General features: G+C 34.1%; 2 protein-coding genes across 2 annotated transcripts; both read left to right on the forward strand.

The window, feature by feature from the left end:
* Positions 1-14,433: 14,433 nt before the first annotated feature.
* Positions 14,434-96,406, forward strand: STN7 (Serine/Threonine kinase domain protein). Its single transcript, XM_089831438.1, has 10 exons — positions 14,434-14,876; positions 48,847-48,933; positions 49,443-49,562; positions 49,703-49,801; positions 74,815-74,983; positions 75,178-75,271; positions 93,771-93,864; positions 93,983-94,039; positions 95,281-95,694; positions 95,924-96,406. Exons 1-10 carry the CDS (start codon positions 14,502-14,504, stop codon positions 96,083-96,085), a joined length of 1,671 nt encoding a protein of 556 aa, XP_089687564.1. The 5' UTR covers positions 14,434-14,501; the 3' UTR covers positions 96,086-96,406.
* LOC149556850 (uncharacterized) lies at positions 33,496-36,210 on the forward strand. The gene is made up of 2 exons (XM_089785933.1): positions 33,496-35,748; positions 35,812-36,210. Exons 1-2 carry the CDS (start codon positions 35,605-35,607, stop codon positions 36,208-36,210), a joined length of 543 nt encoding a protein of 180 aa, XP_089642059.1. The 5' UTR covers positions 33,496-35,604.
* Positions 96,407-144,179: the final 47,773 nt, after the last annotated feature.

A 144,179-nucleotide genomic window follows, 5' to 3' on the forward strand; every position in this document is an offset into this window, starting at 1 on the left:
ATATATATATATATATATATATATATATCATGTATCAATCTTTAATGACATTTCCAATATCATTTTAATGTTTATTCCTTTACTCATATGAATCGCTTTATGTAATTCATTAATCGTTTCATATCTATTTTCTTTGAATGAAATAGAATTGAACAAATTTAGGGATTAACATAACTCATGATGTATAATCATCATTAATGGAATTCCAAATATAATTCAATGTCGATACCTTTGTGTAGAACTTAATAGCAATCGCTTTCTATCACTTTAATTTAACTATATCCATATCTTGACGTATAGAATTGAACACATCTATATTTATATGTACCCTAATTGTGTTTGACAACATGCTGTGGTATTAATGTTAGTCCTTTGGCATAGGGCAACATAGGTACTCGACTGCACCCTTTGACGTAGGAACTATGCTAAGTTTATCATATGTTGTTGTCAGATTCATGGCACATATACTGTCAATCTTTGGCGTCGAGGAAGATGTGTACTCATCCACAGGTCTTCATGTGGCCATGGAGGAGGCTTCTACTTTGTTTTTCCATACTTAATGCGCTTTTCACCTATGATCCCTTTTCAAATTTGACCTAACCCTAATTAATATGGCCTAGGCAGATGTGAATGAAAAGTCGTGTCTCAATATAGTTTTTGTCATAGTTTTTGAATGTTATATAGTTAACTAAGTTTAGGTTTATTTTATTTTATTGAATTGAAAGTATTTATAGTTTATAGTAATGGTGAAGGTTAATTTATTTAAGGTTAATGTATATTTTATAATAGTATTTATTTGATTAGTGTATTTTGAATTAGTAATATATTTGTAACATAATTATGAGAGACGAATGATCGATATCTTTGCTCGGTGATCATTAATTCATTATTAATTATAATTTGTATGCTATTGATTGATATAATACAACAACGGTGTTATTATAATGATGTATTGAAGATATTAACTTAAATAATTAAACAAATATAGCATATGTTTGATAAAGAAAAAAATACATTAATCTTGGCTCATGACAGTCCCCCCTTCTTGAATTTGCTTGTTCCCAAGCAATGTTGAGTGAGAAATGACTTCTTCTCCCACCCATGTAGCATCCTCCCTAGGTAGATTTTTTCATTTCACTAAGTATTATGAAATAGTCATGTTCCTCAATCTCTTGTCACGCCTTTCAAGAATAACCTCAGGCTCCAAGATGATTTCCTTCATTGTCTAGTGGTGGCAGATCAATACAAGGGCTTATATGTTTCCCAAGGACTTTCTTAAGTTTGGATACATGAAATATATTATGAATCTTGTTGTTCTTAGGTAATTCTATCTCGTAGGCTACTTCTCCTACCCTTCTTAATATCCAATATGGTCCATAGAAACGTGGTTTTAATTTCTTTGCTCTGTTGACCTTGAGTGAAGATTGTTTGTAGGGCTATAGTCTTAAGAATACTAGGTCTCCAACTTCGAACGTCCTTTCCACTTACTTTCGATCAGCATATATCTTCTATTGGTTTTGAGCATGGTGGAGATTATCCTTTAGAGTTTTCATAATATCAATGCTTTGTTGGATGAAATCCTTGGCTCCTAGTACCTTGCTCTCTTGAATAATCAGATCTCCAAATGTAGTGGCCTCATATCCATATAATGCTTTAAATGGACTCAGTCCAATCGACATGTGATGGGTGTTATTATAGCAGTATTCTCCTAAGTATAACCATTTGATCCATGCATTTTGTTGTCCAGTCACATAGTTTTTGAGATAACCTTCTATCCATTTATTAACAATTTTGGTTTGTTCATCTGTTTGGGGATGATAACTGGTGCTGGGAGTTAACTCAGCTCTTGCTAACCGAATTTTTTTTTTCCAAAATAGGCTGAGAAACTTGCTATCCCTGTCACTAATAATATTCTTTGGTAACTTGTGTAGCCTAAAAGCCTCTTTAAAGAATAACTCTACTATATGTGGTGCCTTATAATGTATGGATATGGGAAAAAAATGTGCATATTTGGTCAACTGATCTACCACTACAAGGATGGAATCTCTTTCTTGTACCTTTGGTAACCCTGTAATGAAATCCATGAAAATGCTTTCCTATTTTTGGTTTGGGATGGGTAATGGTTGTAATAAACTAGCTGGGTGGTTCTGTTTAGACTTATTCCTTTGGCATGTCATACATTCTCGGAGATATTTCATAATGTCCTTCTTTTGGCCTTTCCAAGAGTACCACTCTCTTATCTTCTGTTAAGTCTTGTAGAATCCAGTGTGTCTAGATAGAGGGTTGTCGTGGTATTCCTTCATAATTTTTACTTTAACCTTGGAATTTGTTGCAACTAGTATTCTTCCCCTATATAGTATGAGTTCTTCAATGATTTTGAATTCATCATTGGGTATATTTCCCTCCATGATCTCATTAGTTTATTGGATCCTTATCATATTCTGCAACAATTTCATTTTTCTAGTCACTTGTGATACTAGTAAGGGTGTTCAATTGGCCTTGTTGAGATAAAACATCTGCTATCACATTATGGGTTCCTTTGACGTACTCAATATCAAAATTATAGGCTTGGATTTTACTTACCCATTTCTGTTGGCAATCATTAAGGTCTTTCTGATTCATGAAGAACTTTAAGCTATTATGGTCTGTCTTAATATTGAACCTTCCACATACTAGGTATTGTTTGAATTTTGCTAATGCATGCATGATAGCCAACATTTCCTTATCATAGATTGAGTAGTGCATTTTTGTCTTTGAAAGTTTTCGGCTCTCGAAAGCAATAGGGTGTTTGTTTTGCATTAGTACTACCCCAATTCCTTCACTAGAAGCATCACACTATAATTCAAAAGGTAATGTAAAATCTGGAACAGCTAAGACTGGGCAAGAGCTCATTTTTTCCTTTAACTCTTCAAAAGCTTCTTGTACTACCTCATTCCATCCAAAATTTCCCTTTTTTGTTAGGTTTGTCAAAGGGGATGCTAACTTGGAAAAATTCTTCACAAATCGTCTGTAGTAGCTATATAAGCCTAAGAATTCCCTAAGTTGAGTTAGGGTTTTAGGTTTTGGCAATTCCCTTATTGCTTTAACTTTGATACTTTTGCAAATAGGGATTTAGATTCTAATATGCTTAGGACTTCTTCAATGTGTTGGAGGTGCTCCAACCATGACCTACTATAGATAAGAAGGTCGTCAAAGAAAATAAGGAGAAATTTCCTAAGTTGTTTCTGGAAGATATTATTCATGCATGATTGGAAGTTGGTTGAGGCATTAGTGAGGCCAAAGGGTAGAACTAGAAACTCAAAATGTCCATAATGACATCTAAATGTTGTCTTGGGAACATCCTCCTTCCTCATTCTAATTTGGTGGTATCCCGATCGTAAATCAATCTTAGAAAAATACATTGCTCCATGAAGTTTGTCTATGAGTTCATCCACCCTAGGAATGGGATGGTGATTTTTAATACTTTTCTTATTTAGTGCTCGATAATCTATACACATCCTCATTGTCCCATCCTTCTTTTTCACAAATACCACCGGTGATGCAAAAGGACTGGAACTAGGTTGAATATGTCCCATTGTTAGGAGTTCCTGAATGGCCTTTTCAATTTCATCTTTATATTTTTGAGGATGTCAGTAAGGGGTGGTAATCACTAGTTTAGCATCCTTTTCCAATTCTATAATGTGTTCAAATCCTCTTTTGGGTGGTAATCCTAATGGAATTTCTTCAAACACCCTTCGATGTTTCTTAATAATGGGTTCAATATCTATATGGACGGTTGATTCTTGTGGAGTAGATTTGTTTAGTACTAAGCAATGTGCATCCCACTCTCCTTGACCATGTCGTAATATTCTTTCTATTCTTTTGCATAAAACTAGTTTCGCAGAACTATTAGGCATTCCTTCCAATGTTATTTCTTCCCCTTTGTGCTCAAAATGAATCTTCAAGTTCGAAAGGTCAAATAAAAAATCCTAAAGAAAATATCCATGGAACCCCCAAAATTATATCTAAGTCTAGTGGAACCACATGCAAGTCCTCTTTGATGGTGTGTTTTCTTCCTAATGTGATTTATTGTCATGGAATCACCTTTGTACATTGTACCAATGATCCTATGGCTTGAACAACAATAAATCCCTTGAACTTTTCAATTTTTAATTTCATTTTGTTAACAAGTTTTTCATCAATGTAATTATGGGATGCTCCACTATCAACTAGTGCAATGACTTTCTATCCATTAAGAGTGCTCTTAATTCTTAAGACTTGATGCTTAGAGGGTTGAGTAATAGTGGCTATCACTCCATATTCTTCTCCTTCTTCCTCTTCTTCATTGCTTTTTTCACATTTTGCCTTTTTGTTGGTATTTTCTTCCTTAGGATCCTCTTCTATTCTTTGGAGGCAACCTCTCTTTTTACATTTATGTCTTGGTACCCAGTCTTCACTGCAATTGCGACAAGGATTTTTCTTTTGATTACAACTATGGCCTAGCCCCATGGTTCTTGGCATTTGAAGCATAAATTCTTTTTCTTTAACTCCTCTCGTTCTTTTGTAGGCACAAACTTTTTGTACAATCTATCTTTTTTTGTGAGATTTTGTATTGGGTTTATTCCATGATTTGTTATTTATGGTTGAGACCTCTAGTCTTAGTGCTATTTCAAAAGCATTGTCTAAGGATAAAGGCTTTAGGGCACTTACTAGACCCTTTAATGAATCTTTTAATCCTTCTATGAACAAGTAGATAGAGCGTTCGTCATCTACTCCTGTGACTTGGATTGAAATCTTTTGGAATTCTTTAATATAATCCTCCACTGTTCCTTGCTGCCTTATTTGAGTCAACTTCTTAAAATTCTCTTGGGGATGCCTTCTATCAAATCTCTTAATAAGTTTTTGAGAGAATTCTTCGTAAGAAGTGATATTTTGATGCCCTTGGGTAACAACGCCATGGTGCCACCAATCATGGGCCGTGCCTTCTAAGTGAAGAATCGTGAATTGAAGTGCATCTTCTTCTGTCATCAGGCTAAGGGTAAGATAAGTGTTCAATTTTTGCAGCCAAGTGTGTGCAGTAGACTTTTTTGATCCATCAAAATTTGGAAGTGTTACTTTATTTACCTTGCTTTTAAAATTTTGATTTTGATGTCTTCTTTCTCTCCTAGGAGTTTCTTTCCTATTGGCTTCACAAAATTCTCTAAATGTTACTAACTCCCTGATTTCTAGTTCAAGGCTGGCATAAGCTCTTGCATTCTCAATAGCATTATTGGTTGTTTGTCCCTCGTCTTCCATCAAGGGGTCCTACCTAAGTAAGAAAGGGGTTTGGGTACTTGAGATGATGAAGCTCCATTATTTTCTGAGTGGTTTGAACTTATGTCTCTTCCACTAGAATTATTGCTTTTAAGATTGTTTATGGAATTTTCCATGTTTTGCAATGCTTGGAGAAGTGCTTGGTTTGATCTCTCTATTTACTCTGCTAAAGTTTGGTTTGTTTGTTCCATAATATTTCTAAGTTCATTAGCTAATTGCTCACTCATTTTTGCTCATTTTCTCATTTATTATATTTTTAGGATGGCATGATCATGCTCTAATACCACTTGTGATGACCCCTTTTTAACCCCTTGACCTAAAATTCAAAATTTGGGCATAAGTTAGGGAATCATCCAAAATTTAGCAAACCTATGACTATCATTGTTATTAAAGTGTTTGAGGAGATGAGTATTTAATATAATGAACATGATTATTTGGAAGATTTCTTCATATAGACACATGAACCTTCTTCCCTCCTTATTATGATCATCATAAGATGGAAGACTTACAGTGTCAAAGGGCGCATGAAACAGAGTACAAGGGGTTCCCTGGAGGAATCCGTCATGTGCCTAAAATTACTCCACCTCTCCCTCCATAAACTCCCTACCTTAAGATATCAAAAATGTGGATGAGAATAGACTCCTATGTACTATAACTGAAATACATTCCTAATTCTATCTTAATTTTGTAAAATGTATCTTAATTTATTACACCAATATTCCTTAATTCAATATTTATTTATGTGTTAGATATTTATATCTATACTGATGTATAAATCACACACACACACATTAAATAACTTATATCATGTATCGATCTTTAATGACATTTCCAATATCATTTTAATGTTTATTCCTTTAATCATATGAATCGCTTTATGTAATTCATTAATCGTTTCATATCTATTTTCTTTGAATGAAATAGAATTGAACAAACTTAGGGATTAACACAACTCATAACATATAATCATCATTAATGGAATTCCAAATATAATTCAATGCCAATACCTTTGTGCAAGAACTTAATAGCAATCACTTTCTATCACTTTAATTTAACTATATCCATATCCCGACGTATAGAATTGAACACAAATTTATACGTTCCCTAACTGTGTTTGACAATGTGTTGTGGTATGAATGTTAGTCCTTTGGCATAGGGCAACGTAGGTACCCGACTGCACCCTTTGATGTAGGGACTACGCAAAGTTTATCATACATTGGTGTTAGATTCATGGTGTAGATATTGTCAGTCTTTGGCATCAGGGAACATGTGTACTTGTGCGCAGGTCTTCACGTGGCCATAGAAGAGGCTTCTATTTTTTTTTTTTCGTACTCACTGCGCTTTTCACCTATGATCCCTTTTCAAATTTGATCTAACCCTAATTAATATGGCCTGGGCAGATGTGAATGAAAAGTTGTGTATCAATATAGTTTTTGTCATAGTTTTTGAATGTTATATAGTTAACTAGGTTTAGGTTTATTTTATTTTATTGAATTGAAAGTATTTATAGGTTATAGTAATGGTGAAGGTTAATTTATTTAAGGTTAATGTATAGTTTATGATAGTATTTATTTGATTGGTGTACTTTGAATTAGTAATATATTTGTAACATAATTATGAGAGATGAACGATCAACATCTTTGCTCGGTGATCATTAATTCATTATTAATTATAATTTGTATGCTATTGATTGATATAATTCAATAGTAGTGCTATTACAATGAAGTATTGAAGATATTAACTTAAATAATTAAACAAATACAAAATATGTTTGATAAAGAAAAAAATACATTAATCTTGACTCATGATAGGTTCAAATCTACCTTCGCTTAACATATAATAATAATTAATCTAGGTTTTGACCATTTACCGAAAAAAATACTTTTAAATTAAAGAACATATTAATTAGTTTTTTAATCAATTAAATATTCTCATACTTTAATATTTTATTTTTAATCAAATAATATTTAATAATTCTCAATATTATATGATTAACCAAAATATTATAATTAAATAATTTACCAAATAAATTACATAGTGAAATCCACATAAAAACAAAATTACCAAAACAGACTAAAACTCAAAATCAAACAACACAGACAAAGATAAACTCATGGGTTTTAAAAGGATAGAAAGTTATTTACGAGTCCTCCTTGTAAGACAAGTCTCTAGGCTATGGCTGAGATTGGACCTAAATATTATCTCCCCATTCTTACCATTGAGTTATTGTGATAGGGCACACTTATCTTGACAATTTAGGGAAGTTGATGCCTGGTACTTGCAATCCTATATAAAATTCGAACATGTACATATGTATATGTATATGTATATGTATATGTATATGTATATGTATATGTATATATATACATATACGCATATATATGTATATATGTATATATATACATATACATATACATATACATATACATATATACTAAATAGGCAATGGTGAGGAGTGGTACATTGTGTAGATTCTGATTAACAGGTGACTATGATTCCTTCCCTTAACCACATTAGACACATCAGATAGAAAGGTAAAACAAACACACACACCATACACATGCAAGTATGGAATAAGTACCATAATTAATCATAAGTACAAAAAAAATCATATTTCGATATAAATATTTATATTCATGAATGCACAATCATCATTTTTTAAAGACACATTGTAAGACATCGTCATCAAGGAAATTACAATTAATAACCAAAAATCCTTAAAGCGTCATCATTATGAAGTATTCAATCTAGACATTAAATCAAGTCATGAAATAATGTCATATAACTATAAATCATATATATATGAAACTAACACATGCATGAAAGTATGCCTAAAAGAGTTAAGAACATAGAACATAAAAGGCAACCCATGGGTGGGCACTACACCCATGCAGCTACAACACAGGAGAAAGTAGAGGGGAAAGCGGGGTAGGGGGTGGTGGCCTCCACCCACCAAAACATTTAATTTAATTAAAAGAAAAAACACAACCCCCCATATGAGATGCGATTTAAAAAAAATAAAAAAATAAAAAAAATAAAAATTATATATATATATATATATATATATATATATATATATATATATATATATATATATATATATATATATATATATATATATATATATATATATATATATATATATATATATTTCTAAAGCAATATACTAGAACCCCCCCACCAAACAAATGAAATCACTCCATATTTAAAATTGTAATTACAACAGTAATTAGAAAATTACTATGATAAATATAAATTTTTTAATGTATTTTCAAATGTAGATTTGATAGGGCAACAATAATAAAACAACTAAACAAACAATAAAATAAATTCAGTTATCTTTTCCAAACCCTATCCAAAACACTATTTTCTAAAATGATTCAATCTATGAATTACCAAATTAATCAAACAAGGTTTCAAAGAATAAATTCATTCACAGATGTTCAAGAACAAAACATTTCAACACAAAGGTTTCATTGAAATTGATGATATTAATTCACAACCATCATCGAAAATAAAGAACAATAGATTTACAAACAAGGGTTTCAATTCAAATTAAAAATTTGAAAATAATTTCATTTAGGCACAGAGGAGATATATATTTTCAAAGCAAGAACTATTGTGCAAAACTCACGAGATCCTACTTGGATTTAATGCTAAACAATGAACACACAAAACACACAAGAATTTTTCTTCTATTTTGAAAACCCTTTTTTCAAAATTCAACTCCTCCAAACATGTTGTCTAGAGAAATGAGCTCTGATTTCCTAATAAAGAGCTTTTCCCCAATTTAGGGCTTCAATTGTGCAATCACGCGAAACCCCTTTTCCTTTATTACTTTATTATTTTAATTTCATGTACAGACTTGATGTAATTTAATTAAAATAAATTTTATTAAATTAATACTTTCTCTCTCTTATTTTTTTAATACAATACTTATTAATTTAACTAATCATATTATTTAGAGTTTATTTATTAAAATGAAACTCCTAAAAAATTTATTATTAAATTAAATAAATATAAATACACCAAAATTATAATTTTAATCAAATCTTTTAAATTTAATTTTTTTATTTAATTACTTTCTTAATTAATTAAATATAATTAAATATTGAATTTTCTTTATAAAATTTTATTAAATTAAATCATTAAATTATCTTTTAATCTGATTTAATTATAACTCAAAATCACAACTGACCCACAAAATCAAATAGGAAAATCCAACTACAAGACAAAGAACATAATCACACTTTAGGGTCAAAACCATGAATTCACATCACTTGACGAATTCAGATGGATAAACAACTTGGATACTTGTCCTACTTTCTAGGACAATTGGCTTATGTTAGAGTTTGCACTCAAGAATTATCTCCCACTTTTACCATTGAGATACTGCGATAGGGTACATTCATCTTGGCAATTCATGGAAGTTGATACCTAGTACTTGCAATTTGCATAAAATCCACACATGTACATACTCATATATTTTAAACTAAACATGTAATGGCGGGGAGTGGTGCATCGTGTAGATTTTGACTAGCAGGTGACTATGACTCCCTTCGCTCAACCACATAAGGAACATCAATCATAAAGTAAAACATACAAGTACACCATACACATGCAAGTATGGAGTAAATAACCATAGAACTGCAAATAAATCATTCTTCTAACTAATCATCATGAAATAACTGAAATCATTATATGAACATACATGCACCATCATAAAACTAATCATGAACCCATGAAATAACTAAGTAACTCAACACATTTATCAACTGAATATAAAATACATCTAATCAAACTCGATAACCAAGTACCAATAATCATAAAATTGGCCTAAAAAAAATGTGACAATACAATCTGAAAAGTCAACTAGGGGTAGGCATTACAAAATCTTCCTACAAACTAATCACAGTCTCTTTATCAAGTAAGAATTCTCTTTCCCAGAAGGTCATTAAAAAAGAGAGAAGCAAATGCCTGAAAAGAATACAACTCCAAGCCCAAAATATGTATTTGCATCCATAACCAGTGCATGTGAGTACATGAATGCTAATAGCATAATGTGCTTAATTATTATCTTTTTAGACTACCATTTTGTCAATGATCAAAACAACAGTTGATTTTATTTCATCCAACTTGAGAAATTCTGATCACGTTACCTTCCTGAAACATGTCTAAACAACATCTCACTTTTACTTGATTTTTGTCCAGAGACTCTACTCACTTAATCCATTTGCTCCAACCGCGATCTCCAATTGCCTAGTGACCTCCTGCCTTTGCCTAAATGACACTTAGCAATCTATGCAAAAAGCATGTAGTTGCGTTGAAGATCTCCATATGTTCATGTAGACTCCATGTAGGGGTTGTGTGACTTCTTGTAGAATCTAAAAAAGTCAACAACTCATTTAGGGTATATAATTAAAAAATATAATTAATCTTGTTTATCATATCAAGGGATTACTTTTGGATAGTTGGGTTTTTTTGGTGTTTTCTTGAAGGCTCGACTAAATTCAAATGTAATTTTGTTGAATTTCATCAGTACAAGTTTTGTTTAAAAGAACTTTAGAAAACCAAGCAAGCATGTTTGATAAACTAGGCATTATCAATTTCATTTGTTGAAAAAATAAAATATAACATCACTATTTTCAACTAAAATCTTAGCATTTACTTAGTTTTAATCATAAATAAATTAATATACATTCTCAAAATAAATAAATAAATTAATACACATCCTCGAATTAATATAAGGCTGTTTAATTTTATATTTTAAGTTGATTAGATGATTTTATTTCAATGATATATATTGATATTACATACTTCAATTATGTCATATTTATTTTTATAAAGTTGATTACTAATTAGAAAACAAATATACATTACTTACACCAACAACATTATTATTATTTTTTGAATATTAAATTTTATTTTCAATTGATTTTAATACTTTTTAATATTAACTACATTTTAAACTTTTCTATAAATAGCAATTTTAATAATATCAATAATTATTTTTATTTTCATCTAATTATTTATTAATTTAATAAACTTATATTTTTATTACTAATCTTATGAATTGATATTAGAATATTTAATTAGTTTTTTATATTGAATTTTTTGTTTTAATTTTTCATATAATTTAATTTTAATTTAAAATATTTTGGTTGAAGAAAATTAATTTATAATTATTATAATTTATTTTTTAGTCGACAGACTATTTGTGGGAACTTTGTTTCCAAAAATTGAATTTTTTACTGAAAAGTTGTAAGTTGGTTGGAAAAGTTGTAAGTTGGCCAGAAAATTGTAATTCATTTTAGTTAATTATTTACCAGCTAGTTTGTTTTATCTTACTCCACTTTTAACTCTTGTTAAATTGATATTTATTAGTTGTTATCTCCACTTTTAACTATTGTTTTTCATTTTCCTATTTATTTAAAAAACAATTAGTTGTGATATCCACATTAGCTCATGTTGTGATGTTATTTATTTAACTTTTGACTTTTAAAATTGATTTAGATTTTAGTTTTTAAATTATTTTGATTTTTTTTTATATTAGTTTAATTTATTTTTTAAATATAGGTTTTAGTTTCTATAATTTTTTGGTCAATAGAATATTTGTCATAGACGTTGCTATTTTTTTATTTTAAAAAAAATATTTCTCTTATTAATTTTTCATAATAGATTTTTTGATGGGGTTTAAAATTTTTTTTTTTCATATTTGAAAAAATTGAATTTAAATAAATAATATTTATTAATCTATTTAGATTTTTTAATAAATAGTATGTTATTTAAATTGAAAACTATTAATAATCTAATTTGTTTACATAAGATTATATTTTAAATCTCCACTTTTAACTATTACTTTTCTTTTTCTATTTATTTAAAAAATAATTACTTATGATCTTCACATTAGCTCATGTTGCAATTTCTATTTATTTAACTTTTGACTTTTAAAATTGAATTAGATTCTAATTTTTAAATTATTTAAATTATTTTTATTAGTTTAGTTTTTTCTTTAAATATTATTTTTTTAGTTTTTATATAATTTATTTAGTCAATATAATATTTGTTAGAAACGTTAATTTTTCATATTATTTTTTTGTATTTTTCTTATTAATTTTTCATAATAGATTTTTTAAATAATTTTTTTCATATATGATAAATTATATTTAAATAAATAATATTTTAGCAGATACGCTATTTGTGAGAACTTTGTTTTCAAAAATTTAATTTTTGATGAAAAGTTTGCAAGTTGGTCGGAAAAGTTGTCAATTTGGTCGAAAAATTGAAATCCTTCTTGTTAATTATTTACCAGCCATTTTTTTCCATCTCTCTCCACTTTTAACTCTTGTTTTGATATTTATTAGTTATTATATCCACATTTAACTATTGTTTTTCTTTTTCTATTTATTAGTTGTGATCTACACATTAGCTTATGTTGTGATCTATTCATTTAACTTTTGATTTTTAAAATTGATTTACATTTTAGTTTTTAAATTATTTAAATTATTTTAATATTAGTTTAACTTTTTCTTTAAATATTACTTTTTAGTTTTTTATAATTTATTTAGTCAATAGAATATTTGTTAGATGTATTATATTTTTGTATTTCTCTTACTAATTTTTCATAATAGATTTTTTGATGAGTTTTTTTAAATGATTATTTTTTAAATATTTGATAAATTTAATTTAAATAAATAATATTTATTAATCTTTTTAAAATATTTTAGTAAATATTATGTTATTTAAATTAAAAATTATTAGTAATCTAATTTGTTCACATAAGCTTATATTTTAAGTATCCACTTTTAACCATTATTTTTCTTTTCTTATTTATTTATAAAATAGTTACTTGTGATCTCCACATTAGATTATGTTATGATCTCTATCTATTAAACTTTTAATTTTTTAAATTGATTTAGATTTTAGTTTTTAAATTACTTTAAATTATTATTTTTATATTAGTTTAGTTTTTTCTTTAAATATCATTTTTTCAATTTCTATAATTTATTTAGTCAATAGAATATTTGTTAGAGATGCTGCTATTTTTCATAATTTTTTTTTGTATTTTTTCGTAATAAATTTTTTGATATATATATTTTTTAAAATGATTATTTTTTTCATATTTGATAAATTGAAATTAATTGTAAAATCTTGAAATTATTGAACACGTTTCTTAAGCAATATTCAAATTCCCTAAATATTGTAAATTTTATATCTATGTTTTAATTCTCAACTTTATATTTTTGTATTTTCATTTAAAAAAAATATATATTTACATTATTTAATGTTCATTCTACATTTTTCTCTCTCATCTCTTATTGGCGCACTCGTTGCATGTACAAAAACATACGACTCAAGTTATTAATCTATTTTAATTTTTTTCGTAAATATTATGTGATTTAAATTAAAAATTATTAATAATCTAATTTACTTACATAAGATTATATTTTTAAAACTAATTTTATTATTGAACACCTATTAGCATATAAGCACAAAAGTGTGCAACTATTAGTTTAATATATTTCAATTATTGATATTATAGATTAGTCACTTGATCTTCGCAAATTGAAAACTTCATGTTAGCATTTTGTTTCAAAGTTCACCATGAAATCTACAACTTGACTTTATCCAAACCTCACCACACTAACCTAACTTTGGCGCTTGCACTCCAACACTGGTCTTGCCCCACCCCAAAAATGTAAATACTAATACAAAATTCCCCCACACATATATGGGGCCGCTATAAATTTGGAAACCCTGTACAATCTGCAGAAGGCAAAAATTATGGATCCCTCGTATTGGCGCTTGTGTCAACAACACTCGTGTGTGCAGCTCACTTGCTCCATAGATGGCTTAGGCATATCTTTTTCATTCGATCACCCCCTCATCTGGTCGAGCGAGTCATATTTCACCATCAAACTCGGAACATCGCGCTCCTGCGAAAGCAAAGCAGCGCACAAATGGTGACCACAAGTGCAAAGGGGATCGCATTGCTTTTACGGCTGAAACTTTTTACGAGCTACAATCATAGGCATTGTTTTCTTCCATTCTCTGATTAACTATGCTGACGTGGAGGGAGGTCTACCAAAGTCGGATAACTGAGGCCCACAGCCAAATACACCACAGGTGTATACGTTTCCTGGCTAAATATTCTACTTTCTTGCTCTCTTCCCAAATTCTAATGACAATTTGAGCTGGAGATCAAAATAATGGCTGCCAACAGCTTGTTGAGGGTACCGTTGGCACCCGTGTGTGAGAGCAGAGGTAGATGTAGCCCTGCCCTGAGCCTGAGCCCGAGCTTCACTTCAGCGGTGAATTGGAAATGGAAGAGGAGAGAATCAAAGCGGAAGGAAGTGATAGTTGGGGTGGGAGTGGGGTTGCCCTGCACCGTGATGGAGTGCGGGGACATGATTTACAGGAGCACTTTGCCGCAGGACGAGGGGATCAACATAACGCCGCCGGGGGTTTTTCTCACAATTTTGGCTGCCTCCTATTTGTGGGCAACCCCTGGAGTGGCGCCTGGTTTTTGGGATATGTTCGTCTTGGCACCTCTGCAACGCTTTTTCCGCCCCTCCCTGAGAAAGGTCCTTCCTTTGCGTGCTCCCACACGATTCATTTACATTTTCTTTTACGAAATTGTAACTTCCCTTCACTAATCCCTCCTGCATTTTGGGGATTTGAACATCTCAAACAAGTGTTATCAAATAATTAAATTGACAAAGAAGGGCCCTGCTCTAGCCAACCTCTGCTTATTAGTCCTGCGTTAATATAAGGCAGGGAACTAATTTTTTCTTTTGAAGCCCCTTCATTTATTTTTTCTTGATAATCACAGTCCAAATTACGAAGTTTGTGAGGATAAAAAGTTTGTAAAGTTAAATTAAAAAATAATAATTATTATATGCAAATTGTAAATTTTCGATTGGCTAAGACCATTTTTGCTGGGTTTTTTTTGTTGTTCTGAAAAATAATATTAGATAAAACTCAGAATCCGTAAGCACATTAATGTTGCGTCAGAATGGCAGAGTAATGTCGGTGGCAAAAAGGTCCACTTAATGTGGTTGCAGCCAACTACCAACATTAGAGATGGATAATTAATGTGGTTGCAGCGGATCACCAACATTAGAGTTGGATAATAATGGTGGATCGCCTTTCAATTTTTACATTGCAGAGTAGCAGTTGTTTAGGGTTTTGAGTTGAAGCGTATGCAGATGTTTTTTTCCTTTTCTGTGAAGGGGATCTATGCCTTCTGTTGCCCCCCTGATCACAAATACAACCCTCTGCTTCATGGCCGAAAATATTCACTTTTTTCACGCAATCACCATATGCTTATCTAGGCCTGAAAGAAAATCAGTGTAGAGATACTGTGCGAACCCCTCTAAACCAGTTAACAGAGGAAATCTGTACAAAAATACTATCAATTATGCTTAAGAATGCTGTAAGCTTTGAACGTCACTGGTCTGGAAATTGTCTTTGCCCATTGTGCCAGCTTTCCTTCCTGAGAATTTCTTCCCATCTGCTGTTGGAGTTTCCTTCGGTGTTTTGATCTTCAGCTTCAGTCTTGCACATTTCATCTTCACAGCAAAACCTTCACCACCAACAGAGAAGAGAAGACAACAAATATATACCTTTATATATATAAAATCTACAAATCAACTACAACAGCCGCTCTTCTCTGCACACCTAGAAATCTGAGAGATACGATACCATTCAAGTGTCACCTAAATCAAAAGAAGATAAGTGCACCAAAGCAAACTGTTTGTTTTAGCTATGGTTTCATTAGTGAAATGTGTCACGCACAACATGAAATGAAAGACAAAACCTCCTCTATATGCCTGGATAGAGAGCATCCTCCTTTGAAATGATAAACGGTTGTATGTTAGGAAACTCGTGCAGAGTTTCTTTTGAAAAGATAATGCCAATCACAGCATCTAGTTGTTCCATCACACTCACAAAACACAACCAATTAGAAACAGCCAGCTACTTCTACATTTCCCTTTCTTTAATTGTCTATCGTATTTGATTACATAATTCAGATTACATTAGTTCATATCTCTAACTACCGGCTTCCTACTATGCAGGGATACCACGTATTTGAAAAGCCATCAATGCTGTAATTTTAGACAACTGTTTTTGCCATTTTCACAACACTTGTACAGCATGGCATATAAACTGAAAGCATACCATTCAGCATATCAACTGAAAGCATACCACTCAGAGAACACTCACATATCGATGGCACATTTTGATTCAATTTTAAAATTTGGACTTGTATATGAATTTTTCTTTTTACAAATGAACCTATTGAATAAATAAATGAGCTTTGCAAAGATTCACTACTAGTTTATATAACATAATATGATACATATTTAACCTTCTTACATAGTTCATAGACTTCTCATTCTCCAGACTCGTCTTGCTGATTACTCAAAATGCTTCGTTTAAAGTGATTTCTTTAAGTAGTTTACTTCTTAGTTCTTACTAATGGCTGCATTAAAAATTTAGACATTTATAGTAACAGTCAAAGTTTCAGACATTTATAGTAACAATCAAAGTTTCAGCAGCTATTTTCACTTTTTCATAAAACAGATCATATGCTTCTCCCAAACAGATTTCAATTTGTAGCCCTCTGCAGTCTCGAAAAAGAGACATTCCAATCTCATAACTAAAAGGCAGGGACTACAGCTCGCAAAGAGCTCTTGTTTTACATATAATTTTATAATATTTTATTCTTCCGAGTTCTATCGTGATAATTTAAATTAATAGCATCCATCTTATTCTAAAGAAATAAATGCACCCTTACTTATCACAGTATAAATTAATTAAATTTACAGTGACAAGCAAATTCAGCCGGGGATACAGATTTAGGACTGATAAATATAATAAATAGGGGGATCTTAAATAAACAAAGGAAAGGTATTTACCTCTAGTTTTAATGCCAATATGACAGTAAGAGATATGCAGAATGATTCATCCTTGCATCAAAACCCTGAAAGTCTCTCTCTACTCAATTCTGTTGGGCGAAGGTTCAAATCTACTATAGACACTCTCAAAGCTATCCAAGCAAATAATAAATCATCTCATGATTACTTCATATAAATCTTCTTTCCTCACTGTTCTCATTCTGCATTAATAGCCACATGTCCGTAGAATCCACATACTGTATAGAAAACATCAAATTGTCTCGTCTTAGCCATTGTGATCACCTGTTTGACAGGGTACCGAGGAATACGTGTTCTTGACATGCAGTCTTCAGCTTTATGACCATACTTGTTACATGCATAATAGTAACCATCAATTCTACTTCCACTTGACTTGCTGCTCATACTAGATCCACATTCATAAGCCATATGACCGTGCTTTCCACAATTCTAGCAATGTCCATTAAATACTTGTGGTTTACTAATCACCAGTCTACTTCTACAAACATTAGCAGTATGACCAATTGATCAGTAGGAGATAATTTTCACAGCAAGTCAAATTGTGATATTGCTATTAGGATTTAACTGTGTGATTTTGAGTCAAACTCATCGACCCATGTTTCATGACATCTCTCATGAGAATAAATGGAACACTTAGCACTCATTGGATCTAGGTGATGCTCACAAGGGTGAAGCGTCGGGACTTCTCGGGAGGTCACCCATCTCAATACTACTCCAGCCTGAGCGAGCTTAACTACCGAGTTTCCTCCATGGTTAAACCCAAAGCTTGCAACCCCATTTGCAAAACCTTCACCAAGTGTTGTGCCTCATGAAACATTCATTAGAAAGCCCCTTGAGTTCTGTAGTTAACCACAGAGGAAACTCCATAGTTAAGCGTGCTTAGGCTGGAGCAGTACTGGGATGGGTGACCTCTCGGGAAGTCCCGATGCTTCACCCCTGTGAGCATCACCTAGATCCAATGAGTGCTAAGTGTTCCATTTATTCTCATGAGAGATGGATTCATGTTGAATCACTACTCATTAAACATGGGTCAATGAGTTTGACTCAAAATCACACAGTTAAATCCTGATAGCAATATCACAGTATGACAAATTTTTCCACAATTGAAACAAGTGGGCTTAGTGGGTTTCTAACTAATTATGCCAGTGTGTAACTTGAGATCCCTTGACTTTGACAGTTCTCCAACTTCAAATGTTCCTTGAGCAGTGTGTCCCAAACTGGTTGTATCTTTGTGTCTCCTTTCACTATTCAGTAGTTCATCGAGCTTTCTTGAACTTTCATTGTACCTCTTTAGTCTTTCATTGCTTTGAACTTTCCTTCTCAGTTTTCAATTCATTCTTCAGAATTTCAACTTCATTCCTTAGTGTTTCATTTTCGTTCACAACTTGTTGATTCTCATTGGTGGTGCCCTGCTTCTACCTTTCAAGCAGTGCTAGTTCTTGTTTCAGTTGATTAAGTTCTGTTTCTTTTGCCTTCAATGCATCTTCAACTGACTTCCTTACATCTTCAACAACTCTCTTTGCTTCAAGATTTTCACATACACTTACAACTTGTCTTTCAAGTTCCTTTTTCAGAGTCTTACTTTTCTCCTTGAGCTTTTCATTGTTCTCCATCAGTTCTATGACTCTTTCAGATTCTTCGGCCATGGCACTTTCAGAAAGTTACTCAATTTGTTCAATGTAGTCCTGACTTTGACTTGACCTTTCTGTTAGTTCTCTTCTTATTGCCAGTGATTTTCTCAACTTTTGTTGCGGTTGATGAATCAAGACAGCTTGCTCCTCAAGCTCTTTTTCATACCCGTACCTATCCATCTTTAGGAATCTTCGCCTCTACATGTTAGGCTAATTTTCTTACAAATTGTTGGTATGGATTGGTATTGAGAGGGGGAGGGGGGTGAATCAGTACAATAGGTAATCTACCAATGCAAACCACCGGTTAAACTATTTCATCAACTACTAATCAAATAACTTATGGAAATGAAATAATTAATAGATCACCAGTCATTCACAGTAGGTAACATATAACACTGGAATTTTGGCTATGCATAAAACCCCTTGTTAGAAGGTTAAAACTGTGGTGGAGATGATACCCACAAGCCTTTTACTATAGTTAAAAGGTTGCCCTATTAAGAGCTTACAAAAGCTCTTTCTGAGAGTTCACCTTGTTAAGAGTGTTTTGTACACTGTTAAGAGTATACTGAGATCTATTAGGATCTATTTCAGAGTCTACCCTGTTAAAAGATTTACAATAAACAGACTGGTTAAGGTCCACCCAGTTAAGGGATTGCCCTTATTGAAACTGTTAGGAAACAATAAGTTGATTGACCTGTCTGTGGCACTCCTTGTCTTTCAGATCCATTCTGTTCTTGCTGTCTCTTCAGCTCACCTTTCTCAAACTCTCTGTCAATGTATTCACCTTTCTGCCTTCTTGTATTCACCAGTTGCTTTGTGTTCACCTATTGCTCTGTCTCTTGCCTCTCGCTTTCGATCACTGTTCTATCTGTCTTCACCTGTACTCTGCCTTTTTGCTGCTTGACTTCTTTTTGCCACTTAATATAATAAATACAATATGACTGATAAATATAATAATTGTTTTTAACAGAATTGGGACTGATAAATATAATAAATAGGATGATCTTAAATAAACAAAGGAAAGGTATTTACCTCTAGTTTTAATGCCAATATGACTGTAAGAGATCTGCAGAATGATTCATCCTTGCATTAAAACTCTGCAAATCTCTCTCTACCCAATTCTGTTGGTCGAAGGTTCAAATCTTACTATAGACCCTCTCAAAGCTATCCTGGCAAATAATAAATCATCTCATGACTATTTCATATAAATCTTCTTTCCTTACAGTTTTAAGCTTAACTGTTATTGTGTTGATTATTAGCGATTGGTGGAGAACATAGATTGGCACCCATGAAAGGGCAGCCAATTGATGCAGCTGAGTACACATCCCCCACAATTTCTCAAGAAAAGAAAATGCACATTAAAAACAAATTTGAATCCGTTCAGTAGAGAAAACAAAATTTGGAAACAAATCTTATATTAATATCATGAATTTGCATGATTATGTAGAATGAAGAATTTCTCAACTAATGTTTCAGACATTCTCTTCATGACTTCTCTTCCTTCATACCATCTCTTTCTTTCTTCTTACCTACATCTTTCAAACATCTTGTAGCTTCCTCGTTCTCTCTTCCATGCAACATTTCAAAGCTCTGGATTTCTGTTCAATATTTCTTCTACTCGTTTATAAGCAGCCCTGAGAATGGACTATTCTTTTATTTATTTCACCATTTATCCATTCTTTCCATACGCACTACCTCCCTTAGTTATATTTTAGTTTTCTGTTTTGAATTTCCTATCATCATTTTTAGTAGATTGTAGGAATCAGGTAGCCCTCCTATAAATTGTAGTGTGCTGGGTAAGCTTTTTGACATCTTTGGTGATACTGGCATAACACGTCCTTTGGTACCACATTTACTAGAGGGAGACTATACCTTGTGACCTCGTGCCTACCACTGAAAGCTTTGGCCAATCAAACTAGGCCTCAGCCTAACTTTCTAGTGTTATTGTTTGAACCATGCCTCATTCTGCAAACTACTCTCTACTCAACTCCTATGCCTCTCCCCTTTTTGTTGTTTTAAAAAGTTTATAAATTGCTGTTTATGAGCCTTCCAAAGATGGGACGTAGTCCTCATAATGCTGCATCAACAGCAAAGAATCAAAACTCAGAATTGGCAAGGCCTACTCGACTTGTGAATCAGCTATGGATCGCCCATGAATCGGCTATGAATCGCAAAGTGAAAAAACCCTTGAAATTTAGAGATATTAAAATTGCCCATGAATCGGCTATGAATCGGCAAAGTGAAAAAACCCTTGAAATTTAGAGATTTTAACTATTTGAAAATTATTTCATGCACCTTTTATTAAATATAATTTAAACACACTATAACATCAAATAGAAGCTAACATACATAAACAAGGAACATAAATGATAAATCCATCACATACGTAAAATGTAAATTGTGGTTGAAGGAAATAGAAAAGATAATCTTTTGACATAGATATATAGAATTATAAATCTTGTCAAATCATAAATGTATGTAAAATCCATGAAACTAATGACATCAAATGTTCCATGAAACCTGTATCTGTAATAGGAAAGTGTAGAATTGTAAATAGTAACCATGTAACTTTGAATTAGAGTAGGTTGATAACTTTACTTCTAATCATTGGAAAATTTTAGTTCTTTGGATTTTGTTAGTGCATTGAATTATCTTTCCATTGGTTTTGATCTCATGTTAAGTGGCTTTGTATTTGAGGAGAAATGACAAGTCATAGAGGAAGAGTTCATTGAAAATTAATGATTGTAATTTTTATTGCTTTGATAATATGATATATCATATATTGAATCTAATGAAACGTTTTAAATGCTGCATATGATTGAAAGAGGTTAAGGAGGATCTAGTTAATCTTCTAAGAATGTTGAAGTTCATGGTATGTTTGGTCAAGGAAAGTATTCTCGAAGTTATTTTGTAACTATATATCTTATGTGGTTCCAAAACACCAATATCTGCTGATCGAACAATAAACTTTTTAAATAATCATAAATCACATTTGAGATGCAACCAACAAATTTTTTTTCAAAGAAACAATTTTTTTTTTGCCAAGTCATGAGACACATATCTCGGCAATTTAGGCAAAAATTGCCCAAAATCGACTAACTTGATGATTCATGGCAATTTTTGGCAAAAAATTGCTGAGTCGAATTAGAAAAAATGGGCCAGTGCAAGCTGAATCACAGAATTGCCTGAATCAAATGAATTGTGACAATTTTTGTTTCTTTGATCAAAAGTCCAAAGGAAGTGGGTAGCTCCTCCACTATCTCAACGTCTCCCTTACCACTCCTTTTCCATCCCAAGTTTAAATTTTATATGTTGGTGGCTTTAAAATATTAATTCCTTCTAGCTTTAGGTGCTCCAAGTAATTTTACTGCGTCTTTAGAAGGAAACAGCAATTTTCGAATCAAAGTGCATGGTTCACTGCTAAAAATGGATGGCTTAAATGTGAGAGTTGCTTTGGAAAGTCTCACAAATTAATGGACTTCTTTTAATAATACTTTCATCTAGCAACTTTGCAATTAATCCTCATAATTTTCTTTGGTGAAAAAGACTAGCATTTTAGAGCCTTAAATTATGCCAGTTGCCTGAAAAACCAAAACTTTTTTTATAACTTATTACCAGAACCTCCTTTTATAGAAAACAAACCAAGATACGGGGAAAGACCACCTTAAGATGTTCATACAAGGATTTTCTTCAGCTTTTAAAATATTGAAAGTTGATTGCTTCCATAAACTAGCTAGCTAGAACAGAGAAAATTATATTCTTCCAAACTGTGAAGAATTTGGCTGCAATTTCTTTTGTACATTTGGCCAAAATGTAATTAAGAAACTATCTTTGAAAGGAATTTTGACCAGATATTACGAATTCTCCTTTGCCGAAAACTTTGTTTTTTTTTGCAATTCTGATAATATGTGATGAAACCACACAAACGAACCAAAACACACATCAAAATTGAAAATAGAACTAGAATTCTTTTTGAGTGATGCAAGATCGCTTGTGAACCTTGCTATAAACTTGAATGTAAATCTTCCTTTGTAAAGTGCAATTTATATGCTATAATGATATATTTCATTCTTCCCATCCTGGGCCTGAGAGTGGTATTAGAGCCGTGGGTTGTTGCATATCCATTCTCCATTTGCTGAGATAATTTTGAAACGTGAACAGATTGTTGATAGCTTGAGACTGGAGGATGTAGACCCTTGAAATACTATCATCTTAACAGAGGCCTGTTTTGCACTAAAATTTGTATGTAGGTTTCACACCCAACAAACTCGAAGGAGAGGCCTTTGCCATAATTTTATATTACCACGGTAATGCAATATCTGTATATGCTGACCTGGAAGAGAATCTTGTCCTTACCTTGGTTGTTTCCACACATTGCTGCAACAAATATTTAAACAGTGGTCAGGTTTCACTCTACCATACAGTTAACTGTATTTGGTTCTATTTCAGTCTCATGGTGGCTTGAAACTGGATTTCAATGAGATGATGCAGAAAGGATTCTCACATTTCAAATATATTAGTTTCAAAACAAGTTTGCACAAGGACGGGGGTACTTGGGGTACTCATGGTACGGGTATAGGTACGACCTAAGTCACAAGGTTCGAGTTTGAGTTTGAGTTCGACAACTATGAAGTTCGGATGAAGTTCGATAAAATAAAAAATTTGGAAAAAAATTCGACATCAAATTCGCCTTATATAATTTAAAAGAAATCTAAATATATGATCTTGATTCTTAGTTAGGGGAGAGTTTGTGACTTCTTGTTCATGGTATTGGTGAATATATATGCATTGTAGTAAACATTTTATAAGTTAATGAATTTCATGCAAAGAACTTTTCAATTCAAATCTAAAAATATAAATATATTCATATTTATGAATTAATTTAATATTTCAAATATATGGCATATGTATGCATACATATACACTAATAAACAAATTTACTATAAAAATTAAATTTATTTTATACACAAAATTTATAATAATATAAAATAACAAACATATAATACACACATACCTATAAACAAAATTACTAAGTAATTTAAATTCATTATCTATACATATATATACATGACGAAACTTATATATAACACGAAACCTAAATAATAAATACATATATTAAAATTTATGGGTCATTGTTAATAAATTTTTCATTCGCGCGCAGGCTAGAAATGATTAACTTCTGTTTGCCGTCACGAACGATAGGAGGAAACACGAGATTTAGACCTGCAGTATGCTTGATAATGCTCGTGCTACTCTCTCCCGAAGAGCAAAAGATTTTCGTTTTTCAAAGATTATTTGAATTTTTTATTATGGTTTGGATTAGTAAAGAAGGGCTTCCGATTTGGAATGAGGGCATTTTTTCGTTTGAAATGAAGAATGAAACATGTGAAAAACCCTCGAAAATTCATTTTGTTTGAAATTTTAATTATAGAAAAAATTAGGTCCTTTATACAGGCAAACAACAAACGAATATGAACGAACTATTTTACGGTATTTTGAAGTTCGCCGAATTCCGAACCTCATGGCTGGAATTTGTCAAACCCTATGACACAGGGTACGACTATTTTTCATAATAGGGGACAGGGGTACTTGGGTATGCTAGACCTTATTTTAAATTATACTTTTATATTTGTAAAAACCTGAAATTATGAGTCATGGCAATGGTTTTTCAAAATAAGAACAGTAATGAAGTTTGCAAATATAATGTATTGTTTTCAGTTTTATATTTGCTATATGTTTGTAATAATAATATATGATAAATGTTTAGATGCATAAAAAAGAAGGTAGACTTAAAATATGAACAAGAAGATCATAAATCATATGATGATGACATATTGCAATGATAAACTTCTAACTTGAACAATGATAAAGTTTATTGTTAATCAATACTTTATCAAAGTTTCAAACTGATTAGGTATTGAATTAAGCTTGATAAACAACAGGTTGATACGCAAAGAAAAAACCAAAAAGAATTCAAAAATCTTAATCAAGGTCCTTAGCTATGATGCTCTCCACCGAGTACCCGGTACTTGGGTACGGGGGTACAAGTACCAGGGGTATGGGTACGAGTACCCATGCAACCTTGTTTCAAATGTATGGGGGCATATTGACTATAGACCATAGTTACATCGCCTTGGGGGATGGGGGGACGATAGAATGGGGGGACAAGTTTGCGAGATGGGGGATAGGGGAGGGGGGGGGGTTGGTGTTGTATATACTATACATATGGTACTTATAATGCTAGTTATGAAAAAATGTATTGCAGTATAAAGATATAAAGATATAAAAGAGTAAATAGTTGAACATTGCATTGAATTGGAATGTCAAACATTGAACATAAATAGTTGCATCAGCAAATAGTCAACATTGAGATGTCCCTCCATCCTTGGTAGAGGTGGTGGAATCTGGTGGCACCGTTGGGGACGGGGGCATAGACTCCCCAAGTCCTTGATGCATCCCTGTCTCTGAGATGTGGGGCAAAAAGAGGGGGGATGTGTCTCCGTGTTACTATGCTATAGACTAAACCAGCGGAGTAGAAATTTCGATTTCGATTATGTGAAGACAATGCATAATCATGAAAATGAGGGGCACATTAAGGTAAGTTTACAGTTTCATGGCTTGTGATTTCTAGTGCCCAAGATAGAAGGTTGCATGGCCCTTATGTTGTAAATATTTGTGGAATGATTCTTTTTTGTTATTACTTTCAAGGCTAATCATATTTGTGTAGCATGTTTTAGAAGCCCTTTATATTCTCACTCTTTAACTCTTTGACTAAATATGGAGTGATAAGAAGACATAAGATGTCAATAGGTAGCTATAAGTGTTGAATTCTATAACTGCGAGACAAATCCTTACCCCTTATGATTGGATGATGCCTGTCATGTTCAGTGTTGGCCTTCTTTCACGTCCCGATTATGTTCACTTCATTTCCTTTTTCATGTTGTTGCGACTTAGCGTTGCTTTAGTTTTTGTTGTGCGGATGTATCTCATTGACTTTGGAGTCTTATGTGTTCTCCCTGACCATGATTGTGCTTTTCATATTTGGCCTCGTATGCTTTGCGGCATCAAATGCTCACTGGCAGTTCTTGATGACTTGGCATCTGTGGAGAACCTTGCCCATGTGGAGAGTGTTGTCCTGTATTTTGTCACCACAAAACATAGGTAATAGTACAAAACTTTTCCACCTTAGTTTCACATTTCTTCGAGTTTAGTTCATTTTTTAATTGGTTAGTACTAATCAATTAGTCGATTCCAAATTCACGTAATGAACTCTTTTATTGAAGGCTTTTGTTAAGTCTTTTTAGTTTTTTTGTTTGTTGAGCCTATGCTTGATTTTTGAAGCCTTCGATGCCTATTTTCACGTTTTAGAGTGTGTGCTTGTTAGCTTTTGATCTTTTCATTTTTCTCAAGTCATTGCTTTCGGTTTTCCCTTCGATTTAGTCTTAGGGCTTAATTGAAGTGAGCAATCAAAAGATATGATCATTTTAGTGCCCAAAAGGTGGACTCTCCAGGTGCAACTGCATAATTTAAAATATCATGTTATATTTTAATGTTGACATTCACTTTTTGAAAAATATAACATAAATCACTTTATGTTAATGTTTTTAAGTTACTTGATCATTTGAATTTATCACTTAAAGTAACCATAGAGCACTGTATGTTATATTTTTAAGTTGAGTTGCTTTTTAATTTTTTACCAGGTGACTATATTAACTATATAAGTTGATTTAATTTTTGAGTTTTAATTCAAAACATCTTAGGAAATATTACTTTTTGACTGATATTTGCACATTATATATTAAAATATAGTGTAAATATTATTTATAACCCAATTAAGTGATATAAATCAATTAAACATGTGCTTAATTGATCACTTAAGTTGTGCAAACATGTCTTTTAACCCATTTGCATGTAAATATAGAAATGCCTCTAGAGACCACGATTTTGAACTAAAAGGTCATTTTTAAACACATAAAACATGTAAATACATGTATTTTAAAATGTGCAAAGACTCTCCAAGAGTGAGACTTGCATATTTAAGGGCCCGTTTGGTTGCTGGCGTAGGAACTGAAAATTAGAATAGAAAAATGGAATGGGAATGGAAATGGGGAATGAGAATAGAAAAGGGCAATTCCAATTCTGTATGATTCACTTGGAATTTGATTGAGAATATGTTAATCTGTTGTTTGGTTGTACAAAAATGGAATAGGAATAAGGTTAAGTTTTGTATTTTTAAAAATATTTCCCTTAACTTTCTTTGTTTTAATTTATTGTTTTTTGGTTAATTTTTTCAATAATAGTAAAAAGGTTAATTTATTTTTATTTTTTTAAACAAATAGATATAATAAAAAAATACTTTTAAAAAAAGTATAAAAAAATTTAAAAAATTAAAAAATTTAAAAAAATTAAAATTAAAAAAATTACCCAAAAAAATAAAAAGAAAAAAAATTAGATTGGGAATAGGAATTTCCCTTAACTTTCTTTGTTTTAATTTATTGTTTTTTGGTTAATTTTTTCAATAATAGTAAAAAGGTTAATTAATTTTTATTTTTTTAAACAAATAGATATAATAAAAAAATACTTTTAAAAAAAGTATAAAAAAATTTAAAAAATTTAAAAATTTAAAAAAATTAAAATTAAAAAAATTACCAAAAAAAAGAAAAAGAAAAAAAATTAGATTGGGAATAGGAATGGCCTATTCCAATAACAACTATTTTTTGGCATAGACATATGTTCATTTTAGGGGCAACATTGGAATATGTCTTCCTATTCCCAATTCTGATTGAGTGTGCCAAACAACGAATATAGAACATATTCTAATTTTCTCTTCCTATTCTAGTGCTATTCTAGCAACCAAACGGGCCTTAATTGTTTCTAAAACATTTAATAACCCCTAGAGAGTGATTTTGCACCAAAGGTGACCAAGTTTTTAAAACATGTAATGCACTCCCAAGAGTGTGATTTGTACATGGAAGCCAAAATACAAGTTTTAAAATATGCAAATGCACTCCTAGAGTGCGATTTGCACAAGGAGTCAAGTTTGATGTGTTTTAAAGCATGCAATGCCTCCTTTAGAGTGCAATTTGCCTTTGGATCTCAGTTACTAGGTTCTGCTGTTTCGGCTTGGGTCTTGGTACTGGTACAGTTTTGGTACTGGTTCTTCCGGGGTACTTCATGGGTTCTTTGTGGGTCCTCCTGTGAAGGACCTAGAGTGAACCTGGGCACCCAGGATGTACCCCAAGGCGGTAGGTCAGTTTATGTATGTATTTCTGATTTGTTCATTAGCATGTTCTTTCTAATAGCTTTAAATACTCTCTTGCAACAGCTTGGTAATATTATTCAATCTAAAATTGTTTTTATGTAATGCCCTTAGTTTGTGACAGTAGTGAACATCAATCTACTTCGATTCATTTAATGTTCAGGGTTTGACTTTATTTTATTTGTAGATCTAAGGACATGACTGTTGATAGATTTCTAAAAACTAGCCAATAGTTATGTTTGTTGATCATGTTCAGATTGATGTCAATTGCCAATGCATTTAATTTGAAACTATATCAGTGATACAATTATTTTATTTATAACTTTGTTGGCCATTATTGATTTATGAGTACTACTTTTCTTTTACATTTGTAACTTCGATGTTCTCGCATACATGTATGCATACATATACAGACGAACCTGAACCCAGAATGGAGAAAAAATTGCCGTACCCACGTACCCAAACCTCGTACCTGAACCAGAACCCATATCGGCAACTTAGCTTTGGATACATGCAAATGCCATTATAGAACCCGATTTTGAAGATTGAAGGGAAAAATTCATGCATTTGCTCCTCAAGAACATGTTTTTGGTTGAAATCTCCAAATCTGTCCATTCCAAGGCTTGAAATTCCTCTGCCTAGGGTCGTTTTTGCATTTGAATGCATTCCCATGCATTTGGCATCCACCATGTAAAAAATGATGCATTTTGTGAGTTTTTGGAGTCACATTTTAGAGAAAATGCCTAGATTTAAGCTTTTTTGATCATGTTTTTCTCCCAAGAAGAATCGATTGAAGGTTTTTATCCATGCATTTGTCATTTATGATCACATTTTTGCCCTCCATTAACCAAAAATGCTTCATTTTGAGGCAGATTGGAAACATGTTTTTGATAAAAAATCATACCAAGAACATGTTTCTTGCAAAAACATTGGTATTTTGAGGGATTGTAGGGCACGTTTTTGGCATTCCCATCCAAAAATGCCTCATTGAATGCTCATTAATCATTCATCATTGCAAGATTGAAAATGTCAAAATAATTTATTTCTAGATTCGAATTTGGAGAATTGGTCTTCAAATCCATATATTCTCTACGTTTGGCTCCTTAATCTCCAAGTAAGTGGACATTTTCGATCTCACTCATTAATTCATCCTCATTTTGCTATTTTGTTGCATATTTTAGCTTGATGTTGCATACTTGTTCAAAGATGTACCATGAAAAGTGCATTTTGCCTTTAAATATGATGAAAACTCTCATTTTCACACTTGGATTTTCCCCAAACTCCAAATTTGAATTTGCACTTGAAAGCAACTTGCTTGTTGACATGTTTGAGTCTAAGACCAAAGATATGTGTTTGTTTTGTGCTTTTTTTCATTGTTTGTTTGTTTGCTTTCTTTTGGAAGAAGCTGCAAGTTCTTTCCCAAAAACTTGAGCATGTTTCACTTCACTCCACTTTCCACCATTTCATGCAAGTGCATCATTTAATTCCACATCCATCATTACATTTCATAACACATTGTATCTCATTCTCCACGTGCGATTACACGTAATCAGACCCTCCATCCACACTTACATATAATTTCATTCTCCATTCCCACTTACACACATTTCCATCCTCCAAATCCAATCTCATGTCACAATTACATGTAAATCACTTTTCATTTAATGACATCCAGAGAAGAAAGTTAATATTTGCATGCATTCCCATGCATCTCACTTTCACTCCTCAAAGCATATACACAAGAACTCATTTATTTCCACATGTTTCCATCTCTTTGAATCGCATTTTGCCCTTCATAAATCCTTTGTTGCTAATCCAGAATCAATGTTTTTATGGAACCAATATCCTTTGATGATGTGTTCACGTTTTGGAATTTTCATGTTGCAGCACAAGATATGCCCTCATCCTCAAAATCCAAAGGAAAGATGAAATATAAATATGACAAAGAGTTGGCTCATGCGACTCCATCTCATATCTCATCTATTCTAGACAATGTCTCAGAGACAAAAATTGGGCAAGTGGTCATGGCTGATTTCTTGCAAAGGGTTGAATCTCCTTCGACTCATGAAATGAAACGCATCATGAAGAGTAATATTCACTTGGTGTCTACTTTTCCTATGATTGCCTTGGAGTCAGAATTTGTTTTGGGTTGTGCAGAAAATTTCAGACCAAAGACCAAGACAATAAAAAATGAAGATGGGAAGGTTATTATTAGCCTTGATCCCAAGGTTATTGAACAAATCTTCAAGGTACCTCAGAGTGCAGAATGTGTGGATCTAACAAAAGAAATGTCACATGAGATATGAGATGATAATAAGGCAACTTATCAAAAATATATAATCTCCTACTAGTTGGATTCTAAAAAAAATTTAATTTTCAAGATGGCCTAAAACCTTTCATAAATCTAGTTTTAAATTAGAATGCAAATGCTTGATTACTCTCCTTAGCAGAATATGTGGTCTCAAGGATTCCAGTGACTTTGAGCCATGGATGTATAAATTCATCTTTTAGGTCTATGAAAATGAAGAAACTATCTTCTGGGGTGAGCTTATCAGTACCACTATTTGTGAGCAGTTGCTTAATGTGGGAATCTCGACACTATTTTACATGAATTCCTACTTGGTCTACATAGTTGCATCTATGGGATCTTTCTCAAGTCTTTCCACTAAAGGGGATCGGTTACAAGTACCTATCTGGGATTACTATAATCAAATCACCTTGACAAACAACAAATATCTTTACAAGAGAGTCCAAGATGCATTTTCTGGATATTTTTGATGTTTGTTTGCTAAACAAATAGTAATCAAGTGAGTGTTCGATGAAGCTTGGGATAAGATAATTCAACATGGTTGCATCTTTCTTCAATTTCCAACTTTCACTTATTTAAGAGTTGGGTACTTCAAAGGAGAGCCATATACCTTACCTAGGTTTGCTAACGAAAAAATCATTCTGATGGAGTTGGCCAAATAGCTCATGGAAGTACAATCTTATCAAAACTCTTAGCATAGGCCAAGTTTTGGTATCGCCTTTGCCAGACCTTTGGTAATTGGTCAGTATATGATCAACTCAATCTACAAGGTGAAGAATATGGAGACAAAACTTCAACTTATCACATGAAAAAGGTTCAAAGCTAGGTATGATTTTGATTATTGAGGAATGCACTCAATAATCAAATGAGCGTTCACCCATATCCATCGTATAGAAGATATTTGGATTGACATGCGAACGGAGCTGGACATCATGAGAATGGACTATTGTAGACTCACTTTGCAGTAGATAATTGATCTTAACATGCTTGATATTCCTTTTAATCTTTAGATTGAGGATGATGGTAATATTCTTCATTCAGAGTACCATCGTGTTGGTTTTGACAAGTAGTGTCCTTTTCCTATACAGTGGCAACAAAAAGGTGTATCCATTTTTGATAAATTTTAATCCATTTTGGTAAATACCAACAAATGGTTGAAGATCAAAAGTCTCAAGTGGGTGAATCCCCAACTTGGGGTAGATTGTAGAAGTTTTGGACCACCTGGAAGGAAATCCCAATTAAAAATTTCAAGTAAAGATGGTATATCTTCTTCTGTTGCAACGAAATCTCTTTAGTTCAAGTTGAAAGGTGGAAAGGGATCTAAGTCATCTCAAGAACCCTCACAAGCACCTCACGAGGAAGAATTTGGAGAAGAATCTAAGAAGGATGAAGAGGAAGGAGAGGTTATGATCATATCTCCTCTACGACCAATAAATTAGCAAGGTCCATCCATTCACCTTTTCTAGGTATCATAGATGATGACGTAGATTCATTCTCCACTGTTTTCACATCTACCATCCTTGCCTCAGAGATGAATGAATTGCCGCTTCCTATCTCTTCAACGACTCCTATTCCCATAACTGAGCAGTGTAAGAATTTGGGGAATATGTTCGAAGATTTCCCAACATTCATGGAAGGTCAAGTTTCCCAACTTGATACTTCAATAACTAGTTTTGAGGCATTCATGACATAATCTTCTCATCAGGTACCTCTCGGTACAATAGTACAAACTGAAGCATGTTCAGTCACCACAAAAATACAATCAAGATCAATGTCGATGGTCGCTACTACCCATGATTGATTAGGTGAGGGTTTTAATTTGCATGCTCAATAGGGCAAGATTACTATGTAGAGAAGGAAGGTTGTGTTGCTCCCAGATAATCTTCCTATTAAGAAAACCAAGTCTAAATCTTTGAAAGATAAGATTGTTTCAAGGATTGTAGTTAATTCTGATAAGACTAAGTTTGTGGAGGCTGTTGAACCACCGGTGGACAGACCGACTGAAGAACTTAACCATTCGGATTACAAGTTCACCAAAATCGAACTTGGTAAGAAATCACGATTGAGTTGTCTACAAAATGCTCATAATGCACTTGCTAATGTATCAAAGAGCAATCATGAGTTGTGGGAGAAAAAAAATCAGCTCAAGCAGGAGGTTGCTTGCCTAAACGAGGTTATTCAACAATAGTCTTTGCAACATGCAGTTACTACATCTCTGACGCCTCAAGAGAACCGGATTGTGGAAGTGGCAAAAACATGGTTTGGAGAAGTTGTCTCTAAAGGAGTTCAAGCCATCACAGATGTGATCAGAATTCTTGAACGTATTAGAGGAATTGAAGGGATGGTGCATGAACTGATTGCATCTTTGAATCAGGAAGCTAACACCTTGAAGAAAATTCTGTGTCATTGGGATGAAATCACCAATTTTGACTTGGACGGTGATGGAACTCTAATTTCTGCAAAGGATTAGAGTCTCCATTTGAGAAATAATGTTGGAGATTCATAATGGAAATGCAAGCAATCGATGTGTCATAGACTCCAGCAACAATCAAGCAAATTGGGACTGTGGACATATATGATAATTCTGCCAGTAACAAAATATTCAGTGATATATAATACAACAAAAACTACATATTGATTCTTCATATATTCAAGGAGTTTTAAATAGGATCATTGGAGACTAAGAATTCAATAAAGTCCAATAATGAGTTGACACTATTGATAAGGAGGAGGTATTGGAGTCACTAGTCGAATGAAAAAACCAATCTTGCATGCTAAAAAATTAATATTTAGAATATGGGGCAAAAGATTCATTGCAAAACAGTGATAAATAGAGAGACCTTTCAGTTGCATAGTAAACCCAGAATTTCATAGCAGTTTTGTGGTGAAGTTTTCTACTACATACATTTGAATAAATTGAAACGACTATAAATTGAAAGATATTAAAGTCTCCATGACACTATTAGTAACACAGACGTAAAGCATGATACCATCAAGAGCTGATACAAAAGTTGTCTCACATCTAAGAAGTAAATCATGTTAAAAGAGAGTTAAAGCTTGGACACGTGAAGTAAATATACGAGGAATGAGGGATGAATACTATCGGAAAGAGAATGTGCAGCAGTCAGACAAATTGAAGCTGTATGCACCAGAACAGAGATATGCAAGATGAGAATCACTAAACCTGTACGTGTAGGAGTAACTGTTTATGGTCACAAAATGGTGTCTTCGTAATTTCTCAAGGAAGTACACATGTGATTTGTTGACATAGTCGAGCAGTCACATTGAAGGAGGTGGCAGTGAAGTCATTGATTTTGAGATGTTGTCAATAGGGCAAGTGCAAATGTATCACGTAGGAATAAAGTGGCAAAGGAAAATACGATGCACTATGAAAAGAATGAATAAATCAATAATAAACACCAAACATCGGGAGCAACTTTGCTGGGATCTTTGCCTAGTTACTAATAAAGAAATATTAAAATTTGAAATCAATTACGATTAAAGCAATTGTGTTATGAGAAGCCGCGATTTATTTGTGAAGACACAACCTTTAAAGTCTGAAAAGTTACCTTCTCTTATTATTAAGATATAAATAGGGAGATACATGTTACTAAAATTTTACTTCAAGTAACATCATAAAAGAATTGCAGAAGAAAACATTCATTTTCTATTCACATTTTATCATTTTGCAATCATATAAAAAATCATGAGCAAAAGGAGATACGATGTTTATTGTATAAATCATCAACTGATATGTACAATTTTCATGTTTACAAAGTATGAAATGAATGGAAAAATGCTAGAAATGAAAATCTTACACAAGCCGTGAGTCTGACTACCGCTTTTATACATATTTAAAATAAGAAAAATATAGCACAAGGAGGTAGAGTCAGAGGTAACCAGTCATTGCCTTTTAGCCTTTGATTGGTTATGTGATCTTTGTTGCTGCTCTTGGTCCAGCGCTCGATCTGACAATTTTGGGTCTTCGTCCTCTTGCACAAGGAAAAAGTGGGGTTAGATATTTTAAGATCTAAGCAATGGCTGATTATTTGCAACTATTTTACCCACACATGCAACATCTTTCCTATTCTGAATACATATAAAAACATTAATGCTCAAATGACAAAACATCAGACAATATAATGTTAAAGGGACATTATTTCTGATATGAAACCTTTCGTTATAATCAAAGACAAGCATATTAAATGCAGATCACAGACAGATAATTTTTGAGTGTCACGAGCCCGTGCTCGAGCCTCATGAAATACCATTAAAAGAGTGAACTGTTGAAAAAAACAGAGCATTAAGGCAATGAGCAGTCGGGATTTTTGAAATAAATATCAGCGAAAGTATGACAACAGTATTATTAATGTGTAGAAGTTTTATGGATTAGTAAGTGGTACAAAGGCCGGGCAATGTTTCTCATGCAAGATAAAGTCAGAGAAAATGTGCAAGGCTGTAAAGAGGAAAATGCAAGCAAACTGCTGTTACAGCAGGTTCATTATTTGTTTTTACGTGAAAAAATTGTTATTTTATTAACAAGGAAATCAAAAAAATGCCCACAGATTATGCATGGTTGTATACTCTCAGAGATACAAGCCTCTAATTCAGATTTTTCTGAGTCATTAGGAGATTGGGCCAATAAAGAACAAAGTGTAATAGTTAACAAGGATTGCTTTAGGATACTTGCTTATTAAAAGGACACCTTCATCTTCAGAATACATCCCAAAAGGAAATGCATGGACTCATAAGTACCAACTACAGCATGACAGCAATAGTGGAAAGACACCACGTGTTTTTCAATAGTTATTCACAAAGATTCATAAGGAATAAATATATAATGAGTAGGTGATCTCCTAAAAGCCATTATCAACAAATTTGCAGATGAAAGAAGATACTACCCAGAGGATCTTCCGCGTTTCAGCGCAATAATCATGGGTTAGCCGAGAAGTAAAAAGTAATAGAGAGGGAAAATCCCATTAGGAACAAATAAACAATTCACATAGGATGTGGTGCTGGTTTTAGAGGTGATAGGCCAACTGTTGCATTACAGTTGCTTCAAAGAGTTCCGAATTTAGACTATCTTGTACTTGAGTGTTTGGCGGAATGGACCTTGGCTCTTCACTATGATATCATGATGTCTGGTAGAAATGGCTATAATTCACAGATCACAGAATGGATGGCCTCTTTAGCACAAAGGATCATGCAGTGCATTTCACACAAGAATGTGAAGCACTTTATACAAATGGATCAGCGGGTGGTGGTGGCATCAGCACGGGTGTTAAGAAGGAGACGCTTCTTCAAAAAAAAAAAACACTGGTACCATGAGAGAACACATATTGGGAATTTGACATAAAAACCATAAATTCATTGGATAGTCAGTGTGAGTCTAATAGGCATGTTGAGAATTCAAAAGAAGTGGAGAAGGCACCAGTTAAGTACAATAGAGGTCTTGCGCAAACTGAGTCTATTGAAATATTGATGGACTTTTCCAATCCAAACTGGGCCATTGATGCTCGTCGAGCTCCAGCCGGCAAAAGAATCCCACTTTACCAAGTAGCCCATAGTCAAGCAGGGGATAAAGGAAATGACATGAATTTCTCCATAATACTACATTTTCTTGAAGATATTGAGAGGTTGAAAAGGATTATAACAGTGGAATGGGTCAAGAATGTGATAAGGATTCTCATGACACCAAATGCCATCAGAATGGCACACAACATGTTGAAAACCCATTTTGAGGATAATGCTCCTTTCAGGACTATGGGCAAGAATATTTAAGAATCACAATGACAGCATAGAAGTTCCAGCAAAAAGAATTTAATGGTGGCCATCAAAAATACTGATTGCAAATTATCCTAAGAAACCCCATTCTAGTTCTTTAAAATACAACTTTCAAATTCATTCAAAAGATGAAACTTGTATGTAACAGTAGTGAATTCATGAGCAACAACATACCTTCCAGCATTCTTCACAATGGCGACTTGAAGACTGTCATTTTTCATACTCAGAGACCAGCAAGATTCATTCATGGTGGCAAGAGAACCCAGTTTCATCAATGGTGGCACCAAAAACTCTAAAAACCCTAGCCACAACTCTATTTTCTCTAGAGACTTCTAAATGCAAAATGATAAAATGAAAGAACTTTGGGTATTTGAGCCTTTGTATGCCCCTTTTCCATTTTGTATATTTTGTTGAAGTCCGCAGGTAGAGATATGGGATTTTAATCCCTTTTAAAAGTTTTATTGTTTTTATTGTGGAAGGGGGGGGTTTTGATTGTGTTTTTGCCTTAGGGTAAATGGGTTATTTCTTTTATTTCTTTTTGCATGAGTATAATATTGTAAAGGAAAAATATTACAATGATAAATTATAAATCATTTAATGTTTTTTTCTATTTGTAATGCAAAAGGAGAAATGAGTCATTATATCCCTATGTCATGGTCTTTAAGTAAAAAATCAGTATGGAAACATGTGGAGGGAATATAGGGTTTAGGGGTCGAATTTGGCTTTGCTGTAATGCCTCGCTAAGGGATCCAAAAGAATTAACCTAAGGTTCCACTAAGTTTGGTAGCATTTTTTTTTTTTTTTTGAAACATGAAAGTTAAACTATTCACAACATACACATAGTAGTAGAAACAATAACAACATTCAACTGAAAGTATACATAAACATACATAACATGTTACATTCCTTAAAGATCCCTTAATGTTGAATCACCATTAAATTAACTAATATTAATTCCATCTAATACCACATCCACATGAAATAATAATGAAAAGTCCAACATTCTTAAACAATATACTTTTGTCCCAAATGTCCCTTAGTAAATTACATTTCAGAATGCTCAATCATCCACTGTACATGCCATAGGGTATGAAAAACATAAAAGAATATACATATGTAAAATAAAGTACATCATCCTATTCTAATCCATGATGCAAGTGCAATAAAGTAAATGAAACCACATTTCTTACATGATCCATCATCATAGAAGATATAGACATACATCATAACAGATAACCAAAAATCACAACATATAATTATCTAAGTGCACGGTTCCTCCCAACCGTAAATAACATCATTAGACCATCGTGGGTCCTTACCATCCTTCCGTGCGTAACATCCCAAGTCACCGAAGAGATCATCGGTATTATCATAGTAGGAATGTCACTCTTAAAACATTCTACATCATTTGTAGAAAGAAATCTAACATGGTACAACATATACATAACAGATCTAATCATGCAAATAAAACATAAGATAAGTAAATAACATTATCTATCATATGCTAATCATCAATATAAGGATACATGTCCATCATCATAATGCAAGAACAAAATGCCATCAAAGAATGCTTCAGCCACGGTGTTTCAGATGGATCTCAAATGGTAAGAGTGAAAAAGCACTACCACCCGACCGCGTGGAACCTAAATGGCCCACTCCCACCGCGCTGAAGAGATAATCTCAAGTCCCAAATAGGCTATCAAATCACATAGCACAAATACTCTCTAAGTCCAGGAATCCTAAAAGTATGCTAACTCAAAGGTTCCAACACAAATTGACATCTAATCCCAGAGGCACACAAGACACGTAAGAACCTACTATGTAAGCGGGAAAGTGTCATCGCACGGATCACGCTAGAGTTACCCTGGTAGTCTCTCTATAGACCCCGGCCCCCTAGTGATCCTTATGTGGCCACTAGTATCCTCTCATATTGACAAGGCATACTAAGGAATGCAAGGTCGCAACCAAGTGTTCTCTCTACTCCCATCCTAGTCTGTACTAGCACTCGAGGCATGGGCGAGAACAAACAATTATCTTATTAGGTTCATTTAAGTCAGTATTAGGTGTAATGTTTTCACTTATTAAACAACTTACAATGAGTTACCCTGGCAACCACTTAGGGCCCCGGCCCCCATTGCAAGCCACTTCCCAACACTACAAGTAGATAATCTACCCTAGGCTCATGGAATCATAAATCACAGAATCACCACAGTCCTATACAAGCTACTGGAAAAAAAAATACCAAAAGATAATCCACAATAAGGGCATCAAATCTCCATGAGCAACTGAAAAGCATCCATTGATAATCATGACCACATCAGTTCTCTATTGGCAACTGAAGGTATCAATGATAATCACAATATCCATTGGTTCTCAACAAGCAACCAAAAAGGCATATCAAGCAAATAATACTGATCGAAGACTCCAAAATGGTCAAGTCAAAACATGTCACAACATGACATCAACAAGATCAGATAAACACTTCAGTCCCATCAAGGTGACTGGAAAGTAATCCAAATACAACTGATCAATAATTCATAAATGGTTACATATATCACAACTTACACAAGAAGACTGGAAACATTATCAATTAGTAAACTCAATCAGTGGACACACACCATAGAACATGTCATCTCATAACCATGGTTGGGTTTAAAAAGATCGAGATCAAAAGACATCATCATGACATCACAAATCATAATCCCTTGAGCCTCTGGTAGACGTCCTATAACTGGTCAACAACCTAGTCAACCCAAAAACCCAAAACATATAGCATAGAGAAAACACAAAATGCAAGCACATGTCTTGGTTTGCTAAAATCACATAGTTGAATTAAGTGTGGGGTTTCAGTTTTAGCTATCAAGTGAAGGAACATTGTTCGTCTTCCTTATAACTAACCCGTGTATTAGTTTTGATAAGTTAAAGATTTTCCCCACCCCTAAGTCATTTAAATCAATTTTTCCTAAAGTGCCCATAGGATAAATACGTATTTGGACAATACAATTTATTGTCATAATAATCTATCCTTCACAATTGTATTCAATTAAACAATTAGATTAAATTTATATTAATAATCCTACAATGAGAAAAAACTACATTATTAATTGATATCTATCATTAACAAATTAATTCAAAATTATTAATATATAATTATTAAAAATTATTAATATATAGTAATTAATATTTAAAAATTGTTAATATATAATAATTGAGAATTATTAATATATATAACAATTAACAATTAATAATTAAAAATTGTTAATGTTTAATAACAAAAATACACCATAATATAATCTTACCTGCGCCCCCGTGGCCGACCATTTGCTTGGACATGGGACGGAAGTGCTGTAACAGTCTGCTGTCCCAGGCCTGCGACAGCACTGTTGTCGCATAGCCTATGGCAGCAGAGCTATCGACGCTCCGTGACATGAGAGGGGTTGGGGTATGGGTTCGTCCCTCCCTGCCTCTCTTTTATTATAATTTATTTTTAAATTTAAAAAAAAAAAAACGTTCGGCCCAAATGCAATTCGAATTTAAAAAAAAAAAAATTTCATTAAACTTTTTTTCCACCGTGACTTTTATAAGCAACGTTTTTATATATATATATATTTAATATAAACGTTTATAATAATGTTTTCAGACTAGTAAAATATATATATATTTAAAAAAAAAAAAACAAAAGGGCTTTTCCAATTTTTTGTAAAATAAGAATTCCCCTATGATGATCGTTCTCTTAGATTCACCTATTTAATCCTTCTAATAGGTTTGTCTATAAGCATTTGAACCCTAATTCCATATATTCTTTAGATCTATGCATGTGGGGTTTTCCATACAAAAATTTAAATATTCATGACAAGATTGCATATAACTAGACCATTCACGCAGGGAATCCTCAGAAAGCATTCAGAAGACACGAAGAAGGCAAGAAATGCAAGAAGCGAAATATCATATACAAAAATCACAAGTGTCTACCTGGACATTGATGCTAAATCATTTCTCCTTAGAATCTACAGAGCAAGCTCCTTCCTTCTCCAACGTTTGCGGATCCACCCAAACACGCTCTCCGAGCTTCTAGGAGTGCCTGAATATAAGTAACTCTTAGGAAGCACCTAGAATGTCTCTAGAAGCAACCAGAATACAAGATAAGCATCGACAACTAAGCACGAGCCTATTCCAATCTTCTAGATGAGTTACAAGGTTGTAGACACCATGTGCTTAATTTGTGCGCTAACTCCTACGTTGTAGTCATACGTGCATTTAAGAGGCGCACTTACTCCTAGGTGGTCTTATAACTTTTATTTTAATTCTTTTATTTTTTAAAATTATTATTATTAATTTATTAATTTATTATTATTTTTATTATTATTAATTTAATTTAATATAATTTTATTTAGCTCTTTTACTTAATTAATTTCCATTTATATCAAAATATCATAACATTATATTAATTTTTCCCAAAATAATTAAATTATTAATTAAATCTTTTAATTTAAGACTTTAATTAATAGAAAATTCACCATAGACTTCCAAAATAAAATATGAAAACCCATCATAGAACAATCCAATCAAAATCAGTCTAAGGGGTTAAAATCACGAATTACGTCATCCGACGCATTCGGTAGGTAAAACATCTCAGATACTTGTCCTACCTTTCTAGGACAAATGGTTTAAGTGTTTAGGATTTGGACTTGAGAATTTATCTCCCCTCTCTTACCATTGAGATAGTGCGATAGGGTACACTCATCTTGGCAATTCAGAGAAGTCAATACCCGGTACCTGCAACCTGCATAAAATCCATGCATGTACATACAATATATATATATGCTAAGCTAAACAGGTAATGGCAGGAAGTGGTGCATCGTGGAGATCCCGACTAGCAGGTGACTACGACTCCCTTCCTTAACCACATCAGAAATGCCATACATAAAGAGAACAAACACGCACACCATACACATGCAGTATGGGGTAAGTATCCATAAGACAACACATATAATAATCCATTTAGCTAAACATATCAATCACTGATAATAATGTAATAATCATCATGCATACATGAAATGTAGAGTCTAAGTAATCTCATCACATATCAACTGAATCTGTAACACAATATCTGATAGTCCCAAAACAATGCTACTAACCATCAACAAACTAGCCTAACAGAGTTCGACAATGATAGCAACAATTTATCTAGAAAAATGTAAACTAGGGCAGGCACTACATTTGCCCTAACAATTAAAAGATATTTGTTGGCTGTTAGAACGTTTTTAGAGGAGTTTTGAGTGAGTCATGAGGTTCTTTATGGGGTAGTGGAGTTTTCTCAGGGGTAGGACTTAATTTTGTGAGTTATTGATTCCTTGTTTTTATGCTATCTTTCTGCATTCGACCCAAGGGGTCTGAGATTGTATTTAGTGAGTATGTTGTACTCATTTTATCAGTTCTGATTATGCGGAGAAGTGGATGTGACTACTGTTTTGAGTCCTTAACCTTTTTTGCAGAATTTGTAATTCATCTTGGGAAATTCAATATAGGTGACAGCATTAGTGTTCATGTTATTTTGGTGTTAATTGTTAAGCCTTCTTTCTTCTTGTAGTTCTGTGTGTGTATCATAATGATTTGATGAAGTAATTTGTGAGCTGTTATTGTTCCTTATTAATTTGTCTCATTTCAGCACCTGAGTGTAGGAAAGTAAGTCTACTTGCAAGTTGTAGTTTGTGTTTTTAAGGGTAAAATTAGTTAAAGAGAGGCATCTGTATGTATTCCTCCTTTTGTTGATTTACTCTCAAAACCTTATTGCAAATTGTTTATGTAGGTCTTTACAGAAAGATGTGTTTTTTGCATGTACTCCAAGTAGCCATCTGATCCTTCTCTGTTAAGTGTGATTGAGTTTTCATCATCATTTTGGTGTATCACCATCTCCTAGTTTAGGCTATAGATTTAGGTTCATTTTCAGCAATTTCTTCCCTTTTCCCTGAGTTTAAGTTAGGATCTTGGAAATATCACTGAATATCCAATAGGAGCCGGCCTAGAATTCAGAGGTCTCATTTCATTTGCATGTCCCACGAAGTGAAGTGATTCCCATGTTAAGTCGGAATTACTGAACTTCCAAAATTCAGTATTGGGTGCAAATTCTGATACTAAGAACAAAGAAAAAAAAACATATGGACATTCGGAAAAAACATTTAGATTCATATTCAAGAGAAAGTAAACTATTTTATATTACTTGTACAGAGGGATAAGGAGTTTAATATGATTTTGTAATATAAATTTCATTATTTTATTTTAATAATAAAATAAAATGTTCTTTGCTTATTATTAAAGGCGTGGAGATTTGAACTGCAGATGAATCGTCCTTTGTAATTATTATCTGGAATTCTGTATACAATTTAAATGTCAGATAAGTGGACAAGTTCATTTAGCATTTAAATTCGATCATCACAGATAGTGTGAAATATTAAGTTGTTTCCGTATTTGTGTCCAGTTTGTCTCCCTACCAGAGGAGTTAAAGTTTCAATCTGAACTAATTTAAGTGTGTGTATATATTTGATCTGTCGCATCTTGATTATTTAATTGTTGGCAGTAAAGTGCATATGAACTTTATAAAGTTGTACGTGAAAATTCACTGAAGTTGACTCTATTGCTCGGATGAGCAGAGGCACTGGTCTTTTTATTATTAAAGTCGGAAGTCTATATATTCCTTCTACAACCATCAAATCCATTATTAACAAACCTTATACAAAACATTCAAATGCTCAACATCCAGTTTTCATTTTAATTGAGTTCGAGGACCTTGCTAGTCGGAGAACTCCAAAGCTTAGATTTGCTTTAGAAAAACTCTGAACCAAGTGATCAGGTTCAAGGTGAAGGTCTAGCCACCTAGGTGTAGTGGAGCTTGAAGTGCAGGGGAATCGAGAAGTATTCCTATTCGTTAGCCAGAACTGATTGCGGAATCCTATCGGAGAAGTGGCAGACTCTTGGATTTCCAATTTGTGGTTTTGGGAACCAATAGACAGCTTGGTTGCATGTAATGTTGTCCCATCTTGCGAAATGTTCTACAGATGTCACAAACTGAAGAGACATTGAGGAAACTTGTAACAAAGTTGTAGGAAGCCTTAGAGGATTGTCAGGCAATAGAAACTGGGATCATTAGTGACTTGGAACAAATGGGATGTCAAGTTCTTGATGAGCATAATAACTTGGTCACAATAGAAGAAATGACTTCAGAGTATACAATTAGAGTTTAATGCTGATCTAGATTTTGAAGATTTTGGTTCTCATACAATCAATGGGTTTGCTTTGTACAAAACCTTAGTAAAGCACCTTAAGGATTCTCTTGTGGCAAATTGTAAAGTTGTAAAATCAAGATATCCCGACATAATCAGAACATAAGCTATATCAAAGACAACGGAAATCTCCGATCTTCCCACAATGTGTGATGTTATCATCAGGTTCAAGGCACTTAAAAATTATCCTTAGGATTGTTTTACTTCTTTTCCGTACCTATAATTTAATTCACTTGGAACCTAAGCAAAGAGTAACTATTTAGTTTTATCACTTGGGAACTCCGTTTCTAATAATTCGTGCCATATTACATGTAATATGATTTGCATGTCCTTATGACATGTAATCCAATAATTTCTCTTGTTAGTTAGACCAGGTCAATGTTGGTTGAGTTGCTCCCACTTTTTCCTCCATCTTTTTCTCAAGTCCTTTGCATATATAAAGGAGTGCCCCCTCATTGTAAAAATCATCTTTTATTGTATGCAAGAGACCTTTGTCAAACTTGTGCAAGCATAACTTTGAATGTGTAGTATGAATTTGGGGAAAAAGTGAATTCAAAAAAACAATCGAAGTTGAACTTTGATTGAGTGCAATTGTGACTTGTGCAAGATAGAAGCTTTGACTGTGTTTTGCATTTGTTATCTTTGATTCATGTGTTTTTGCATTCTTGATAATTGAATATAAATAGTTAGGAAGTAATCAGAGCCAAAGCTTTGACTGAGAGTGATTGTGGAGATATATAGAATAGGAGCTTTGAGTGTAGCTTTTATCTCTTTCTTGATTCACAAAAATAGTTAGAATTCTTTACTTTTGGAAGTCTTTGCACCCCAATAGTAAAGGTCATTCACATAGATTAAGACCAGATTTAGAGCCAAACTGGTGCACTTTCATATTGCCTTTGAGTTAGTGTTGGTTTATCGGTATCACCGTTTCCAACTTTAGATAGAAGTGTAGTTTGAGGTTTCAACTTGCCAATTACTCGCTTCGCGGGTAAGTGGATTCTTTTCTGAAAGCTAAGACGAAAGAATATTGGTAATACCCTTTCAAATCTCTCAACTTTTTGCTTACCTTGAGCTGATCCAAGGAACGGTGAGAAGGGGGAGCCTTCCCTTTAAGGTAGGAGAGCCTCTATCTCACACGTTGTGGCTGGTCTACCTATTTTGTTACTAGATTTTACCCAAAATTGTCGGTTACAAAATATTCACCCAAAACAGAGTGTTTATTATTCTGTCTCACACATTGTGGCTGGTCTACCTATTTTATGACTGGATTTTACCCAAAACTGTCGGTTGCAAAATATCCACCCAAAAGAGAGTGTTTATTAGTTGTACCCATTTATTATGTTGCATCTTTGGTAACATGAATAAAGATAACACCTATTGCTTCCTGTTGTTTGACACTCTTAATGATGTGGTATTTCATATTACAAGCTAGTGTGTATGTTCATAACAGAAAATGAACTCTTCATATGCAGCTTTTGTTCAAGATGTATTTGCATTCATTCATTCTCTCGTTAGTATGTCTTTTGGTTATGCCCTTGTTTTGTAGTTATCATTTTTGCAGATATTTTGAGAGAGATTATTCTCAGAGAAGTGACGTTTGGATATTCAAGTTCTACAATCATTCTTTTATATGCTTTGTGTGAATAGAACTACTATATGCAATTCTATACTTCATTGGTGATTATTGGATATAAGTGTATTGTGATTATTCAAAATAATTGTTATAGTAATTTTGAAACTATGCGGTTATTTTATGTATATTTGATATTTCCTTAACAAATGGGATAAACATTTATAAATTATATTTTTGTTTCAATTTTTGTTGTTAATAGGATAATGACAACTAATGTTAGCTCTCCAAGCTTCAAAATCGATCCAAATTCACCTTTATGGAAATATGTACAGAAGATAGAATAAGTAAAAGAGGGTGGAGCATTTGTTTGGATATGCAATTTTTGTAATGTGAGGTACAAAAATTCACACAGTCGTGTGAAAGTCCATTTTTGTGCGATTCCCCAACAATGTATCAAAGCATGTCTAGGAGAGGATGGTAATGGATTACCATCTCAATAAATAACATGTTATATTAGAGAGCAAGAAGAAGCAAATGCAAGAGTTGCCTGTGGTACAAACCATCCTTTAAAGAAAGGGGAGAGATCAGGTAAGCCTTCTTGATCTCGCAATGACTTTCCTGATGATGTAGTAGAGAGCCACCCATTTTTGGGTAGAACTAAAGAAGAACTTGTTAACGAGAACAGAAACAAGGCCATTAGAGAGAGCATTTAAGAGTGATGCTAGAGAGATTGTAGATCATAGTGTTGCAAGATTTGTATAGGCAAATAGTTTGTCATTTAATGTTATACGATTACCATATTAGCAAGATATGTTGAGAAAAGTAAATGAGGCTCCAAAAGGCTACATGGGGCCAAGATATGAGAAGGTGCGTAGCACCTTACTAACAAAGGAGGTAAAAGGCATAGACATTGCTTTAGCTCTTTACCTCCTTATTAGAAGCTCAAAGTTGTCAATTATTTTTGACGAGTGGAAGGGTATAAAAAATTGACCATTGATCAATGTGATTGTAGTGTGCCCTAAAGGGGTAATGTTTCTTAGAGCTGTGGATTGTGAAGGGTAGGTGAAGGATGCTCAATTTATTGCTAACATCTATGCAATGCATTTAAGATGTGAGCCCTCAAAATGTTGTCCAAGTAATAATAGACAATGCAAAGAATTGTAAAGCTGCAGGCATTTTGATTGAGACGTGGTTTGGACACATTTTTTGGACACCTTGTGCAACGCACTCTCTCAATCTTATGCTACAAAAGTTGGGAAGGAAAATAAATTGGATCAAAGAAACCTTTATAGAAGCTAAAGAGATCCAAATGTTCATCACAAACCATCACTTGTTACAACTTACAAGCCATTTTTAGATCATTTTCATAGTTGGAGTTGCCAAAGGTAATTGAAATACTTTAGTTCTTAACATTAGAATTTTGTATTTCACTTCAATAATTATGAACTTAATTTTTAAACTTGAGCATATCTTTGCATTTCAAATTTTATTTTTTAATATGTTGAATAAGTTGCTAAGACCTGATTTTCATCCAACACAATTGTGTTGAGGGACTTGCGAAGGTGTGAGAGTCACTTGCTAGTATGGTTATTAGTCAAACCTGGTCACTATGGAGGCAATCTAGTACTGAAAGGGCTACAAATGTAAACCAAATGATCCTAGATGATATTTGGTGGGAACGAGTGGAATATCTTCTTAGCTTAACTGAGCCCATCATGAGTATGAATTTGTTATACCAAGATGGATCATCCATATTTCGGAGAGGTATACAAGGGACTTGGGGAAATGAAACAATTTGTGTCGAGCGTGGAATAAACTGACTACCCCACTTCATCTTCTTGCATTTGCATTGACTCCCAAATTTAATAGTGATGAAATTCTTGCTATCCCATCAAGGGTACCACCATACAAAGATGCAGAAGTTAGTGAAGTGTGCAGGAAAACACTTACAAAACTCTTCCGCAATCGTGAAATGGAGAATATAGTTACAAGTGAGTTTGCTGATTTTGTAGCTTCCAATGGTCAAAGTGCTTCCACTCTCCATGATAAGTATAGAAAGGATGATCATGCTCAGCAGTACCTTAATGGTCATACGTCACCACACCTCCAAACACTTGCAGTCAAACTTTTATCACAAATAAGTTTTTCCTTTTTATTGCACTCTCTAAATTTATATTGTTTAGTATTTCATAAAAATAAAAATAAATATTAGCTTTTAAATTCAAAATTTGATTGACATTTTATGCCTCACTTTGTTTCAATAGGTTGCTAGTTCCTCCTCATTTGAGTGAAATTGGAGTACATATACCTTTATTCACTCAGGGAAACACAATCGATTGGCTGCAAGTAAGGCAGAAGAACTAGTTTATGTGCATTCCAACTTGCACCTTCTTACTTATAGTCAGAATGAGTACAAGGAAGGGGGCGTAAATTTTTGGGATGTAGATCCAAAGCGAACTGATTTGGATTTTTCAGCTGCCACACACTCTTTATTGGATGTGCAGTCAGGCAGGCACTTTCCTTCTAGTGCAATAGTGGGATCGCATGTGATTATAATCTGCTTCATCCAATGTCAATGATGATGTTGATGTCGATGATCTTATATGATGTGTAATTAGTAATTACTAAGTAGTGATGTTAGTGTTGATCCAATGAACATTGAACTGAATATATCTATCATAAAATTCAAGTTTTGACAAACCGATAGAAAATTGGTATTATTGTATTTTGAATTTTTAATATAAATGGCAGTTCAAATTTTGTTTAGCATGTATGATGTGTGGTATTCTAAATTTTATTCTAGTTTTCACTTTTAAGGCTGCAAATATGTATATAGTTATGTTTTTTAATGTTTTCCTTTACGGGCGTAACTAAGGACCCAACTTCCCCACAAAAATTGTCATACCAGTGTATCATACCCATGTTCCCATACCTGTACCCATACCCATATCGGCAACTTAGTAATTAATATTAACACGCTCAATGAGATTGCACAACTGGTAAATAACAAAATATGGAACAGTGAGCCAAACCTTACAAATCTTCTTATTCAAAGGGTACAAACAGCCTTAAGAAAAGACATTAAATTGACTAACATAGTATTTGTCTTTAACATCATATATTTATGTAAAATATTCTGAAGTCTCTTTGAACATATAAAATTCAAAAGCTCATAGAATAATTGTAGAATACCAAATTGGAAATTCAAAAATCTTTTGATCTTTGGCACAACTCCTTAAATCCCCAATATGCTTCAGAAACAAACATGTCAAACAAATACAATCGCTAGATGGAATCGTTTTTGTGGGAAAGAGGGTTATTCGGAAAGAGGATAATTGTCCTCAAATCCAATCTGGAAACCAAGAGGATTTTAATCCTTTAGTCAAAATATGAGCACCATGTCCTCAATCTTTTTACAAAGGGATTTTTGGCAACAAACAATGGTTTTTTGCCTCAATTCAATCTGCTTTTATAATCACTGATTTGTCATTCTTACACTCAAAAAGTGTTAAGAATTTTTTTTCTTTTTAATTTAATTTTTTTTAGAAATTTGATCTTTGCAAGGAGATTGTTGACTTTATAAGGCTTCTGTAACTTCATCTCATCTTATTTTGTAATAGTTTGAACACTTGCATGTTATGTTGATAATGCTTGTTCCATTTCTTGTAAACTGTTTTATTCAAAGATTTCAGAGCTATAAATAAGGCTATCTGTAAATTATGCCGACTTTCTACAATCGTACTTGCTTGATACTAAGATATTTTTGACTGTTTTTGTCAGGATGATTTTGTTTTTGAAAAGAAACTTGGAGAGGGAGCATTTGGCGTAGTTTATAAATCTTACGTAACAAATAAATTACAAGCAAAGGTATTCTCAATTTTCAAGTTTTTTAGACAAAGCAGCATTACCTGTTTTTGACAAATACAAGGAGTTTTAGCTCCATGTAATTTGTGGTTTGTATCACAACCTTCGTTGGAGTGACTTTCATGTTTCAACAAAATTCTCGATCTATAGTTATTTCAAATTTTAAACTGAAGAAATATTCTATTGCTTAGAGCAAAAGGTTTGAATGTGACAATGTGGTTTCGTTTGTCTCAATCTATTTTCTCTAATCTATTGTAAAGTCAAAATTTGGATACAAAAACATTTGATTCAGACTTGAACTCTGGATTCCTTTGCATAGAATTTGAATAGATCTCTCTAGAATGCTATTAGAGTTTTATGGCAAGGGCTTCACTCATTAATCTCTAGAATGAGAATGTGACTTAGAAATTAAGGCTAAATATTGCAGACCTTATCTGTCTTTCACACTTTGATATATTTGCAGCTCACATGGATCATACAAGATGTTATGATCTTTCATCTGAACTGTGCAGGATGATGCTTTGGTAGTGAAAAAAGCAACTGAATATGGCGCTGTGGAAATATGGATGAATGAACGAGTTCGTAGGGCCTGTGCCAGTAGTTGTGCTGATTATGTTCATGGTTTTCGTGAGGTAAAGCAATGATCGAGAGTTGATACACTTGTGTCCTGTAAAAAAAGTTGTGAACATGAATTTCTTTTTGGTCTTTTTGATTTATCTGCTAAAACTAGCGTAAAAGTATGCATGATGATGTATTAATTGTTTGATTTCAGAATTCAACAAGCAAAGAAGAAGAATATTGGCTTGTCTGGCGCTATGAAGGAGATGCCACACTGGCAGATCTTATGCTGAGTAAAGAGTTCCCTTACAATGTTGGTATCTTTTCTGAGAACTCAATGAGTGGTACCTTTTTTATCTATAGTAAATGCAAATATCTATTGGCTGTGTCACAGGGTTCGACTCCAGCCATGAGGTGCAGAATTCGGCAAACTTCAAAATACCATAAAATAGTTCGTTCATATTCGCTTGTTGTTCACTTGTATAAAGGATCTAATTTTTTCTATAATTAAAATTTCAAACAAAATGAATTTTCGAGGGTTTTTCACATGTTTCATTCTTCATTTCAGACGAACGAATGCCCTTGTTCCAAATCGGAAGCCCTTCTTTACTAATCCAAACCATAATTAAAAACTCAAATAATCTTTGAAAATCGAAAATCTTTTGCTCTTCGGGACAGAGTAGCGCGGGCATTATCAAGCATACTGCGGGTCTAAATCTCGTGTTTCCTCCTATCGTTCTTGATGGCAAACAAAAGTTAATAATTTCTAGCTTGCGCATGAATGAAAAATTTATTAACAATGACCCATAAATTTTAATGTGTATTTATTATTTAGGTTTCGTGTTATATATAAGTTTCGTCATTATGTATATATATATATATATAGATAATGAATTTAATTTACTTAGTAATTTTGTTTATAGGTATGTGTGTATTATATGTTTGTTATTTTATATTATTATAAATTTTGTGTATAAAATAAATTTAATTTTTATAGTAAATTTGTTTATTAGTGTATGTATGCATACATATGCCATATATTTGAAATATTAAATTAATTCATAAATATGAATATATTAATATTTTTATATTTGAATTGAAAAGTTCTTTGCATGAAACTTATAAAATATTTACTACAATGCATATATATTCACCAATACCATGAACAAGAAGTCACAAACTCTCCCCTAACTAGGAATCAAGATCGTATATTTAGATTTTTTAAAAATTATAAGGCGAATTTGATGTCGAATTTTTTTCCAAATTTTTAACTTTGTCGAACTTCATCCGAACTTCATAGTTGTTGAACTCGAACTCGAACTCAAACCTTGTGACTTAGTCTATTGGCATTTCAATCCTGCTTTCATTCAATGATTACTTTTACTTTTCTTGCTGAATTCTTATAACAGTGTTTTTGGTTGTGACAGTGATCAATCCTGTTCTTCATCATCTGTTAGTCATTATTATTCACTGTTATTGCTTTATAAATAAATAGTTTATGGCAAGGTTGCATGGGGACAGTGGGTTCTTGGGTACTTCGGGTACAAGTACAGGTATGCTATTTTTCAAAATAGCGAACAGGCATACTTGGGTACGTCAATTTTTTAAAGTATAATTTAATGTTATATAGAAAATCTGAAAAATAAGTCATGACAACGAGTTTTCAAAACAAGAACAGTGATAAAGTTTGCAGATGTAAAGTACTGTTTTCCATTTCACATTTGCAATATGTTTGTAATAGAAAAGGGAAACCTTAAACATGAACAAGAAGATCATAAATCATATAAGAATGACATATTGCAAATGATAAACTTCTGACCTGAACAGTAATAAAGTTTACTAGTAATCAGTATTGTATCAAAGTTTCAAACTAATTACAAATTGAATTAAGCTTTGATAAATAGCTTAGTTACTGGCATACTGGACTCTCACTGGGGACTTTTGCATGATTGAAAACAACCAAGACAAATCTGGGGGGAATAAGCATGAATGGAAAGGGAATGAAGCCTTTTTTTGGAATAAAATTTAGAGGAAACTCAATATTCGTGATCCTTTAGAAAGGAGGAAAATTGAGTATAATAATATTTGGTTTACATGGTGTAATAATCAATCCAATAAGAACAAAATCTATTGCAGACTGGAAAGGATCTATGTGAACCCCTCCATGCTTGGTTTTTCTCACCCACTAGGGAATATTCCAATTATGGTTTCACCAGCCAGCATCTCTTATCAGTCTCCCATCTATGCTTGCATTATTTTGAATGACCCAAACGCTCAAACCAGGAGAGGTAGATGAAAGGACCAGTTTAAGCTAAATACTTCCCTATTGCATAATGAAGACTCCTTGGAGGCTATTAGAACTCTCACTTACCTCTCCAAATTTTGTAACAATAGCGATTCTCCAAGGGACAAATGGAAACAGTTGGTGGAGAGTTGGGGAAAAATGTTCCAAATCATTGGAACAAAAGAAGCTATTGATAGAAATCATGAGGAAAATCTCTATTGGAAAAAACTTAACTCTATTGAGAAAAATCTTCAGGAGAGAGGGAATGATCAAGTTTTCTAACAGGGGCTTATTCATGCTAAAACCTGATTAAGAAAAATCCAAAATCATAAAATCCAAGGGCGGAAAATCCGGTCCAAAGCAAGGTGGATTAAAGAAGTTTATAGAGGGACTAAGTATTTTTTTAACCTTATTAGAGCTAAGCATAACAGAGAAGAGATTAAAGGTATCTAGGGAGAGAATGGGTATACTAGTAACAATGCTGAAATTCTTAATACTTTTGTGCAGTTTCATAAAAAGCTGTTTGCCTCAGAATACAATATGGAAAACCAATTGGCTATGAACTACTGCATCAATGTTATCCCCAAGAGAGTGAATAAGGACCAAGCCATTGCCCTACAAAAACAGATTGATCTCAAAGAAATTGGTGATGCTATTGGTTCTTTGGCCAATGGAAAATCTTCTGGTTTGGATGGACTGCCAACAGAATTCTATAAGGCTAACAAAGAATGGATTTCTTGTGATCTGCTGGGATTGTGTGATTATGCTTTAGACACTGGTTCTTTAGGAGAGAAAACTAACAGGGAGTGATTAAACTTTTACCTAAAAAGTGGTGATACAACTCAAGCTCAGAGTTGAGACCAATTATTTTGTTAAATATCTCAAACAAGATCATTGCGAAAATTTTGGCCAGGACAATATCTAATATGCTCAATGACATTGTTTCTACAACCTAAACTGTGTTCGCTAAAGGCAGGTACATTCTTGATAATCTCATCACAAGTTGGTAGGCAATGCGTTAGGCCAAGATGGATGATCAAAATGGCTGTTCTTTCTTGACTTTGAAAAGGCTTATGACAGAGTAGAATGGCAGTTTGTTCTTAATATGATGAAGACTTTTGGGTTCCCACCTTAATTTTCTAATTAGGTAAACATTCTTTTCAAGGGCTCCTCAATTGTTAATGAAGTTAATGGAGAATTATCTGATCCTATCCCTCTGGGCAGATCCACCAGACAGGGATGCCCTGTGGCACCTGCCCTGTTTGTAATTGCTGCTTATACTTTATTCTATATTCTTAAAATCACAGAGATTGGCCCCCCTGCTAAAGGCATCAGACTTCCTATTAAAGAAGAGCTGCTGATTGAACAATTTGCAGATGATACTGCTCTGTTTGTGGAATTGAATGAAATGACAATGTTCTTAATAGACTACAAGTGTTCTGTTCAGCCTTTGGAGTCAAGATTGCTCCAAGTAAATGTCCATGCTGGGTTGGTCTGAATCCCCTCCTTTGTGGCTTAAAGACAGAAGGTGGCATTGGTCTTGTCCTGATACTATTGTGAGATTCCTTTTGCCAACTATCCTTCTATAAAAGACATGTGGACTTGGATATAAAACAAGATTGGAAAAAAAAACATATCAAATGGCAAATCCATTCACTATCCATTGCTGGGAGGGAACAAGTTGTACAGAAGGTACTTTCTTCTCATGTTGCTTACTATGCCTTTGCTTGGCTTCTATCCAATTATCAAACCAATAAGTTGCAGAAAATCTTAAGAGATTACTTGTGGCCTGATGGCATGGGTAATAGGAAGAGACATTGTGTAAAATGGGACTGGTGTTGTTTGCCAAAAAAAGGGGGGGATTAGGTCTAAGAGATCTCAGATTGCAAGGGATAGCCCTAGCCTCCAAATGGATCATCAAAATGGCAATGACATCTGGAAGGTTTTGATTAGAAATAATCTGGTCCTGTCAATTATCAAACCGATAAGTTGCAGAAAATCTTAAGAGATTACTTGTGGCCTGATGGCATGGGTAACAGCAAGAGACACTGTGTAAAATCGGACTGGTGTTGTTTGCCAAAAAAGTGAGGGGATTAGGTCTAAGAGATCTCAGAATGCAAGGGATAGCCCTAGCCTCCAAATGGATCATCAAAATGGCAATGATATCTGGAAGGTTTTGACTAGAAATTATCTGGTCCTGTCATCAATTAAGAAAGGTAAACAATGGAAGAACACTCCTTTAATAGATATTGTATTTGGAGATTTTGAAATCAAAGTCTTTGGCTCTAATGTATTTTCTACTATCTGGAAGGCATGGTGTTAAGTTCCATTAGAGCATTGATTTGCTTAATGCTGTTGGAAAGAATCCATCATATGCTGTGCTAGACAAATCTATCCAGTGGGGCATATATCTCAATGGGACACCTCTTGCATTAATTTAGTGTTGCTTTGTAAAAAGATGGCATAATTTTGGTATTTCTCTCATTCAAGATATAGTGATTGACAAGCGTATGGGCACTTGGGATGAACTCAGCAATAAGTATAATATTCCTAATTCTCAGAAGAAAACTTATACTCTTATTTTCAAAGCAGTGGGTTTGTTCTTTCCCGGTAATGAACTCTCAACAAATGATTGATCAATTAAAATGGACATATGACAGTAGATTGGGTGATTGCCGTAGTAAACAAATTTATAACATGCTGAAACATGATGGGAACATTCTTACCAGTATCAGTCAAGCCTGGGGCTTTAATTGGCTGAACACTAAATGGCACCTTGTCTTTGAATCATTTTGGCACTCGCCTGTAGAGCCTAAGATAGTTTGCTTTAGATAGATTTTGCTTGTTAAAAAGCTTTCTGTTGGGTCTTGGCTTTCATCAAATTGTCAATATATTGTTTATTGTTCCTTGTGTAATTGTCATGAAACTTTTGAGCATCTATTTTTTGATTTTATTTTTGTTAGGAAGTTGTGGGCTCTGTTTTTTGGGCACCCCATTATTTGGAATAGTAAGACTAGCCTCTCATGGCATGAAATTCTTGTTGGTTTTGTATTTGATTTTGACTTAAAGATTCTTGTTGGTTTTGTATTTGATGTTGACTTAAAGTTGAATGGATTCTGTTTTGCATTAACAATTGAAAGCCTGTGGCTCATTTGGAAGTAGAGGAACATGGAGATGTTCCAAAACAAAAAGAGGGACCTTACTGAGCTTAATCTTGAACTCACACATTTCTATAGTGTTTCACAGGTTTCAGCTACTATTAAAGTCTAGAGATAGATTTTCGTCTCTTCTCAAGAATGGTTTTATTATCTTATTCAAGAAAGACATTTAGGAATATCACCTACTGGAAGGCAATCAAGGAAAGATGGATCTTGATGATAGAGAGAAGCTGATTACACATGGCCTTGTATCACAAGACAATAGTAGTACCGGTCAGGAGAGGCACAAATTGAGACTACTAGAACCGAAGGAAATCATTATGATGAATGGGACTTTATTGAAAGTAGAACTCAAGAAGATGAGGGATGGGATAATGCTGAAGCTAGAACACTCAATGATGATGGATGGGACTAATAATGCAATCAAGTCCTCTCGAGTCTTTTTTGATAATTTTTGTTAATATATGTAATATGTATTCATTCCTTAGCTAATTACTGTTATCAAGAGAAAACTTTCAGGTAGTTATCAGCACATTTCATTTTCGATGCTGACTATTCTGATATGAGCATAGTTCCGAAAATCGCCATAAAATCGCCAAAATTGCGTGAATCGCGAGAAGATTCATCAATGCCGATTTTTTTTGAATCTTGAATTGCTAATAGAGATTTTTTGGCATGAATCACCTGAATCGCTGATTCATGCCAAAAATCGCATGAATCGCCCATGTGAATCACCCGCAGCAGCTAGAAAGTTGTGTTGAAAAGTTTTAAAAAAAAACATGTTTTATTTCATTTCTTTTTTGTCTTTCCTCTTCCTTATAACCCGAAAGGGCCTTCTAATTGTTAAGCATGAGTAGAAGAGAGGAAGAGTGAGAGAGAAGAAGAGAAAAGAAAAACCATAGGTTTCCAACCGGCAAGAAGGAAGAGCACCAAAGAGATCAGAAGTCCATCTGGGGAGCCCATAAATTGTATTGGGAGCATTAAGGAGTCAATATCAACACTCCTCAACTCATTTGCAAGAGGTAAGTGTTGGTTTTTTTTGGCTTGTTAGTGTATTATGCATTTTTTGTTAAATTTTTTTAGTTTTCATTTGCAAATCTTGTATGTTTTTTATTTTTACTAAATTGCAAACTAGGGTTTGTTGTTTTGTAGCTTTTGTTTATTAGTTTCAAACTTTGATATTTTACATGAACTTTTTTATTGCAGCAGCCCTTTGCTTTCATTTTCCACAATGGGTAAAAAAGATGAATGTTGGAAATATAACGAAGAGTTTCCTGGAAGAACCGAATTTCAAACAAAATGTATATTTTGTAAAGAAAAAATAAATTCTGGAGGTATTTATAGATTGAAATACCACATTGCTGCTATACCTGGACATGATGTTACAATTTGCACTCAACAAACTGCTGAGGCAAAATGCACTTGTTTAGTGGCATTAGAAAAAATTGAACAAGACAAATTGAATAAGAAAATGCAACTTGAAGGGTTAAGGGGTATTGGCTCCTATGTTCCCGCATCCGCAACCGCATCTACATCAGCATCCGCATCCGTAGGTTGTGTTGGAGAGGGTTCTTCCAAGCCTCCTTTTCATCCTAGTTCTAGTACTCATGCGAGTGCTAGTGGTAGTCGGTCTTATACTGAGATAGAGTCCAAAACCAACTTGCTCAATTGCTGATGGGGACAAGCCCTCTATGGGCTACATATATGAGGGCATGGATAGGGCCAAGGAGGCCATTAGAGCCTAGTATGCAAGAGTGCAGAAGTATGCTCCTATTTGGGATATCATTGATAGGAGATGGAAGAATCAGCTGCACAGACCCATCCATGGAGCAACTTAATTTTTGAATCCGGCATTTCGTTTCCGTCTTGACTTCAAGGTAGATGAGGAGGTTCTCACCGGATTATATACAGTGATCCAGAGGTTGAGTAGTGATGATGATAGCGTTGCTGCAATTAGTGAGCTCGACAAGTTCAATAATAAAGAAGGGCCACTTTTCTCTAGCAGGATGGCCATAGATGCTCGGGCAACAATATAGCTAGGTAAAAATTAAATAATATATTCAATGTTCACGAATCTAGATTCTAAACTTAAAGTTGATTATGTAATTTTAAAGTTGTAATTTGTAAGTGAGACTAATTGTTTTTATTTTCCCTTATTTTAGATAGATGGTGGCAAATGTTTGGGGCCACAACCCCAAAACTTCAAAAAATTGCCATTCGTATTCTGAGTCAGCCAAGTAGCGCTTCTAGATGTGAGTGCAGTTGGTCCATGTTCGAGCACATCCACTCGAAAAGGAGAAATAGGTTGACAGTGTAGAGGTTGAATGATCTTGTCTTTGTTCATTACAACCTTTGTCTTAGGATCAGACAAATTTTGGGCACTGACTCCTCTTCGATCATTTTGGAGGAGATTGATCCAGAATCATAGTGGCTCACAGAGTTTGTGGATCTAGTCTTCACCGAGGAAGACCGTGCGTGGGTTGACCAGGTGGATATAGAGGCTGAGGCAGCTAGAGCACGTTCTTCAGGCATTGGTAGACGCACAAGCGCACGCACAGACACAGGCCATAGCGATGTTGTTCGTGAGCCCATCTTACATGCGGGGGATATGGCTTGGCAGTCCTCTAGGACCTACATTAGACGCCTTTCTAGTATGCAGACTGGATACTCTGAGGCTGAGGCTGAGGCTGTAGCCGAGCTTGAGGATGATGTTGAGGATGATGATGACTATGAGGCTTGAGCTGGAGCTTTGTTTTTATATTTTGTTTATAGATATTGATATTGAATCATTGATAGACATACGTTTCAAACTTTCATGGATCTTCATCTTAGATTCTTACATTCATTTATAATTTGATGTCTTATGGATCTCCATCTTACATACATTCTATGATTTGAATCATTATGATTATTTGATTTCTATTTACTTTAGCTAGCTTACAATTTACATTTTAGATAACATAGTTACGTATGTGATGGATTTTATCTTCCAAACTTCCATGTTTATGTATGTTAAGTTTTAACTTCTATTTGATGATGTCATAGTGTGTTTAAGTTATACTCAATAAAGGGTGCATGAAATAAGTTTTAAATTGTTAAAATCTCTAAATTTAAAGGGTTTTTTCAAATTTGCCGATTCATCGCCGATTCATGGGCGATTCATTGCTAATTCACGATTTGATTCAGCCTTGCCGATTGTGATCTGATTCCGATTCTCGTTACTTTGGATATGAGCATAGAACTTTTATTTGTTGATAAAATATTCTTGAGGAAAGTTGAAAAGGAATATACAGGTAGGATATTATAGGGACTCTTTTGTTGCTATTTGTAAGCTGTTTCTAAGGCATTCCAACAGAGAGATGGGGGATTTTCTTGAAACTAGGAACAGAGGAATAAGGTGTTCTAGGGTTGGATTGCCACTTTGTCAGGGAGAAGGGTAGTGCAGGTTTAGAATGAGGTTTGTATGCAGAGGCAATAATGGGAAAGAAAGAAAATATTACCATTGATATGTTTGGAACTGATGGCAAAGAGAATATCAGTTAGGTTGGACAAATAGGTAGAGGGAGAGAAGTAAAAAATGCAAAATATTTTATGGAGATGGGTTTGATTGCAAGATTTAGGGGTTTTTGGTCCACTCGAGAAGAGTTGGATAGTTGGATTTTAGATAAGTGGAGGCCCATTTTGGATGGAATAGTTCAGATTTATCTAGGAGCCCAAGGTTTATTTGTTGCGACCTTTGACAACAAGTTGGATAGGAAGAAAATCTTCTGCGGCACCATTTGGAGTTGGGAGAATAAATTTATGCCGCTGCTGAAGTTCAATCTAGTCACTACATCTTTCAACAAGATTACCTTTTGGGTAAAAATGCCTAGTCTTCCTCTTTAGTTTTGGTTTTGAACCCTTCCTAGAAGCTATTGGGAACACTTTGGGTAGATTTATGAGTGTGGATGAGGGATCCCATAATGATTTATACTCTAGTTATGCAAATTTTGTGGTTGAGGTGGATATTACGAAAGTCCTCCCAGTAGAGTTATCTTTGAAGTCGGTCAATCATGAGTGGATTCAACTAGCAAACTATGAAGGCATTCCTTTTAGATGTAGAAGATGCTTTCAAATGAAGCATTTGGCTATGTACTACCCTAAGAGGAGAGTGCTTAAACAATTAACTTAATGGAAGGATGAATCACATAATTTCTACTCGGTTGAGAAAGAGGTTGATAAAGCTCTAAAGGAGGCTTCAATAGATGTTGTAAGGGATCCCAATTATGCGTTGGTTCTAGATGTTGAGTATAACTTCATTCGGATTGAAGCATTTGAATTTATTATGGTTATGAACATATATATGATTATATATATATACTTGTATATATTATTATTTACATCTCTCTCTCTCTCTCTCTCTATATATATATATATATTCATATTGTTAAATACTTTAATATCATTATAAGTCAAACCATATTAAATATTGTTATATTCTAACGTGAATTGGTAAAGGCAATTAATGTTTTAAAGGCATTGTTATTGGTTATGAAGGGTCATGATATTATGAGAGGTTGTGGCTCCCGTGGCATTTGCCATGGGAAAGTCACACCCTCTCATGATATCGTGACCTCTTCCAAGATATATATTATTGCAATCGGATGTCTGTTCTAACATATCGAATCAATAACCGTGGCATTCAAGATATGAACTTCAGTCATCAGGATTATATATATTAGTAATAGTCTCTGCATGCAGCAATATTGAGATCAGAAATAATCATTATACTTCAACTTGTATACACGGATCTGAAACTGTTCATTGGTTACTGACATTACTGAACTTAGTTTTTCTCTAGAACAGATCCATATTCTTTACATTTTAAAGGCATCGATTGGGGATAGATCTCGTGGTAGACAATTAGATTCTTCAAAGAAGGCAAATAAGGTTGAGTCTGTTGTTTTGATGGATGGTGTAAGGGTACAATTTCTAGGGGTGTTCTTGGAGTCATGAAAGGAAGGCAAGGTCATCATTTGTGAAGCCCCAAAGGTTGTAGAAGGAAATCTGAAAGGGTGGAAGATGATTAGTGAGTAGTTAAAGATAATAGAGATAAGAAGATAAAGGAGGTAGGCTTTGATATGATTTTACGCTCACACTCAAAAGGTGGGGCAACTAACAAATCTTAACCCTGGACTTGTTAGCAAGTCCTTTGGTTGTCATGGTTAACTACGAGAGGTAGTTCTCCACGGGTGAATATGATTTGGCTGATTTTCTCCATAGGTGTAGATGAAGGCTTGCAATTTTCCATCCTAAACTTATCTAGCAAACTTCTGGCAGACTTTGACTAAGAAATAAAAATGCTGCCACCTATCTACCAAACATCTGCACCAAGACAACATTACAAAAGTCCCAAATCAGTCATATCAAATGCTCAATGCAAATCTAGTTTGATGTGCTAAAACTATTGTGCCCCATTGCCAATAATGATGATATCATCAGATTAGTGACAAGAAACATGATGTCATTGCTAATGCTCTTGACATACAAGATGGAATCCAAGGGATTTCTATGAAAACCATGCAACCAAACAAGTATCAATTTTGATGTACCATACCTTGGGGGCTTTCTTTAGGCAATTAAGAGCCATTACCAATTTGCATGCCTAGTGCTCTTTGCCTACAACTTTGAAACCTAGAGGTTGCATCATATAGACTTCTTCCAAATCACCATTGAGGAAGGCACCCTCCACATCTATTTGATTGACTTTCCAACCAAACTTTTCTTTAATGGCCAAAATCAATCAAATGGCTCTCATCTTTGTTGTAGGAACAAATGTTTCCTCATAGTCAATGCCTTCATTCAGCGAGGATTCCTTAGCCACCAATTGAGCTTTGTACTTATCAAGAGTTTCGTCAAATTTGCACTTCAATTTATAGACCCATTTTTTGCCAATGGGTTTCTTTAATGGAAGATATGATGGAACTTAGGTGTTCTTCAAAAGACTATGATACCCTTTTGCTTCCGCAGTCGAGGGCTCATAAACACTTTGAATGTTGACCATAAAAGAAAAAATAATTTTATTCTTCTTTGCCTCTGGATGATCTATACTTAACACGCTCATCATCTCGAATATCATTGTTAGCTTTTTCCACAACTTAGATTGGAGAATAGAACCATCTTCTTCAAAATGAGGATGATCATTATGACTTGGGTTACTTGGGCGGGTTTTGATCTAGGTTATCCTATGGAAAATTTGGCAGTATAATGTCATCCCTAGGAGATTCAAATAATTCAGATTCAAAACCATCACAATCCCGCTCTTCTGGTGAAGCTAATGAAAGCCTACCATCCAAATCATTTGTCTGCAGAGGTTGATCTTTAGGGCACTAGATAGGAGAAGAGAGCATAAAGGTTGCCTCTTCAAAAACCACATCTCTACTTAATATGAGACAATTAGTGTCTACATCAATAGGCCTATAGGCTTTATGATTGTCACTGTAGCCTATAAGCCTCATCTTCAGACTTTTGGAATCTAGTTTGGTCATCTTTTCATCTAGAATCCTAGCATATGCTATTGAACCAAAAACCTTCAGGTGGCTGATAGTTTCCGTCAAGACCATGCTTCCTTAGGGGTCTTCTTTTTGACGGCTTGTGTGGGAGACTGATTTAGAAGGTACATTGTAGTGTACTCTGCCTCTACCCAAAACTTCTTAGGAACATTTCCATGCTTCAACATAGAGCGGGCCATCTCTATAATTGTACAGTTCCTCTTCTCAACAATACTGTTCTACCAAGGGGTGTATGGTGTGGTAAGTTGATGCTTAATATTGTGTTAGCACTGAAATTGGAGAATTAACTAGAACAAAATTCTTCCCCAACTTCTAGAATTCATTAAACTATTAGATTTTCCTTGTAGGAAAAATAGCCACAAATTCCTTTTGAAATCATTTACAGACAAAAGAAAATGCCTGGCACTAGCGACCTATTTAGTGTTCATTGTTTCACAAACATCCACATGAATTAGTGGCAAGACTCTGAATGCTCTCTAGGATTCTTTGTGTGAGAAGGGAGTCTGATGATGCTTACCTACTTGGCAAGTGCCACATACTCCATGTATCTGTGACTGGATCTCAAGTAAGCCATTTAGCGGATTCTCTCAAGTCAACTAAGAGAAACATGCTAGGTTAACGTGTCCATACTGCTGCTGCCAAAGAGAATTGATGGATGAACTCTTCACAGCCATTACAAGCACCCGAGCCTCTTCAATATTAACAAGGAAAAGTAATCCATGATATGACTAATGGCATCTACTATTGTTTAGCATTGTACGACCTGCAATGTGAATAAGTTTGCCTCAAACAAGCTGCAAACTACAGCTACAAGCCTGCACTGGACATTTTCTGCATTATCCCTTTGAATTTGATCATCAAACTCTTGAGTCTTTCACCAATTTTGACAATGAAGACCTTTAGATGAAGCCTTTCTGAATGCTACCTTCAATGGGTATTTTGCCACCTCTGTATAACTGCAATGCTAAAGATTACCTGCTCTCCAATGACTGATACGAAAACAAGAAATGCAAACCCTTGTCTCCACACACAATTTCCAAGACACCAAAAAAATGTAAAACGATCATTAATAATGAGGTTGATTATCTTTTTGATGTGCTTTTATAACCCCGATATCTTTAATAGCATTTAAATTCATTTCAAATTTGCTTTTAGGGTTTTAATAAAACTTTATAATTAGTCTTCAAACTTGGGCACTCATATTCATGGACTTAAATGCACTTTAATATTGTTTAAAATAGTATAACTTGCATGCACACTGATTTTATATTAATAGAAAACTTTAACATTTTGGACTTCAAAATATAATCCATTAATTGCATTTTTAGTCACTTAATGAAGGGTCATGGCCCTGTTCAATACAAAGTGAGTTTTTAACTTTATAAATAATTATTAATAAACTAATCATGTTACTAATAATTAAAATAACATAACTCCACAAATAATCATTGTTTCTCAATTTTGCCTGAATCCAGGAGTTAATCATTGCGTCCACTGTGCACCCAACTAAAAAATAGTAAAGAATCTTCTCTATCAACCACTGACTAACTATAAATACTAAGTCCCTCATTACCTGATCAAACCAATGGTGCCAAGGGTTGACATCAGAATTGAGTTTGATCCAGGTGCCTAGTTGAATATAGAAATGCTGGATAAACAGCTTACTATATTAGTAAATGTACCAAACTGAACCAAATGAAGAGCAATTCTGAGCACTTCTGTACTTTGGAGGGGGCCACAAAGAGGAAAGAGCCTTCCGTTCAGTCAATTAGGACCCTCTAACCATCAGCCTTAGCCTATGAGAGCCAGTAATAGGCTAATACAAACAAACTTTATTGCCCACGAAAATAGGGACATTACAGTTCACCCTTTCTGAGATTTCTTATCCCCAAGCAATCACGACTGCAAAGAAACTCCACTACACTAGAAATCCGAAGGAAGACTGAAATATCCCACACAACAACTCTAATATGAACGTTTACCTGAAATCTTTGAAAAATCAGTCAAACCAATATGCTCAAGTGAGATTCTGAAAAAATATCACAGCATTAGGTAGGGTAGATCTCTTACCACTGAAGCCAATCTTCTCTAAGAATGTTTTCATCCTCAAGAAGGTTGAGATGGACCAAGTCCAATTTCCAGAACAACAAGGATTTTTCAGACCAAGAGAGAATGAACTTCAACATATCCAAATGAGTTCTCAGATCTCCTATTTATAAGCTTTTTGTGTGAACTTTCTAGGAAATCAGTTATAAAATCATTTAATTAAATAATAAACCTTATAACTCCAAAAAGTGTTTTATTTTACTTTTAGAACATTACTAGCATATAAAGTCACTTTTGAAGCACTTGAGTAAAAATATTAAAATATTTTCTACCACCTTGCAGAAACTTGTCAAGGTACCATTTGAACATGCCAAAACCATTTGAAGCTGGTAGATGATAACTGATTCCAACACGAGATCATTCTATAGATAGCAACGCTCTCTGAGGACCAAAGAGAAAAGCTCCAGAAGTTTTCCAAATTTTTTGGTGACATGCAAACAATGACTATAAATAGCACCGTTATAGGGAACATAGAACATAGAAAACTAACCCTAAAAAATCTAGAGAAATTGGTGAAATGCAAACACTTACTATTAATAGCAGTGTTCTTTGAGGACCAAAGAGAACAAACCCAAAAATAACCTGAAAGGATTGGTAACATGTAAGCTTTTACTATAAATGGCAGTGTTCTTCGGAGACCAAAACAAACAAACCCAAGAAAATCAGTGCCATCCAAACACTTACTATAAATAGTGGGGACCAAATAAAACAAACCTAGAAAAATCTATAAAGGTTGGCACTTTTTAAGCAATTATTGCAAATAGAAACTGCATTCGAAACCTTGTGAAATTGAGAACTGAGCTCACCAATCACACTGGAAAACTTCCAGCAAAAATGCAAATCTCTATAAAGTTAAGTTATTGGTTCGGGTTCGGTTCCAAGTCCAAAGTTTGAGAACCGGTTCCCACGTTCGTCAAAATTTTGGAAAGGGGTTTTTGTTCGTTAGTACAAAAACCATAGTTACGGGGCTTGGACCTGCCTCTGACTCGGAAAGTCAAAATCTGAGTCAAACTCAGACTCGGCAACCGAACTCAGCAAGGACTCAAAAAATTGAAAAACCCATGAAATTCAAAGATTTTTAAGGATTTTAAGATTTTTTCATGCATCTTTTAGTTAATTAACATCAAATACACAATAATTGAGATAAATAGAAGCTACTTAATACACATACACAATTTTGCATAGATCACATAAGTATAAAAGCAAATTTCTGAAAGAAGAAAACTAAATAACACAATATAAAGTAGTAAACATAGTATCACTGTAGTGTCAAATGTCTACAATATTCATGGATTATGAAATCCATGGTATCAAAAGTTCAAAACATATATCAAAATACAACTAGAGTGTAGAATAGTAGAAGACTAAGGTTCATAGTAGCCTATGTCCTCCTACGAGTACACCTAAGATAAGTCATGGAAGACTATAGCGCCATTCTCTCTCCTTGTGTCTGAGGCTGAACCTCATCCTCATCCTCACCCAAATAATCCTCATCATCAGACTCAGATCCATCACTCCTAGCCTCAGGGTCTTGCACTTTGTCTCCTCATGCTCTAGCCTCCTCGATTGCTATGGCTACTGCCTTAGCCTCTCGATCCACCTAATCAAGCCACTCCACATCTTCATCACTGAAGACATGATCAACAATCTTTGTGTTCCACTCTGCATGTGGATCAACATTCTCTAACACGATCAGTGATGTATCCGTGCTCAGGATCTATCTATGGCGAAGGCAAAGGTTGTAGTGAACAAAGACAAGATCATCCAATTTTTTCACTGCCAATCTATTGCGCTTCTTCGAGTGTATATGCTCAAATAGACTCCAATTACATTCACATCCTGATGCACTAGATGGTTGGCTTAAGATGCGAATTGCAATCTTTTGTAAATTTGGCACCTTAGTGCCAAACATCTCCCACCATGCATTTGAAACAAGAAAATTTTAAATCAATTCAATAACTTTGACTTTATCAAATTAGAATGGTAATAGAATTAGAAATTAGGATGTAGAATCAAAGATTTTTACCAAGCATCAATTCTGTCCTATTTTTCTTGCATAACTCCCGTGCAAATAAGTCCCTTTGAGCTTTCTTAAACAACTCAATCTAACAGACTACAATTGTTCCAACTCTTGAATCAGGTGACATTCTCTCTATAACATCATAGAGGCCACTCCGCACCTCATCGTCAGCCTTGAAATGTGAGCTGAATTGGTATGTTGGATTAAGGAAGTAGGCCACTACATGTATAGGCATGTGAAGTAGATTGTGCCATCGTCTATCAATGACATCTCATGTAGGCCTATACATATCTCGATTCCTTGCAAAAAAAAGAGCGAATGACCTCCTTCACCCTATCCATGCCCTCTTAAATGTAGCCCATTGAGGGCTTCTCTCCATCAACAGTTTTTAGGAGAACAACAAGCGGCTTTAGAAACTACAATTATTATGAAAGTTGGAAGAGAAACAATCAGCTTTAAGTTTTTTCTTTAAAAAATGAACAATAATTTATAACATAATTTCATAGACTAAAAAAGTTGAAATGAGGACAAAAAGGAAAATTACTATCACAATATTAGCGATAGGTGTCCAAAAGGAAGCCTCGTCAAAAACGCGATCAGCTGCATCAATCCCTGCAGTGGTCTTTGCATATGATGATGCAATCCACTCCTCACTAACAAACATGTGTCTCAAATCTCCCTTTGAATCAAGCAAATATTTCAATATTAGAAAATTGGTTGCAAATCTAGTGACCCCTAGATGAGAACCCTCCTTTTGGTCATTGTATTTCCTTATGAGGTTAAGGACTAATGTATGATTATATATGAATTTGCATACACTCCTTCCTTGCTGTTACATCCCAATCTTAAACCTAATTTAAAATATAGCCGTTGAGGTTCACATGAAGTTAGTTGACAGTTAATTTGGTTATAATCCTGTGAAATGGTAAGCTGGTTAGTCGTTATAATTTCAAAATGAAGATAACAAGTTAGTTGATCATTTGTCACGAATTCATGGAATTGAGAAGATGGTTAACCGTTGTGATTAATTATGATTAAATAATTTATTATGATAATATAATTTAACTGCGGAGAACTTCCTTGGAGGAAATATGTCGAAGGGGTGGAAGCATTGTCAAAAAAGAATTAGGCACATGAGCATCACCATCACTGGGCAAATGGATTGAGAACCTAGTGACTTGAAATAGAATACATCTGTGGGACCTGTATGAGCTATTCAAATAAATAAATTGAGAAACATAAAATAATTGAGTTAAAATATAATACATACCTTTAGAGATTGTTTAGTTTTTATCTTATCATTATAATAAACACTTACATACGAACACATAAATATAAAAACGAAATGACACCAATAAATTATAATAATATAATCTAATGATGTCACCTCATCAATAGACTTATGTGAACGTATATAAGAACGTATTATAATAATAAAATAAAGTCTATAACTTTTCAACTCCTTAATTCTTTTCCCTCTTTATTTCTCTTCTTTTCAAATTGAATTAATGTTTGAATTCAAATGGATTTCATTCTTTGAAACCGATGGAAGCCAAGAAGTCACAGCTTGCTCTTTTAATGGAAGTCGTGAGGGAGGTGGACAAAATCCAGATATATCTATCCTTTTTATTCACCCGACTACTTTTTTTAGGATCGGTTTTTCTTTAACAATTCCCGACCTTCTTTCTTTTCTATGTGTGGTGTGTGAGCAGATTTCATAACTATGATAATATTGCATTATGTTATGTTCCTTCTTTGCAATATGTCTTTTTCTTCCACAAAACGAGGCACTCTTCTACCAGTCTTTGTTCTGAATAATGTGCATCACGACCACAACTTTTTATGCCAGATATCCTTGCATTCGAAAATGATATTTCATTTATATAGACTCACATGTAGATTGCCGTTGAGGTCTGGACTGACTACCATCTTTGACTGCAATTTTCCTTGGTTTGTAGACTTAACTGCGTACAAGTCATGCTACTGTGATAACCATTAACATTTTTTTACTCTCAATTCTAAGCTGCTCTTGGTTTCTTCTCCAACAATTCATTCTGTGTGAAATTTAGAATATATTTTGCTTGTGGTACTTAAATATTATTTGCATTGTTGAATCCATTGCAAACTTTGACAGCACAATATTATCATTGTCATCTCATCGGGTTGATATTACTAATATCTTTTTTCTTAAGTCTTTGACCCTCAATTTCAATTTGACTCAATGTAATCAAGCATCTGTGATCACCATTGAAGTTACTCGATTCTTGGTCTCTTAGTGCAGCAAGTTCATTCTGGTAGAATCACAGACTTCAACAAATGAATACAAGCCAAAGATATGTTGTGGGTAATGTTGAATATTAATGAGCTCTTTACATAACAAGGTATATGTTGACCCAACCATTACAATAATTACAATAATCACAATATGTATGTACATTTATAGTTTACATTGATATATTGTTGATATTGTAGATTTGATTCTCATTCTAATTTTGCCTTGTTCATGGCAAGTGATAGCTAGGTAAGCATAGTATGGATCCGTAGATCATTATGCCAATGGAGATTAGAATTATGCAATAAATTATGTATTCTTTAAGAATATCTTTTTCAAATCACAGACTGTGAATGCTGGACGCATGTGATCTTCTTGTATAATTGATAGAACCTGTTGTTCTAAGAATTCTGAACACTTAGGAATCGCGGCTGTGTAGCCAAGGAAAAGGGTGAAGAGGTGAGAGAAAGGAACCTGCAATAACATGAAAATAGTATTAGTTATGACATAACAATGTTTATCATTTTTAATATGAATTATTTAATAGCTCATGCATGATCCTGTTATTGTAACTCTTGCTATCAAGTCTAGTGGTGCATTTAAATACCAGGATGCTCAGTAGATGATAGATGTTCCAAGTTCAATTCCAAGTAGGGAGGATCTTTCTCATTAGAGATCGTGTGGGGAATAAGTTAAGGTCCGAGGTTGAGTGGTTAAGCCCCTAACAATGTTTCACCTCTCCCCAAGTGGTCGGATATACATCAGACAAAAATAAGCTATACATTCAATCATTTGTCGGAAACAGGTATTATCACTTTTATGATGTATATGCAAGAAGGTAAGATTGATTGAGTTAATTCATCGTTACAGTTATTTTACACATGGATGCGAGAGATAGATTTAAGAATTGTTTTTCATTTATATGAATATCGAAAATGAGCATATTTTCTAATCTTGAGTTATTGCCATAGTAAAGTAATTAGAAGGAAATGAATGATACAGTGGTATCTGAAGCCCTAATTGATTCAGTGAAAACTGGAACCCTAAATGATACAGTGGTATCGAAAGCCCTAATTGAGTTAGTTGTATCAGAAGCCCTAAGTGATGCAATGGTATCAAAAGCCCTAAATGATCGAATGGTAATCGATGCCCTAATTGATATAGTGATTTGTGATGCCCTAATTGATACAATGATTCTTAATAGTAATCGTCATTTGATTTTGATATAGCGGTATTCAGTGGTGGTCGTTATATGATTTGTTATAGTGGTATTTGTGGACTAATTTGGGTGATTGTAGAAGCCTTCTTACAATGATTTATCTATTCAAATTCCCTAGTATGTGGATTTAAATTTCTATAGTAAATTCCTTGATGGTGTTTTAAGTTCTAGTTAAAGAAATTGTCTAACTGATTTTAACAGTAAATCTCATTTATATGAAAATGACTAATACAACTATCTTCCTATGAAATTGAAGTAATAGCTGTATTTCTTTGAGTATGTTAATTGTTAATTTAAGACCAGGGAAAACAGGATGTTACACTTGCTCTATAATTGTTTTTATCCAAGGGAGTTTACCAAGATCCTCTAACATGAGGTCAATGCAGTGAGCAGCAGAAGGGGTTCAAAATATGTAAAGGTGTCTCTCCATAAGAAGCTTTTTTGCAGCAACATAATTTGCTGCATTATTTGTAACTATCTGCACCACATTCTCCTCACCCACATAAAACCATGACACCTGTAGTAAAAGAAACAAATTAGTATAATGATCAATGATGAATCATAATTTATAAACTTAATCACTTATAAGTACAAGTTCTACTTCTAAATTTTTAATGACCAAGTACAATTACCTGATGAGGAGACAAGAAAGTTGAGGAGTGTTCTACTCCTATCAGTCCAACTATCAGTCATGATGGTGCAACCCTTTTTCCTTCACACCTCATGCTGCTCCTTGATTGCACCTTCTACATCAGCCTCCCTTTGGGTCAAAATAGGGCCTCCTAGCTCGTTAGCACTGATGGAACTCAAAAATTTTGGAAAATTTTAGAGTCCCAAACATCATAGTGATATCTAAATAATTGGATGGGCTTTGAGAGGATTACAATGAAGAGAAATATGAGTAGTTCATGGAAGGAAAGGTATGATATTTCCATGAAAGTCAATGGATTGGGAACTAAGAATGCCATCAACTTTTGAAATGAAAGTAGAAGAAAAAGATGAGGCCCCTTATCAAGTCTTTATTTCTCCAGTATTGAAGATAGAATTAACAGCCACTCCAAATTTCAGTGGAATAATAAAATTCATATGTTGAGCCTTTCTGGACTATAATAAAAGACAATGATCTAATTTTAGCAACATGATGCAGACAGTTTGGATACATTTGAATCTGTGTATCAAAAGACCCCAATATCTGAATGATATTCTAATCTGTCATGATTCATTGCCGTTACTGCCAACGTATGGACACGAATCAAACGGGCCAGTACATTAAGAGGAGAAAAAACTTGAAAGGAAGTTATCAATAGCATAAATTTATATAGCAAGTGTAGTCTATGCTATGGAAACTATAAAAAATGGAGTGGCCTGAATATCATACATAAATGGCGTTGAGTTACATGCAAGTACAAACTAGTCTTCTCGGGATATACTTGATGTTTCTTATTTTATGGCCCCTCCTTAGTCTATAAAAGCAGTAGCAGTGATATGTGATTTACACATGGTGTCTACAGAATCTAAGCTGTCATGAATTCAGTGATTGTAGAGACATTGAAAAGTGACAACAAAATTACAGGCACACAATGGAGATTCTTCAAAAGCGACAGATATGTTTGAGGACGTATTGGCAGGTTCGAAGTCAATGAAGATCCATGTTACACACAGCAAGTTACGTGCTCAAATCGGCAATTGAGAAGTATGCCTAAGCGCTGCACGAAGAAGTAAATAAAAAATGCAATTTTGGAAACGGTGGTACAGAACTGCGTTCGTCTCAAACTCGAAATGGAATTTCATCATTGGATAATGTCTCCTTCAACCAAATATGTTACGCAATGGCCATAGTTTCATTGCCGCGGGTATTGGAAAAAATATCTGGAAACTCCGCCCTGTTACCTCTAGCATTTCTTCATTCATGCAAACTTGAGAATGTCGGGTGCTATAAACTTTAAAAAATTAATATATTTGAATTTATCGGGTGAGATATAAAAAAGAATCAATAAATCTTACTATCACTAAAGTTTATGGTCGTAAGGCTGAAGGCAATTATTTAAAGTAAAAGGTTATTTAAAGTAAAAGGTGTGATTATCTCATCAAAAGAAGTGAGACATTTTATTTCAAAAGGTCACGTCTTTTAAAATTAAAAGATATAAGATGAGTCAAAAAAGGATGATAGAGAGGAGGGTAATATTCGAACATTCATATTGAGAGGAAGCATTTTATATTGTAAGGAGGAATAAGGGTTCAATATGATTTTATAATAAAATTCCATTATTTTATTATTATAAAATTATTTTATTTTAATAATAAAATAAAAATGTTCTTTGTTTATCATTAATGGCACGGAGATTAAAAACCACAGGCGAATCATCCTTCATAATTATATTTTAGAGTTTTGTATATGATTTTGTTATCAGATAAGTGGACATGGTCAATTAGCATTTTAAATTTGATCATCATAGGTGCTGTGAAATATTTAATTATTTCCACAGCTATGTCCAGTTTGTCTCAGTAGAGTTAAAATTCAATCTGGACTAATTTAAGATTGCATCATAATCGGTCTGTCGCATCTAGATTATCAAAATTGTTGGCAATACAAGTGCATTGAACATTATGAAGTTGTATGTAAAAATTCTCTGAAGTTGACTCTATCGCCCGGATGAGCAAAGGCACTGGTCTTTTTATTGAAGTCAGAAAATCTATAATTTCCTTCCTGCAAACATCAAATCACTTATTTAAAACCTTACACAAAAACATTCACTTAACAAATATTCAGCATCCAATTCCATTTTAATTGAGTTCGAGGACCTTGCCAGCCGAAGAACGTTGGAAGTTTAAATTCGCTATAGAGAAAACCTTGAACTGAGCAGTCAATGTTCAAGGTGAAGGTTAACCCGCCTGGGTGTAGCGGAGCCCGAAGTGCAGGGGAATCTAAGCGATTTCCGTTCGTTGGCCAGAATTGATTAAGAAGTCCTACAGGAGAAGTGGCAAGCTCTTGGATTTCTAATCTGCGGTTTTGGGAACCAACAAGCACTAGGGGGTTTGAACCTCGGACCACAAATAGTAACAACATCGATTGCAATTTGCTAATAAGGGGAGCTAAAACAAATAAAATAAAATTTAAAGTTAAACAAATTAGTGTATTATATTATTACTATTAAATTTGAAAACAAAATACAAATTAAAATAAACAAAATAATATTATTGTCTCTTGAAAGTTGAAAGTTGAAAGCAAGAGAAGTAAGACATAAATTTAAATTTAAATAAATAAGTACCTTGCTGCATTGAATGAAATGTTGTTGTAGATGAAGAAGTCTTCAAGTGCCAATTTTGCATAATCATGCTTCTCTTTGTTCGAACCCATGCTCTCAAGCGATGGTTGTGCACTTGGAGCTGTGTGTGGAACAAACATGGAATCAAGTGTCGATCTTTTCTTATGAATGCGAGGCTCAACGGTCACACTCATAGAAGCAGCAGCATCCGTAGGTGGAGTAGGGGATAATGGAGAACAAAAACTAGAAGATCCCTGTTGGGCTAGTTGTGCCATTTCTTCTTGTTGCTTCTTTTTCAATTCTTTTTTCTCCATTTTATCCTCTAGAAGAGTTTGCATGTCTCGCATAATATCCTGGGGTACATCTTTGCATTTTTTTAGCATCACGCCTAGGTATATGTGCTAGGTGATACTTCAATCTATTTATGCCTCCCCCATTATATATTACACCGCAATGCCAACATGTAACAACTCCCTTTTGTGGCCCGGGATGGCATGTTTCTAAGCCCTATCCCTTGCTATTGCAGCTGGATCTACATTAGGGTTAAATGCATGATGTCAATGTGTTTGCATGATGTCAATGTGTTTGCTACTGCAATATGAAGATATTATAAATAGAGAAAAGTTAGCATCAAATCAGATTTTTAAATTTTAGGGCCTTCTTACTTTGTCATTAAGATAAATTAGAATAAATATAGATTCTAAATAGTAGATACTAGAAGTAGAGAATAAAACAAATGTAAACAAAATGGAAAGTAAAAATTTAAAAATATGAATGTAAAACATATTACAAAACAACACAAAGAAATGCAATTTGTTGCTTACCTCTTCAAATTTGCACAAAGTCAAACAATGGAAATGCAAGTAAGTTTGTTGAAGCTTCCTCCAAATGCTTCCTTAAGCTCCTTTCGATGATTAAGTGCAAGCTACAAAGTTGCACGAACCATCAGCAATCGATACGGGAGAGCCAACCAGTTTGCTAATTTCTCTCTCAAAACCCCAGTACTCTTCTCTAACTCGATCCTCTCTATCACAAGCATAAGCAAATGGTGCAATGACCTTTTGAGGTCCAATAGATGTTATAACAACTGAAAAATTGCAACTTAAGTCTTTGTTTATTTTAATTTTTGCACTTTACGACGTTTGCCACCGGCGAGAGTCCTGGGCTCGGGACTCGGCAAGTCCACGTGGACTCTGCCAGGACTCGACTGAGTCCGAGTCCAGAGGCCATTTGCCTTGGAAAATCCGCCTTTGCCTCAGACTCATAGAGTCCTAGAACACTGACAAAAACACATAAAATTATAAAAAGAATATGTATATATACATATTTATGAAACATGAATTAAAATTAGAATGTAGCATGGTAGCATAAATACATTAAATAACAAAAATACCATAAAATTTTAATCATAGTGATCTTACTATCATATAGTCATAGTGTTCATACCATCATATAGCTCAACATCAAAGATTCAAAACATAAAAGATAAATCATGGCATCAAGTTCAAGTATCATTGTTTCATGTTCATTGTTCAACAAATGGAATAAAAATCTATTAATATTCTAAGTTCTTCAATCTTTATCTACTTTTTCATATTCATCTTCTTCATCTTCTTCTACTTCTTCATTTGCTTCTTCTTTGGCATTCGTTGACTCAACAATAGAGCTAAGGCCAATGGGATCAGCACAGCAACAATGCTATTGGCATCAATTTCTTCAAAAAATGACAATGAGAGGCCACCAAAAGCATTTCACAACCATCTTTTAGGGTTGTGCATTCCAAAAACTTAATAAATTTTTGCAAAAAAAGCACTTTATTGCCGTCCGCCAGGCCCAGAAAGCATGTGGTTCTTACTGGGTTTTAACTTGGTTCAATTTGTTTTTGGCCTGGTTCACTTGGGTTTGAACCAAACTGAATCAATAGGCAAAAATTGAAACCCTGCCCGAATAGGACCTGAACTTTGAACCAGTTCAAACTTCTGTAGGTTTGAGGGGTCTAGGAACGAACCATGGTAACTTAGCCAAAAAATCTAAAAACTGGTCAATGCTTGCAAAACAGGATGGCGTAAAAATGTGGGGATATCACATCCTGGTTTTCTTTTTGAAGTCTCAAAAAAGTGAAGCAATTAGTAATGCATCTCTTCCTTGTTTATGGCTCCTCTTTAAGAGTAAATAGGTTTTCCTTCACTGCATACTTATATGTAACCTTGCACTCTTGGATGTTGAACTTTCATTATGTTCTGGTTCTCCACCCCTTTTAATATGTAATCGTGCTCATAACAAATCAATTTATTTTTGTAATATTCAGCTGAATATCTGATATAATCTGGTCGATCTTTTGAATGGAAAATGAGAAAACACTTTTGAACTTTTTTCCCTGTAAAAGTGATCTGAAGCCTATTCCAAATTTTCAACTATTTGAATGTTTTTTAACATTTAACTAAGTGCAGGTTGAGAGGATGATTCTTGGAGAGGTTCAGAACATGCCTAAAGGTATAGAAAGAGAAAACAGAGTAATTCAGACTATCATGCGTCAAATCTTATTTGCCCTCGATGGACTGCACTCTACGGGAATTGTCCACAGGGACATCAAGCCCCAGAACATTATATTTTCTCAAGGTTATTCTCTTGTTTCTTTTGAAAAGAAGGAAGTGCAATAATTCATTGATTTTAGAATTAAAAGAAATTGACATAATTTTTTCTTCTGTTTCTTGTAAAGTTGTAAGCTTCTCAGTGGTTCTAAAGTTAGTATGCTCTGAAAATACTTTTACTGCTGACCTTTTTTAATGTGTTTATTTGGAATTGCTATTAAGAGTCTCGTGCCTTCAAGATCATTGACCTTGGTGCTGCTGCGGACTTACGGGTGGGTATTAATTATGTACCAAAGGAGTTTCTATTGGACCCAAGGTACAAGTACTTTCAGTGCTGGAATTATGCTTTTTCATCAAGATCTTGTGTATAAAGAAGAGATCATTTAACTTTTTATATAACACTTGACATGTGTTTCATTTGTATTTTCATAAAATAGAAAATTGCCATTTTATTTGAAGCTTTTGATTTGTTAATTTTCTCAAAATGGCTTTGTTATTATGATCACAAATTGAGCATGCAGGAAACATACCAGTAATTAGCAGATCAAGCAGTATCTACAACATCCAAACAAGCAATATTTGGCTAGAAAAAAAAAAAATAGTATTTAAAGTTTGAAACTTTGTACCATCAATCATTAAAATAATAAACAATATTAGACAGCAGACATCTAGCAGGAATCTTGAAAGAATGATTATATGCTTTCTATGCATGTTTGTTCCTGAAATTATCTTGTTTAATTGACTGGAAATCAAAATAATGACACCTGGAGAGTTATGATATGTAGTTTAACCCCCAGCAATTGCTTGGGTAGTGGGCCAGATTTGTTCCATATATGATAGGTGATGTGCCTCTTCCATAAGTGCATGACTCATCAAAATGGATAATAAGTGCCAGTTTTGTGAATTGACTGTCCAGATCCTTCTCCTCCAAGAGAACCTTGCTATCTATATCAATGCAAAATGCTCCTTTAAGGTTGACTTGTCCATATCTTGTTTTAGTACATTTCCCCATCTTATGAGTGTAATAAGCCTCAACCAGTTATGGCTCAAAACAAACACTGATTTTCCTTATCAATCAATTGCTGTCATTCCATCAAAATTTCACCAGCAACAACTGATTTTACTGTAAAAAAATCTATGACAGTTCTCCTTGACCAGTAGAGGTAATGCAATTTCTAAATACTTCTTCCCAGTGTAAATTTTGGATATTAGAAGGAAGGAAATAACAGAGCTAAATTGCAAACAAATTTCCAATAACCAGTTCTGAAATGAACACAATTGCAATCCTTTATTATATAATCCTGTATACTTCTACTTGAGATTCATAAGCAATTTGGAACCTGGTATAGAAGTAGGAATGATGTGTTGACTTCCCAGCTGCTAACGTTGCCACTAGCTGGTCAAAACCAGACCTTGAAAATGGAATGCAGGCCTTGCCAACTGAATCACAGCCTCCTAACTGGTCCACACGCCCAGGCTTAGCAACATGGCCCTTAATTCTTCATCACAGCCTCTAAAACAACCAATCACAGGCCCAGAACTTTGGCCGCAGGTCTTCACTATTTCAAACACCTAATTGCTGCTATACAGGCATCCAGATTATATAGCAGTCAAGGCGGCCCTAACAGGTGATAAATGGCTGCCTTACTCACACTCCCAAAAACACAATCTTAGCCGTCCCAAATGACAAATGCTTTCACTGAAAATTGATGCCTGGGTTTGGAAATAAACAGCCCCAATACTGTGAATGCAAAATATCCAAATTATCAATGCCCTAGCATCCAATGGTTCAGATATCTGGGCGCTTGTATTTGCCAATAACGAGTATTTGATTTGCATAAAAAAATCCACCCTGCTGTCAGGTATTGGATGCCAAACCCTGACAACGAATTCCAAGTATGCAATGAGATATTTGCAATTCACTTTAAACAGACAAGTCTTCTGAGCAACAGCCAAAACAGTAAGGAAGACTCTAGATTCATCAATAGATATTTGTTCCTCAGCCACAGTTCATACAGTAAGAGGAACCAATAATGATTCTCAAAACTTAATCCACAATACCTCAGCTGTGGAAAGCACAATCAGCTTCAAACCCTTATACCTTAGCAAGGGCACAAACTTCAACCTCAGAAATTCTCACGAAGACAACAAAAACAAATAATTAATCAGATGCTTTTTCATCAAAATGAGCTAATATTTATAGTTCCCATTGGCACAAAGTTTCTCAAATGCAACTTCACTCGAGAAGCTTCCTCAACACAGCATCATTTTATAATGTGACATATAATAATTTATTAATTTTTTTTTGGCTCCCAAAAACAACATTTTCAACCATCTCATGAAATTCTTACACGTGAGGCCATTGTTTCTTGTGCCTAAGATTTAAAACTTTTCAACCCGGTTCCAACGAGCTATGACACTAAGGTGGCCAATAAATGATACAACAAAAAATAGCAACCTCAACATATTTAGTTGAATAATAATAACTCACCCGTCTTGTGAAAATGACTCAAAAGAGTATCAAGATTGAAATGTGACAACACAGGAGTGATCTCGATGAAGAAAAATGAAGAATGGACCTAATAGGGCAACTTACTAAAAATAGACTCTCCAAGATTCTTGGAGCCCAAACCAAAAGTCGAAAATGAAAACTGAGAACATCAATCAACTCCTCTAGCTCAACTAAACTCATAAGAATCGATTGTTGACTTACTATAAATAGAAAGTCCCTCAAATGGAGCCAAAACTCACCATAGGCTTTTGGAAAGCCTCTAACCCCACAACTAAGACCCTCAATTCCCATTGTTAGTTCACGAAGGTCGCGATGATGAACTGACCAAGCCAAATGCAAGAACCTTTTGAAAAAAGGGACATTACTGCCCTACCTCCCTAAGCTTGTTTGTCTCCAAGCGATCCTGGAGCAAAATGAAGTGATCTTGGTGCAAAATGAACATCGTAGTCCACTTGGATCCCAAGGGTAGAACTGTGTACTATCCTCGCTATTTACAAGCAACTCTTGTAGCACCAACACCCAAATAACTGATATGAATGACAACATCTACCGGAAACTAACTGTAGGCATTGATGAAGGCAACAACCCATTGAAACTCTACCCAACTGAAACACCAATGCTGTTAGCACTTGAGTCCTTGTCTAGCTGTAACTCACACCCAAATGCACTATGGAGATGATAACAACTATAGGTACCTAAATTGCTTCCACCTACTCCTCCCATTGGTAATTTGTATAGAGTGTGTCGATACTACAAGTGGTCTAACTTGAAGCTGCTGATCCAATCCACAGAAGATGGTGCTAACCCATCCCATAATGGATGGTATGAAACTAAGACAACCCACACCAACGCAAAACCAAATCCTCTACCTGTGGGTCAAAAGAGAAGTAATGAGCACTCCTCATAGTGTAATGCCAGTGAAAACTCCCAATCTCTGTAGGGGCTCATTAGTATCAAACTAGGAATCAAGAGACGACTCTAATCTCTTACTCCGAAATATTGGTTGGGAAAGATCTTGGGCAACCCTCTCAGCAAACCCAACCACAAAATCTCTGTAGGGAAGTGTCATAGTCAAGGTCTCTACAATCTTCCCTACCAAACATCGGATAGCACGAGAGCCCCAAATGAGAGTACTCTCAGATACTCTGTATGAATCCTCTTGCAAATCCGAACTCTTGAGTAAAAACTCCATGAATGACTCAGTGCAGTAGAAATTATATGTGGAGGTGTCAACTTGCTCCCCCGCGACCCACAATTGATCCCTCTGAAATGTGGCACTACCAATTGTCCAATGCTACGAGTTGTATGATATAAAGATATAGATTTGCTTTGAGCAATAGGAAGCAAATCACCATGAGAGCTCGTCTCCTTTGATGCACTCACCCTTTGTACCTACTGCACCTATATTCTAGATGGATGTGTCTGCCACATCATCATGTCCATTATCCCCTACCGTGGAAGCAAACTCACCACCAACCACCACAATATGCAGCTTAACTGGGTCTGGGGCTGGTGTGGACTGAACATGCTCTAACTCCATGGTCGCCTCATCCAACCATGACTGTGACTCCTGGAAAACCAACTGGGTACACTATAGTGAGTCCATAGTTAGCTCAAGCTCATGGATGAGCTCAACCATCTCCTCTTTCCCTAAAAATGTCTCATTATAGGTGCTACCCCACTCTAGAAGGTAATCCTTGTCAGCAACTAACTGCAAATAATTATGCGTCAAGATTTTGACAACCTCTCAAAGCGCATAAACCTCTTCTAGGGAAAGACTACTATCATCATGCTCATCTGACATAGGAGCACCCTAACCATATACGGCTAACATATGGCGAATCGCATCATAATGCTCAAAAGTTGAAGAGATGTCACCATCACTCACCTTCAGTTGACTAGCCACATGATGCCTTTGTAACCCCTAACTCCCATGCAAGCTCTCTATCTCGATAAATGCAGTGTAATACAAAACTGAATCAGAGCTGCTCACCACATGATTGCTCACTATGTGTGTGCTATCATCCTTGCACACATCTGCAACCAAGATACAACTACTTGGTACCTCAATTGACACCTCCTTTGAAGAAGCGGAAGCCCATGCAATATCGCACTCCTTGCACGAGTCTACTTCCACCTCAATAGGAAGTCCTTTTAAATCCTAATCCAGGGACCCATCCGAAACCTCCTTGGTGTCATCACCTAATATATGACAAGGGATATCATACTCAATACAACTCATTGCATCATCCAACAAATCATCAGAGATATCCATAGTATTTGTATCCACATTTTCTAACAGATGCTCAACTACTATCACCTGACTCTCCACACAACTCAATGTTAGGCTGTGAATCAATAATGCTAGAGTATGATGCAACACCCACTGACTCTGTTGTAACACCCAAATCACCAACATCATGACTAGGTGACTCCCTATATGCATCAGTCCCACATGAAGAGGTAGTTGCCTCTTGCACTGAGGGCACACTACAATAGCTGACATATAACTTTCCAATAACAATCCCCTCCTCGAGAGAGTTTGAACAATCAGTGGTAACTATTGCGCTAGTAGTCCTGACACTATTTGCAATGACAACTTTGGAATCCTAAACCTGTTGATGCTTAGTGCTACTATCTACCAAAGGCCCTGACACATCCACATGTCTGTGTGGAATGTCCATCTTTGAAACCATGGATAGGACTAGTAGGTGTCGTACTAAATATAGGGACATTTGCATCATGGACACCTGCCAGGGAAAACTCAACCCTCCTTCCTTGCAAACTTTGTGCCGGCCTAGTAAAGGCAGAAAACATATACCTCGATGCTTTATCAAGTGCCACTAGATTCTACAAGCTCGCGGTCAACCTCTTCTGATGTAGCTCAAGTCTTTCCATACTATCCTTTAACGAATATATTTTCTCACTATCTTCCACACTACTCCGCTTGCCTGCCGGGGAAAACTCAAGCCTCCTTCCTTGCAAACTCGGTGCCGGCCTAGTAAAGGCAGAAAACATATACCTCGATGCTTTATCAAGTGCCACTAGATTCTACAAGCTCGTGGTCAACCTCTTCTGATGTAGCTCAAGTCTTTCCATACTATCCGTTAATGAATATATTTTCTCACTATCTTCCACACTACTCCACTTGCTCCCAGAACTACTAGGCCTTGTGTATCTGTCCATATACAGAAAAAGCTAGAGTGCTGGCCACTCCAAATACAACAATATATCTGAAACAATATTAAATTTCCTACCCCACAGGATGACAAAAAACCGCTCTAATAGTACTGCAATAACCCTTAACCAGTTATGGCTCAAAACAAACACTAATTTTCCTCATCGATCAATTAATGTCATTCCAACAAACATTTCACCAGCAACCACTGATTTTACTGTAAATGAATCCATGATAGTTCTCCTTGACCAGTAGAGATAATGCAATTTCTAAATATTTCTTACCAGTTTAAATTTTGGATATGAGAAGGAAGGAAATAACAGAGCTAAATTGCAAACAAATTTGTAATAACCAGCTCTGAAATGAACACAATTGCGATCCCAGATTTAATAATTTTGTAAACTTCTACATGAGATTCATAAGCAATTTGAAGTATAGATTTAGGAATGATGGGTTCACTTCCCAGCTGCTAACATTAGCACTAGCTGGTCAAAACCAGAACTTGAAAATGGGATGCAGGCCTTGCCAATTGAATCGTAGCCTCCCCTAACTGGTCCACACGCCCAGGCTCAGCAACATGGCTCTCAATTCTTCAGCATAGGCTCTAGAACCACCAATCACAGGCCTAGAATTTTGGCTGCAGGTTTGCACTATTTCAAACATGTAATTGCTGCTATACAGGTGTCCAAATTATAGCAGTCAAGGCACCTCTAACAGGTGATAAATGGCTGCCTTACTCATAGATCCAAAAACAACATCTTAGCCACCCCAAATGACAAATGCTTTCACTGAAAAGCGATGCCTCCATTTGGCGATAAACAGCCTCAATACTGTGAATGCAAAATATAAATTAACAATACCCTAGCGTCCGATGGATCAGATACATGGGTGCTTGTATTTGCAGAAATAAATCCACACAGCATGCTGTCAGATATTGGATGCTAAATCCTGTAAAGAAATATTTGCAATTCACTTTCAACAGAGAAGTCTTCCGAGCAACAGCCAAAATAGTAAGGAAGAATCTAGATTCATCACTATATATTTGTTCCTCAGCCACAGCTCATACAGTTAGAGGAAACAGTAATGATTCCCAAAACTTAATCCACAATATTTCAGTTGTGGAAAGCATAATCAACTTCAAACCCTTATACCTCAGCAAGGGCACAAACTTCAGCCTAAAAAAATCTCACAAAGACAACAAAAACAAATAATTATTCATATGTTTTTCCATCAAAATGAGCTCATATTTATAACTCCCATTGGCACAAAGTTTCTCAAATGCAATTTCATTTAAGAAGCTTCCTCAATATAACATCATTTTATAACATAACATATAATACAATTTATTAATTTCTTTTGACTCCCAAAAATTACCTTTTCAACCATATAATGAAATTCTTACCCGTGAGGCCATTGTTTCTTGTGCCCAAGATTTAAAACTTTCCAACTCGGTTCCAATGAGCTATGACACTAAGGTGGCCAATAAACAATACCCAAAAAATGACAACCTCATCATATTAAGTTGAATAGTAATAATAATTTACCTGTCATGTGAAAATGACTGAAGAAGCACTAGAATCGAAATCTGACAACACAAGAGTGATCGCGATGAAGAAAAATGATGAATGGACCTGATAGGGCGACTTACTTAAAATAGATGCTCCCTCCAAGATTCTTGGAGCCCAATCCAAAAGCCAAAAATGAAAATTGAGAGCATCAATAACTCCTCTAACTCAACTGAGCTCATTGGAACCAACTATTGACTTACTATTTATAGTAAGTCCCTCAAACGGAGTCAAAACTCACCATAGGCTACTAGAAAGCATATAACCCCACAACTGAGATCCTCAAATCTCATTGTAAGCCCACGAGGGTCGCAATGATGAATTGACCAAGCCAATTGCAAGACCCTGCTAAAAATGGGGACATTACCATGAGAAACATACTAACTTTGTTACACAATTTTTTTTTTTGTAGTATGAATTGAAGCTGTCCCTGTCCATTTAATGTGAAATATTTTAATTTAGTTGGGACTTTTACACAATAGATATGTCAATAATGAAATGAATGCATTACATAAAATTGAACAATATATCTCCTTTTTGCCCCGTGGGTCTCAATGCTTAGTTTCAAAATTTGTATTTCTTCTTTTGTTTTAGGCTTGTAGCCCAAGCTTTTAGCATTCCTAGTTTTAGAAAGTCACCTCTCTAGACACACATTTATTATTTTGTATCTTTGAACTTATAGATCGTAGTTTTAGTGATGGAAGTAGGATCCAAGGAACATATGATTAACATTAAAAAGTCATATTAAAGGGAACAATAATTTTTGGGGCACAACCACAAGTACAGTAATACTATTTTCAAATTAGGATATAGTGGTGCATGAGTGAAGTGTGTACATCAATTTCAAACTAGAATCACTTTATGTTAATATTGCACTGCCAAATTGGATGCGGGTATGGGTCATGCACATGAGGATTAAAGGAAATCCTAATAAATCCTCAGTGAGCTCTATCTAAAAGCCTAGTGCATTGGAAGGATCCCAAACATTGAATAGAAGCTCGTCAATAAAAACATCCTTAGACTTTTGTTGCTCAACTTTGAAGTCAACTTCACCATGCCCAAAGTGGTGAAGCCAATCAATGAGACCCGCTCGAATTGCAATACTATCCTTGTCGTCGCTTGTGTCCCAATGCACACCAAATTGACATCCATGTGCTATGTGGAGATACAAATCAAAAAAGGTGTTTGCGACACCATAATTATCTCCATCCTCTACTAAACTACCATGGATGTTGACTATGCAAGAAATCTAACTTGCAACCATTGATCCCATCTATCGAAGATGGAAGATATTCATCCCACAAAAGGTGGTACAACCTCGGAGCCAATCCACACTGACGTATCATCAAATCCTTCGTGTGTAGATTAAAAAAGTAGTGATGAGTACTACTCCCAATGCAGTCATGATAAAAAACTCCCACCGTAGTCAAGTGTTGACTGTCTTCATTCTAATTATAACCTCTATCATCTAACTCATCACCAATAACACTTGTAGTGGATGTAAACATGGAGAACCTGATGTAACATGTGGTTCTCTGTTGCTCAATGGATGCACTCATCCCAACAGTAACAACTACACCTATAATTGTGATTGGTGTGGCCACATCCTCAACTTGCTCACAACTATAACTCATAGATATAAGGTCATTACTAACTGCCACTGTGGACGACTATATCGTATGTGTAGTTGGTAAAGCCTATGCCAAACTCAACTCCATGGTAAGCTTTTCTAACTGTGCCTCTTACTCTGGAAGGGTCAACTGGGTTCTCTCCAAAGAATCCAAAGTCACTTCAATCTGATTGAAGAAATCAATTTCCGACTCTTGGAAGGAATCTGATTGAAGAAATCAATTTCTGACTCTTGGAATTTTAACAAACAGTTGGTATACAATCTGGATACTGAACATGCTAATACTACTGCAGTATTCTTTCTAAGGTCATTAACCAAATTTACTTTAAGAAATGGCTACCCACGCATCTACTTAATGTCTCCAAAGGATTTGCATTATTGGTGGTTAGAGAACGTTAGTTAGCATCGAAAATATGTGGTCTCAAATTCAACAGTCACAGAATATATTAAATCTGATATGCAGGAAAAACAATGAACGTAATACCTTACTCATCTAGGAAGATTTCATAATACACAGGCAACTTGTTTATAGCAATTGGTGAGATGTATACACACCCAGTTACACCACACAAGAGTCTGCCATGATTGGGAGTCAGGCATACTAGCTGTTACCGCATCATGTTCCCTGTTAAGTCAGCTGCTAACGGTTCTTATCTTGGTTCCCAACGTTGCACATCAGCACTATTTGACTTGCAACCCAAATATGTTCTGATACGACTGGATAGATTGCAATAGCGTCCATACAGATCTGATATGATAAATATTATGTGAACTACTTGCCACAATGGAGCCTCCAACATACACAACAGTCCCAAACAACAGTGCAGGTCTGAAACTTATAACCACTGTTATCAAATTCTTCCAAATCAGACAGTTACATGTGCATAAATGGGCATCTCTTGCCAGTAATCACAGTTCTGAAAGACAACCAATTCCTCTCAAGAAATCATGCCCAGAAATAAACAATAATAGTGTTCAGATCAGATGTAACCAGTTTTAATTTCTTCAGTCATCAACAAACTTCCCAGTCACAACATGTACGGTAGGAAAGTCTAGGCAGCAGCAAATTGTAAACAACTCCAAACAATCTCGACTACAATGTTAACTCCCAGCCACAATCAAAACAGTAAGGAGAGGTAAACAATTTTCAGAATTAAATCACTATACCTCAGCAGTGATTTAGTGTACCTCTCAGCTTCAAACCCCTCCAAGAGGACGTTAAACCAACCAGCGTTGAATACAGTCAGAGTTTGGACGGATGCTTCCAGTTACGTGCCAGCATTCTCACTAACTTCACAATAGGCTGCTATCAGATATAGAACATTACCTCACTGCCGAATATTCTGAAGACTTATCCTTGCCAACTTCCTGCTTGGATCTGATCAGCAACTTCAATGAGTTGTTGGGGCTACGTCCAGCTTCTCCACTGTCTCAAGGGGTTTCTTCCTTAAGATAACCAGTCACATTTAAGAAACCATTTGTATTTGATCAATATCATATTTTCACGGTGTCAATCCCAATGTAGCTCCACGCTTTTATAACCTCGATATAAGGGAAGACACAAACAACTAGACAATGTGGGATAAAAAGCCAATTTCGTCTTTTAGTCACTTAAGTTACTTTTGTCATAAAGTGACTTTATTATTATAAGTTACTTTATAACTTTATAATAACATTAAAATATTTAAATAAATCACCTAAGTCACTTGAAGTTTAATATCTCTTGAAATACTTGTCTGATTGCCATGCTGTCTGAAATACAAATCTCTCTTCATAATTCCCCATGTAACCAAATACATTTTCTAAAAATAGAAAGGGCCCATCTCTATTATTCCTAACTTACTATACATAGTAAGTATGGCAAATGGAATCCAAATGGTATCGAATGAAGGCCAAATCCATAAATCCTTGAATGTTGGAAATGAATCAATCCTCAGAAGACCCTCTAACCATCCTCATTAGCCTACTAGGATCACACTAATAGGCTAATCCCTGAAATTCTGATGCTGGCAACAAATGGGGGCATTACAGTATGTGTATAATTCTTCTTGTCACTTTCCAATACCAATGATTAATACAAGCAGAGGATTATTATTCTGACTTGTGCTTTGCTAGAGATTTCCATTTGTAATCCCTGTGGTGCCCATTCCTTAATTCTGAAGCCCTAGTTCTAGATTGATAGAATACTGAAAAGTTTTCGAGCTGAAGTTTTCTGTAGGCTGAAAGTCTTAATGTTTCAAATCTAATATCATTTGCTGGAATAATAATTTGGACGAGACTAGTATTTGTGGTAAACAAAATATCGAAGGAGTCCAATTAAATGAAAGCAGCAGGCATTCCAATGAGATTTTAAGTTTGCGGAGATTTATTTTTGCCTCAGTTAACATTAGTGTTTGCAATGGATGGTCACTGTGCATAAATTATTGAAGCTCTTTAAGCGAACATTGTGGCTGTCACAAAAATACAGTAGGTTACCTATATGATCTATTTATTATTGAGGAAGCCACTTTCATTAATCCTAAAGATTATTGGGGTATCAAATTGGCAAAAAAAATCATTTAGTGGGGATGACACATATATTCATTCCTTTGGACTGGAGGAAGAGGAAACTAACATTTGAGGCTGTAGCTAATGCTTTAATTTCAGAAAATAAAATGAAGTAGAGGGTTGGAGTTGTAACGATTGCTAAGGTTCACGAAGAATCTCATTTCTCAAACTATCGTGAGATAGATTGCCAAACAGTTACTGTGCTTCATTATTGGGGTTATTTCTCCATGAGTGTGTATAGAACAATATTCAAAATATTAGGATTGTCGGGAACGAGTGCCAAGAGGAATTTTTTCTTTTTTCTGCCGTTGAGAATATTATCATTAGCTGAATTGTAATATATTATCACAAACTTGTAAGATTTAAGAACCTTTGCTGTTGATCATTACCAGGGTGAGACTATAATCTTCAGAACGAAAGTTTGGGAATATCCCCCGAGATGTGATTATGCTTATTGCATACCGAATTATTTTCCTATGCTTCTTGTGACTATTGGGGTTGTTACTCATGAAGGGTGAAAATATTTATCATGGATGTATTAAACATAACATATATTGATGTGTCCCAAGCAAAGACGTGCGCCTTCACACTTTGGAACTTCTGGTGAACAATATATATCGGGCTCTTGAAAGAGATACACTCATCCATTGAATTCTATTGAGAGGATGTGTAGAGATCATTATAACATAAAGAAATCACAAACAACCAAAACCAAAAACTAATAATCGAGCCATCTTGCGCATACTTGGTGCATTTTGATGGGAAGTTGTGGCATCGGATATGGAAGTATAAGTGATATTATTAGCAGCAATACAAATTATGGGAACATCAACATGCACATAGAATTACATGCGAATGATTTAAACTGCTTGTGTAATTCAAATGTCTTAGTAAGTAGAATTGCAAGAGAGATTTTCTGTTCTAGGTGAGTGATGTTGTAGTTTTTTAATGACATAAGGCGTCTTATGGTTGTTTGAAGGTTTTCAAGAGTTCTAAGCTTTCTAATGCTGTTGTGTCAACAAATAAGGAGTACGGGTTGTGAAGGAAGACAATAGTATCAGTTCTTGGGTAAAATTCCAGAGTTTTTGTGAAGTCCACGTCTTGCATTCAAGAGAGCCGAACTAGTTGTGATCGGTCACCAGGTGAAAATGATGAGAAAACATAAATTAAGTGGATATCGAGTGGATATTGAGTGCTGTTTTACCTCCAAGAATGTTGTATTTAATTCCTGACATCGTCTTCGAAGAGGATTCATTTAGAAGCTTGTCATTGACCATCATGTTCGTGATCTCTCATGTAGTAAACAAAATCGTGTTAGAGAGGAACCATTGTAGTAAGAAAAGATTTCAATGTGAGAAAATTTGTTACAAATCTAGTGACTGCTGGATGAGACAACTCTTTATTCTTTGTGTCTCGACTCATAAGGTTGAGGACTCAAGCATGATTATATATGAACTTGCAAATATTCCTTGCTTGCTCTACACATTTTTTTATTCAAGGAATTTTACTTAGATCCTCCAATATGAGGTCAAGGCAATGTGTAGCACAAGGGGTCCAAAACAAGTGGCGGTGCCACTCAACACCTCTTCATCGGCCTTAAAATTTGGGCTGAATTGGTATGCTTGATTAAGAAAGTAGGCAGTTGCATGTATAGGCCTATGAAGTACATTGTGCCATCGCTTATCAGTGACATCTCATATGGGACCATATTTTTCGTGATTCCCTGCATAAAAAGTTCGAATGACCTCTTTTGCACTATCCATGCTCTCATAAATTTGAGGGATTCTCTCCATCAACAATCCGTAGGATAACAATAAGAGGCTCTATGAATTGCAATCATTGTGAAAAACAAAACTTTTAGCATTAAGTTTTCCATTTAAAAATGAACAATGTGAATGTCAATAAACATAAACAAGCGTTTAAAACTTTAACAAAAATAGTGAAATGAAATGGAAATGAATACAAAAAGGAAAATTACCTCCACAATCTCCTTGGCAGGCTTCCAAAAGCCACTCATAAAAAATCCGATCAACCACCTCAGCTGCTGCATTGAGCTTTGCATATGATGAATTTGTCCACTCGTCACATACAAACATACCTTTCAAACCAGCCTTTGTGTTAAGAAAAGATTTCAACATGAGAAAATTTGTTGCAAATCTAATGACCGTTGGACGAGACAACTCTTTATTCTTTGTGTATCACCTCATAAGGTTGAGGAACCAAGCATGATTATATATGAACTTGCAAATATTCTTTGCTTGCTCTACACATTTTTTATCGAAGGAATTTTACCTAGAACCTCCAACATGAGGTCAAGGCAATGGGCAACACAAGGGGTCCAAATCAAGTGGTGGTGCCTTTGCATAAGAAGTTTACGTGCAACAACATAATTTGGTGCATTATCTGTCACAATTTGCACCACATTCTCCTCACCCACCTCCTTCAACACTTTCTCCATTACCTCACAAAGATGCTTGACATTTTTGGTCTTCCTTGAGGCATCAACTGATTTCAAAAACACTATGGAACTTGAGAAAAAATAAAGAAATTTAGTACAATCACAATGATCAATCAATTTACTACTAAATTATTAATTCTAACTTTTTAAGTACAATATTGAATTACTTGATGAGGAGACAAGAAAATTCAGCAGTTTTCTATTTCTTCTATTAGTCCAACCATCGATCATGATGGTGCAACCCTTCGCGACCCATACTTTACGCTGCTCCTCAATTTCAACTTTTACATCAGCAACTCGATGTGCCAAATATGACCGTTTACCTCCTTATCATCAGGAGCTTTGAACCCTAGACCACAAATAGTAACAACATCTATGACAGTTTGCCAATAAGGAGACCTAAAAGTTAAAACAAATTAAATAAACAATATAAGTATACTTATTATGCAAGCAAGGGAAGACATACAAATTAAAAATTAAAATTATAAGTACCTTGCTGCATTAAATGGAAGGTTGTTGTAGAGGAAAAAATCTCCAAGTCTCAACTTTGCTTTCTCATGCTTCTCCTTATTCCAAACCATGCTCTCAAGTGATGGTTGTGCACCTGAGGTTGTGCCTGAAACAAAGATGGAATCAGTGAGGATCTTTGCTTACACACCCAAGGCCCAATGCTCGCAATTTGAGATGCAGGATGAGAAGGTGGAATTGGAGGGTGACCATATCCATGATAATTTGAAGAGCCCTTTACACTTCTACTTCCAGCGAATTGGGCCATCTCTTCTTGTTGTTTTTGTAAAACAAAATTCTTCTCGAAAGACTGTCTAAGAGTGCTTGCATATCACGCATAACATCTTGAGGTACCTCTTTGCATTTTTTGATATCACGCTTTGGTATATGTGCAAGGTTATATTTCAATCTATTAATGCCTCCCCCATTATATGTTGTCATACAATGCCAACATGTCACACCTCCTTTCTTATGCCTAGGAATAGCATGTTTCCAAGCTCTATCCCTTGCTACTGCACTAGGGTCAGCATCAGAGTAGGTTTTAGGTCTAGTTCCACTACCCTCAGGTTGAGACATGATGTTGTTGCTGCTGCAATATACCATAAAAAAAAGTATTTAGATTATAGAAAATCCAATTTACAAACACTAGGGATGCTTACTTTTCAAGTTTTTCATCACCATAAAATGGAACAAATCTAAAGAGTCCAAACACGCAAATGAAAAAAGATTCATGAATGTAAAATAAATTTGCAAAATAACAAGAAAAGGATGTATCTTACCTTTTCAAATTTGCTCTAGAAATGGAACTGTAACCTAAGTTTGAAGAAGTCTTCTCCAAATGCTTCTTTTAACCCGTCTCAATGCTTATATGCAAGCTACAAAGTGGCACAAACAATCAACAACCGATAGATGAGAGCCAACCAATTTACTAATTTATCTCCCAAAATCCCAATACTCTTCTTTCTCTATTCTTTGTGTTTGCAAGTGATAGAATGACCTTTTTAGGTCTAACTTATTCTTTAGAATGTTTACATACCAAAAAAAATAAAAATAAATTTTTTTTTGTCCTTTTCAAACACTGACTACTGGCCAAGTTTGCCTAACGGAACTTGGCGAGTCAGAACTCGGTGAGTTAGCTCTAACTTGGCTAGGACTCGACCGAGTCCAAGGCAAAACGAGGCCATTGGCCTCGTTTTGCCTGGCTTTCTCTCAAGACTCGTTGAGTTTGGCTAGGACTCGCCGAGTCTTGTAACACTAGTATAAAGAGAATCTGTGAGTCTATTGAGGTCACAAATATAAAGTATTTTCATATTCTAATTGAAAGTGAATCTTGTAGCCTTTGGGCATTTTGTTGTAACTTGTACCTATTTCTTAATATCACACACTGATGCATATTGACAATGAAATATGAGAGCAATTTAAATTAAGTTTGACATTGCATATTTTTAAAATTTGTTAAAAATTTGTTATATTTATAAATGCATGGTTTATCCATAATATCATACAATGTTTATATTTTAATTTTTTCCCCTACTATACAGCCATTCTTTGGCTGTCTCCAAAAGTGACTCGGAAACTTGGGTCCTTAGAAATGCATCCCCATCTCGTAAACTTGAGGTAACACATAAAATAAACCTTGAGAGTGTACACACTTGGATAAGTTTAATGTCCATTGTTGGGTGTGCGTCTAGAGTTGTGATGTGCATCTAACAAAGGATTGAAATCATTTCAAGATATGTAAAGGGTGACTCAAGTGAATGTCATTCAGAGGTTCAATTCTATACAAGGGTGCACTTTGTCAAAGACAACTTACTTTCAAAAATCAGAATTTCATAGGGTGCATGAAGGTGCGTCCATCATGTTTAGGGTGCATCTCTAGAAGGAGAAGTTAATCTTTGAACAAAATAGTCTACTATATTGATGCATACGCCTAATGTCATGAGACACTTGACAGACGAGAAATATCATAGGTGTGCATGATAGATTGAGGTGCATGCCTGAGAGAACAAAAAATCTTCATGGAGATGGTGAAAAATAGAAGGGCCATACAAAGATGCATGCCTAAGGGACTGAGACACACCTATAAATAATCATTTTAGAGGTGTGCAAGACAAAGGCGGGTGTGTCTTTCAGGAAGGCAGATGTGTTTTTCAAAATATATAAATAAACATATTTGTATGTAGGCACATGCCTAAGGTGAAAGGAATGAATGAATGAAAGATTTTATAATGTCCATGAGGCCAAAGCGGCCTATGGGACCCATAAGCTAACTCACACCCCCAGAAAGGAAGAAGAGAATCTAAGAAAGCTGTAACCTCTTAACTAACTCGCCTCTTCGGCAGTGGAGTTTGATAATCAGGTTTGAGGTGTTGTCCAACTGTTTTCCCTCAAATATATAAGTTCAAACTGGCTTCCTCAAAAATCTCGGCATACCCGGATCTGATGTCATTGTATGTTGAGCACTGCATGACAAAATGGTGCTCTGTCTCAACAGCCCCCATGTCACAGAATAGGCACATTCTGTTTTCCCTTTCCTGTTTTGGTACCCACCATCTACTCGTTTCACATCTCAGCTGGCAAGCCAGCTCTAAGATTACATCTTATACATTGGTGTACATCACTGATACAGAACAGGTTTGAAGGAGTTGGTCAGATGTGCCTACTCAAATGAAGGTTCAAAAATTACATCTTATATGTTGGTGTACATCGCTAATACAAAACATGTTTAAAGGAGTTGGTCATATTAAAAGTGTGCACATGATCCTTGGACGTGTGCTACATAAAAGAGCGGGTTTTTGAAAGAAAATTTCAATTTCCATGCAGGAACGTGTAGTTCCTACAAGTGTGTGTGTTTGATTAAACTAATGGTTTTTAAAACCAATCAACAAAGTGTGAATAGGCATGTGTATAGGATTGGGGCATGCTTCAACAAAGGATGCACACAGATAAAATGTTTTATATTGTAATGGTGTGTTTGAAATGGGCATCGTTTGACTGGAAAGGGAAAATTTTAGGTACCATTCTCAATTGTGTGAGTAGTCTTGGCACACACCTCATAAAAGAGATTTTGCTGCTTCGCATCAAGTGCTATTTGCTAACAAAGGGAGACACCTCACCAAAGGACACCCCATTGTGAGGTGCAGGTGGAAGCATGAAGTGCACAGTTAAATATAAAGGTTGACTCAAATATTAAAAATAAAAAGAGTTTGAAAACTTTTATATCAGTTTCTGTTGCCATAAAATGATAAATGTCTTTCATAGAAGAAACCCACTAAAGTTTAGTCATTGGAATGTTAAAAACTCCACTGTAATACTATAGCAGAGTTTACAACAAAAAATATGCCTGTTTTTACAAGCCGCTCGAAGCATTGTTTGTTGAAATGTATTTTACTTTTTTCATGTGGCTTCCTCACAAGTAGACATAAGCCATTTGAGTTTGACTTCCCTGGAGATTGACATTTGAAATGCAGTTGAAAAGTTAATGCAGTTCCAAACCTTATAAATTCTTGCTAGATCGATTATCAATCTATTTTGAAACTTTAAACAACAATCATGTTTGGGATGGCATAGGTGATTGTATTTTTGGTTTAGAGAAAATGGAAGCAGATACTAACGTAAATGTCCTATAAAGAAGGTATGCACCAGATTTTAAAGCTATTGGAACATAATTACAGAAGAAAATATGGTTTTTTTTGCAAGTTCTCCTAATCAGGCTGCTTAAAGCACTGTTTGTTTCAATGCATTTTTTCTTCAACAGTCTCCTGACAAGTAGAGATAGCCATTTGTGATTGCCTTGCAGAATGAAGTTCAAAACTGTACAACTTCTTGTTAGATTATTTATCAGAGAGCAATCTGTTTTAAATTTTCACATGAATAATTTTTGAGATGGCATTGATAATTGTATTTCTGGTTTAGAGAGAATTGCAGCAGATACATCCATTTCTATTTATAGCTAGGAATTGTGGCAAGAGTAGTGTTACAGGCAATATTGAGATACTACTAAACTATGGATTGACAATATTTTTAATCAGTTAGGATGATATTCTTGGATTGCTTACAATACTAATAGCTAATAGCCCAAGGCCATTGTGTCCAACCTAAGACCACTTGGGAACATCCCCCCAAATCTGTTATAGACTAGTAGGCCTGTGAAAGACAATTCTTTCCAATAGAGCAGATATTTAGGATTTCCATCTTTAATATACCCTTTTAGTTACAATGGTGATATTATTCCTTGTAATATTTTCTTCAGAGTTTGTATGAAAGATATCTGCAATGAATTTTGTCTTTGTGGGTATCATGTAAAATTCCTTTTGGTGTACGTTCCAGAAATTCAAGCATTTTTGAAAGCCACCCATTTACGTTTCTAATGCATCTGAGAATAATTTATCCATCTATTTTCCTGTGCTTCTTTTTAGGTATGCAGCCCCTGAGCAGTATATTATGAGTACACAGACCCCAACTGCACCCCCTGTCCCCGTGGCAGCTGCACTTTCCCCTGTTCTCTGGCAGGTTTGAGATCTTCTAGTTCCTAGGATAGTCAGATTATTGATGTAATGGAAAAAAATTAGTATCTTAGCCACTGTTTCCAAATGATTCGTTTTTGACATCTGTGATAATATCCATGCAGATGAACTTACCAGACAGATTTGATATATACAGCACAGGTCTTATATTTTTGCAAATGGTATTTAATATCCATCCTTTACTTTTTCAAATATGCAATGCAGTCTTCTATTTTTACCATAGGCTGAAAAAGTGATTGTTTGGCACTCTCTTGTTACTTACGCACTTTATTCAGGCAGTTGGATGGCTTTTTAATATTTCATGATATTCATGCTATTTCTGCAGGCACTGTAGTAAGTCATTTGGAAATAACTATTATTCTAATAAACATGGGTATGTATGTTAACCACATGGTATGAATTGAAATCTGAAGGTTCAGAATCCAGATATCTAAAATGCCCGCACATCAAGAAAATATTGTCAATCAATGAATTTCAATGCCACTTTTTCATGTTCTTTCCAGTGTCAAAAGATATTAATAATGCAGACATTGAAGTTAATGATAGTGTAGGAGACAAATCTGTCCATTTCTTGGTTCTGGTCATACAGATGGGTTCCCAATGTGCAAAATTTCAATCTATTTGGAAGTTACATGTCCATCAGAAACCTAGATTAGTGTTGGCAACTTGGCATCAATGACATGGTAAATACATAAGCATCAAATTTCATGTCAAGTAAAAAAAATCTTGTACTTGCTAACCAGATTTTGATGGGTAAGATACAGCAATCTTAAGACACTAAACCTCCAATGTAATTTGGAAACTGTGGTAATAAGAACCCAATTTTCAGGTATCTGAAGCATTGCTATCAACTTACATCTAAATTGATCTCCAACACGGATATTGCTTATAATATGTAACTGGGAATGTCCGAGAATAGTTATGTTTCTAACTTAAGTAGTAATATTTCAGTCTTCAGCAATTTGCTTTGATAATTTTTCTTTGCTTACCAGGTACTTAGTAACACAAGAATTTTTTACCAGAAACTAGGATGTCTACTCACCTATTTCGAAAAATGGCATGGTTCAATTATTGTTTTTTCTTATAGCAACCATTTTATCTAGACACACTCTATTGGTCGGCTAAGTGATGGAAAGTTGAACATGATGTTTTTGCAGAACAACTTACATCTTAACTTAGCTGTGCTGTTCAAGTTTTTTCCACGATTACTGCTTCATACAAGGAGCTTTAATGTTTCATCAGTAGTAGAACTGTAGATATAGTAATAGGCAATACTAGAGCTTCGAAATGATTGTAAAGCTTTTGGTTTCTTTTTCTGCACGTTATGATGTTCTAATCATGAACATTGTTTCACTGCAATATTTGTCTCCATCTGATTTTTCACCTCTTAGTGTATGATCAGGCATTCCCACCTTTGCGCACTGATAGTAGTCTCATCCAATTCAATCGTCAGCTTAAAAGGTGTGGTTATGACATGGTTGCATGGAGGAAGACAGTAGAACCCCGAGCCAGTCCAGAGCTTCGTCGTGCATTTGATCTTATGGATCTAGATGGTGGCATTGGCTGGGAGCTTCTGTTGTCAATGGTGCGTTACAGGGGTCGGCAACGTATAAGTGCCAAGGGTGCTCTTGCACATCCGTATTTTGTGAGACAAGGTTTATTGGCTCTGTCTTCCATGCAGAGGTTGAGACTGCAGCTGATTAGGGCTACCGAGCAGGATTATAATGAAGCGTATCAGTGGATTACTGGGCTTATGGCAAAGTCAGGCACACCGGCTGCAGGTGGCTTCACAGAGGCCATGTTGCAGGAACTTAGGGTGAATGTTATATCTTATTCTTTCTTTAGCTTTACTCAATTTTTAGTATCAACTGAAAAATTGAATTTCGAGTTCAGATGATAATTATTAAAAGCTGTTGTAAAGATAGACTACTCTAAAGTTGTTGAACTCATTTTATAGCTGATCCTCTCATAGATATCATGGCTACAAACGAATCGTTTGTCATTTTTATTCCGTCCTTAACTAGTGCTTCATCGTGTCTTGACAGGAAATTCGTCCAAAAAAGAAATCAACAGTTCAGCGCAATGCATTAGCATCTGCTTTACGCGTGCAGAGGAAAATAATTAAAACTCTAGACGAGAGTATAGATGAGATGAAAAATAAAAGAAAGAGCTTCTGGTGGAGAAGATGGATACCAACGGAGGAATGATCCCATGTCAATTAAGGAATGGAAAAAAAACATGTAATATAACTCCTGACAGACACTATATCTGCACCCCATAATGTTATGGATAGATGAATCAGACCTATGTCTTTCATAAGCACTTTCTGTTACTTTCGAGTTCTTAAATGGTTTTGCTAGTGCAACTGACCTGCACAGCATGTATTATATAGAGGTGCATTTGGACGGGGTTAGCCAAACCTTGTAAGGTTTGCTCTTGATGATAACCAAAGCTATTGTTTCAAAGTGAAATTGCACTTTGTGCTTTTGTACGTATTTTGATGTGAATTCAAAAAGTTTCTAACCAAATGTGCTGAGCAACGAAAGATTTCACATCCATTCAGATGGACTATAATGCTTCTTGGTAATTTCTAAGAGTTTATTACTTTGGTTTATAATGCTTTATCACTTTCAAGTTGATTCTAATGGTAAGGTCCCATTAGTGAAGGGGCCACACTTCCAATAAAAAAACTAAATCTGCATCCAAAACTAATAATAAGATCAAGCAGACGAAAATCGGTAAGGTCACATTAGAGAAGGGGTCACCCTTCCAATAAAAAAACTAACCCCAATCACATTTGCATCAAACAAATCAAGCAGACAAAAATCAAAATAAATTTAAGCAATAGAAAATGAAGCAACATGAAAATGAGGGGGCTAGAGTCAATATCAACAATAATGGAGAGAAAGAGGAAATAACAAGGAAAAGATAAGGGAAGCACACCAAAACCCTATGTTTATGAACATGGTAGAAAATGTGATAGAAAAAGAAAATGAAAGGTGCTTCATAACCTTAAATCCACTAGGAGTTAAGCTACCTCACATTTATGATTCATTACAACTAAGAAATGACAAGGACGAAGTTAACCATTTGGGGGTCTTAAATAGCCATATTCAATCCCTTTGTGCACAACTTGATAACATTAAAAAAGAGACATCAAAAAAGAAATATGCATTAGAAGACATTTGTCCCTTTAGCTTTTGAAAAGAGCTTGGTCATGGTACCTTTCTTACCTAATGTGGAGCTTCCAAAATATGATAAATATGTGGAAAAAACTAATCCCCAAGATCCTATCAAGGAAATTTGTATCCTAAGCATAGAATTAGTCAAGAAAAAACATATCTAATCAGACTAAATTTGAGGAGTCTAGATGGACAGGCTATGGAGTGATTATCTAAATTAACTGCTTGGACTCGAGACTTTCAAGGAATTAATAACTGTTAAAGTTGTAGCTTCAGTCAGATTGATTCAATTTGTTATACATTATTGTTATTGGTAATCATCATTTCCTATATATACTTATTCATGTTAATTATATACATATATATATTGTTATACATATTATTATTATTCATGTTAATATAATATTATTTAAATGATGATTACACCATAAAGACATGTCTCCTCTCACATTTATATGAGATCCAAATTTGCATTTGGACATTATCAATAACAATGATTATGATTCTACATTTGCAAAAACAATCCTAGAATTTAACATGGTATCAGAGCAGGTTCCTTTGAAGAAAGCTTTATCACTAAAAGGAAGATCCGGAAGACTTAAATACTATAAGGAATAGATTGTAGAAAATTCACCATACAGATCTCGAGAGTTTCAAGGAATTAATAATTGTTAAAGTTGTAGCTTCAGTCATATTGATTCTATCTGTAATACATTATTGTTATTGGTAATCATCATTTCCTATATATGCTTATCCATGATTATATATATATATATATATATATATAATTCATGTTAATATAATATTATTTAAATGATGATTACACCATAGAGACATGTCTCCTTTCACATTTATATGAGATCTAAATTTGCATTTGGACATTATCAATAACAATGGTTATGATTCTACATTTGCAGAAACGATAATAGAATTTAAAATGGTATCAGAGCAGGTTCTTTTAAAGAAAGCTTTATTGTTGAAAGGAAGATTTGAAAGACATGGATACTATAAGGACAGAGATTGCAAAAAGTTCACCGTGCAGATGTAACGAGCAAAGGTTGGATGGATGTGATAACAACTATGAGTTCTACTTGTATAATGTGCAATCTGATACAATAGCAATGATAAGTTTCCTCATAATAACATCAACATTGAAAGATGCATATGCAAATTGATATACAAATCTGAAGTATATAAACAACAATTATTGTTAGACATTTTTAATGGCATTGGCTCCTCGATATTATGGCGATAATAATGATGAAATCAAGTGTCCTGATTAAGATCATTATGAATTAGTCCTGCAATCTCAAATGATTATTTGAAAGACCATGGGCGCAATGCAACAATACACTCCAGTCACATTCAAATCATTGCTATATGCTTGGCAGATTATGTATTCTTAGTGGTGATATATATCTTAAATAGAAAAAGGAAAATATATCTTACATTGAATGATTGTGGAGGAGATCATCGATATCCAATCCAACGTCCATTAAGTGGGAAGTGATACAAAGCGAAAGGAGAGAAGTCTTCCATGAAACATTGAATGGGGAAAAGAAGGAAAGATTGCACACAACCTCTGAGGCAGTGGAACATTGGATTAGAGAAGCCCACAGATTAATAAGGAGTTTCATAAGGAATAGGAAAGCCATACAAATAAATTCAAAAAGGTGGGAAGAAATATATGGAGGGAAAAAATACTACCATTTATTATCATTGAAGATCTAATTCGCAAATGACAATATAAAAAAGGTATCGAAAGTATAAACCTTGAAAATAGTGAGGTGGCCCAAAGCACAAACATCTTGGAAGCATTAATAAACAAGTCTGTCAAAAAAAGGAAGGACTAAAATACAAGTATCAAGAGGGAACTTCCATTAAAGATTAAATAAGCAAATAAATATATATTAGCCTCCAATCCTTAGAAGGGCACCAAAAAAGACATTAAAAGATTAAGGGAAAATAAGGAAATAACGGGCAAGATAGTAAGAGTAATGGGAGAATAAATAATAATAATAAGGAGCTAGCTTTTGATACATAAAATACACCAAAAAATGGGACACACAAGTATTAAAAAAGAATTGGAATCAGACTCTAAAATGTAAATAGAATCCAAACATGGTAAAGGCCAAAGTTATAGGGGACTACATGCATAGGAGTTTTTTTAAGATATGAGAGGGATATTTGAGGTACCTAGCAAAGTAAGCAATTAACAATGGGTTAATTAAGGTCCATTGTGTATCAGAGGAGTATCTAAGTAAGTAGCAAGTGGAAGTATAAAGTTGTTAGGATTAATCTCAACAAAAATAATAGTTACATGCAAATATAACCAATATCAAAAAATAATATATCGCACATAAGAGAACACAAGACACCAAGATTTGACGTGGTTCACCCAATCCTTGGGCTACATCCACCATCAATAAGTCCAATATTATTATTATCTAGTGATTACAATCTGCAATCCCTTACATCTCAATACCGCTACAAGAAGCTACAATATCACCATTACATTATGAAATCCCTAACCCTAAGCCTTTTTATACAAGCTTTTGTTGCTTACAAAATTAGGGCTAGAATAAGTCGTCCAATAGGAAAAATAGCAGCTGACACCTTTTACAATATAAGAGCATTTTTGGCTTTAGGGGCACTGCTCCCAAAAACCCTTACGGGGGCGTTACCCCTTGACCCCACCTTCTATTGCGACGAGGAGCACACCTGGGGCACTACCCCTTAACCTTGTCTTGGGGGCACTGTCACCAAACCCTTGTAGAAATAATCTAGAGGGAAACTACGCTGAATAAACCTCAGAGTCTGATTCGGCTCCACATCACAACAATCTCCCACTTGGAGACTAATCAAGCTCCACAACAATAACCTCCCACTTGGAGACTGATCATAGCACTACTAAACCTATAGCTCCCACTAAAATATTAAACCACCCTGGACTGTTGCTCTTTTATTCTGTTTAGTTGAGAAGACCAACTACAGATGAAGAGGAATTCAGTTTCTCCCTTGTCACTACCTTTGTAAACATATCCGCTGGATTGTCATTTGTATGTATGTTGTCTAGCTTTAATTGTCCATCATCCAAAAATGACCAAATGAAATTGTACTACAACTGAATGTGTTTTGTATGTGAATGTAGAGCTAAATTCTTTGCAAGATGAATGACAATCTAACTATCTACAAATAAATAATTATCCTTCTAAGGGTGTCCCAATTCTTCTAGGAAGAACTGCAACCATATCATCTCCTTAGTTTCCTCTGTAGCAGCAACATACTCTACCTTTGTAGTGGATAAAGCATTAACCTTCTGTAATCGAGAAACTCAGCTCATTGTTGCCCCACCAATAGTAAACACATATCTTGTAGTATTCCACTTTGTGTCAATATCCCTTGCCAAATCTAAGTCAACATAGCCCTGTAAATCAGTAGTAGAGCCCCCAAAGTGTAAATACTTACTGGATGTTCCTCTCAGATATCTAAGAATCTATTTTACTGCATTCCAATGCTCAATTCCTAGATGACTCATATAGCTGTTAACAACTCCCACTGCATGTGCAATATCTGGCCTAGCACATACCACAACATGCATCAAGCTTCCTACAACTAAAGCATAAGGTACCTTGGACATCTTATCCTCCTCTTCTTGTGTCTTTGGACGCATCTCCTTAGTCAACTTCAAATGACCAGGTAAAGTTGTGCTGAAAACTTTAGCATTCTCCACAGAGAAACATTGCAACACCTTCTCAATATAATCAGCCTGAGATAATGTCAATTTCCTATTCTTCTTATCTCTACAAATCTTCATACCAAGGATTTGTTTTGCTGCCCCCAAATCCTTCATAAAAAATGCATGTGCTAACTGGCATTTCAACCCCTTAATGTGATCCATGTTAGACCTAGCTACAAGCATATCATCAACATATAAACATAAAATAATGTAGCTACTATCATCCAACCTCTTAAAATAAACACAATGATTTGGATGACACCTACTATATCCATGCTCATGCATAAAATTGTAAAATTTCAGATACCATTGTCGAGGTGTTTGCTTCAAGTCATATAAGCTTTTCTTCAATTTGCACACTAAGTTCTCCTTACCTTTGACCTCAAATCCTTGTGGCTGAACCATATATATCTCTTCATCCAAATCACCATGAAGAAAGGTTATTTTAACATGAAGTCGCTCCAAATACAAATCTTCAGTAGCAACAATACTTAAAATAATGCAAATGGAAATCATTTTAACAATAGGAGAGAATATCTCATCAAATCAATGCCTTTTTTCTATGAAAATCCTTTTACCACTAACCTGGCTTTAAATATTTTCTTACTTCCATCCTCTTCTTTCAACCTGTAAAGCCAGTTATTCTGTAAAACCCATTTACCTATAGGCAACTTGCATAAGTCCCATGTCTTATTTTTTAGCAAAGAGTCCATTTCTTCTTTCATTGTAGACTTCCATCAAATCTTTGTATCCACCTACACAACTTTATCATAACATTTAGGTTCACAAGCATCAATAAGTAAAATAGAATACAAGGAAGGAGAAAATCTTTCTAGAGGTCTACTTAGCCTTGTTGACTGTTTAACTCTTACTAGGGTGTGTGGTATTTATTGTTGCGGTTGTTGTTAATCATGAAGAATTTTTGAAACATCATCTTTTGGGGTATCATCCACCATTACATAATCATCTTCTTTCTTCTCATGTTGTTGCAACAGATCTTTGTATAACACTTTCTCATTGAATATGAAATCCCTGCTTCTTACAATTTTATGATTTTCAAAATCCTAAAGCTTATAACCAAATTCGTTAATGCCATATCCAAAAAATACACATTTCTTTGACTTAACCTCCAACTTATTTCTATTTTCAGATTCTATATGAGAAAATGCTTCATAACTAAAGGTTTTGAGAAAAGAATAACTCACCTTTTTTCCAGTTCATGCTTCCTCTGGAATACCACAATCCAAAGGAGTAGAGGGACCTCTATTAATCAAACATATAACAATATTAACAACCTCCACCCACATGTTTAAGGGAAACCTTGCATGCAACCTCATACTTCTTGTATGCTCCATTATAGTCCTGTTCATGCGTTCAGCCACTCCATTTCCTGTGGAGTCCTTGGAACAATTTTCTGTCTACGAATACCATTTGTGAAGCAATAATCTTCAAATCCATGATTGCAATACTCACCACAATTATAAGATCTGAGACATTTTAATTTCTTTCTAGTCTCATTTTTAACCAAGTACTTCCAATTTTTAAAAGTTTGAAATACATCAAATTTCTGTCTAAGAAAATAAATCCATACTTTTTTAGTTGCATAATCAATAAATGTAACATAATAATGAGAACCACCAAGGGGAGATACCTGAGCTAGTCCCAATATATCTATATGCACAAGCTCTAATTTCTCACTTTTATTTTCCTTCCCAGTCTTCGCAAAACTCACTCTCTTTTGTTTTCCATACACACAACTTTCACAGAAGTCCATATTAACACATTTCAGACTTGGTAACACTTTATTTGAATGAAGTACTTTCATACCTTTCTCACTCATGTGCCCAAGTCTATTGTGCCACAATGTTGTATCAGAATCTACAACAACTATTTGTTCTCCCTACTCAATTGCAACAACTATTCCTGACCATTCATTTTTCTCTGAAACAATCAAAGTAGAAGGAACAATATGACCTATACATAGATATAAGATGCCTACTTTCACACCTTTTCTACTACAAGGAAAACTTTTAAAACCTTCCATTTTTTATCATTAAAAGTAACTACACAACACTCATCACCTAGTTGTCTTACTGAAATTAAATTCCTACTCGGCCTTGGAACATGTCTTACCTCATGTAATAGCTAATGATTCTCATTCTACAACTTAATCTTAACTTTTTCCTTTCCAATAATTTGATAGGGTTCATTATCTCTCAAATAAACAATCCCAAAATCCCCTTGGATATAATCAATGAAATAACCTCTATGAGGTGTAGCATGAAATGGAGCATTAGAATCTAAAACCCATGAATCATCAATACTTTCTAAAAAAAAATCAAAGCATCCTCTTTGGATTTGTTACTTACCACATTTACCTTCTTGTTCCCTTTTGGTTTATCTCCTTCATTTTTATTTTGAGTCCAATAGTCTTTCTTCTTATGCCCTAATTTCCCACAATACCAACAATCTCTCGGTCCTCTGAATTGAGACCTCTTCCCCTTTGACTTTCCTCTTGTTTTCCTATGATTTATGGAATTATTTCCTCTCTTAGACATTTTGCCTCTGCTTTGTGTGCTCAAAGAACTTCTTGATGTAGATCCACTTGAGGTTTTCCTATGAGTTTCCTCAATCAAAATAACACTGATCACATCATCATATTTTAGAGTATTAGACCTAGAAAAGGAATTACTTACAATCATTCCATCTTTCAGGCAAAGAACACAAAATCAAGAGAGCCCTAATTTCATCATCAAAATTGATACCCACAGAAGGTAATTGACTAGTAACAATATTAAACTCATTTAAATGGTCCACAACAAATCCACCTTCTATCATTTTCATATTAAATAAACGCTTCATGAGAAATACCTTATTTGAAGCATAGGGCTTTTCATATAGTTTCGCTAGGTTTGCATAAACTCTTTTTTTGTCTTCGCTTTTGTAATATTAAATTCCACTAATGGTGCTAGGCATAATCGAATTCTTCCAAGTATCTTTCTATCTAAAATATCCCAATCGTCATTTGTCATAGATCTGTGATTCTTGGCTTTTCCTTCCAATAGCTTCAACAAATCCTTCTAATAAAGATAGTCTTCCATTTGCATCTTCCATAACTAAAAGTTTTTCCCATTAAACTTATCAACCCTTAGCTTACCCTAGTCTACCATCACTCCCACTCAACCATGAGACCTTGCAAAGGATCACTAAAAAAAAACAATGGTCTGGCTAAAAAAAAATGACAACAACCTGAATCTGATACCACTTGTTATGATTAACCTTAGATAGAAATAATAGTTACATGCAAATATAACCAATATCAAAAAATAATAGATTGCACATAAGAGAACACAAGACACCAAGATTTAACATGGTTCACCCAATCCCTGAGCTATGTCCACCAACAACAAGTCCAATATTATTATCAAGTGATTACAATTTGCAATCCCTTACAACTCAATATCACCACAAGAAGCTACAATATCACCATTACATTATGAAATCCCTAACCCTAAGTCTTTTTATACAAGCTTTTGTCGCTAACAAAATTAGGGCTAGAATAAGTCATCCAATAGGAAAAATAACATTTGATGCCTTTTACAATATAAGGACATTTTTGGCTTCGAAAACCCCCCACAGGGGTGTTGCCCCTCGACCTCACCCTATACTATAGTAAGGAGTGCACCTAGGGTGCTACCTTAGGACCTCACAGGGGCACTACCCCTTGACCCTGTTTTGGGGGCATTGCCCCCAAATCCCCGTAGAAATAATCTAGAGGGAAACCATGCCAAATAAACCTCTGAGTTTGATTAGGCTCCACATCACAAAAAAAGTAAGGGGAAATTAATAAGGAGAAAATTAAAGCATATTAATTTAAGTTATCATATTATTAGGACATATCTATAATAGTAAAGATATGCTTCTTGATATACAAAATAATTATTTTTCATGCAAGATGAAAATTGTTAGCATAGACTTGGGGAACAATGAGTGAATTAAATAAGTTCTAGGGATGATATGACTCCTAGAAAGGGTGCCACGTTTGATGGGATGAGCGATTTGTCGATTGATAAATTGTCTAAGCATCTTAGGTTTAGGGTTCCATGTCGATAGGATAGACATGCGATTAGTGTCACACATTATACTTCTTGACAGTCCCTTAATTTAATTTTTGTTTAATCTCATAGGTTCATTGAGAAGGAAAGCCATGTGGTTGCAAAGGGTCACACAATGAAATTAAGACAAACTAGTTTAGCATAGAGACACATCAGGGAGGTTGCTAAGGACATTGAGTCCCAATCCTATCAAGATAAGTATGGGGTGTATTGTTTTAAGTTTGTTTTATTGTTAAAAAGTCCTTACATTATTGATATGCTATGGATATATGGTAAGCATATAATTAAATATGAAAACAAATATAGATACAAATATTTAAGGATAATATTTTAATTTAGTAGTGAGATTAAAACAATTTGACATTGTTAAAAGGAAAGGATTAAATGATATTTAATAATTTGATAAATATAAATAGATCCATTATGAGAGCATGAAAGGTAAAATGTATTATGTTATCTTATTTCAATAAATGATATATATATATATATCCTTTAATTTAACAATTTGACATTATTAAATATAAGAGGATTAGTTTATGTGCAAAAAGATAGTAATATAATCTCTTATGAATATAAGTAAATATCAATTAAACTATATCTTTAAATTAGATATTTATCTATATTGCATTGTATTGATCTTATATTATTATACATAATTATTTATTATCCTTTATTATTTTATTTAATCAATGAAGTCTCTATCTTATTTTTATTTTATGTATACTATAAGAGCCATGTGCATTGATCTTTTTTCCTTCGAGAACGCTCTTGTAGAAAAAAGAGGGAGTGACATTTCATTAGAGACAACCTTGAAAGAGAGGTAGCAAATAGAGGAAATGATTCAATCAACCTTCAGTGATCTTGGTCTTATTAAATAAGAAGGAGTAAACAATGTTGAGATGGATTTATCTAGTGATCAATTAATTATCACTATCAAGAGGACCATGATACATAAATATTGACCATGTGATTTTAATGGGCCTACCCACTATGTACATCATGAGGAAGTGATGACTTATAAATGATGTCACTAATATTTGCAAAAGTAATTGTAATAAAAATTGAGTTGTTGTGAGATGATAATGAAGTTTTTAAGAATTTATTTGAACCATCTATGAGTCTCTCGTTGATGAATGAAACTTGACGTATGAGTTGTGGAGTCATTCATGTGGCACAACCATACTTATTCAAGATATTGGCATATTATGGATGATTTTGATAAAATGGAAGGACATGTTTGCTTCAACTATTAAACTAAATGAATGTTTGGACCTTCAATGGATGAAAAGAGGAAGTTGAAACTTAGAAAGTAGCTGTCATATTTGATACAAAATTGTTCAACAATATAAGAATGAGTGGAAATTTTACATTGTGGGGGAAAAATAGTCAATGTTTTAGATTAAGGTAAAAACAAGTTTTGAAGGGACCTAAAACCCTTTAACAAAAGCAAAAGATTAGCATTAAGAACCAACTAGGTTTTACAAGGACCTGGAACCTAAAAGTTTATAAACAAAAAGTTATATAAAATAATAGTCAATGTTCCATTACCACTTGAACCTCATTTAGAGGGGAGATGTTCCATTCTCAAATAATCTAAAAATACAATTTTTGAATCTTCATGTGAAGATAAGTATTTTTATCTTTTACATTTATCTACTCTTTGTAGTCTCTCTCTTATTTGTAATTCTGTACATATTATAAGGGTTATTTGCCTTGATCTTTTCCTTTATGTTTGAGGATATTCATATACGAAAAAATATTGGTACTTTACATTGCTACCAAATTTTATGTAGACTCAATCTAATGATAGTAGGTCCAAAGACCCTGATGATCGAGATGGATAAAGTGAGGCTCTTGAAGAAAACATCTTTAATGATTGAGATTATGAGATTATTTTACATTAATAGGGAGTATGAAACTTCTTCTAAGGTAACCCAAGAGCTTAGAAAATTGGTACTCAGAGGGAGTCTAAAAATACATGTGTGTATCTGCATGATTTTGATGGCCCACTCCTATGTATATCATGAGGAAGTGAGGACTTATCACTAGAAAATTAGATATCAGATTTAGAGTGAGTTTAACAAGAATCCTTGGGGAAGAAAGTCTTTAAGAGAGTAACTACTAGACCTGACTTCCCAGGGTCAATGTTCAGAGGGCAAATTTTTTGAGGTGCAATCCTTTGTGAATGATATCTTCTCTACAAGGAGAAGTTCTAAGTGAAACTCCTTGTAATGCATTCTTCTCTATGAGAGAAAGTTAAGGTGAAAGCCTTTGTACCACCCTCTAACTAGGATCAGGGGGGTTACTATCTCACATATGATATGTAATGAAAGGTGACGATATTTTATTGACATATATAAACAAAAGGTAATCATTGTAAGATGACGATCTTATAAATGGTAGACCTTTTATCATGAAAAACTTCATTAAATTATTGTCCCAAAGTGTTGGAAGTCATGACAACAAACATATAAAAGGTAACCATTGTAAGGTGGTGATCTTATAAATGGTAGACTTGTTATCATGGTTCTTTGGATTAGATTTTGTCAGACACTATGATAACCAACTCATCATGGTTCTTTGGGTTGGATTTTGCCAGGCACCATGATAACCAACTTGTTATGGTTCTTTGGGTTGGATCTTGTCAGACACCATGATATAGTTACTATTATAGACCATAGTTAAGGAGATGTTTAAGCTTATAGTAATTTTATTGAATTTATTTCAATTGTGTGTTATAAAAGGTGAGATGATATCTCTTCATATACTTGAGAGCATAATGTGTTCTATATCAATCCTCCCTAACTAAGAGGGAGTGTTAAAGTTGTCACTTCAATTGGATTGACTCAATCTATTATACATTATTGTTATTGGTAATCATCATTTCCTATATATACTTATCCATGTTAATAATATATATTATTGTCTATAATACATACATACATACATACATACATACATATATATTATTTTATATAATATATGTATTATAGCATATAATATATATTATATTATATACACACACACACATATTATTATTATTTATGTTAATATAATATTTTTAAAATGATGATTACACCATAGAGACATGTCTCCTCTCACATTTATATGAGATCCAAATCTGCATTTGGACATTATCAATAACAATGGCTATGATTCTACATTTGCATAAATGATCCTTGAATTTAACAATAACCAAGTTTGTCACCCAATATTCATGTGATATTGAGCATGAAGTGACTATGTAAGATTTGTGCCATACAAAAAAAATAAATCAAAATTATTTCTTGACCTTCTTACCCAATATTTTCTAAATACCCAAGAAGTGTGCTAGAGAAAGAAGAGATGGACAATCAATAATTGGAATAATGAAACGAATTACTAGTTACAACTTCAATGTCTTCTATTTGAAAAAATGATAGAGAACAATGTTAAGATAGAATATTACCTAGTGAGAAAGGGTGAAATCAAGTTGTATAGGGATAAAAAAAGGGTACACAAACAACAAGTACAACAATACCACTTCAACCAATAATAATACCAATAATGATAAACCTAGTTTTAATTGAATAATAATAATAAACTATGTAAATAATAGAGTTGTGGATGTTAACAATTTCAAGACAAAACAGTTCTATGTTTTCAACAATTCAAATAACCAAGAAAACAATGTTAACCCACCTAACAAAACTTCATTCATCAACAATAGTAACCAAGGAAGAACATAACTCAATATTTTATTTCATCGAGAAGGATATTTGCTCTATTATGAGAACCTTTGAAGGTACCATTAAAAGCTCTTATTACTGACAAGATTATTACACTACCCGAGTCAAGAGGTTATGAACCAAAAGTGAAGCCTTTATGATGGAATTAGTCTCATCACTATGGTTATCATTGAAATAAAGGATACAAGTACTGAATACAATCATTCAATTGTATGGTGTCTTTGATGTTACACAAATGTCAAGTCTTTACCAAGCAATCAATTTCAACCAAACACACTTGGGCATCAAAGGAAGTTTCCTATGTATGCCAAGCATTCTAGGAAATTTTGTAGGTAAACAATGTTAACCGAGTTCACTTGGTTAGTAAAGGAAGTTTTGTTGAAAGATAGTATCAATAAAGTTCACTCATTTACCAAAGGAAAGTTGGCATGGAACCAGTGTTAACCGAGCTCACTCAGTTACCAAAGGAAGTCCAAAGGAAAGTCTTCTATGAGTTTGTGTTGATTGAGTTGGGTTGGCTAACAAAGGATTTTCCTGTATCAACCTATTGGATTTGACAATTTTGTTGGTTAGTTCCAGCTAACTCAAGGGATGAATATTATTTGTTTCAAAGTGTATTCAAGTTGACTTGACAAGGTAAATAATATAAATATAAGTTAAAGTTGAGGATTGAATGTGTGGAACATGTGGAAGAGAAGAAGATGAATAAAAGAAGTAGATTTGAAGGATAACATAGTATCTAGAGTTGACCAAAATGCAAAGATAAATTTGATCAAGGAGGATCAAGTATTCAAGCTAGAACTGAGCTATGAAATCAACAAAGTTAGTTGCATCAACAATCAGGCCAAGTCATTGTTACTCTCTAATAATTGTACTAGTGAATCAAATCTCTTAATAGATTTAGCCTAACAACTATTTTATAAATCTTCTAACAAGGTGGCATTTCTAGATTGAAGTGTCTGAAGACCTCTAACCAGGCCACTTCTAACATCGTCACATCTAATAGTGTGTTTTGTAACCTTTAACAAGGTTATCTCCTAATAGGGCTCACTTCAAAAGAGTGAAAAAATTAACTAGTTGCAATTGGTGGTTTTCCTAAATTGGGTTTCCATGTTAAATCTTGGTGTCTCTTGTGCTCGTGTTATTTGCTTTATGTTTCTACAACTAGGTTAATTAAGGTTAAACACACTAAAAATATCAAGAAGTAATCATTTTAGTGTTTACTAAGTGATAATAATTCTTAGTGTAAACCAAGCTATATTGTGTTGATCGAGTGATCTTGTGTTAATCAAGTTACAATAGTGTTTCAGTTTCAACAAATTTTTGGTTTTTTATTGTATTGACATCTTAAGGGATCTTGGATTTTTTTTTTTCGTAACTAATTCACCCCTCCCCTCTTAGTTACTCTACTTATACTTCCAACAATTGGTATCAAAGTGTTTTGGGCTTGCAAATAAGGTTTCAAAGACCTAAGATAAAGATCAAGATGTCTTACAAAATGAAGATTCTTAAGTTGAATAGAGATAACTTCCAAGAATGGAAAGAACTCATGAAGCTCCATTTGAAAACCATTGGTGATACAGGCCTGAAATATCTAGAGAACAAATATGTGGTACATGTTGGACCTTTTTTTGTGGATCAGATTGTGGAAAAGAAGAATCATAACATAATGATGATTGACATTGATTCTACTCTAAATTATGCTAAATTTGATGAAGTTAAAGATTGTGCTACAAGGTGAAAGATATATATGGAGGTGATGATAATGTGAGGAGAGCTAAGGAAAAAATTCTTAGAGGTTAGTTTGATCAAATGAAGATGAAAGAAGATAAGAACATTGCATAGTACAATGAAAAAATCAAAGCCAGTGTGAGTGCAATCTGAGCCTCAAGTGGAAAAATTGATGATGTGATAGTGGTCAGCAAGGTACTCATAACTCTTATTCCTATTTATGCAATTAGAGTTTCAACTATTCAAGAAATGAGACATGATCCTAAGCATGATAGAACTTTGGATGCACTAGTGAGAAGGTTGACAACCTTTGAGTTAGATAACTCTGATAACTATTTTTCTAATTTTGGTAGCATTGAGTCTGCATTCCAAGATAAACTATCACTCAAAAAGATAGTTGCAAAGTCTAAAAGGAAAAAGTATGACAGTATAGATGAAGATGGTTTTGATGATGAGCTTGAAGTTAGTGAAGCATTGCTTGCAAAAAGATTTCACAAAGGTAAAGGAAAGTACACTGGGAAAATACCTTTGATTTGTTTTTCTTGTGAAGAAGTTGGTCACATTACTGTAAGGTTTCCAAACAAAGAAGGAAAAGAAGAAAAGAAGCATGACAAGTACAAAGGAAATAAATTAGATTTCAAAATCTACAAAGACTACAAGGATAAAGGTAACAAATTCTGTTACATGGCTAAAGATTTTGACAATAGTGATGAAGATGAAATGGTTTACATTGATGTTGAGGATGAATTAAATGATGAAAATGATAAGATGGAACTCATTTCTCATATTAGAAATAATGACACATGGATCATAGATATTGGTTGTTCTCACCACATGACTGGTGATAAATCTAAATTTGAGCACTTGGAACACTATGCTGGTGGGAGTGTCATATTTAGAAATGATGAACCTTGTTATGTGAAAGGAAAAGGTTGTATTGCACTAACCAATGAGCTCATATATGTGACAATACTTATTGGGTTGAAGGACTGAAACTTAATAGACTTAGTGTGGCACAGTTGAATAACATTGGATTCAAGGTAGACTTCATGAATAGGAAGACCAAGCTATTGGATGGGAAAGGAAATACAGTTGGGATTGGAAATTTAAAAAAAAAGTAATTTTTTTTACCTAGACTTCATTGAAACTACATGCTTGCTACCTCAGATAGAGGAGGTCAAGCAAAAATTAGTGCAACTTGAGTTGCATCCAACAATAGAGGAACCCAAGTTGCAGCCAGTGCAACCTAAGTTAGAGACAGTTCTATTTGAGTCTTAGTTAGAAGAAGCTGAGTCACAAAAAGAGGAGATATTGAAGAAATTTGGAATGGAGAATTGTAAACCAATTGGAACACCTATATCTATTGGACATAAGCTTTTCAAAAATGATGATTCCAAGGAGGTAGACTAGACTACATATATATCAATGATTGGAAAACTTTAGTATGTGGTGCACACAAGACTTGATATTGCATTGGTAGTTGGTACAGTGAAAAGATTCTCTACTAATCCAAAAAAAAATCATATGATGGAAATTAAATGAATCATGAGATATCTAAAAGGTACTAAAGATTATGGTTTGTAGTATAAGAAAGGAGGACACTTTGAATTGAAAGATTTCACTTATCCTGATTGGGCTAGAAGTATTGATGACAAGAAGAGCACTACTAGTGATGCATTCTTTCTTGGAAAGAGGCTAGAGTCTTGGAGAATAAAAAAGAAGAATTTCATCTCTTAGTCTACAACAAAAGAAAAACATGTTGCAACATCAATTAATTGTTCCAACATCATTTCATTCAATCTATTGTCAGGTATGAAGGAGGAGAACAAGGACCCATTTGTGATCTTCTATGATTATATCAATGCAATCAACATATCCAAGAATTGAGTGATGCATACCAAGACCAAGCACATTGCAATAAAATATCATTTGCTGAGAGAATTAGTGCAAGACAAGGAGGTGAGATTGGAATACGTGAATACAAAAGAATAGATTATGAACATAATCACCAAGCCATTACTTAAGGATGAATTTTTGTATCTAAGAGGTAAGCTAAGGGTCATTCCCCTATCTGGAGCTCATTAAATACATTTTAGTGATGCATCAATAGAGTATTTTGAAGATCAATAAGGTTGATGTAGTATTGATAGAGTAGATTACATATGAATCAGTACATCAGATACATTAAAAATACATTGATTGTTGTCTTTTGAATAAGATGTCAAATAGGGAGAGTTTGTCATATTATAAATTAGAAATTTCAATGATGTCGAAGAGGAGAGTTTGCTATCATAAGGAGAAATTATAGTCAAAGAAATAAGAGAAATCATTCTAGAGGGAGAGATTGATGTCAGAGGGAGTTCACACTAATAGAGGGACTTCTCATGGATGAGAATTAGAATGAAACTAAGGATATTATCCTCACTTCTATTTCTACTCTAAAAATTTCTTTGTATCATGACATGTTGTGTTGCCCCCAATTCCAAAGAGGCAGAAATCATTCAATTGCATGTTTTCCTTGATGTTACACAAATGTCAAGTCTTTACCAAGAAATTAGTATCAACCAAGCTCACTCAGGTGCCAAAGGAAGTTTCCAATGTATGTCGAGCGTTCTAGGAAAGTTTGTAGGTAAACAATGTTAACCGAGCTCACTCAACTAGCAAAGGAAGTTTTGTTGAAAGCTAGTGTCAACTGAGTTCACTCAGTTACTAAAGGAAAGTTGACACGAAACTAGTGTTAATTGAGGTCACTCAGTTACCAAAGAAAGTATGAAGGAAATTCTTTTCTATGTTAATGTTGACCAAGTTGGATTGGCTAACGAAGGATTTTCCTGTATCAACATATGAGATCTAACAATTTTGTTGGTTAGTTCTAGCCGGCTCAAGGGATGAATATTATTTTTTTGAAAGTGTATTCAAGCTGATTTGACAAGGTAAATCGTATAAATATAAGGTCAAGTTGAGGATTGAATGTGTGGAACATGTGGAAGAAGAGAAGATGAATAAATGAAGCAAATTTGAAGGATAATAGAATATCTAGAGTTGACCATGATGTAAAGATAAATCTGATTAAGGAGGATCAAGTATCCAATCTAGAATTGAGATCTAAAATTAGAAAAGTCAATTGCATTAGAAATAAGGTCAAGCCATTGTTATTCTCTAGTAATTTTAGTAGTGAATTAAATCTCTTAGCAAAGTTAGCTTGACTGCTATTTTGTAAATCCTCTAACAAGGTGGCATTTCTAGATTGAAGTATTTGAAGACCTCTAACAAGGCCACTCCTAATAGGGTGATCTAGATCATTTGAAAGGGTCACACCTAATAGTGTGTTTTGTAACCTTTAATAGGGTTGGCTCCTAATAGGGTTCACTTCAGAAGAGTGAAAAGGAGTAACTAGTTGCAATTGGTGGTTTTCCTAAATTGGATTTCTACATTAAATCTTGGTGTCTCTTATGTTCATGTTATTTGCTTTATTTTTCAAAAACTAAGTTAATTAAGGTTAAACACACTAAAAATATTAAGAAGTAATTATTTCAATGTTTATCGAGTGCTAGTAATTCTTAGTGTAAATTGAGCTATACCGTGTTGACTGAGTGTTCCTGTGTTAATAGAGTTACAATAGTATTTCAATGTCAATAGAGTTTTGGTTTTGTATTATATTGACATCTTAAGGGACATTGGATTTTTTTTGTGGTAACTTATTTACCCCTCTCCTCTTAGTTACTATTATATTTCCAATAACAAGACCAATGAATGCCCACATATTGTCCAGTATGTCATTGATAATGACACTATTAAAGTGGATGGACCTAAAAATAATGAAGATCATACAACCTTTAAAACCCCTTTCTTAAATCATGAGAAAGGACAATCTTCAAATGCAACCTAAAACAATAGCAAAGGAGACAAGGTATTTTTTTCTCAACCTTTGACAATACCATCGATAGTCTATCCTTTTTTTATAATAACATCAAACTCATAGTAATTAAAGATAAACAAGAAAAAGAGGCACCCAATGTGATAAGTAGGGGGAAAGCATCTAAAATCACCTAGAAATGAATACCCAACAAACCAACCATGACAAATCTCACATCTTCAAAATAATATAATTCGTTAGATAACTCCCAAATACACTAACACAAATCTTGATATTGGAATTTTTAAAAATATGAGCAACTTAATGAAAGAAAATTTAAAGTCCAGCACAAAAGGGTCAGAGAATATTTCCCATCATTGATAAATTGTTACCCCTTCTCCTAAATATCATGGAAAACCATCTACTTCTAATAGACAATAAAATCCTCAAAGATACAATCATAATTTTGTAAGGGAATACATCTACTAGTGATGAATAAGATAATGAGAGTTTAAAGTGGGTATATAAAAAAGAAAAAAGAAAACAGTGAAGAGTTCAACACATTAGCATTCCAATACTTTATTATGGAAAAGGTTTTAAAACCATGTAAAATATGAGTTACCAAGGATCAAGTCCTTTAAGAAGAAAGACAAGAAGGATTAATAGAACCTTTACAAACAATTTGTGAGAAAAGAGAAAAAAAGAGTAGGTTATCTTGAGCTAGGATATTTTGAAAATAATTTCTCTTATGTTCATTAACAAATTCTTAAGTTGAATTCATATAGTGACGAAGAATTTTCCAATCGGGAATGAGATTTGATAAGGAATTGCATGTAACATATTTCTTTGCACCCACATCCAAGGAAGCACAAAATTCAAACATGAGGGTGTAGGAGATCCATATGTAGCTTCATTATTCAAGGGCCAAAGTTTTAACTTTATGCTAGAAGAGTTAAATTTATGATACATTCAAGATTGCTCTACTAAGGAAGAACAAGATCCAAAGTCTATGGATAAACTCAAAAAGCGCATGATATAAGCCTTGAAAATATAATGTATGGATCAATCTATAATGAAGTTATAACCTTCTCCTCAATAGACTTAAACCTAACTGATGAATCTTTACCCTCAATCCATCCCAAACTTATTGATTATAAATTAACTAAACCACTTGACATGAATACTTTCCAAGATGAAAATTCCCTTACCCTATATCTAGATGTGGTTGAACCATCTTCTATCAATGAATTATATCAAGAAATATCTACTAGGGGGTATGTCAAGTCCCTTAGTCAAAGAAATAAAAGAAAAAATTAAAGATCTAGTGGTGAAAACCACTAGTATGTGGTAGTGCTAGATCAAGAAAAATAAATAAAAGTAAATAAATAAATATGAATGTGAAAACATTATTGAGGAGTCTAAGGAGGAGAAACTTGACACGCTTCCCAAACATTATAAAGAAAGATCTTCCATCTTGATAGAACCAACAAAGAAAAATGAATATTGGAACAAAGGAAGAAATCAAGATGATCAACTTAACAAAATCTTTATCCAAAGAGGAGAGAAACCAATTTATCAATTGCTTCAAAGAAAGGAAAATAAAATTTTCTTGCTCATATACTAGCATGCAAGGGCTAGGTTCAAATTTGATAATGAAACATCTTGACATTACTTCAGAAGTTGAGCCTGTGAATTAAAAATCAAAGAAAATGCACTCTTGCATAATCTTGTTAGTCAAAGCATAATTGATGAAACTCCTAAATACTGGATTCGTTCGACCCATTACTTACGCTAAATGTATTTACAATACTATGCTAGTTTATAATCCATACAAGAGCATAAGACTTTGAAAAAATGTTAGAGACCTTAATAGGGTATGTACTAAAGGTTTTTTTCCACTTCCAAGTATAGATAAAATTGTATATTTGACAACCAGATATATTGTTTTCTTACTAATGAACAGATTTTGTTGACCCTAAAGGCAATCTTAGTATTGTCAACTAGTGCAGAACACTTAGTCATTTGCTAGATAGAGTTGGTTGGTCAACAATATGATCAAGCTACACTAGAGGTTGATCCATACAGTTAGAAGTTTATAAGTTTAGTGTGCGCTAAGGTAGACATAGTTGCAGAGCACATTGCAGTCACCAAGAATTTAGTTATTGCCAAGTAGCTTGAGGGTAACCCATCATATTAGCTAAGTACTGTATAAGCTGAGAAGTTAAGAGTTTAAATAGTTCAAGCCAAGGGATAACACAAAGAAACAAGAATAAGTGAGCATTAAGAGGTATATGTGCTAATATACGACTACATTTGCACCCAAATTGCAATGACAGGTCCATCATAGTTATGGTGTCATAACGTGTCACCATCACAATTATGATGGTGATAGGTTGCAATGCCATAATTGCAACAGACTTGCCATCACAATTTTGGTGCAAATGTATTTTTGTATTTGTATTTTTGCAAAAGTAGTTGAGTAATACAATTTTTGTATTTGAGTTTGGAATGACACTAAATTATATGTAAACCATTTTTGTCGAGCTAGAAACATGTTTCTATGTTTGAGGAGAGAATCATGGAGGTAGTTACATGTGTGATTACACTTCATTAATCCCTATGTGTTATGATCAACCAATCAGAAAGTAAGAAAGGTCAAGCAACAAAAAAGATGAATCCTAATCATTGATAAAGATCTAGAAGCTTCATCAGATAGTTATAAAAGAAGGGTTTCAAGACAAATATCATTGTTGTGAGCAAGAGAAATTCATGCATGCAAAGATGAAGGTGAATCAATGGAGTTAAATGTTGTGAAGGAGTAAGGTGAATGAGAAGTGTAGAGATGAGATATTGTATATCATCAACATTGAGGTGATTATAGTTTGGAAAGAGAAGATTTTTCATCAACATTTCAGTGCAAATCGAAGGATCAAGGTACTGATTACATTCTAGCTAGTGTATCAGGTGAATATCTTAATATAGTGCTCCTAATAGGTCTATTGTAAACATTCTAATAGACTTTTCACTTTATTGTGATGTATACATCATTTAATCAAGCTAGACTTAATAGTCTTGTGATATTTTAATAAAGAAGACCCCTCACAGGGTAGATCATCAAAAGTGATAAAAATTGTAGCCCTAATAGGCATACTTTATTGCTGCAGTAGTGAAGATTTTGTGGGTGTCATCCACACCATAGTTTTACCTTAACATTGGAGGGTTTTAGAATTACCAAATATTGTGTTATGTGTTGATCATTTTTTTACATGTTTATTCATGCTATTAGATGTTAGATTTGATTTGGTAAGTCATCACATGATGATGACTGGTTAAGGTTAATGAGATGTATGTGGTGAATTTTTTTAATATGGTTTATGTTTGAAGTGGTAAAATATTTGGATATTATGATTCACCCCCCCTCAATGTCTTACTTTCCCATTAGATTTTCAACAATTTCTATTAGAGTAGTGTTCTCTAAGAAAGAATTCTAACCACTTCAAAGCCAAAGATCTTGGAGATGGAAGCCTACAAGCTGGGAAAGGTGATTGAAAACCAAAAGATTGATTTACAAATTTCATATAAGCAAGTCAAGGTTGCAAAGGAGAAACTAAATAAATCCTTGAAAAGAAGGAAGGAGATGACAATCCAACAACATGATGCACAATACAAGGAAGAAAACATAGAGGACATATGTGATGAATACATACCCAATGAAACTAATGTGCCAATATCATATCTATTGGAGAAGAAAAACATCCTAAATGAAGAGGAAAGAGCACTAAAAAGAGAACATGAAATGCAATAAGTGAGACTATGTGAAGTTAACTTAAAAAGAGAAAGGTTGAAGAAGATAAGGTAATGATTGATGAAGACAAAAGGAAAATGGCTACAAGTCTTGATGAGAGGATCAATGGAGTACAAAGGATCACTCAGAATCAATTTTTCCTGGTCAATCAACTACTAAGTGCTAATCATGAAATTTCAAGGAAAGTGGAAGAGATTGCAAATATGAGATCAAAGAATAATCAACTGGAAAATGAATTGAGAGTTGAAAAGGAAATCATTGAAAGAATGAACATATCAGGAGAGGCTATGAGACAACTTGATGAACAACTAAAAGAATAAAGAATACCTCAGGATATTACTGGATTAGGCTATATCAAGTTCATATCATCTACTAAGAAAGGAGAGTCATCAAAGCATGGAGAACAAAGGAATGCAAAACCAAAGAACAAGAAGCCTGCATACTACCACTATGGAAAATCAGGTCATACAATAAATGTTTGTAGAAGCAAAATTGGTAAGTCCAATCCTAAGTCTAAATCAATGGATTTTTTAATTGCAACAAGCATGAACATCAAGCATATGAGTGTAGATAAAATAATGTCAAGGCACCAATAACATACAGATTTGAAGGATGTTGCTACGTTCATTAGAAGTATGGTCATAAGGCACAAGATTGTGGATCTAATGAAAAACACAATTGGACACCCAAAGGTCAAGGAAATGCAACTAGGCAAGAGCAAGACAACATTATAAATTGAGATTACAATACTTGGGTTAATTTTCAATTATGTGGAAAGTATTGACACATTGTAGAAAATTGTATAAGGATACATCTCAGAGGAAGATTAGGAAACTGGAAAAATTTGATCCAATATATTTTAAGTATTAGAAAGTTGGTCACCTAAGAAGAGACTATATGAACTGAGAACCATCACCTAATGTTGAAGAGAACATTGGAAAAGAAAAGGTTAATCCTAAAGAAGTGAGAAGCCAGATGAATCAAACCTAGAAGAAGAAATCTACTAGAAGAAACAATGCAAATGGGAAGTTGCGATCACTCAATCCAATGGATTAGGTGATTCCACCATCACAAAACTAAATAAAGAGGTACATATGAAACTATATTTAAAATTCCTAAATAATACATGAGTTCCTAAGATTGAATGCATAGGAGTCCAAATTAGCATATGATTAGATACATGATGATAAGTTTGAAGTTTGAATCAAGTAATGTGTACAAATGTCGAGTTTCTAAGTTAGTATTGGTTGAGTATTAGTAGTGATAGATGAAATGTGTTAAGTGATTGAGCATTATTTTTAGCATTTATCAAGTCATGACTATGGCTGAGTTGAAGGAATGTCAAAGTATTAGTGCCAAGCTTTGCAAAATCGGCTAAGACATCTATTGTGCACCCACTATGTGTACACAATAATAATGAGGCCCTAATTAATTTTTTTGACCTATATATAAATATCACTATTCATTTTGGTCATCTTTCTTTCAAGTTTTCAAGAGCTAATACAATTTGAATGATTCTTGAGAAAATTTGAGTGATTATGTGGAGATCTTATAGTGCCCTATTGGTGTTGGATGTGATTTGGAGCAATTGAGTTAATACTGAGAAAAGCATAGTTTTGAAGATCAACTCCTAGTTGAATAAAATGACATCAAGTTTGATTGTTGAGAAAGGTGAAGCATAAAAGGTTAGTAAAGTGTAATTAATTCAAAATGAAGTTGTTAATCCACCAAAGTTTAGGGCATATCCAAAGATTGAAATGAAAGGAGATTAATCTAGTTACCTATCTTCAATTCTACCAAAGAAAATTATGATTCATGATGTAAGATCTTATTACATGTCCAATATTAGTAAAGTAGGAGACTTTGAATTAAGAAATTCTTATGAAAGGTTGTGCCTTGATGGAAAATTAAAGGAAGTGCACACACACATAACATAGAAAAGGTTAACTTGTGCACTGTATTTTTCTAAGGTTTTTAAAGTTAAATGGATTAAAGATATTCTAAGCTGAGTCCACAACATGAAAGTTTGATTGGAAGGTGGACTAGTTGAGATCACAAAGTAGATTATTCACCAAGTTACTAGATATCTCATGATAGATAAAGTGAAGACTATTCCCTATTAGAGCAAGGAGGTGATTGAGGTGAACACACTAGCAGTGTAGAACAAGCATGGAATTACTATTTCCACCATTAAATATGTTGAGATACATTTTATAGTGAGGTTTATTTCTCATAAGTTTAGTCAAGCCAATGATATAGTGTCCCTGACATTGCAGTTGATGTTGCATGGAGGATTACAAAGAAGGATCATAGATATGACCTTTCCCAACTGTAGTTAACACAATTAGATGAGAATTTGTGAAGCATAAAAAAGACAAGAACACAATGTGTAAGTTTTTTTATTTACTCATCTTCATATTCTTTTATGTACAAAACTCTTTCCCCACAATTGATAATGTTACTTAGAGTAAGAAGAAACTTGTCATGTAACAAATAAATAAATTCATCATTCAATTAGGTGACAATTTTGAGGAGGTTATGATGGATGGCTATTTTGAAGAATTTAAGAAGAAGATGAGAAACAAGACAAGGATTCTCCAATCCTTGGTAGATAAGTATTATGATGATGTATGTTTCCTTGTAGATATTGATTGGACATACATTTGAGAAGTTATACCTAGAATGATATGGTTGAGAATATTTCATTATGAGATTAACATTGATGAAGCAACATCAATAATAACTACCTTTTTGGATGAGCTTGTTGACAAGGATACCAAGCCATTCAACATGTATGTGACAGCTAAGGTTAAGATCACTGTGTAGATCAATGCACCCAAAATAGATAATAAAAGAAAATGTATGATAAAGAACTTGGAAAGGACATTTGGTGAAGATGTCGAGATTGAAGCACCATTATAGATAACCAAGTCTAAAGGTGAGGATATGTGCACTGATGAGGATGAAGAGGAAGAAGGAAATTAAGAAGAATAAGTAGAAGGTAAAAGAGATAGTGCTTGTCGAGCCTCAAGTAAGAAATAGTTTCAAAAAGGTCACCAAGTTAGTGCCTACCACACAGATTGTCACAAGATAAAGGACTAAGGCATCTAATACACATATAGATGAGAAAAATAAATGTTTTGCAAAGATTACCAAGCTTGCTCAAGGCAATAAGTTAAGAAAAAGAAAGAATATTCTAGAATAGGTTGAACCGAGAAAGACAACTAAGAAGTCAAGAGGGAATGTAGTTATGGCTAATATGATGAGGAAGATGACGAGGAAAGGACCAAGTTAGAAGATACTAGCCAATTTAGGATTGTAGTGGACAAGCCTCCCCAAAACATTGATGATATCTGTGAAAACATTAGGAGGAGTGCAAGAATGACAAGATTTAGATTTGCCAAGTATGATATGTCAAATACTGTAGAGAAGGCCAAGATAAAAGAGCTATTTTTAGATATGATGGAAAAATTCAAGTATACATCTTTGGAGTTAAGTAATTTGATCCCTAATGAGCTATATAATAAGATGGAAGAAAGGTGGCAATATTCTTTGAAGACCAAGAGGAAGATTAGAGAAGGCACACTAGAAAATGTCATGCCTAAGTTGAGTAAGAAGAAAAATTCCAAAGCAATGAGTAAGTATAGCAATAATTTTTTCCCTACGGGAAGAACATTTTTTTTTAATCTTGAAAAAAAAAGTAGAAAATGTAGTTGAAGATAGTAAAATAATTTGGAAGAAGGTTTATGGTCTTATGATGATGGTGAGAAGAAGAAAGAGGGTGAGATAGATGAGCCAAAACATGTAGAGTTGGATAACACATAAGACATCAATAATGATTCAACATACATGGTTCAACAAGGAGGAGATCAGATAGAAATTATTACAATTGAAGATGATTTAGAGAGAAAATTAGAGAATAAAGTATTGGAGAAGGTTTCTACATAGATTGCAATAAAAAAGGTAGAGATTTCCGCACTTATCACTGATTTGAAATAGTTAGTTACTAGTGCCAACACAATATTTGGAAAAATATGTAATGTTATAGGATCCACTAAGGATATTAGGGAGAAAATGGATAAAATAGATGTAGATCTAAAGAAGTGTGGTTAGATCTAAACATGGATCCTAGTTCTAGCTCGGTTTATTTTTTTAAAATCATATTTTTGTAGGGAAAAAAATCAGAGTTACTACATAAGAAGTGAAACATAAGGAATGGGGTCACTACCATCCATTTACCCTTGTTACCTCATTCATAAGTTATGCATAGACATTTATAGTTTGCAAATGATCTTATGCATAGGTACAAGTCTCTATTGCATACAACATGGTGGATCTTGCTGCTAGAATAGAGATTGAGAGACCAACTCCTGAGACAATCAAGAAAAATTGGGACAATACAATGTCTACTGTTATGAAATGACACCACCCATTTTTGAAAGAGTTCGATATACTCCCTAGGCCCCAATTTCATATCACTACTTGATATTCATGAAAAAAACAAGGGGGAACTATGTATGAATACAGCAAAGGGGAAATTTTCTGCAATTTTTTCCATCTTATGTATATTATGTCTAAAGGAAAGGAAGTAGTAAGGAGATAGAGCTAGACATGAAAATCAAAACAAACAGATTTTTTTAAAAAATATTTTGAAGATACAACTTACAACTATAAGATGACCGAGCTATAGGTATGCAATACATCCTGAGAGGGATTTCATGTTTTGAAGTCCTTTTATGAAATTTTTTGAGCATGATAAGTGTTTTTGACACTAATGCCAAAGGGGGAGATTGTTGACTCTAAAGGACATCTTAGTATTGTAAATTAGTGTAAAACACTTAGTCACTTACTAGGTCAAGTTGATTAGTCAAAACTGTGATTGAGCAATAGCAGAGGTCAAGACATATAGTGTACAAGTTTATAAGTTTAGTGTGTGTCAAGGCAGACATAGTTATTGAGAACACTACAATCAATAAGAATTTAGTTGTTGCTATGGAACTTGAGGTAAACACATCATATCAACTAAGTAACATAGAATATGGCTAGTTTAGAGTTGAAATAGTTCAATCTAAGGTACAACACAAAGAAATAAGCATAGCTGAGAATCAAGAAGTATATGTGTTGAGTAATACAATATTTTTATTTGAGTTTGGAATAGCACTAAATTTTATGTAAACCATTTTTTTGAGATGGAAACATATTTTCATGTTCAAAGAGAGAACCATGGAGGTAATTATGCCGAGGATTACACTTCATTAATCCCTATGTACAATGATTAACTGATCAAGAAATGAGAAAGGTCAAGTGGCAAAAAGGATGAATCCTAATCATTGATCAAGATCTAGAAGGTTTTTTAGATGGTTACAAAAGAAGGGTTTCAAGAAATAAATCATTGTTGCAAGAGAGAGGGATTCATGCATGTGAATATGAAGGAGAATCAATGGAGTTAAGTGTTGTAAAGGAGTAAGGCGACCGAGCAGTGTAGAGAGGTGATATTGCATATTAGTCACATTGAGGTGATTACCATTTGTAAAGAGAAGACATGTCATCAAAGTTTTTGTGCATACCACAGGATGAATGTACTAATTACATTCTAACCAATATATCAGGTGAATCTTTTAATAGAGTGGTCCTAACATGCCTATTATAAATCTCCTAATAGAGTGCTCACTTTATTATGATATATAAATCTTTTAATCAAGGTATAATTAAAAATTTTGTAATATTTTAACAGAGCATACCTCTCACATGGTAGATCATCAGAAGTGATCCAAATTATAGCCCTAACAAGCATACTTTATTGTTGCAGTATTGAAGATCTTGTGGATACCATACCAAACACAATTTTACTGTCACCTAGGAGGATATTTGTATTGCCAAATCTTGTGTTATGTGTTGATCAATTGTTTAAATGTTTATTCATGCTATTAGATGTTAGATCTGATTTGATAATTTATCACATGATGATGAATGGTTAAGGTTAATGAGATGTATGTGGTGAAACAAGTTTTATATGGTTTATGTTTGAAGTGATAAAAGATTGGAAGATTTTGATTCACCCCTCCCTTTCAGCATCTTACTTTCCCATTAGATTTGTAACAAAATTGCCTAGATATAACCAAATTTAAAAAGTACCCAAATACCATGATAGAATAACCTTTACATGTTATGGGGTATATTTTGTTGGAATGCAAACCCCTTCACTCTAAAAAATTCTAGAGAAACTTATCAAAGGGAAATGCCGATAATTTTCCATGATATGATAAATTTATAGAGGATTATGCAGATGATATATACATAAGAAATCTTGGATAAAATAGTTACAAGTCTTGAAAATTTCTTGGTTAGAAAAAACAAAAAAGAAGTGTGCATTTAGGGTGAGAATAGGAAAACTTCTTAAATAAATTGTGCTAGAAAAAAGAAATGAAGTAGATTCAACAAAAGTAAAAGCTATCATGGCAATGTGAGCCCTAAGAAATATAATTCAATTAAGGTCATTACAAGGGAGTCTCTAATTAATAAGAATATTTATAGCACAAGTAGCTGAAAAGTGTCACTCTTTCATTCAATTGCTCCATAAGAACACTAACTTTAAGTTGGATATCAATTGTGATGAAGATTTTGATTGATAAAGAAATATTTGATGAGTCCTCAAATAATTATGGCTCCAATATGAAAAAAAACCTTTTTTATTATACATTTCAACAATAAATAATTCTTTAGGAGAACTATTAGCCCAACAAGATTAGTGAGGAGAAGAAAGGGCTATCGAATGCATTAGTATAAATTTGATCAAATATGAAATCAAGTATACATTCATAAAATGAGAATGTCTAACATTAATAGTTTTCCTCCCCCTAAAAAAGATATTATAAGTAGCACATCAACTAAAGTTAGTTGCTAAGATAGATCATTTGAAATATCCTCTTAGTAAATCAACTCTAATAGGAATGTTAACGTAAATGGGTAATGATCCTAAGAAAATTTGATGTAGGGTATGTGAGACAAAGAGAAATAAAATTCCATGTCATAGAAAATCATCTAGAATAGGCAACCTTATCAAGTGAAGAGATTATGCAATTAGAATTTATTGATACATAAATAGTTACAATTGAAGCCCAACCATGGAATCTATATTTTGATGGATCATATACTCAACATGTCTTAGGAGTAGGAATTCTAGTTATCACACCTCGGGGATATGCTATACCAAAGTCTTACAAACTCTTGTTTCCATGCCAACATAGCTAAATATGAAGCGCTCTAGTGATTTGGGGTAATAATGGCCTTAAAATGGAGGATTGTAGAACTAAAAATCTTTAGAGACTCACAACTAGTAATCAACCAAATAAATTATGGATATCAAACCAAGGATGATAGAGTCATGCCTTATGAGAGAATGATTGATGACTTCAAAAACTATTTTGTGTTAATCACTTTTGAACAAATCCCTAGTGTATAAAATATAGAATCAAATGATATGGCTACATTGGCTTCACTTTTTCAAATACTTGATCAAAACACAAGTTGTGAGTTATTGATGGGAGAATTAGTTAAACCTGCCTAGGACCATACTAAATCTTGTGTTATCTTCTTACTTGTAGGTCATGAATCTACTTGGTATGGTTCTATTTATACTTACCTAAAATACAATACATTACCTATGAACCAATCTTGTAATCAAAATAAAAACTTCATATGCCAAGCCTCACATTATGCTCTAATATTTGCACATTGTATTTTAAAGGTCTTGATAGGATGTTACCTAGGTATTTAGAGGGTCATGAATCTAAATTGGCCTTACAAGAGATTCATGATAATATTTGTGATTTATACTTGAGTGGATTTACATTAGCTAAGAAAATCATTTGGATGATATACTATTGACTAACAATAAAAATAATCCATGTCAATTTGTTAAGACCTATCAAAAATACTAATTCTATGGGAGTTTGATACATGTACCATCTCAAGGGTTACATCATTGAAAACACCACAACCATGTTATCAATGGGGTTTTGATTTTATAGGAATAATACATCCTCCACCATTAAATGGGAACAAGTACATTATCACAAAAATATACTATTGTGTCATATGATTTGAAGTTGCACCCTTATCAATTACATTATGGAAATAAATTTAAATGACTATGTTGAATCACATAATTCTTACATATGATATTTGTTGTGTCCCCATCACTAATAATAGAATAAGGATGTAACAAAACTATGTGTGAAATGACACATTATTTAACATATATCATCAAAAGACTTGTTGAAAAGATTTGAGTAGGGTACTAAGGTGTGGGTTGAATCATTACATTAGAAACATTGTCCTTAATCACTTTATAAAACATAAACTAATAGTTTATTAGGTATTTTCATCAATAATTCCTATTGTAACTGACAACATTACTGATAGTATATAATCTTACTATTATTGATTTTAATGTAAAGTAACAACATTTAAATAAAAAATCATACACATAAACTCATAAAAAAATATTTTGGTCTTGCACAAGCCCTTTGTTAGAGGGAACAATCGTAGTGGGGATAATACTCACAAATCATCACTTTAGCAATAAGATGCCTTGTTTAGAGATTAAAATAATGTCATTTTTTGAATGACTAAACCCTATTAAAAGTATCTAAAACCCATTGGGATTATCAAAAGTCATGTCAAAGATTACTTTATTAAGAAATTTAATCCCACTTATACAATTTTCACCATGTTAAAGGATTTACAGTAAGTTCAAAACTCAAACTCTTAAGTCTTGTTAAAGACTACTTTGTTAAAGGATTTAAAACTATTGTTGACAACATGTTATATATATATAAAGAAGTTTGACTTGTATGAGCCTTCCTTCAATGCTAGACAGGTCATTTTTTCTCTTTCACCTTATTCACACAATTCACCTCTTCCTTCCAATAGCTTATTGTTCTTCCGCTCTAAGTATTCATTTCTTTTAATCTCTTGCTCTTTCCTCTCTTTTTCATGAGCTTTCTTGATCTCATTTATAATCCTTCTTATCCTAATCCCTTTCTAGTTTTGTGACCTAATTAAGGTTCCATCAAACTTTTTCATGAATCTTCCATAATTTGTTTCCTTATAGTCATTGATAAGGTTCTCTTTATTCAGACAACTCCATTAGGTTTTTGATAGTGTCTCCTTGATTTTGATAATGTTGTTTTGATAGTAACTTCACCAAGTCCTTAAATTTAATTTATAGCAATGGAAGTCTCCAAAATCATAATCATATTGTTCTAGGATTTCATCAAGTAACAATCTCCCCTTTTTGCATTGATGGAAAAACCCTTAAAAATTTTCAAGAAAAATGTGTACACATAACCATCTATGTTAATTCTTGAATCTATTTGCTTCAATTGACTTCTCTATTATTCTCCACATTTCTCTTCCTTTTCCAATATTCTCCCCCTTCAATATTAATATCTTCAATTTAACATATTCTCTGCTTTTCTATAATATTATCCCCATTTGACAACAACACCAAAGGAAATAAAGAATTGTGATATGCCTTGGGGTATTAAGTGGTTGTTTCTCCTTATTGAATATGTCTACATTTTTGGTAGCCTTCTCCATGATTTTTTTCCATTCTTCTTTCAATTTCATGATGCTAGAACATTTATTATTTTGTCAATGGTGTCTTCCTCATTATTTGACGATAATGTTGTCACAAGTGTATATGTTGCATTCATCTACTTATTCATTAAATCCACATACAATGATAAGTGATATTATTCTTTAGTTGTGATTGAATTTTCCATGAAAAATTACTTCACTACTTCAGATCCTTCAACTAGTAATTCCTTTAATTCTTTTTTTTTTTGATAGCACACCTACATCTTTGTCTTTTTTTTCCATACTCAAATCCTTTTGTAGCCTTGTCTTCAATTTTTCTTTCATATTTTGATCATGATTAATTGTGTCTATATAAGTTTGTAACTATTTTTCATGTGATCAATATCTTTTCAATCCTTATTTCTAGTAATAGGCTTTAAAATGTATTGATCATTCTTTTTATATTCTTCTTCATTATCTTCTCAACTATATTAATTTAAAGTTTGGTTCTTTCATGTAGTCATTGTGTGTACAACTATTGATCATTATAAATCAACTTTGCTAGATTCATCTTTACTACATGGAAATTTTAGGTTAATTATCCAATCTTCTTTATTATATGTGTCCAACTCTCTTTTCCTTTTCTCCTTTGCTACTTCAATGTATGCCATTTCCTATAGTGTTCTAGCAACTTGAGCTTCAAAAAATTCTATGGTAGGTTCCATAGCTCATTTTTTCTCCTATAGTTATTCACTAAATATTATAGTATTGACTACTTTAACAGGGGCCTTATCAATAGATTGTATATCTTCTTCAATTGCAATTATAGCTTCCTAAACATTTTTCTCTTCTAATTGATTTTTGACTCCTCTCCTCATTTTTATTCTACCTCATTGTCAATAGCTTCATCATTTATATCCATTGGTTGTATCTCGTAACCATTCTCTAAACTTGTTGGACTCTGTTCTTTAGTTAAGTCAATCAATTGACTTTTCTCTTGTTGCTCACATAGTTCAATATATATTGCACCAATATGTATTGATTCTTTAGATGTATCCCTTTCAATGCTGAATTTTTTTTTCCATCATTTCAAACCATCTATCTCAACATATTCACATAATCCTATCATTATCTTGGCTAATCTACACACAGTAACAAATATGTGTTCTTGCTTCTCTGTCAATTGATCAAGCTTTGTAACACTTGTTTATGGCTTTGTGAGTATTCAATTTCTCTCTCTGGTCTTTTTTTGTTCTTCTTCTTCACTCCATCTTCCATTAATTTTATCAAGTAACTCCTTTGGAATATTTCTTTTCAATTGATGTGGAAATTGCAATCAAAGAATGCCTAGCATAATTGTTCAAATAATACATGTCATATAATATGACAATATATGTTGAGCACTAGTAGGTGACAAGAAATTAGTACATGCCGAGTCATTCAGGTCCTGAGCCAACATAAGGAGTTGAGTGAGTAGTTTCTACTGAGTGATTATGGTGCCAATTAAACAAAATGTGCCAAGCTATTCAAAAGTCAAGTATCAGTATTGAGAGCACAGTGAAGGCTGTGCATCAGAGCCTTTGGATGCCACATGAATAGTTTATATCATAGATGTTTGTAATGACACAAAATTTTATGTAAACTATTTTTGGGCTAACATAATCATAATTTTGATTATGAGAGATAAGTATGGAGTCATATTATGAATCCCTATGCAATACATGCAACCAATCAGATTGAGGGAAGCATTAGGTGACAATAAGGATCAACCACAACTATTGATTCTTACCTAATCCATCACACCAATGTTTATTTAAGAAAGTCAAACACTAAAAGGTTTATGGATGCTCAATGAGATGAATTCTATGATTTCAAAAGGAATTCATGGTGGTCTAGATGGCTATGGCAGAGTTATAGATTACAAAATTAGTTTGAGAAGAATAGCATAAAGGAGTGAAAGGACAGAGGAGACATATCTCATTAGGAGGATCAAGGTTTAAACAGTAAGGAGGAGATCTAAAATCAAGCAACAAGGTGTTAACCAAAGGATCATGGTGTTGAATCGTTCTAACAGGTGATACAGAGCAAATCTCTTAATCGAGTAGTCCTAACAAGTTGTAAATCTATTAACTGAGTGCTTACTTTATTGTGAGTATAAATCCTCTAACAAGGTGATAGCTAATAGTCTTCGTAAGCCTTTATAAGGGAAAAAATTTCACAGGGTAGATCATATCTTATGAAAAAAACATTATAGTCATAATTGGACACAATTTACAATTGCAGTAGTGAAGATTTTTGGGTGTCAGCCCCGCCCCAGTTTTACCTTCTCATTGGAGGGTTTCTAGGTAACCAAATTTATTGCGTTATGTGTTATTTACTTTATGCTATGGATGTGATGCATTTTAAGTTATTTTAGTTTATATGATAAGTTATAAGATGGATGTTGGTGATATGCTTTAGAGGCAAAATTTTTAAGTGTTGATTCACCCCCCTCTCAGAACTTACTTTCCCATTGGTATTTCCAACAATCTTACCATTATCTTGGCTCTCTATACTTAGTAAAAAATATTTGTAACACTTATTTATGCTTCTCTATCAGTTGATCAATATTTGTAACACTTGTTTATGGCTTTGTGAGCATTAAAGTTCTCTCTTTGGTCTTCTCTTATTCTTCTTCTTCACTCCATCTTGTGTTAATTTTGTCAAGTAACTCCTTTGGAATATTTATTTTCAACTGAATTGGAGATTATTAAAATTTATACATCGAGAATACAATTGAATCTTCTATAGTTTTATTCTACTCTTTAGTCAATTTTCTATATTTGAACCATAATATATATCCAATAGTTTCAAATTCCCTTATTCCTTTTTCTAGATATTTTGTTGTACTCTCAATTCTTGATCTTGATGGCTGCACTATTGGCTTTGGATTTGTTTTCTTCCTTCCTATCCTTGAGCTTCCTTCCATTGTAGTTTAACTCCTTATTACCCTTCTTGTTGGTGCTTGAGCAATTCTTGATCTTTTTTTCCTTACCAGTGCCTATTATGTAACTTTCTTCTATTTTTCCAAATTGCTCTTAATTTTAGTATATGTGGTAGGTATCACTGTTGATTTCTATTTGATGATTCCTTCACCTTTGAATTTCTTTTCTTCAAATATTACTCTTCTATAAAATTCTTCATATGTTCCATACAAATTTTCTTCTATGTTTTGTTTTTCCTAACAAATGTTCTATCAGTTTTATCAACTCATTTTCTTTAACTTTATATTTGAATGGTGGTAACCAAGATGTCCTTGGATCAACTTCTTGTACTATGCATATATGTGTGCTAACCAAAAATCATATAATTTTCATTAACATTTCAACAACATAGGATGATATATGATAGCTTCCATTTATATTTTCTTGAAAATATTTAAAATAACTCCACATTGTTGAACTATAGTTCCTTCCTAACTACTCAATATATCTATTAATTTGATGTATGATTAGTTCACTTAATATACAATTCATTATTCCAATACCCCAAAAAAGGTTTTGTACATAAAAGAATATACACAGTAGTAATGTACCATACCTCAATCCTTTCTTCTTTATTTTCATTAGGTTCAATATCAATTATTCCCTCAACATTTATGCTAATTAAACTCATTTTCCTCTATGAAAATTTCATAAGTAGCTTGTACAACTCCACTTGGTACATTGTCCAATTGCTCTTCTTGATAAATTTTATAACCAATAACTAGAGATGAAAATTTCATCTCATTATCTAATCTACTACTTACAAAAATGTGTTATGCTCTTCTCTCTATTTGATCAATCCTCCAATTAGAACTTTGGGGTTCAACTCCTTTGTACACTTACAACCAATTATTGATACTCCTATAATTATATTAAAAATTTATTTGGTTATCTCCACATGTCTTCCTCCTTATATCCATATGTAGTCTCCATGTATTCTTCTCAACACATACTTGATCCAGTCTACTACAAAATGCTTTAATGTATGCACAATTTGAGCTAGTTCTTTTATTCCCAAATACCCAAAATCATTGATCAGTAGTCCTTCTCCCTTGTATAGCTCCTTATATGTTGTACTTATCTCTTCATCATCAATTTTAAATTACTTTCTCTAGTTAAATGATCTTATGTCCTTGATTACTATTACTCTTGTAATGCCCTGCCCAAAGATTCTTGGAATACAAGGATAAAACATGCACTGAATTATTTTTTTTAAAGATAAGTTACTAACAACAACATAAAGTAACCAAGTGCAAGAGTGAAGCATCAGAACAAGGTGATAAGAATAGGGAACATGGAAAGACTCACATGTTCACCTACACCAATAGAAGTCTTACAACTACTTCTAAAGATCTCCAAGCTCTAAATTACCACTCACAAATCAAAGATGACATGAATCATGAAAATATACCAAGGAGATGTTCTCTTTTAAACCTAAAGTAAAAGCTCCTAGTATGATTAGAAATACAAGTCCATATCCACTAATCATATCATAATCATGAATTAGAAGTAGAGACCAACAATGGTCATGTAGAAGATGAGGGCTCAAAGTTTCAATCATTCATGTACTAAACACCATGCTAAAAGATAAATACTGACTCCTAAAATTTGGCTAAGTCTGAATTTCTAAAGCCCTGAAATTTCCTTGAATCTTTATCTTAACTCAGAGAGGTTTGGGACCTATCTCAATGAATCATCATATATATTAATATATATCTTAAATGTAAGGAATTAAATATATGTCAACTTATACTTAAATGATATATTTTAAACCCCATAGTAAAAATGTTTTGAACTAGGAAGGTGTGAAACGCAATAGGGTGTCTGAAACCAACTTCCAAACTTTCCTCTGCCAAGTACAAATGTCCATGATTTCTTGTGCAATTAAACACTAGTCCCTAGTCTTGTGTAATACTTTTCACTGTTGTGCACAAGAGGAAATACATAGGTGTACACGAGGAAGTGCACATGCCATGCAAGAAAGTGTTCATGGTGCATGAGATTTCATTTCTTCGTGTGAGGAAGTACATGCTCATGTGAGGAAGTACATTCTCACGCGAGAAAATGTCTTTCCCATGCGAGAATAAAACCAACAACAAGACCAAAAAATAAAGGAAAAAACATAAAATAATATGAAACCTCCAAGCTGGGGAGTACCTAATCCACAAAATGAGGCTTGGACACTTGAATGCAAGAAATACAAGAAACCATGCAACAGGAAGGAGAAAACATCTATCCATCTAATCCATAACAACATATAAAAGAATGTGCAGAAAAAATAAAATCACAATGTAAATACATGGTTCATAAACCAATAATCATATGAAGGAAATATAAAAAAACTAAGCACCAAAAAAACTAAAAATCGTGCTTAGTTCCTCCCAACCATAATGGCATCATGAGACTGCATGCATCCTAGCCATCCCTTGAGCACAACATCCCAAACTACCAACTAGATAGTTAGAGCTATCTTATGAGGGTGCTACTACTACAATGTAAGTAACATCATAAGAACAAGAAGATTTAACATGCTAATACATCAAAGCATAGATACTCCAACTAGTGGTGAATCACATCATCTAACCATATGCTATAACATCATAATAAAGGAATACGTCAAATGAAAAATAATATCATCTAAACATGATATCCAAGCATTCCAATTAAAGCATAAATCACTAGGAACATACTCTAGAAACTCAAAATACCAAGTGAGCATCAAGCATTGGTCTCAACTAGATATAGACCGTCTCTGTACTCTGGTCCCTAGTAGTGGTATAGGTAGCTATGATTGCCAGCCACATTAAATTTGCAGGCCCACTCCTGCAATGCTGGTGGAGATAAAGATCCAACCAAAACCACACATAAAACAAATGTCCATGGCTAACACTCATGCTAGATAGTAAAGAGGACTAAAACCAAGATCACAAGACAATGTAGTTATAACAAGTCCTGGTTAGACATTCTATGGTCAACTATGTAGGGACTCTGGTGGATCTTTGAGTAAGTCACTTGGAATCACGAAGCCCAAGCTAAATATCATGTGGAATCAACTCCCCAAGGAGGCCATCATAGCGTACACTTAAGTCACTGTCAAGTACTCACATTTAATTATCTTAGATTTATTACCCAATAATTTATTTAGTTATCTCTTATTTAGAAACTTCTTCACACCAGCCCTTTGGGAAATAATCACCAAGGTTAAAAGAGAAGCCCTTCCATTGCCTACCCTAAATAGCCATGCTCATCACACAATGAGTTTCCATAGGCAATGCATATTCCCAACCCAACTCCAATGAACATAACTCCATAGATGACAACCAGGATATTAGGCCTCTTAAGAACGTGAAAAATGCACACGCACATGATTGTGTGTGGGCACACCAACAACACAAATATCATAAATAGCAAGGGCTAGATGAGAAACAAAAGACACAAGTAAAAAAATCACTCAACCAACCTATATTTGGGAGTATAAATTCTACACAAATCCCAATAAACAATAAAACCAAACATCATGACTCACTCCACCATCCTAAATATGGGAGTATGGATTCTACATGAATCCAATGATGCAAAAAAACCATACATCATGAACTCACTCAACTAGCCTAAATCCAAGAGTATGGATTCTACACAAATCATAGCATCCAAGAAATAACAAGGTTTCAATAAAAAACAATAACACTAGGTACAAAATTACTCAACTAAACATAAAGTTGAGAGTGTGGGTTCAACACAAATACCAATGCAAATATAAAGATGCAATAGTGGTCACATTAAAATCCTATGGATAATCTAAATCCATGACCAACACTATACCAATAAAACCCAAGAAAACTGGGTGACATGCAAATCGAGGGAAAAAACTCAAAAACCCAATGTTAACAAAAATCAACAAAATAAAAACTCATTCTACCCTTAGATAAATGAGCCAAAAAATCTAATAAAAATCATGTTTGAACCTCGTATGAAAAAAAAAATAGCATAACGATGCAAAACCCCAAACCCCCATCCTAAAAAAAAAAAGGGAAATGCTCAGACCTACCCAACTGGATAGAGCTAGCAATTAGAAATGGAGGAGAACACTAGTTCTCAACCTCCAACCAAATGACTACAAAAAATAGAAGTATAAATATAGTTGAAATAGTAAAATAGGAGAGCCCTACTTGATAGCCAAAAAGGCAAATACAAGAATCTAAATAGTAAAGTAGAAACCCTACAAAAACTGTCAAAAGTCACAACAATCCAAGGTCTCCCCAAGATGGGTCCATCAAGACCAATTTCTTGATGATCCCAGGCTTGTATCTCCTACAGTGAATAGAAACACAATCCCCCAGAAGAGGATTTTGAAAAATTTCTCTCAAATTTCTATTTCCAAAAGTAATAAGTGAGGAATGTAATTCCTTTTTGGATATATATTCACTTTTTGAGTGAATAATGAATTAGGGTTATTAACCAGATCACCTAGTTAAACCCTAAATCCACCCAAACAAAAACAAGCTATTCCAAGTAATTGGAATTCAACTATGGCAAAGCTGTCAGGAATTAAATTCAATACGATAAATTCCAAAATTCCCTTAAACCAAAAATCACAAAATTCCTTAATAACTTTCACAACAATTGTGAACCTCTAAATGCATAGACACACTCACGATTCTAATCACTGAAGGGTTTAATTTAGATAATTAAATAGGATACATTGACCATATAGGGATGACATTAGCTAGATATGAACAACTTAATCAATAACTCCATGTGCCACTACCAAGGACATAAATCTTGCACACTAAACAACATGATCAAGTACAATTTCATATAATAATATAGCTGAAGTGATGAATGCATTAAATCACATCAAATAACCATTTATTTAATCACTTGAAAATCATCTACTTAAATAGCTCATTTTGCATAAATTACCAAAATGAACAAGGTAAATATTTGTAGCACATAACCCATGAATCCAACATGGACAATTCATTTCTAATTATTTAAAAATTTAACAATGGTTGTTTAAACAACATAAAAAGGCACCTAAAACACATAAGTGAACATGGTCATTTACATGACTAACCACTGCTATAGGAACGTAGTCTAGTGTAGCAGGATAATAATACACAGTGCAATCTCTACATACATCTTAGGGTAATCACAGAATAATATCATGATGCTACATCAATTTTAGTAACCACTGATACAAACCTTATTGAAACCATTTAACACATCATAATCTCATAAATTAGCCATAAGAATAATTCAAGCAACTAATAAAGTAACATAAATCTAATCACCTCAAGGGTATAGACCACCCATAGTCCTAATCATGATCACTTCACAAAGAAAGATAAAAAAAGTTGCATCCATTAGGATGACTTACATAAATCAAATGGGAGAGGCACTACAACTCTACTTGGTATTCTTGATAAAGCTTTAGATCTATTTACATCTATATGTTTTAGATGGAATAACTTATATTCATGTTCTTCCTCCTTTGATCTACATATTAACAATATTTTTCTTTCCATGACATTCCTTGATAAGTTCCACTCACTCATCTAAGAATTTTATGTAACTAGGGTTCACAACTCTATTAATAAAATTGATCCATTTGTCAAATAGATATGCACAATATGCAATAAATTTCTCTATAGACTTGTTCTTTCACAATTATATTTCTTAATATGATTCCTTTATGAAAGACATCTCTATATATTTTGGTAAAGTGTCTAGCGACCATTGTACCAAAGAATTTATCATGAGTCAACAATAGCTTCCAAATTGATAGTAGTTCACTTGTTCATCAAATAAATCTTACTATTGCATCTTTTCATACTCTTCTAAGTTTTTTCTATTCCAAACTCATCATCTTAAGAGATTTTTTTTAATAACTCAATGCAAATATATGTCCCTAAGAAACTACTTACTTTCTTATTTACAAGATGAATTCCCTACACAATTTGACATAGGGTCCTCCATTGATGTTACATCATCTTCTTTCTTTTTCTATATTTTTCACATTTCCTCTTTGATTTGTTCTTGATTTATAATTCTTTTTCCTTTCACATCTTGATTATTATCAGTGGAAAAGTGATATCTACAATTATAGGTAGAATGTAAAAACCTTGAACATATATAACATGGTAATCCAAGTAATTTCCAAGGTTTGACAATTCCTATCCTACACTTAGTAGTCAGATGTCCAAGTTTTCCACATTGATAATGTTTGATGAGATCATTATCTTCCTTCATTTGATCTAGTATACTAATATTCCATTTTTTGGTGTGCGGGTTGTACATTCTTCAACTTTATGTCTATAATGTTTGCATTTATAACAATTACCATAGAAAGTTCTCACATATGTTCCACTGTTAGTACCATTTTTGCACTTTGAGCCTTTGTGACCAAATTTTTCACAATTGTAATAGTAACCATTAAATTTTGTGCTTCTTACTTGTTTTCTTCTATACACATTCATAGTATGCCCATGTTTTCCATAATTATAACAAATAATCTTATTTAATTTCTTACCTTGTGCATCACTATATTCTTCTTTTGTTTTTTTCCATATTTTGAGGATTCTCCTTATTCTATAGTGTTTTTACCAATATATGCTAGGCCAGTAGAGTTATCTTGTTTCCTTTGATTCTTAAACTATTCACCAAGTTCTTGCATTCTTTCTTCAAATTGTGTAAGTCTTCTATTGATACTCTTTTCAACTTTTAGATTGATCCTCATGTATTCATTCTCTTACTTTTAGCTTCTATTTTTTTTGCATCTAGTTGTTGATTTTTTCACTGATTCTTTTTTGTCAAATCATTCTTGCATGAATATATTTTTGTTAATTTCTAGAAGTATATCCTTGCTAGTATTTGTTTCTTTATCTTCTTTTTTCTCTGTCTCAATATTTTCTCTAATGTCCTCAATATTTCCAAGACTTTTGGAATTATTGGATCTTGCCTTTAGTGTTCCTTCTTTATTGGATGAGCTTTTCAAATAGATCATTGTTCTTCTTCAATAGGTCAACAATAGTAGCATCAACTTCTTTTGAGATCATACTTCTTTCTGATAATCTATCCAAGTCATCAACACCCATTTGTAAATTTTTTGTAGGGTACTAGGTTGGGGTGGGGTGTGTGGGTGGTGAATAAATAACTTAAAAGATTTAGCCTTAATCAATTTTTAAAATATAAACTGATAGTCTCTTAGATATTTTCACTTATATCTCCTACAATAACTAATAGCATTACCAATTTTTTGTACTCTTACTATTATTAATTAAAATGTAAAGTAACAACCTTAAAATAAAACATCATACACATAAAATCATAACACAATATCTTGGTGTCTCATAGAAACCCTTGGTTAGATGGGAAAACTACGGTGGAGATGGTACCCACAACTCATCACTATAATAGTAAGATTCCTTGTTAAGAGATCACAATCATTTCATCTTCTAAATGACTACGCCTAGATTAAATATGTCCAATACCCTATTATGAGTATCAAAAGTCTTGTAAAAGACTACTTTGTTAAGAGATTAAATCCCACTTATATAGTGTTCACCCGATTAAAGGATTTACAATAAGTTTAAAACTAGAACTCCTAAGTCCAATTAAAGATGACCTTGTTAAAGTGTAGTGCCCTGCCCAAAGATCCTTGGAAACAAGGATAAATAAAGAAAAATAATAATTTCTTAAAGATAAAGGATAGGTACCAGCCACTACAAAAATAAGATCACAAAGATCACAATGGAAGACTAAACTAACCACCAAAGATCCCCAAGCATTCATCACTAACAACATATTGATTTTCATCTACATGAGTTAAACACACAAGGTTCATTCCATTAACATACTTAAAATGTTACGGTGTTCATTTAAATCCAAAACACAAATTCCTAAAGGCATGTTTGGTTGTTAGAATTAGATAGGAATTGGCATTTATAATTCCAAAAAAATTCTAATCCATTGTTTGGATGCACAACATAGAATTGGAATTGGCAAAAAAATAGAATTTGGTACCCCCATTTACCCTTAAATCTAGGATTTGATATTCCATCTGAATAGGTGGAATTGCTCTAATCCTCATTTTAATTCTAATTTGCCAAAAAATTGGATTATATATTTATTAAAATGAAAATGTTTTGAGATCCAATATATTCTATTTCGCTGTCATTTTATTAATAAATTTACTATGGGTTAGTGTTTCTTGCCACTAAGTTTTGCATATGTTATGCATTTCATGGATCAACATTTTTTCTTTTGGAAGGTGGCTTTTCTAATGTTATCAAAGGAAAATCTCTTGCACATATCTTGCACTTTGATTGAGCTTTCACTTTCACTATCTCCTACTTTGTGAAGAAGCATAAGTAGTTAGTGGACAACTTCTTTGTTGATGGTGTGGACACTACCATTAGAGCAAGCTTTGGGTTGTAGAGGGAGATGTTACAAGGTTGAGATAACAAAAAAGATGCTAGAGATGTTAAAGGTATTTGCAAGTAGATTCTCAATGATCCTTCTAAAAATTATAATGAATCATGTTCAAATTGATGCAAAATGGTTATCTAGAGTGGAATCTAAATTTGGTGAAAGAGGCAATTTCAAACAAAGCCCCAAGTTGGAAATCACAAATGTGGCTTGATGGGATTCACACATTATGGCCAAACACATTGAAATTGATGGGGACACAAACCAAGAATAGAATGGAAACAACAGAAAAGGGAAATTGTATTAACTAAAAAATAAGCTAGTACATTCAGTACATAGAAAATAAACTTCAACACATGCCCTAAGGGCTTACAATAGCATAAATGTGGAGATAATTTCTCCTTTCAGTACCTCCTCTCAAACTCCACTCCGAACTCCCTTTTATAATGCCAAGAATCTCCTTAAATAGACCTCGGAGGGTTAAGGACTAGGAATACATTCTAGAAAGTGCTAGTAGGCATCCATTGACCAAATAGAAGGCTCTAGAAGCTATGTTAGAAGTCGGCCCAAATCTAGAAGAATCTAGAAATGGTAACCGAACTTTTGGGAGGCATACCTTTTGAACCGTAGGATCGATTGACAAACTGTTTACATTTCCATAAAGCTCTCAAAGTGCTCTATAGCCCTATGGACATGATTCACTCATCCTCCATTTTTCAGCCCTTTTTGAGGTCATTTAATGCCCCTAACCTGACTTTGAAGCATTCTTAGGAGGTCTCCAAAACTCAAAAAACTACAATAACTTTCAAACCGTGGGGCCTTTTGACCTGATTTTTTTCTGGAACGCTCTAAATCACAATTACATCCATCTAGCCAATTTACACCTCCTAGTTCACCAAAATGATGGCTCAATTACATACTCCTATTTTTTCAAGATCTACACGAACACTGATTGTGAAACTATGAGAGTTGGAACCTTTATTTGACCCAAATGGGTATCCAAAAATGAAAACACATGAAACAGAAACTAAGTCTAAGTACATTTTTTTGGGTGACACAAGATTGTCCTTATACCTCTGGATGCTCCTGCATCAGACACCCAGGGTAGATTGAAAAGTGACCCTGTCACTTTATGAATGGTAGAGGAAATCCCAAATGGGAAACCTCAGCTGCTGAAATCCATGTTGAGTCCTCTATCGTTTGTCCTTTCCATTTGGCCAAATACTCTTCATACTGCCAATTTTTGGTACTCCTACCCACACGATGATCTAGAATGTCTTCTATCTCCTCCTTCTTAGAAGCAGGAATTGGACATGGCTCTAACATCAGCTCCTCATCTGCACCATCATCATGATACTCTATTAAATCTATAATGTTGAAAATGGGAGAAATGTGAATACCTTCTGGTAGCTCCACCTCATATGCATTTCCTGAGTCATGTTTCTTCAAAATTTTGCAGGGGCCAAATTTCTTCATTTTCATCTTGTTGTAAGTACCGGCTGGAAATCTTTCTTTTCGTAAGTGCACCATGACTAGATCCCCTACTTGGAATTCCTTATGTCTTCTCCTTTGATCATCCCTAGCTTTATACTCTTGATTCATCTTGGTAATGTGTGCTTGAACATCCTCATGTAGATGCTTGATATGTTCAGCAAATTCTTTCGCTTCAGCACTTGTCCTCTCCCCTTGCTCTATCTTCCTCAATTCTGGTGCAATCCTTGGGCTATTCCCATATATAATTTGGAATGTTGATTTTCCAGTACTCCTATTTAAAGAGTTATTGTAAGCAAACTCTGCTTGTGGTAGAATCAAATCCCATCCCTTGGGCTTATCCCCAACTAAACATCTCAGTAAATTGCCCAGACTTTTGTTTACCACTTATGTTTGGCCATCAGTCTGCGGGTGATGCGTGGAACTAAATTTTAGGTCTGTTCTCAACTTTTTCAACAATGTCCTTTAGAAATACCGCACAAATTTAGTATCTCTATCAGAAACTATACTCCTTGGAAGACCATGTAGTCTTACCACCTCTTTCAAAAATAAGTCTGCAATATGGACAACATCATGAGTTTTGTGGCATGGAATGAAATGTGCCATTTTGGAGAACCTATCAACCACCACGAATATTGAGTCATTACCCCTTTGTGTCCTTGGCAATCCAAGAATGAAATCCATACTTATATCCTCCCATGGCCTTGATGGAACATGCAATGGCTAATATAGGCCAGTATTGTGACTAAACCCCTTGGCAACTTGACAAACTTGGCAACTCTGTACAAACTTCTTCACATCCTGTGAAATTTGAGGTCAAAAATAATGTTCTCTATGAATGACAATGGTCTTATCTCGACCAAAATGTCCTACCATCCCTCCACTGTGTTTCTCCTTAATTAGATTTTCCCTCATGGAACTCCTCGGAATGCACAATTGACTACCCTTGAACAACATGCCATCCTAAATCAAATAGACTAACCACTTGGTTCTATCTACAGCAACAGGTTCTTTACAAGCTTTCCATGCTTCAACAAAATTAGGATCTTCAGGGTACAAATTCTTGAGTTCATCAAACCCAACTACTTCAACTTGCATTACTGTAAGCAACAACTGTCTCCTACTTAGTGCATCTGCAACCCTGTTAGATTTTCCACTTCTATGCTTCAACACAAATGGATAACTCTGCAAGAATTCTACCCACTTCATATCCCTCTGATTCAATTTACCTTGTCTATTTAGGTACTGTAACGCCTGATGATCAGTATACAAAACAAATTCCTTTGGCAATAAATAATGCCTCCATTTCTTTAAGGCCTGAAATATTGCATAGAACTCTTGATCATAAACATAATACTTCTTCTTTGCATCATTCAATTTTTCACTAAAATATGTAATAGGCTTACCTTCTTGGCTTAATACAGCCCTAATAGCATTGCCACTGGCATCACAATCCGACTAGAAAACCTTTCTAAAATCTGGAAGTGCCAACACAGGTTGTTCTGTTACCTTCTTCTTCAGCAATTCAAAACTTCTCGCAGCTACTATAGTCCATTTGAACTCTTTTCTATCCCCTCTTATTGTATTAGTTAGGGGTCCACATATGCCACTAAAATTCTTAATAAACTTACTATAAAAACTAACCAGACCATGAAATGATCTTACCTCAGTAGCAGACCTTGGAGTAGGCCATTCCAAGATGGCTTTTACCTTCTCCAGATCCATTTTAAGACCTTCAGGTGATATAACAAACCCCAAATAGACTAACTCCCTTTTTGCAAAGATACACTTCTTTAGATTAATTAATAGGTTCTCTTCCCTCAGCCTTTCAAGGACACTACGAATGTGCAATAAATGTTCTTCCAAAGTCTTGCTGAAAATTAAAATATCATCCAAATAAACAATAACAAATTTTCCCAAGAACTTCTTAAGTACCTCATTGATGAGCCGCGTGAAGGTTCTTGGGGCATTCGTCAATCCAAAGGGCATGACTAACCACTCATAAAGACCCTCCTTGGTCTTGAAGGTTGTTTTCCACTCATCTCCTTCTCGAATCTGTATCTGGTGATAACCACTCTTGAGATCTATCTTTGTGAACTAATTAGCTCCACTCAAGCAGTCCATAAGATCATCCATCCTTGGAAAAGGAAATCAGTACTTGATGGTTATCCTATTTATAGCTCTTGAATCTGTACACATCCTCCACTCTCCATCCTTCTTTGGTACGAGTACTGCAGGTACTGCACATGGACTCAGGCTCTCTCGAATCAAGCCCTTCCTCAACAGCTCCTAAACTTGTCTATTTAGCTCCTTTATTTCAGTAGGAGTCATCCTGTGAGTAGCCTTGTTAGGCAAACTAGCTCCTGGAATCAGATCTATCTGATGACTGATTTGCCTTACTGGTGGCAATCCATCTAGAACATTATCGAAGATAATATCTCCAAATTCCCCTAGTAAGTTTGAAACTTCAAGTGGTATTTCACTACTACCTTCTTTATCTTTCCTAGGAATCAAAGCATAGCACATATGCTGATGTTTTATGCCATCTAAAAACTTCCTTTCATCAACAAGACAAATCCTAGCACTGCTACATACCTTTTCACCTTCCTTTTTCATGGGATTCAATTTGTGGTGAACTCCATCCTTTGTCAGAGAGTATGTGTTTGCATGTCCATCATGTACTGCATGTCTATCAAACTGCCATGGTCTACCCAAAAATAGATGGCAAACATCCATCGAAATAACATCACAGAGAACTTCATCATGGTAACTCCCAATTTTGAATTTCACTAAACATTGTTCACTTACTAGGACCTTATGATCATCTTTTACCCAAGCAATCCGATAGGGCTAGGGATATTTCTCCATGTTGAGCTTTAGCTTAGAGACCATCTCTTCTGATACCAAGTTATTAGTGCTACCACCATCAATGATCACGTCACAACATTTATCCTCACACTTGCATCTGGTACAGAACAAACTCCTCCATTGTCCTAGTTCAATCTCACCACTTAGTAGGAATCTTTCATTTACCAAGGTCTCTCCTCTTTTTGCATCCTCTGAATGTGATGATTGTGCATCTTCATCCACATGAGCAACCCTAGCTTGGCCCTTAGCTCTCCTATCTGTCATTCCTTGTCGTTGAGGGCATTCAAAGGCACGATGACCTTCTTCATTACAATGGAAATAGGTACCACAAAAGCCTCCTCTTCCTTGTCCACATCCTCTACCTCTTCCTCTCTGATTCCCAAAGTCTTGATCATGGGAGCGGTTGAAACCCTCATTCCTCTAGTTCTTGCTAGTACCCACATCTTCATTTTTCTTTTGGGTTTCATTGCAGCCTCTAGATGATCTATCACTTCCCCTTCCTCCTTGACGGCACCCTCTTTGTCTTCCTTCAAACCTTTTATTCAGCTTCTCTTCAACTCGTAGGGAAAACTGGTATGCCTCTTCATCGCTGGTCATTCTTACCAGACTTAATTCCTCCTGGATGCTAGGTCGCAACCCACTGATATAACGAGCAACCTTATCCTTATTTGCTTCTACATGCCCTGCTCTAATCAAGAGTCAATAAAAATCCTCTGTATATTCTTGGACTTATCTTCCTTCTTTCTTTAAC

The sequence above is a fragment of the Cupressus sempervirens genome, chromosome 5, assembly GCF_028749045.1.
Source record: "Cupressus sempervirens isolate cs-2001-9-10 chromosome 5, ASM2874904v1, whole genome shotgun sequence".
Taxonomy (NCBI): domain Eukaryota; kingdom Viridiplantae; phylum Streptophyta; class Pinopsida; order Cupressales; family Cupressaceae; genus Cupressus; species Cupressus sempervirens.

What these genes read in the sequence shown, in the direction of transcription:
- STN7 (XM_089831438.1), top strand. Translation starts at nt 14,502, where the DNA reads ATGGCTGCCAACAGCTTGTTGAGGGTACCGTTGGCACCCGTGTGTGAG. An exon ending in ATGTTCATGGTTTTCGTGAG is followed by an intron (nt 49,563 to 49,702) that starts GTAAAGCAATGA and finishes GTTTGATTTCAG; the next exon opens with AATTCAACAAGCAAAGAAGA. An exon ending in CCATGTTGCAGGAACTTAGG is followed by an intron (nt 95,695 to 95,923) that starts GTGAATGTTATA and finishes GTGTCTTGACAG; the next exon opens with GAAATTCGTCCAAAAAAGAA.
- LOC149556850 (XM_089785933.1), top strand. Translation starts at nt 35,605, where the DNA reads ATGGATGGCCTCTTTAGCACAAAGGATCATGCAGTGCATTTCACACAA. An exon ending in TTCAAAAAAAAAAAACACTG is followed by an intron (nt 35,749 to 35,811) that starts GTACCATGAGAG and finishes TTGGATAGTCAG; the next exon opens with TGTGAGTCTAATAGGCATGT.